Here is a 131,683-nt window from a genome sequence, read left to right as displayed (position 1 = left end):
GGCAAATTCTTCCCACCCTTCAAGGGAGCCGCCTCAAAGCAGAACACCCCAGACCTCCCCTTGCAGAGTCAGGGTGCCGGCTCTGAGGCTCTGTGCATTTGTGATGCTCAGAAATGCAGGGCCAACAGCAGCCACAATCCTCCCCCCCCCACCCCGCAACCCCCACCACAACCAAGCAGCAGGTGGGACAAGGTCAAAGGAAGCTCTTACCAGGGGTATATCTGGCCTCGGAAGTGCTCCAGCCGCCCCCCAACCGCAGGGAGTGGTCCCAGGTGGACAGCGGGAATTTCTGGCCAGTCAGCCCTGGAGGGGGCCGTGTGGGGCCAGGGACGCCGCCCTTGGCAGGCAGGGGGACCTTCCACAGCTCATGAGCCAGAGAGGTGTTGTTCATGGAAGCCGGAGACCAAGTGGATTTGGAGTCACTGTTTCTGGCTGAGGGTGGGGGACGGGGGGAGAAGGCGAGACACAGGCCGGACGGTGAGCACGGCTGGGAAAGCAGAAGCCGGCGGCAGCCAGGGCAGCTCGGGGGAAGGGCTGCCGCCCCCAGCCTGGGCCCCAGGCCCTCACCTGAAGTGCTTTGTGCTGTACTGCTGAGGGAAACATTGAAGTTGGAGGCACGAACGGAGGACCAGGCACTAGTCGAAGGCAGCGCGGTGTTCAGAGATGAGGATGACCCTGCTGGGGAAAGGACAGCCCCGATGAAGAAGGCAGGCTGCTCTCCCTCGGCTGTGGCCAGCAAGGGAGCCGAGGCTGGGCCTGCCAATGGCTCAGCTTCGGGCCGCCCCCCTTCGGCCAGAGCAAGCAAAGGCCCTTGTGGCAGGGATGTGCCCCTCGGCCCCCAGCCGCACCCTGCCCGGCCCCTCCCCTTGGCTGCCCCTCCAGACCGTACCGGTGCTCCTGTCCCTGAGGTGGTCAACCTCCCTCACAGTGTTAATCGACAGATTGTTTGTGACGCTGCCAGGTGTGACGAAGGGGTCGGTTTCAGGGTCGATGTTCGGGTAACCTTGCCAGGGCTCGCCAGGGCGGAACTCTAGAATGACCCACAGGGTCAGAACCAGAAGAACTGGGTCAGCGCCAGTCTGGTTTTGACCTGACTCGGACCTGATGGCATGACGGATAACCCTGCCCGGTTCCCTGGAGGGGGCGGGCACGTTCCTATAGTCGCATGAGCTGGATCGGGCTACGACACAGAAGGAAATCCTAAGCCTGCAGGGTCCGGTGGAGCAGTCATGGGATCCCAGCCCGTGACATCCCCCTAGACCGCCGTTCTGGGCTGGGCGTCAGGGGCAGTTTGAAGCTGCGCACGGGCCACCACTTCCAAGCAGCCTGACGTGGCCCACGGGGCTCTCCCTCTGGAGAAGGCCCTCCGCCAGGCAGTGCCAGCCACTGCTGAGCTGTGCTGCTAGCGGCCCCACCCCTGCCAGAAAACTGCCGCTCCCGCTCTGTCCCCCCACCCTCAGAGAAGCCCTAGCAGGAGCTCACCTGGGGGCCAGGTGACACTGCTAGAACTGTTGGGTGGCGATTTGGCACGTGGCCAGCCGTCCCCAATGGAGCCTGGAGGACTGGCTGGCGAATGACTGCTGCTCATGAAGTCGTAGGGGCCAAACAGCGCTTCCTCCAACCTGAAGCCGCCTGAAATAGCACCTGGGGAGGAGGGGGGGCAAGGAGGACAGCCGCTGGAACCCCTGAAGGCAGCTCTACCCAATCCCGTCCTCCCAGGACCCTCCCTGCTTCCGGGCAATGGGCCCTCTTCCCACGGGACTCCAGACTCCTGAAGAAACTCCAGCTGGGCCAGAATGTGGTCGCGTAGGTCCTTTTGGGGGGGGGGAAGGGGGCTCATGGTGGGCACACATTTGACCAGCTGACCAGGCAGAGGTCCAAATCAGGTTCCAAGTTTGCGTGTCAACCCTCACAGCCCTTAGAGTCCAGGCCCTTCATACCTGTGGGGCTGCCTCTCTCAATATACCACCCTCCCCATCATAGAGTGCTTCGTCCAACAGGGGTAACTTATTGGTGGTCCCTGGCCCTAAAGCTATCTGGCTGTCCTTGAGCAAAGGCTCTGGTCCCGGCCTAGTGGAACTCTCTTTCAAGGGAGACCTGAGGGAGTTCTGCAGGGGCTTCAAGACTCGGGTTGTTCCATCAGGTGGACGGTGAAGGGCAGCGAATGCTTCCATCTTGCCGGCCTTTCCGACTCCCCCTTTGTTCTTATTCGCTCTGTGATGCTCGTATTTTTTTACCCTTCCTTGTGACTGGGCCCCTTGGTGTTTCTAGCCAGTTGTGGCCCCCTGAATGCACCTGAGCAAGGTGATGTAGAAAAAGGTCCTACCATTTTTGCTGACATTTTGATCCAGCGAGGCGTTTGCAGCCACACTGTCCACCGTCGTCCACTTCCTCAGCCGAGACTGTGGCTCTTTAATACTGCCCAGGTCCACGTTTACATTCAAATTGGAGTTCAGCCCTGCAACAGAGGAGAGGGTGACGTCACCCGGGACCAGCTGGATCAGACACCCCTTCCAGGCTGCCCGGCAGGACAGAGCCGTTGTACCAGGTCTTCATTGGCAGCTGCTGAGTCCAGACCTACCGAGAGGGAAGTTGCCGAAGGGACTGCTCTGTGTTGGCCCTTTCTGCAGCTCGCTCTCCAGAAAGGCTTTCAAGGCGGGTGGTTGGAGCTGCTGCTGCTGCTGCTTCAGGAGGAGGCTGGGATCCAGCTGGCAAGGCTGCGGCAGACCCAGGGAGCGGCTCTGCAAGGCACGGGGACAGAGGCAGGAGTGATACGAGCAGCTCAGGCCTGGCCCAGCGCCTCAGGCCCACGGCCTCCATTCTGACAAAGCTGCCCCCGCAACCTCACCCCCACGCTGGGAGAACGTGGAAGCTGGCACACACGCATGCACGCACACGCGCCCTCCTCTCCCACTGAATCAGGTTTGGCTGCAAGCCAAATGACGGGGCATCGAGAGGAAATTCCCATTTCTCGCCACCATCCTCCAGCTCCCCCCCACCCCCGGGCACTTGTGTGGACGTGGCAGAGAGACAGAGAGAGTCAGGCCCACGCACGTCACGCATGCAGACACGCGCTCGCTTCCACGCCCACTTCTGTGACCCCGCCCTCCGCCACACCCCAAAGCCAGCCCTGTCCGGAGGGGTGGGAGAGCCTGCTCTCGCATTCAGCGGAGGCTGTGACAGCTGCCAGCCCTTTCCCGGGGCCGTTTCACGGAAGTCCGAACCACCAGATCCGAGGGAAAGAGACGCGTTTCGCACGCAGCACAAGGCGGGCTGGGCAGAAAAACCGCTACCTGCTGCTCCGGCTGACGGCTCCCAGCGGCTCCCGGGTTCCTCGGAGCCTGGGCCTTCCTCTGCTGGACAAGCAGCCGCTGAGAGAGAGAGAGAGAGACGGTTAGACCAAGAAGGACTGGAGAGCGGGGGCAGGAGGGGGCGTGACAACACAGTCCCTCCACTTACTTGTAACTGGGGGATCTGGGAAAGCTGGTTCAACTGGGAGAGCTGGTTCAACATGGCTACCTGCTGCGGGCCGAAGAGTGGGCTCAGCCCCCCATTATTTGGTGCGTATTTTAACAGAGAGACGGGGACCTACAGGGGGGAGACAGCAGGACAGGAGGGGCCCCCAGTCAGCTACTGCAATTGGCTCCAGGAAGCAAGCAGATCACAGGCCACCCCCCCACCCCCACCCCCGGGCTAGTATCCTGCTGCCACCCTCTGCCCAAGGAGTGGGACCAAGGCCCCTCCCTGGTATAGTCAGCCTCCCCGTTCTCAGCAGGGGCTGTTGGGGAGGGGGGGAGGCTGGAGCAGGGCAGGTGCCTCAGGAGAGCAAGAGGGGCCAGCCCAGCCCTCGGCAGCCTCTGTGACCTGGAAGAGGGGCGTGTCCCAAGAGAAAGAGCTCTCGCTCTCTCACCCACCTGAGGGGACGGCACCGGCGGGGCAGGCACTTGAGCTCGTGGGCTAGGTTGCGAGGAGTTCAGAGGCTGGGCGAGTGGAGGCGGCAGGCTCCGGGACTGTGCAGCCGGGGCCCCAAACGTGCTGGGGTTGCCGTTCTGCAGAGAGGGGGGGGGAGGCGGCTGAGCAGATCTCCACAAGCCCATCACGCAGTCAGCGTCCCCACAACTGCAGCTCAGCAGGGATGGGAACCCAAGTCTCTCTCGCATTTTGAATGCCCTCCTGGAGAGCATGTGCCGTTCTTAGGTCCCAGAGTTTCAGCCCAAGCCCGCCTCCCCGCACCACTTCACATTTCCCAGACAAGAAATTCTACCCTCCAGAATGTCCAGAAAAGCTACACCTGTAGGCAGGCCTTTAGCCGAGGGGTGGGTAAGTGGGGCTGGCGTTAGAGACGGAGGCACCAGAGGAATTGAGAAGTTAGCGAAGCAAACAAAAGGAGAGGAGCAGCTCAGAAGGACGAGGGGTTGAAACGAGCCCAATTCCAGTGGGGAAAGGTCTGGGCTGCTGGCTCCACGCAAACCACAAAGGCTGGGTGGGTCATGGAAGGGCCTCTTGCACTGCCTGCAGGGGGGGGGGGTGAACCTGCTTGGGGCCCCAGCCAGCCTCTAGTTCTGCATCAGGGCTCAGGAAAGCCACTGGGGCACATTGGAACGCCACCAGAGGGAAGGGGGGGGGGGGATTCCCGGCCTTACCTGTCTAACAGAATTCAAGTTTTGCATTCCTAGCCCGGCCAGGGAGCTAACGGCCTGGTTAGGTAGTGTGCTGCTGGAAAGGGAAGGCTTTGCACTCTGGCTGGACAGAAACTGCGCATTTGGGGGATCGTCTGCTACAAGAAGGCCATCCTGTCCGGAGAGACGAGGCAGAGGAGCCAGGGAGCCCAGGAGCGCGAGAAATAGCAGGAGGAGAGCAGCAGAGAACAGGAGAGGCGAAGAGTTAGTTGACCCTCAAGCCCAAAGGCGGATAAACTCTACACAAATCAGTTCTGTGGCCACAGGCAGGGCCCGGCCTGGCCCTACTGATTCAGCACCCTGCCAAGTACAATGGAGCTATCTGGAGAGGCGAGAGGCAGGGATTCCTGGTGGCAAGCCAATCAGGAACTTCTGGTGAAGTTTCTGAAGAAAACATTCCTGTTCACAAGCATCATCCCCCACCCCCACAGTTCAGTAAAATCAGTGGTTCTCAATCTTCCTAATGCTGCGACCCTTTAATACAGTTCCTCATGTTGTGGTGACCCCCAACCACAACATTATTTGTGTCTCGGTTCCTAAGACCATCGGAAATATGTGTTTTCCTATGGTCTGTAAGACCCCTGTTAGGGGTGGTCGTTTGACTCCTGTAAAGGGGCCACAATTCACAGGTTGAGAACCGCTGAGTAAAATCACCTCTCGCAAGATGCCCTCTTATCAGGCAACCCTTTGGCAGAACAAAATGGGTGAGTGGAAGGACAACAAATTTCCCCTTCCCAGCTACATTCCTGCCTGGCTCTGCCGGGATAAGCTACATGCAGCAGGCCCAGATCTAAAAATCCTTCTAGGCTAAGTTCCTAGGTAGCTTCCTACTTGACTTCAACCCCTCCTTTCCTCACCCTGTCAAAGCAAGGGATTCTCGGAATCCATGGAAGACTCTTTGGAAATCTGAGGGCGGGAGGCCGGGCCTTTCCCCACCACCCGGCTGTAATCGCCAGCAGTCAGGCTGTGCTTCTCCATCTCCATCCGCTTGTCCGGCAAGACCCCTGGGCAGGAAGAGAGAGCACCCTCAGCCCAGGTCCCACCTGGACCTTCCTGTCTGCAGAAGGGGCTGCCCCACCAGCTCCAGCTGTCCTCCTCCCAGAGGAGGGTTTGCACTGCAGCCCCCCCTCCCCCCCCCCCAAGTCCTCTGGCCTACAGCGCAGGCCACTGAAGCCTCTGCCACTCAGGTGGAGGAGTGGGGAACCCAAACCCCTAGTTCTGTGATTAGAATGTTTTAAACTCACTACTCCTTGCTGATGGACAGCATGTTTTAACCGTAAGTGGGTGGCTTCAGGCAAAAACCTGCTCAGTGGAGCTCAGCGTAGCTACCAGACAACAAGGCTCATCTTTAGCCACTTGGGCAAGTGGGATTTGGGATTTGAAAGGACCTGCAGGGGAACTCCGGGGCCTCTGCTGCCTTTCCTGCACCCACACTCACCTCCAGGCAGGTCCATCTTATTGCTGTGCGTGGTCTCCTCCTGCACCACCTCTCTGTAAGATGTGGGTAGCGACTTCTGTATAGAAGAAACCCAACACGAGCCAAGAGCAGACCCACAGACCCCGCCCCTATCGCTTTCTCTCTGCCTCCACCCTGGGTTGATGCCTGCAGGGTGGGGGACTTGTAAGTGCTGACTTCTGTAATGCTCATGGGTACTTTTGGAAATATGGGGAGAAACAAGAGGGGCAGGCAAGGGGTGGTCTCAAGCTACTCGGGGCTTGCAAGGACTGCTAGCCAGTTTTACTTTTGGAGTAGCTGAGATGGGCCAGCTTGCTTTACATGTGGGTTTATTTGGGATCCATGTTTCATCTTGCTTATTTCCATTTTTCACTGTTCCCTAAACCAAGAAAGCACTGTATTAAAGTTTCTGTGGAGCAATATGGAACGGCAAGGCCTGCTGAATGCATCAAGTGCATGTCGGATTTAATCGTGGCTCCTTTTAAAATGTACAGAATCAAAATTAAAATGCAGCTTGGATTCTTTGAAAAAAGCACTCCATTAGGCTGGCCTTGGCCCGCCCCCTCCCACGTGGCAGGATTATGTGGGTTGAAAAGCAGAGAGAAAATTGGCATGAACGAAAAAGAATCCCTGCCTTCCACTGTCAGGCCACGAAGCACAACTACGGACAGGAAGCAGGGCCCAGGGGACCCCCGAGCCCACCCACCCATCCACTCCTGCCTGCCTGCTTGGGAACACCCAGTACTATTAAAGGACATGGAAAGGGGCTTAGACAGACATTGGCTAGCCCCCCCCCCCCCCCTCCTGTTTGACTGAAGTTGGAACGCACCTTGGGGGGCAGCCTCTTTGCATAAGACGACCAATCCAGAGCGGGGCCGCCGTCTTGGGCTGAGCTGCTGTTCCACATTCCAATGTCCACATCCTCCGAGCCCTTCCCAGCCGCTTTCTTGGCAGGATACCCGCTGCCAAGGGCATGCTTGCTCCCCCCTACACCAGCCGGGCCAGCTCGGCCAGGCAGACTCTGGGGTCTTCCCAAGGTGGAACACACACAGCCACTCTTCAACGCAGAACTGTGCCCCTGGCTGCGGACGGTGCCCGGGTCACCTGCCAGGCGGGCTGCTTCTCAGCTGGCAAAACCGCCCAGCCCGGAGGGGAGAGCAGCCAGCTCCAGTCAAGCCCCAGAGCCCCTCCTCCTTCCCTCCCCCCAACACCTACCAGCTTTATTCGGAGCCGGCTGACTAGCGGGCAAGCTCCCCCAGTTCGCGGTGCCACCTGCATCGCCGATGGAGTCCCCCCAGCTGGCCCCCGTGTCGACAGGCTTGCCCCACGCCGATGTGCCATTGTCTACAGTGGTTGGTGGGGGAGGGGGCTCTCCCCAACCTTTCAAAAGAGACAGAGGTTAGCAGGAAGGCCCAAGACCGGAGCCCATTTTGCCGGCTCAATCGTAGCAAAAAAGGACTAGTGTGAAGGTCTAGTTTCCAGCCAGCCACCCAGCCAGCCAGGCACTCTTCCCCCGCCAGCCGTGGGAGCAGGCACCCGAGTCCCTTGGCAAAAAGGGCCCAGGAGGGGGTTGGTTTGTTCCATGACCACCAGTGTGGCACCTGCGCTGGGCACCGGACATGTCCAGTGTGAACGGCAGCCTCAATTCCCCTTCAGGCGATTTAAAATCAAGCACAGACCGGAAGTGCCCAAAAACAGCCGAGGTCTGCCCAGTGGGCCAACCTCGTTCCAGATTGGGGCTAGCTCTGGCCAGCCTCCCACTCTGGCAACTTCTTATGCATGAGGCTGCTGGGCTGCTGCAGTCACAGAGCTTGGGGCGACTGGGAAGGGTGTGAGAGGGGCCCCCAACTCCTACTCCCAGGATATTACAGGAGAGGCAGGCAGGCTATACCCCAAAGGAGAGCTTACTGGAGCTGCTGCTGCCACCACCATTTTCTGGGCCGGGTGCTGCATGGGCTGGCAGGTGCTGCGGAGGGCCGTGTGCTTGCTGGTCCGAAGGGTCGCCCACTCTTGGGGTGTTCTTGTCCCACAAATTCACGTTCTTGTAGTTGTACCCGCTCGGGTCCCCCCAAGCGGAGGTCCCGTCGTCGACCTCCATTTTACGGCGAATTGATTCGGGGGAAGGCTCCTCCCACCCGGTGGGTTCCTCTTCCTTGGCTGCGTCTGCATCGCCTCCACCTGGGAACTACCTCCTACTCTCGGCTCCCAGCTCCCCGGACATCTTGCTGCCTTGCCTCCTAGTCAAGTGAGGTTCCGAGGAGAAACTGGGTTCGGAGGCTCCCCCCAGCCCTGGCTTTGGCTCGGCTTGGGGGGCTCCTCCCACCTGATGAGGGGCCTGAGCTGGGTCTTCTGCCCTCCCCAGCGGCCAGCGCCAGCCTTTGCTTCGGTTCCTTCCAGCTGCCCCGACCCACGCTTGCCGCCAAGCTGCCGGAACTGGACTTCTTCGCCTCGCCCCAGTGGTTGCTACTTCTCCAGTTCTCCCCCCAGCCGTCGACAGCTGGGCCTGTCCACACGGGGCTCGCCTTCTGCCTGTCTCCCGGCCCCGGTTTTAACTTCTCCCCATCGTTCCACAGGGAAAGCGAGGACTTGTTGTCTTTGCCACCCGCCGCCCACGACTGATTGCCTTTGGCCTGTGCGGAAGGGGCGGGTTGCTCCCAGCCCCCCTGGCTGCTGGAGACCTTGGCGTCTCCCCACCTCAGAGCAGACTTTGGCTCGCTCCACCCTGACCCCGAAGAGCCATAGTTCCCGCCAGGCCTCTCCACACCTCCCCCTGAGCTGCGGCCTCCCCAAGCCTCGGTGCCGTTGTCTGCCTTCCTCTCTGCTCGGGGGGAAGCCGCCATGTCCCAGGAGGTGTTCTGCTTGATGGGCGTCTGGCCCCAGCCGGAGTTGGAAAGGACTCGCGGGTCCAAGCCTGTCCTGTTCAGGATGCTTTGGAGCAGCGCGTACGGGTCAGCTTTCCCTCTCTCGTGACCGGCCCCTTCGTCCACCGCTGCTCTTTCCTGGGGGCTGTCGGGGCCCATTTCGCTCCCCCCCGGGCTGGCCCATTTCGCTCCCCTGCCGTGCTGCTCTGGGAAGGGAGAGGGCGCGGAACTCTGCCCTTCCGTGCTCGCGCTCTCCTCCTCGGTGGATTGCCACATGCTCGTGAAACTGACGCTCCCGCTGCCGTTCTCGGAAGGGCACCGATTGCTCAGCATCTGGTTCCACTCTCCGTCTGCAAAGTTGTTGCTTTGGGGCAGCCTGCTCCAGCCTCCCCGGCTGCCCCCGGAGCCTGAGCTGCCCCCCCATGGCAAGTTTGGGGGGCAGGCTGTCCCGGCTCCCTCCCACTCCCCTGCTCCTTTATCCCCGTTGGTTTCAAAGTTTGTGCTGCTAGCCCTGCTGAGCCCCGGCTGCATTAGAGTTGCATTCACAGTGTTGCTGCTGGCTCCGCTGTTGGAGTCAGACCTTCGGTCTCCGGAGTAGGTGGGCTCGCAGGTGCCCGCCCAAGCCGTGCTGCTGATTTTCACTTCACCGTTGCTCACATGAGGAACGGACGGGCCGCTGAGTGCCGGTGAGGTCTGGAGCAGAGGGAGAGAGGTCCTGCCGCCCCGGCCCCAGGCCCCGGCCCCTGCGTCGCTGCCGGCTGGCTCGTTCGCCTGCACAGAGCCGGCGGAGTTTGGTAAACTAGAGGTCATCACGTTAGTAGTGTTACTATTTGGTCCATTTGTTTCAGGGTTAAGGTTCTGAGGTTGCCTGCTCTGCGAAACCTTCCTGGCACCATTGGCTTGGTCATCACGGCTGCTCTCCGAGAGGCTCCCCCAGGGGCCAGGGGTCCTGCTTGGATTGCTCCCTCCCTGACTTCCGCCACCGCCACCTCCACCAGGCCCTTTCAGGGGGTGCCAGTTGCTCTCCAACGTGGGCCAGGCACCGCAGCTGCTGCTGGCATTCAAAGTGCTGGGATTCAGCCCTCCGCTGGGCGATGGGTTGAGCATGCCCCAAGAGTTCCCCCTGCCACGGCCACCTTCAGATATGCCCTTGGAAGCATCTGCTGAGGCCTGACCTGTGCTCATCCCGGCGCTGAGACACATGCCCCACGGCCGGCTCAAGCCGCCTCCACTCCCGTTATTGCTGTGGCTACCGCCAACGAACGTGGCCGGAGAGCTGTGCCCAATGCCGTTCAGCACGCCGCCATCCGCGCCTGGGCCTCTGGAAGCCATGAGCGCCAGGCTCTTCTCTGACCCGGAGCTCGAGGAAGAGTCAGTGTCCATACATTCTGAAGCCAGCTCCGTGTCACTGCCGTTGGCGCTGAAGGGCCATGCCTCCTTGTCTGAGCCGTCTAGGAGGACTTTCTCCCAATTTGTGCTGGAGTCGCTACTGGAAGAGACAGCTCCCCAGTGAGCACTCTCATAGTGGGGTCCTCGTGTGCTGTGGTTCAGATCTAGGGGGGAAACAGGGAGACACGGCGTCACTCAAACAGGCACGCAAGGAGAACGGCAATGGACACAGGGTGGCAAGCAAACGCAAAGCAAGAGCCACAGACTGGAGGACGAGGGCCGCACTGTTTTGTGCATGCGCCCCCTGCACATTTCCTCGCATTCTCAACAAAGGTGCACCAAACAGGGGCCCACAGACTCTGTGTCAAGGTAGCCCTTAAGGGGAGGGTGCTCAGCAATTCCTGTGCCACACGTGGAAAACCAGGAACCTGCAAGAGATTCAGATGGAACAGGGGACACCCCAAAGCAGTTGCTTTTTCTCTTCAACAAACAAAACACCCAGCCAGGTCTGCAAAAGCCTGCTGCTTGCAGTAAGCGGCAAACGCGTGACTTGCACCCAGGCCTTGGGGCTATGCGGGCAGTGTCTCTGATCCTGGCAGGGAGGGGCCAGAAGCTTGCTCACGCTAAAAAGCAGTGGCTGAGACCCCCAGGCTGGTTCTGAGCCAGAGGAGGACTGACGCGGCAGCAGACACAGGCAGCAACCGTCAAGGCACCAAGCAAGAGGAGCCCGTGGACTTCCTCGTGGCATCCCACCCTGACAGCTACCCATACTCTGAAGCCAACTTGGGCCTCCATCCTTCAGGAGAAGAAGCAGCCCACGGTGTGGCATGTGCCTCTCCTCTTTGAAATGCCTCTAGTTTTGCCTCGCTTTTTTCTCTAGCTTGGTTCCTTGGGTTTATGTGGCACAAGGAAGCCATCTGAGCTGGCGGAGGGTACACCTCTGCTCAACTGCAGCCCCTTCCTCCCCTTGAGGACAGGGCCCAGGTTCAGAACCCCAGTGCGGAAGAAAGAAACTACCCATCGTCAGGTGCCCACTCCCAGGCGGCACTAAGCACAAGGAAAGCCCCTGAGGCCGGCAATCCACTAGATCGCCACCTTTCATGAACCAGCTGAGGTTTGCTCCTGACAGGCGAATGCAGCCATCCAGAAAGCCGCTTTCAAAATTCGGGGGGGGGGGGGGGGGTTCAAAAGCAGTTTTGTGCTGCAGGACAGAAGACAGTTTCCAGTTGGTTCAGCAGCAATTTGGATTCGAGCCAACGGTTAGTGATGGAAGCGATGCAGGAAAAGCCAAAACACAGCAGCAGTTGCCAAGGGCTGCCCCTTGACCCCTGGAGAAAGGCAAGCCGGGTGTGACGGCAGCAAATTCCCAACCTACAGACCAGGTGACCCAGAAAGAAGGTGAAAGGAGCAGACAGAACTGCCAAGCCATGGAGACACACATGAAAGGGAAATGCGTTTGCATCACCTGACTGGTTAGGGGAGTGGCTGACCAAGTCCCGAATGGGAGGCATGCCTACGGGAAAAGCAAGAGATCAGAGGAGGTTACTGGGGTCTCGCCACCTTCCCCGCACACCTCCCCAGCCGCCACGCCTGCCTTCAGACCCGAAGCAGACGCGGTCCAACCAAGACACAACCTGCGTTCCAATCTGTACGGAGCTGAAACACAAGGAACCGCTGGGAGCAGCCTTCCTTGCTGCATATCACGCCAGACTCTCCCCGAGCAGAACGGCCCCGCTGCCACTCACAGCGTGCACACATGGGCGACTCTGGAGGACCACCAGCCTCACCTGGCAGCATAGAGGCGGCCAGTCTAAGGAATGCTGGTGTCTGCAGCCCTGCTGTGCCTACGAGGAGGAGCGAACTAGCTGTGCTTTCGGCAGAACAGCCAAGTAACAAACGCAAGCGCCACTTGCATCCTGTTGGGCCAGAGACGTGATGCTCGACTAACTCTGCCCAACTGCTCCACAGCCACGGATCACCTGCAGGCGGGTCGCACGGTCTCCTGGAGCCTGAAGCCCGCTAACAGATCCCCACCCCTTCCCCGCCAGCCAGCAGGCGCATCTCTAGCCCACCCTTCCATGCTAGCCAGAAAGCCAGCCCAGGCTCTGTGGCGCCTCCCGTGAGGCTGGGTCCCCTGAGTTCTGATGGGCAGCCAGGAGGTCTGCGTCCGCTGGCCCAGGACCTGGAAACCCCAGTCTCAGACCCAGGCCCCGCTGGAGACACCTGAAACAGCCACCCCACCAGGAAGGGGCTGCCGGAAAAGCCTGGCCTGATCAGGCCTCCCCTGCTTTGTGTTTCAAAAAGTAAACCCCCTTAGCCTGGAAGCTGCCGTTTCACGCTGCTTTTATGATTTCAGGCCGCGCTTCTTTAATGCGGGATTTCAATTAACACCTTTTAACATTTTGTATTGTATTGTTTTCTATTGTCATAAGCTGCCTCAGGCAGGGTTCTGGGGAGGCGCGGCAGAAATACTGCAAACAAATAAAACGGGGCTCCTGCAGAACACGTCTCCAAGGTTCGCTGCCTTCAGCTTCTTGTAAAGACAGGTTATTGACCGGGTCTGCAACCTGCGACTCTCCAGATGTTCATGGACTACAATTCCCATCCAATTGGCCATGCTGGCAGGGGCTGATGGGAATTGTAGTCCATGAACATCTGGAGAGCCGCAGGTTGCAGACCCCTGGGTTATGGAAGCAGCAGCCCTCCTTACGTGAGAGTGGGAGTTTCCAAAAGTGGTGCCCGTGGGCTCCGTGGTACCACCCAACACTATTCCGGATGCCCACCAAATGTTTTAAGAAAGTGGGTCCACACCTGGTGGGGCTTTTGCCCAAGCACCCCCCCCCAGTGCCCCCAGTGGGCCTTCACAGGAGGAAAAGCTGCCCCCCCTCGCCCCTTTCTCTCTCACCTCCTTGTTTTTGGCTGCTGCTCTGCTCGTCTCCGCCAGCCACGGCCGGCTGCGTGCTTGTGGCCGGGCTGCCTCCTGACAGGCCGTCTGCCGGCTTCGGTGCGGCCCCCAGGTTCACTGCAAGCCCCGGCAGCTGCTGCCCACGCTTCAAAAGCTGCTTCTGCTCCTGGTGCCGAAATCGGGGCGGCACCTCACGGGGTGGGTAGCGAGGAGAAGGCTGCTGCGGGGCTGGCTGCGGGTGGCTGCCTGCAGGCCGTCTGGCATTATTGTTGGTGTTATTACTGCTGCCGCTGGCTGCCGTGGAAGTACCGGTAGGAATGGAGACAGCAGGCTGAGATGGGCTTGCACCTGGCTTTGGTGGTTCTGGCACTGGAGGGAGGAAAAGACAGAACTATTTATTTACTTACTCAAAACCTTTAAGAGCAGCCTTTCTTCCATACAGAGTTTAAGGTGGCTTACAAGCGTAGGTCAATACCCACAGAAACCTCCCTGCTGATAAAAGTGGGTGTTTCGGTTACAAAAATAAAATCCAAGCATCTTAAAAGATAAACCTGCGGGGTTAGAATTTTTGTGAACATTCCTCACTGCTCAGTTGCTCATGAACAGACCAGGTTGCTTTGGAGACAGAAGGGAGAACTATGGAGGGGTTACAGCCGGGGGGTGGGGGTGGGGAGTCTATTCACCGTAGCAGGATGGCTCACAAGACTGTCAAAACTGGGATGGGTCAAGCCACAAGAACTAAGCATAGACAGATGCAGAGAACTGCCAAGTGCTGACTGTCGGATGCTGGGGGCACAGAGGAGGAAGCTTTCTCCCTCTTCACGTCCCGTCCTGCTCTGCAGAGCACTCCGAGCCAATCCTGGCAGGTGGGGCGTGAGCCTGAGAGTTCCCCATCACCCCCCACCCCCAGTCCAAAGGCCATGATTATTTGGCCAGCTTCCAAACGATGGCTGCTCTCAAGTCACGGCTCCTCGACTGAGCGTGCAAAGGCCCTTGCCCTCGGAAACCAGCGCTGCTCCAGCTCACCCACCACAGCCCACAGGAGGGCTCCAGGGCCACGGCAGGCTTGGCAGAGGAGAGCCAGTACTGACTGAGATGCTGCCCACCTCTCAGTAAAGGACTTCCAGGCTCAAAGGCGCATCAATATTCAACTCTGTCTGAAGGCTCACGGGGCCAGGAGGAAAGAGAGACTTGGAGCTCAGAGTCACTCAGGAAAGGGACCACGAGCACAAGAGGGAGCAGGCAGGCCACGGGGGGAGGGGGAGGAGGTCTCTCTTCAGCACACTCCCTCTGTCAAGAATTGCAAGGCTTTTCATTCCTCAGGTCTGGCTTGCTCTACTTCTTAGCCACTCCCCTAACCAGTCAGGTGATGCAAACGTGTGTGTGTGCGTGTGTGTGTGTGTGTGTGTGTGTGTGTATGTGCATGCCACCTTCACCACCCCCTCTCTGCCTTTCTGCCACGGCCTTGGCTAAAGCCTGGAGAAAGGATTCAGCACTGAGAAGCGAGCTGGCACTTCTCCTCCACTTTCAGAGTCCTTCACCGCACCACAGCAAACTTACGTCAAGACCTCGGAGGTGGCCTACCTTTGTTTTTCTGTTCAGTGGCCTGAAACAAAAAGTCAATCAACCAATTAATGACTTCTGGGTACATTCTTGCCCTATAAACGGACAGAATTACGAACATAAACAAAAGTGCTGAACTTAAATATCATAACAAGATCATTCAAAGATGCATATTAAACGGCAAAAGATCCTCCTTCCCAAACAACAGTATGTCAGACTCAGCACAAATGTTTAAATGCAAGATTTTTCTGTTAGAAATGGTCAGCCAGGCAAAAGCAGAAACACAACCCCAGCAGCAACTGGACCAGATAACATGAGCCGTGTCTGTGTGGAGCATCAGAACAACAGGAAAGAGAACACAACGGAGGCTCAACAGCTTTGAGACTGCATCGGTTCTGATGACTGGGATTTGCTGCCAGCCGCCTGGGCTGCGTACCCCTCTCAGAGAAACAAAAGGCTCACCTTCTTCGGAGCAGCTTCTCTTTTCTTCTTCTCCTCTTTCCTCTTTTTCCTTTCTTCCATCAACCGTTTCTCCTCCTCTTGCACTAATTCCCTGAGACAAAAAGGGCCGCGGTTAGGTCCTGGGACGGCGCTCTGGACACATCTCAGAGTAGCCAACACCATTTATCATTTGATTCAGAGCCCCAAACCCCGCTGGTCTCAATGGATCCCCTTTGAACACTGCACAGTCATCAGGCCGACTCTGGGGAGTGGAGGCAAGAGGGATGGGTGGGAATTATTTTCCAGCAAGTGACAGCATCGTGCCCAATTTTTGCCACACAGTAGTAAGAAGAAGAAGAAGAGTTTGGATTTACACCCCATCTTTCTCTCCTGTAAGGAGACTCAAGGAGGCTTACAAGCTCCTTTCCCTTCCTCTCCCCACAACAGACACCCTGTGAGGCGGGTGGGGCTGAGAGAGGTCTGAACGATCTGTGACTAGCCCAAAGTCACCCAGAAGGAATGTAGGAGTGTGGAAACACATTTGGTTCTGCAAACAACGCAAATAATATACAAGCCACAACTAGAAATAGCAGACAGCAGCGAACCAATTGTTGTATATAAGGAGGCAAGGCATATATTGTAATGAAAAACTGTAAAAATCAACCTCACATATCCATTGATGAACTTGTTTCTTTAAATGTTGCAGCACTTTGATACCGGAATATTTTGAAATGTATAATCTTCTAACATTATGATGATATTGTTACTAATTTGATGGACATCTCTTTCTTTATATCACAGTTGTTATATCTTGTACATGAAAATCTGCAGTAATAACAACCCTGCAAGGTTGATTTTTACAGTTTTTCCTGAGATACTGTATATATTTGGATAAATTTTTGATAATTTCAACACATCTGGTTCACCAGACAAGCCTCTGCCACTCAGGTGGAGGAGTGGGGAATCAAACCCGGTTCTCCAGGTTAGAATCCACCTGAACCACTATGCCACACTGGCCTGCCTCTTCCTCCCCAAGACGACCTATCACTATTAAAAAGTTTTCTTCATGTTACATCCATGAGTTGACCTTTCCTGCCAGCACATTTTCCTCCAGCAAGGATCCCACCTCCCACCCCACACTGAGCAGGAATTCCTAGGCTGTGTGAGCTGTGGAGAAGGCGTTCTGACAAGCTACCACCTGTGTTCTGCTGAGCGTCAGGCGCAGGAGCGTGGGCATTTCCTGGGTGCACCTCTGAGGTAGTAAGAGGGCCTGTCTCGGAGGTCAAAAGAGCAGGACGGCTGCTGAATCTCACTCCCTGGCCTGAAACTATAGCTTGGATGCAAACCGACAGACACTGAAAGAAGCCAACTCATCAGGGCTTTCTGGGAAGGCTCCCAATACATGCCATGGCCAGTGCAGTAGGGAGAGGCCGGATCTGGGAGACTGAGGTTCAAACTCTGTCCGGACACCAGGGCCCTTTCTCAGCCTGACTCATCTCATGTAGTTGCTGTGAGGATAAAACTGAGGAAAGGAATGCTTTTGGGCCCTTGGTGGGAAGAAAGGCAGAGTATAAATGTATTTAAATCATTTGTACCCCACCCACCTCCTCACCAGGGACGCAAAGCTTTGCTTCTGAGATCTGACAAGATCGGCCTAGCCTGAGCCACCGAGGTCAATGACACCTTTGTGGGCTCCCGCGCACAGCCAGACCACCAGAAAGCAGGGACCTGCCAAATTACAAGACTCCAGAAGATTGTTTACACATTAACTTTGCACGCTCATGACAGAGTCGCCTCTCCCCAACTGTGCCTTACGGAGCGAGAGAGCCCGTCTTTTCTGCAAGGGAGTGTCTGTCTCCTCCGTGTCCTCATCCCACCACAAGTGATGCTGCCAACATGGTGGCTCCCCATGCCCTGTGGTCACATTCAGTTTCAGCGCTTGAACAGGATATCCTCCCAAGCAACTGTTTATGTGCCAGCCGATTTCGGTACTACCACTAGCACGATCACTCCCGTTGGCTCTTGGTAGGCTGATTATGTCAAGCAGCTCGTCTCTCCTGTCAGAAATTAGAGAACTGGCAATTAACATGATAAGAAGAGTCACACGCCCGTGCACGGAACAGCTCCGGTTATGAAACTGACCTCTGCCGCTAACTCTGTTCCAACCTCTTCTGCAGCAGTTGCTCACTCCAAGATCACATTAACAGAGGAAGAATGGGGCTCTCCAGGGAGGGGGCACAATCTGGTTTACCCCGCCCCCCCAACCTCTTTAAATGCTCAAAAGGTTCCTCACAAGAAGGGCCAGGACTGGTGAGGCCAGAGAGAACCGCCTCAAGGAAGGGCAGGGGCAGCCAGTCTTCAGGTGGAAAAGCAGTCGGATAAACTCAGAGGGAAAAGGCAAAGAGACATTCCTGCTCCCTTGCTCTCCCTCTCTCAAAATGGGCCTCTGTCTGGAAGCCCGGATGCCATCCCAGTTAGTTTTTAGGATACATTATTGACCCTATGTTTCCTATGACTTTATTGTTTTGATAATCTTCTAGGGGTTGTGTGTGTGTGTGTGTGTGAGAGAGAGAGAGAGAGAGAGAGAGACAGACAGACAGACAGACAGACAGACAGACAGGAAATTAACAGGACATTAAAATCAATGTGAAGGTATTTTAAGCAGCAGCTTAATCTGGGGCTTCTCTGAAGGCACTTGAAGCTGTTCAGCTCCCTCCGTGGCTCAACATATCTCCCCACCACTCCAACACACACTATAAAGCTAAGGTTGAAACTTGAAAAGCAGCCACAAACAGTAAGAACAAAACAACAATGCAGAACAGCGACACCGCCACAATTCGCTGTCGCTGCTTCACAGCAAGACCAATGTGAGCGTTTCTGAGTCTGGCTTCAGAAACTGGCTTCAGAAACTGTGGAGAAAGCAGATCTGCAAACTCACTCTAGAGATGAAGGAGGAATCAGAAACAGACACACTCCATCATCCCGCAACCCTGCCCGACGGCGTAGTCAGTTCTTGATGGCAAAGCTACCCTGAGGAACACTCTTAGACGAACAACTCCAAATTACAAACCAGCAGCCTCTGAGACACATCATCTGGGTTGTGAACAACAACCAGCCAGACGGACTGAGCCAATTTTGAAGCCTTGAGCAAATTCTGCTTTTTGTCCATTTTGCATGAATACAAAACAAAGATATCGAAAGAAGAAACAGAAAAAGGAAAGTGTGGACACTGGGTGGTACTACTCTGATCCGGGGAAGGGAGGGAGCTGGTTTCACATCATTGCTTAGCCATGACAATCTTAATTTCCACGTGCTAAAACGAAAACAGAGGTCTACCCTCCTGACAACATCTTTGTCAGAATGGGAAACGACTCTGACATCTACAGCTGAAAAACACCAGACTATTGATACCACTCAGAATCAATGTCACAGAAGGAGAATCTGACAGGCTTTTTCCTTCAAAGGTGACAGCAAACACTGCAGTTTTATCAGTCGTGCAATAATAAGAGGTTTCAAAAACTCCCCGGCTATTCAGAGGCGCTTGTGAATTTGCTCCGTAATTCAACCCACACAAGGGGGAAAAAATGCTTTTTTCACATAATGCGGCTTGTGTCGAGTTCAAGGCCAGCGATGATTCCCAGCCAATAAAACTCCACTTGGCTGGAGAAGGATGAAAAACAAACAAGCAAGGCATTCATCTTTTTCGCCCTCGCCTGCTGCAGCCACAGCCTGAATGTAGCCAAGGAAAGTATGTTTGGCAAGATATTTACAGGAGGGTCACAGAACTTCATAAAGAGCCTTTTTGCTCGGCTCCGCCTTATAATAAGATCAACAACAATGTTTACATACTCCCAACACATTTCTAGAGAATGAAATTATAGCTCCGTCGGGTTTTGCAAAATGCTTCTTCTCTCCGCTCCCCAGCTCAAGCTTGTTTGGAAGGGGGAAAGCAAGCAGGCGTTTCCAGTGCTGCGGCGCCTGCTGTCCCACCTTCATCGCTGCCAGCCCAGTCCCCCTGTTACCTGCTTGATGTGTTCTCTTGGCTTCTTTGGTAGCTTTAGCTTCCAACACTCTGAAACAGAAAAACGAGGCACGGGCCAGTCAGCGGAGCCAGGGCCAAAGCAGCCCCGTAGTACCGGGGCGGACAGTACAATCGGGGCCACGCACCCACCCTGTCAAAAGAAAGGGCTTTGCTAGGGGGTGGCCGGGAGCTGGAGGGGAAAGGGGCAACGCAGAAGCCCAGGGATGCATTTGGGCCACCACTGCAGGGAGGCCATCTGGAAACCCCTTCCAAGAGCGGCAAGGGCTCCGAATAAAAACGAAGCAGCCAGCACCCCCACCCGCTGTCCCGGGCAATGGCTCTGGCAGCAACACCCATGCAGGAGGCAGAAGCCTTGCCAGCGCAAGTGCCCACCCCATCAGAGGCGCAGGGTGGAGAGGGGTACGGGGTGCCCCAGGGCAGGGCAGGGCGAGGCTCAGCCTTTCCATGCCCGCCGCCTGCGCTTCCCCCAGCGGGCTCGAGGGGGGCCTCGGAGGGCAGCCTGAATGCCAACCAGGCCGGGCAACCAGCAGCCTCCAGCTGGCAGGAGACCCAGCCCAGGAGCGGCGGCGGAAGCGGAGGCTCCTCGCAGCCCCCCCAGGCGGCCTCTGGGGTGACCTTGCCCCGCTCTCTCTCCGCCTGGCCTCCCTCGCAGGGCTGGTGGGTGGGTGCGCGCGTACTCCGTCCGTCCGTCGGTGGCAGGGAGTTCCGCCGGCACCCTCCTCCCGCTCTCTCCCGCAGAGGCTGGGCCGGGGAGGGCTCCCAGCAGCAGCAGCAGCAGCAGCGCCGCCCCTCCCTTACCTGCCGGCCTCTCCCTCTCTTCCCCGCGGGCGGGCGGGCGGGCGGCCTTAGTGGCGGGTCGCGGGCCCCGGGGCGGCGGCGGGAGTGGGGGGCCCCGGCAGGGTGGTCTCGGGCGCCGCCGTCCTGCGCTGCCCCCTCCCGGCCGCCATTTCCAGCCTCCCGCACGGAGGAGACGCTCAGCCTGGCAGCCGCCCCGCCTTGACCGGAAGCGCTCCCCCCGCCCTGCAAGCGCTTCCGGGACGGCGCCATGGCAACCCCGGCCCGGGCGGTTTGCAGGGGGTGTGCTCAAAAATGAGTCGGCAGACGTGCACGTGAATGTCTAGATTCTAGCCTAGAACTTCTGCAACCTGTGGCGCTCCATGCTGGCAGGGGATGATGGGAATTGTAGTCCATGAACATCTGGAGAGCTACAGGGCGCAGACCCCTAGAGAGAGAGTTTTCCAAATATCTAAGCATGATATTGCACACCCGGGCTTGGAACATGCTTGGAGCTTTAAGGGCCTGGATCCATGGAGGGAGGGGGGCGGTGGTCTTTTCAGGGCTGTGCAGAAGGGAGGAGGTTTCACTGCAGCACCACATTGTCAAGACACTCGTCTTCCTGCCCTTATAGAATCATAGAGTTGGAAGAGACCCCGAGGGCCATCCAGTCCAACCCCCTGCCACGCACCCCCTGACATATGATCATCCAGCCTGTTTAAAAACTTCCAAAGGAGACTCCTTGCATTTGCACAGCCCATCAACAGGGACAGCAGTTCTCTGACTGGCCCGGGACCCAAACACTGGGCCACGAAGCCAGACAAAATCAGGGTTGGCAGCCATAAGAAACACAGCCTGAACCAAACTGCAATAGGGCCAAGAAAAGTGTTACTAGATATATGGGGGCCAAGAAAAGTGTTACTAGATATATGGGGGTAAGTGGATGCCCAGCACTATGGACGTGGCACCTTTGGCAAGTGTGGCCGGAAAAGATGGGAAAAAAGTGATAAAAATATTGAAAAGACAAGGAATTCAAACTGTTGCAAATTTGGTAAGAGATGGAAGAGAAATTATGAAATTACAATACTTTATAGAGTTAGGAGGTAATGAAAACTGGTTGGTTTTGAGGGGCATTTGGGAAAGGATAAAGGTTTCACGAATAAGAAGAGAATGTATTTGAACTATATGAATGTTTTGAACTATATGAAAAATGTAAAGGGAAAATTTGGGGGCATATATATAAACATATATATATATACACACATATATATAAAAATGATGATAAAGATATTATGATGAGAACATTGAATCAAAAATGGGAGAAGGAAGGTTTTCTAGACACACGAAAAACTGAAAATCTAATTGACAGTTGGAAAAATCTAAAGATTGAGAAATATATGGAATTGGAAAGAAAAGTGATATTGAAGTGGTATAGAACACCAAAACAATTAGCATAGTTGATTAAAAGCTGGCACTGTGGAGACCAGGAGGCATACTATAGTCATATTGTGGATGGAATGTACAGAAGTGAAAAAATTTTGGGCAACTGTAATGATATATATCGAAAAACTGGTGAAAATTAATATTGGTTTAAATAATGATTTAATGTTCATGGGTGTAATGGAGGATAGAAGGGTGGATAAAAATATAGCTATATGTATAAAATAATGATTAGAGCAGCGCATGCAATAATAGCTTTAGGCTGGAAAGAAAAGAAAAAATGGACAATCCAGAAATGGTTGGAATACATTTGGGATCAAGTGACACTGGACATTTTCGATATAATAACAAAAAATAAACTGTGGCAAGATAAACAGAGCGAAATCTTGAAGATAAGGACAATATATGTGGACTTGATGAAAGAAGCTGGAGTCAATGAGGCAATATAGAAGAGAATACAAAGAATGAACTTACTGCTGTTTGATAAAATCATGAAGAAAACACGGAGGGAGGAGGGAAAGGGGGAAAACATATTTGAAAATGAATGAAGAAGATTACTAATATAAACTGTAATGTTCAAATGATACAATAAAAAATTAAGAAAAAAAGAAACACAGCCTGTTGTATATTCAGAAATGTTGAGTGGAAAATAAAATGCAAACTTCTTCGAAGTTAATGGACGCTACTTGCGTGTTGTACCGGGGAGAGGGAAATTGATGTGAAATTCCTTGGAAGGAAGCTCCCCAAAAGTGCAGCGTTAAGAAATGGCTGAGCTGAGACAGGGAAAGGAGATGCTGCCATCTGACGGTCAAATTCTCTTCCTAGGGACCCTCACCATCCAGCCACTCCGAGCCTCATCACTGAAGTCCACAAGTGGTTTATCTGGGCCCAAAAAACTTCACTGAAAAACTATTCTGCATTTTATTTGCAACTCTGTTTATTCTGAAATGTGTTTCAATGGAGCCCATGCAAGTCAAGGGGCTTTCTCGGCTCCCATGATCTCCAATGGTCCTTCCAGGCTCCCACAGTGTTCCCGATTGGCAATCTTCTTCCTGTTGGTACAGGGTAGCCCCTTTCTGTGCCTCCTGACACCTGGACACACCACAGAAAAAGAAGTGCATCCTGGCCAGTACCAAGCAGGGGGCCACGGCAGAAGTGGGCACGAAGGAGCCTTGGGAGCAGATGGCTCAGGAATCCACAGACCCACACGCACAAATCCTGCAGAGATCAGGAGACCTCCCAGAATTCCAACCAATCTCCAGTGTGCAGGATCAATCCCCCTGGTGAAAACAGCTGCTTCAGCATCATTCCTCTCTGTCCCCTCCCTCCTCCAACTCTACTCCCAACCCTCCAACCCAAAGTTGTCAACCACAGTCTGTCACCAAATGGTGAAAAGCTCCCCACAGGAAAGGCAGGAGCCCCTTGACAGACAGGTCACACAGCATCCAAAGCCAGAGCCTTCCTGGGCCACAATGTGAGTGGCCATTCTGAGTTGCCTCCTCTGCCAAAAGGAGTCTTCCCCGCCTTTGGGCAGCCACACAAGCAGGTGGAGGAGGAGCATGTTATTCCCTGCCCCACAGGAGGAGGAAGCTGAGAATGAAAGGCAGGCACGCTTGGAACCACCAGAAGGGAGAAGGCCAGCCTGGGTTTAGATTTTATTCTGAAGGACAACATAGATATTTATACAGCTTTAAATACAACCACTGACGACTAGCCGTCGGAGAGCAGGTGGGGTTGGTGGGAGCCCTTTGCTCACCAGCGCCCCATTCCTGCAAGCAACCCCCACGTCTTCAGGAAGAAACAGATCTGCCGGCAGGAGAAAAGGAGACACAAGGTTTGTAGAAGTCAGAAACAATTTTAAAGCAAAAAACACACACACCACTAGTAGAGAGATGTTCCCTTTCCTGCCTAGCAAGGGTACAGGCTTTTCAAAGCTCGCTCCCCGCACAAGCACCAGACACAGGACTGAGGGGCTGAAAAGGTTCCTGGCAATGCTGCCATAACAGCTGGAGCAAGTAAGCCAACCTGCTTCCCAAAAGGGGTGGCCAGACCTCCAGGAGACACATTCCCACCACCCAGTTTCAACCGATACTCTTATTGCATCTCTGTATGATTGCCTATGAGAGGAAGACACACATAAGGAGACAGAGAAGCACCCTCCCCCTCTTGGTCTGGCAGCAACATATCCTCTATTAGGCGCCCACCCCCACCACTCCTTCCTACCTGCTCAGCTTGACAAGGGCTTATTCGTACACATCTTTCTTATCGGCTATGTAATCGACAATCTCTTGCGGACACATCAGCTTCTCCGCTTCCACATCGGGGATTTCAAAGCCTGGAAGATATTATGCCCCCTCAGCCAGCTGCAAGCGAAGCTGCCCCAAAACAGACAAGGCTAGCAGCTCTGACTTGGCCATTACCCAAAGTCAACACAACTTGTGGGCACGGGATCTCAAGCAGGGCACCTTATGCCTGCTTCCCGTGGAATTCAGGAGGTGCAGCTGGAGAACAGCCAAAGAAGGGGTGTTCACGAGCACGAACGCATGCATGTGGATCGGTGCTGTGGCCAGGTCCTTGGGCTGGGGAAGGGAGCTGAGCAGCAACTTTGCCCAGAAGCTGTGGCACCCCTGGCCAGCAAGCAGCAGCAGCAGCACATAATAGGTCAGAAACAAAAGGACAGAACAAAAAAAGGGCCTGCTTCCAAGTTGTCTTTCCCTCCCCCCTCCCCAGCACAATGCCGCACAAGGGCAGGCTGTACAGCTGGGGTGACCTGGCCTCTCTTCCTCAAGCTAAGGATCTCCTGGGGAGACTCATGAGCTTAAGAAGAGGGCAGCAGGAGACTGTGCAGGATCGACTAAGAAGCAAAGCTCCAAGTTGCGGGGGCTCTTCTTGGATGGTGTACACAGGCTGGGGGGGACGGGACAGTTCCTATGCCCTGCTGCTGAGGTTGGTCTTGGAGAGCAACAGCTGACACCCCCCTTGCAGACCCCCCTCACTCCAACAGCGTCCTTTGGGGCCTGAGTGGTCGAAACAAAGACGTGATGCTCCTTGGTCCCACCCCACCCCCCGAAAGAGGCACAACAGCCTTGCGGCCTTACCAAACTCGTCCTCCATAGCCATGATAATCTCCACTTGGTCGAGACTGTCCAAGCCCAGGTCCTTCATGAAGTGGGAATCAGCTGTCAGCTGGGGAGGGAGAAACGCTTTGCTGTGAGTCCTGTGCCACGAAAAACACGCTCACCACTGGACAGGAGCGAGGACGAGGCAGCACCTCAGCAGGGCTAGTGGGACTCCTGGAGGCTGCGTGGGCCTAGGGAGGTCACTCCCTCCGGTCACATCCTTGTGTGATCAGCAGAGCCCCTGGGGACCCTGCGACAGCCAGCCTTCTCCTTCCCTCCAAGACCACTCAGGAGTTAAAAGGTCTCTCCCCGCCCACACGCACACTGCCCGTGTTATTATTCTTTCACCCCTCTCTGACCGCCAGCCCAGCGGTGCGGCTTATGTTGCCGTTCATCCACAGCAACCATATGCTGCTGCTGCCGCCGCCCAGGTGGGTCCAGGGCAGACCTTGCTCGGGGTCTCACCTTCTCGGGGTCTATTTTGTCATACAGCTTCAGCACGTACAAGACACGGTCCTTGATACCCTCCAAAGTGAGTGGAGGCAGGTCGGAGAAATGGCGGCACAGCTGGGGGACCTGTGTGGGGAAGGAGAGGGAGGGTCTCACGGGGGTGGAGGCTCGGCGGTCTCCAGGCTCAGGGGGCACCAAGCGGCCCAAGGCTCCCCTGCAGAAGGCAGGGGCAGCAGGACCCCAAGGGCCCAGGGAGGACATTGAACTCGCTGCCACGGGGGTGGGGAGGCCATCGCCCTTGCCCTTTTGCAGAGGGGGCAGGCAACGATTTCTCCTCCCAACATTCATTATCCTCCTCCCTCCCCCTCGCTCAGGGCAGCCGGCGGGTTCCTTTGGCCCTCACAACAACCCTGCGAGATAGACAGGCGCACATGCCTGACCCAAGGTCACCCAGGGAGCAGAGTGGGGATCGGCCCTCCTGCAGGACAGTGGTCTCAGGGTGGTGGTGGTGGTTGGCGGGACCCTTTGCCTGCTGCCCCCCGAGTCCTTTCAGCCCACACAACAACGCTGCGAGGTAGGCGCATGCACCTGGCCCAAGGTCACCCAGGGAGCAGAGTGAAGATCGGCCCTCTGGCCAGAAAGGGGGGGCGGCGCTCGGGATGGAGGAAGGGGGTCGTGGCCGGACCCCCTGCCTGCGACTCCCTGCAGCCAGAAAGCGAGCAGTGCAGGGCTGCCCTGGTGCGGCGCCTGCCTGCCTGCCTGCCTGCCACTCACCCGCGCCGGGCCGGGCCTGGCTGAGGCCGGGGGAGGCGGCCGGAGGAGGAGGGCGGCGGCGGCGCCGAGGACGGGCCGGGCGGGAGCCGGGCGGACGAGGCAGCGGCGGACGCAGGCCGCGAGGACGACTCGGGCCGCCATGCTGAGCCCGCGCATGCGCCTCGGCCGGCTGCTACCCACAAGCCCCCGCAGAGGGGAGATTTGCATACGGTGCGCCGCCCCCAGCAAAGGTGGCTGCACTCTGCGCATGCTCAGGCGCCAGCCTGCCACTGAGCAGCCGCCTGACCCTGGCCGGACCTCGAAAGGCGGTTGCCAGCTCCATTCCGGGGGACTTGGGGTCTGAAGAGGAACTTTTGGCGTGGGGCCTGGAGGGTCTCCCCCTGGGAAGCGACCCCTTTTCTTCGCTGGGGAACCGACCTCTGCAGCCCCACCTGCGCTCTCCCTGGCTCCTTCCACACACGCAGAATAATGCACCTTCAGCGCACTTTGCAGCGGAATAGTAAAATCCACTTGCAAACAATAGTGAAAGTGGATCCAAAGTGTATTGTTTTGCATGTGCTGAAGGGCTCCCTGTTTGGGAAGGGGATGGCGCCCCTTTCTGCTTCTAACATACACTTTGGGGGCAGCAGGCACGACCCCTAGAAGCCCCCCCCCCCATAAAGATCAGAAGGAAAGATTAGAACAGTGGTTCTCAACCTTCATGTTGTGGTGACCCCCAGCCATAACATTATTTGTGTCTCGGTTCCTAAGACCATCGGAAATTTATGTTTTCCAATGATCTTAGACCAGTGGTGGCGAACCTATGGCATGTGCAAGCAGAGTGCCCCCACACACACACACATCTAGACTGGCCTGGGCGTCTGGGCTCGATTATTAGCATTAAACCTATGACCTGGGCCTTTCCCCACTTACCTTAAGCCCCGCGCTACTTGAGGAGAGTAGCGCGGGGTCCCCCGGCACTCCCCATGACAGGGGCGGCGACAGCGCAGCCGTCCCGACGCTGCCGCGCCCCCTCAGCGCGCAGCATCCCAGGCGCGCTTCTTAACGGCGCCTTTTGATGGGGACGCCCGGGTGCACGCCTGGGATGCCGCACGCTGAGAGCAGTGCGCGGCATAGGGGAGATCAAGGTGAGTGGGGAAACGCCCCTAGTTTTGGGGAAGCAGTGTAGGTAACCCTGTTAAGCGCTGTTAAACCCCACTGATTTTCATGCAAAGAACTAAAGCGCAATCCTTTACCTGGGAGTAAGCTCGTGGGGCTTGCTTCTGAGTAAACCCTCCTAGGGTCGTGGTTCACCCATTCTTAGAGTTGCACAGTTGCTTCAAAGCAAAGCCACCAACTGCCACCAAGCTTACTCTTGAGTAACGCACACCTCAGAGCCAACCGTTTTTTCTAAACTAAAACCTCAGTATTCAGGTTAAATTGCTGTGTTGGCACTTTGCGATAAATAAGTGGGTTTTGGGTTGCAATTTGCGCACTTGGTCTGGAAAAGGTTCGCCATTGCTGTCTTAGGCGACCCCTGGGAAAGGGTTGTTCGACCCCCAAAGGGGTCATGACCCACAGGTTGAGAACCGCTGGATTAGAAGAATTAACCAACATTCTTGGCAATTAGGTATTATTATTATTGATGCCTTCCCGTCAGCTAATATGATGGGACGATTCCAAAATATTCCAAGGCACAGGAGAACCTGTGTGTGCGGCTCAGGGGAAGTAGACTCAGTGTCACATATCTTACTGCATTGCAAGTTACATGAAGGTGAAAGGGAGCTGTTAATCCGACCATTGTTAACTCGTCATGTATATCCATTCATAGATAACTCAGATACGAATTCTGTAAGAATGTTATTAGAAGATCGTGTTTCCGCCATTTCACTGAAGGTAGCTAAATTTTGTATATTGGTACACAACAAGCGTAGTTCCTTATTAAGACAAAGAGCTGCACTGTGTGATGAGGACTGTAATAATGCCTGAAGCTAATGTTATTTATCAATAGACTTTATAATGGATTTTAATTTATATTATATTTTTGTATAAGTGGAGTGCTATGAATTCACATGTACTCTGATTTTAAACTACTGGCTGGCCAAAAGGCCGTAATAAATATCTATCTATCAGTATTATTATTATTATTTTATTAAACTTATAAACTGCCCTCCCCTAAAGGGCTCAGTATAAGGGAGGTTTGACCCCTCTGTGACCCCCTGCCTTTGCAAAATCATACACTATTTTTACCCCATCGTGGCTTGAACACTTCTTGTATTTCCATATAAACACCTATATGCTGTTTTTCTATTTACCAAGCTCACTAAACTTGGTTTGCCCTGAGAAGCTGCCCTTTTCTCGGCTGGAGTACTGAGCTGTTTAATTCCTGGGGAGCTCCAGGCCTCACCTGGAGTAGCAGGCCAAAGGGGGGCTTACAGGGTGTAGGAAGAAAGGAGGGATGACCGCATTTCCCACAAGGCAAGCAAAGGGTCAGCTGTCCTTTCATCCATGGTATAAAACTTGCTTCATCTCCAAACACAAAACAGGCCTTTTCCCTTTTAAAACAAAGTTTAATAGTATTTGAAAGTTAAGGCACTACAGAGAACACATTTGAACAGTGCTGAGGTCCCAAAGAGTAGCCAGATAGGCCTCGCCCATGACAGGCCCTTGGGGTCCTTTGCTCAGCCAGTTCTTGGTGAAAACAACAGGGAGCTGGAGAAGTCTCTGTGGGCCTGTTCCTGCTTATCGCCAAACCTTGGCAGTTTCTGGCAGGAAAAAGCCCCAGTGGGCAACCGGTCAGGCCAAGAACTCTGGCCATCCTGCTGGACCGCCTCAGGGATAGAGCATGGCCTGGCCACGTAGCTGTAGATGCAGACACGGCCATCCGCCCGGCTTGCCAGGAGACACTTGTCGGTGACAGACCACCTGACGAGAGACCACCTCCCCTCGGAACTGGGGGGCAACAGAGCCGTGCACTCTCCCCGTAGCAAATCCCACACAGCAACGGCTCCAGAGGTCAGCACGGCTGCTGCAGATGCGTCCCGTACGTCCCCTTCCAGGTTCCTAGCACCAAAAACACACACACACAGGGAGAGCTTACTGGGCAGGCTCCTCTCCACAGAGGGACACTGGAAGAGGGATTCAAGCCAGAATGGCGCCCCCAAAAAGCATGCCCAATGGCTGGCACAGTCCCCACATATTTTGCTGGGGCTTGTGCAGCAGAATATCTCTGCTGGTTTGGGATGAAGGTTGCCTTTTGGCACCCGCAGCAAAGAGACCAAATATTTCCGCCAATCTTCAAGCTGCGTTACCAGGCAGGCTTCTCCGATTCACACAAAGAAAGGAGAAGCTTTAACAAGCTATCCAAAATGTCCCATGCACTTATTGAGGTCCCAGATTCTGGGCCCAAGGGACTGACAACTCCTGCACGCTCTGGCCACCAACTGGTTCGGGGTCCATCTGTTCCAAAGGCTCTTTGCTGGGGATTCAACTTGCCTTCCTTGGAGATCCGGCGGGAGGGTGACGGTCATCACCTGGGCGCTCCTGGCCGTCTTGGGATTGAATGCGACCACTTGGAAAGCAGGGCTGCCAATCGACTCGTTTACCTTGCCATGCGGGTGACTTAAAACCACAAACAGGAGGCCCTGCATCACAAGAGAGGGAACAGAAATGGGACCACCTGCTGCTGGTGGGGGGCAGGGGGGGAGGTGCAGGAAGATGGTGGAAATGCAGTTCTAGTCCATCCCATCCCCACAACTAGAAGAAGAAGAGGAAGAGTTTGGATTTCTCTCCTGTAGGAGACTCAAAGGAGCTTACAATATCCTTGCCCTTCCCCCCTCACAACAAACACCCTGTGAGGTGGGTGGGGCTCTAGGTAGGCCTGAAACACAACATCATATCCTACTAAGTGGGACGGATGTTAACATCCGGGGTCTGTGTGACAGAGTAGTAGCTGATATAAATTTTCTGTTAGATTGTTTACATGCCATTGCCCATGTGACATTGTTGGGTAGACGGAGACAGCACTTCAAGGTGGCAGCTGGCAGACTTCATGCTGAAGAGACCTTGCTCTGAAAGCCCTTTAAATGCCAGGTGTCTCTTACAAAATAAAAATCAATGCTGTTCCTGCCTGGAGCACTTTCAGGGGACTGGAGCCTTGAGCCCTTTGCCTGCCAATCCAAAGCCGTCTTGCCAAATCCCCTGGGCAAGCCTGCTGGTGGGGCGGGGGGGTGCCAGAGCGTGGGTGAGCAGGCAGCCCCCAGGATACGCTGCCAGAGAGGACCTCTTGGGTCCAAATCTCAACAGGCATCAGATGGCAGGGAGCCAGGACATAGAACGGACAGGGTAGGGTGGAGAAAACGCCTCCCATCCCAGAAACCCTCCACTGGCTTTGTCTACTTTATGGAGGGAACTAACCGAGTCGGAGTAGGCCTGGTGGCAGACTGGCGCAGGGTAGGGGTAACCCAGTGGCATCTGGCACAGCAGCTGCCCAGTTCTCAGGTTCCTGCGGGAAGAAGGAAGGCAGCGTCCAGGGGCATTCTGGTCCTTGCTGGGCTGCAGAGCAGATGCCAGCTCTGCAAACTACATTTCACTCCCAGCCCCGGTCAGCAAGAGTGCTCAGAAAGGGGGAGGAGAGGGCACAGCTGCTTTTGAGCTTGAGGGAAGACCGCACCCTTCTAGCAAGAAGGGGTCTGGACCCCAAGGGCCCATCCATGCCCCTCCCCGCCAAGCACCGGCAGGTCCGAACCTCCGTTGCCTTTGCACGAGGGAAGCCCTTCTACCACAGTTCTGGTCATTAACTACCTCAGAGTCAGCGGAGCTCCAAGCAAGAAGCTTACCAGACCACCACACAGTTGGCGGCCGTCAGGCCGACCAAAGCCTCGGCCATCCCGTCCACTGCAGCAAAAGCCAAAGTGGTCTCCTCTGGAGGAAACAAGGTCTGCCTCACACAGCCCCTAAGATGGGAAGACACCAACGAGGTTATGGCGACTGGTGGTAGCCGCAGGCTGCTCCTCTGGTGGGGCGTGGAAGACGCCCCCACCCCACCGCACCCGTCTTTCTCACCCTCCTGCATCAGGGAAGGAAAGGACTTCCACAACTCCGTCGCAGCTGCTGACCAGCCTCCTGCCGCTCAAGCCAAGAACAGCTTTGATATTTCCCGCCTTGAGCAGTGGCTGCTGAAGAGATCGAAACAGCAGCCTGCAAAGAAAGTAAGAAAGAAAGAAAGAAAGAAAGAAAGAAAGAAAGAAAGAAAGAAAGAAAGAAAGAAAGAAAGAAAGAAAGACCCCCCCCCCCCACCCCCCCCCCCCCCCACCCCCCCCCCCCCCCCCCCCCCCCCCCCCCCACCCCCCCCCCCCCCCACCCCCCCCCCCCCCCACCCCCCCAAGGTCTGTGAGGCTTCAGCCAGCGCCCGGAGGGGAACACTGAACTGGCAGCTCAAAAGGGGCAACTACCTAAACCTTGGGCCATTATTGTGGGATTAGGGTAAGCCCCCTCCTCTCCTGGTGCTTCTGCCTGAACTGAATCGGGTCTGCGTGCACCTGGAAAGCGCAGGGCCTCAAACACACCCTCTCCACCTGGCCCAGGGAAAGCAGAGTCTGTCTGGCCCAGGGGTCTGCAACCTGCAACTCTTCCAGATGTTCATGGACTACAAATCCCATCAGCCCCTGCCAGCATGGTTCATGCAAACATCTGCAAAAGTGGGAAGCAAGTCACCCCCACCCCTACACACACAGCCACAACTGTGACTGTTTGGCACTGGACTTTGTGCCTGGGATTAGATTTGGAAGCCAGTGAAGAAAAACTAAGGGATCCACCCTGCCTGAAAAGTAGGAGGACCGCCAAGCCCCAAATATGGACGAGGGCTTAATTGAGCCCACCCCTCTCGCACGGATTGAGATGCCCCTCTTCATAATCCCCCACCCCTGCCCATCTCCTCCGGGGCAGGCCACGTGACCTCCATGCACAGCACAGACCCCTCCCAAGCATTCCAAAGGGCCCCTCCTGGAGCCCTGCAGTGGCCATGCCAAGAAACACACCGTGGCCTCCCTTGGCCACCAGCGGCCTCCAGTCACCCACCTGACCTCAGCTATCTCCAGGTCTCCCAAGGCCACGCACACAATGCTGGGGGCGCCAGGCAGGGGGACGATTTGGAAGACTGGCACCTGGGGGAGGAGAGCCACAGCGATCCAGTCGCCTTCAGCCCCACCCAGGCTGGGCCAAAGCTGCCCTCCCTCCCCCGCTCCTTGCAAACACCCCACACACAGGGGGAGGTCAGCAGCCCGTTCGACATGCCCCAAATTCACGGGGCTGAACTGTTCATTCAGCAGCTGCAAACCGGGCTGGCCTCGAGAAAGGGGGTTTGGAGCCAACGAGGAGGGCTCTCTGCCATTGGCCAGCCTGGAAAATGGGGGGTCAGAGGGGGAAATGGAGAGCAACAACCCAACTGTGCCGGCTCCTGGTGGGGAGGAAAGGATCTGGGTCCCAGTGTGGCTAGGAAGGTGCAAGCAGTGGCCGCTGCTTGATACAGCAGGGTCTGCACAGCCTCTCGGGACGGTCCTCAGAGCCCGTCTGCAAAGAAGGAGCCCAGGGAAGCCATAGCCAGCAACGGGCCCCAGCAAGGCACCCTCCTCTACCTCTGCAAAGCTCCAGGTGTGGACTGTTTCCCAGCAGCCGGAGTCCAGGTGCCTCCAGAGGGCAACGGAGGCCTCGCAAGCAGTCACAACGCACAATTCGGTGAAGTCCGCTATCTCCCACCACACAGCGCTCAAATCCACAGTGCAGGAACCTGCAGAATTCTGGACAAAGCAGGAGAAGGAAGGGAATTCTTCCAGCACAGGCATTTATGGGCTCCAAGCAGGGTCTGTCAATCTGAAGCGTTAGCAGCAAGGCACGGCTCTGGGTTTGGGCAGGGACGGGGGGGGTGGGGGTGCTGGGTGCTCCCACCGCCTGGCCATTATTTTTGGGGGGCGGGGGAGAAGCCCCAGAGCTCCAGTCTGCCTGGGAGCTGCAAGTGGCAATTTGCCTGCTGGATGTACCAAGGAAGCCTGGAGGTCTGTCCACAAGTGACACAGGCAAGCGAGCGTCTGCACAAGGCGTCCTCCGCACAGTCCAGAAGCTGGACAACAAACCCCCACTGCCTGCACTTCTCTCCTGCCCACCTTTAGCTTGGAGGTCATCTTCCAATTCCCTTCTCCACGGCGATGTGTCGGCCCCCCCGCTGCCAAGTCTTCTGCTTTTTCCTGCTGAGGGAACATATCAAGGGACAGTGAGGAGAAAAGCCCCCCCCCCCCCCGGCACTCTGGTCTCAAGGAAGGCAGCTGCAGCGCTCTCCATTCCCAGCTACCCTCAGCCCTGTGAGTGAGCTGAATAAACCTGCCCGCAGGGAAGAAAGGGTAGTCTGAACGTCAAAGACGTCCTAGCTACTCAGGAGAAAACGTCCAGCCACAGGATGCTGGTAAACAGCGCGGGATCCATGCGTGAAAGTGAAAGGTCAGATTAAAAAACCAGAACCTTTTGCAAGGTCTTAATGCCCCGAGGATGATCGCGGGCAGGAAAAAGTGGACCAGTCAGAGGCATGGAGAGGGCCCGGGACCAGCAGAACGAACACAAAGCAGGAGAGAGGCTGTGGGAAGAGGACCCAACAGAGAGCGAAAGGAAAGAGGCACCAAGGAAAAGAGGAAGGGGGACAGCAGCTCACGCAGACCCCTGGAGCAGGAGGGGCAGGAGGGGCTTTGGAGGCGGAGCAAAGAGACTGAGGGCGGAAAGGGGGGGTGAACGCTGATGTCAGTTCCCCAGGCAAGACAGATGTTGGTTGTGGGGTTCTCTAGCGATGTGCACCTTCTCCCAGGACAACTCGCGGGCCCTCCTAGGGAGGCTCTCCTCCTCTTACCTGGTTGACAGAGGCCTCGCACTGCTCTCCAGACTTAGCTGTCAGCTCCTGCCTTGCTTCCACTTGCACGCCTGGTTCGTCAGGCTTCCAGCTGGCTCCCTCTCCGTCCTTGGGGCACAACATTGCCACACGGGATCGCTCTTCCCCTGTGCCACGGATCTGCGTGCCCGCCGCTTTGGCACTTGGCTCCTGAGAGGGGTTGGCTTGCCCTTGCCCAGGTGAGCCACGAAAGTCCTGAGTGGCAGGGGTTGTCCCCACCAGAGGGAACAGAGGGGTGGGCAGGTGGCTTTCCAGCTGACTGATGCCCCCCTCCAGGACAACATCTGTTGGGGAGAGGAGCAGCTTGCTCGAGTGCAAGTCCTGCGGAGGGAGGCACAGCTCAGAGGACTCGTCCTCCGGAGGAAAGAGAACATCACCTGGACTCTCTTCCACTGCCTGCAGGTTGGCAGGATCGGCCCCCTGGAGACGCTCGAGCGGCTCGCCAGAACCCACGGCCTCTGGGGGCTTCCTGGCAGAAGCCCTGACCTTTTCTGACTGAAGGAGGCCAAACTCCTCTGCAGGCAAGTGAAATTCTTGGAGGGCCAAGTCTGAGGGCAGCCACTGGAGAGGGCAGCCAAGCAAAACTCCGACGCATGGCCTGCTCCTTCTTCGACCTGCAAACATAGAAGAGAAACTTGTCTCTGGCTGCCCAGTGGGTGGATGCATGCAACCTGGGCCCTTCCCGGTGCATTTGTGAATGCCACCCCAGGACTGCCGTACTCCAGTCTCAGTGACTTCAAGCATCACACACCGGGGGGGGGGGGGGCTCTTCACGCCTCACCTTTTACTTGAGGGCTCACCTGGAGGTGAAGACATCTTGCCCCTGGGTGCTGGCTCCATCCCAGAATGGTCCCAGTTCCCAGCCTGCTCTTGAGGCTCCGGCTGACACCTCTCACTCGAACCAAGACAGCCGTTTCCTTCGAGACCCCCCAATGCCAATGGTTCTCGAGCCCCATGGCTTGGAGTCCCGTGCCGGGGTCGCCCTCTCCCCTTCCGCCTCTGCCTCGTGACAGTCCCGCTCTGAGGCAGCCCTTCGCCAGCCCTGGGGCTCTCCAGTGCCAATGGAGACCCGCTCCTCCTTTCCCGGCCTGCTTGGGGAGGGGCAGAAAGGGCCCCACTTCCTGGCAGCTCTTGGGCGGAGGGAGTGGGACTTGGCACCGTGTCCTTCAGGGAGACCCTCCGGCCCCTCCTCCTCCTCTTGCCCAGCTGGCTCCGAATGACGGCTTCCAGGTTCAGCTCCCGCTGGCAACGGGACATTCGCCGGGTGGTCCTCACGTAATATTCCACTGGAAACAGGAGCCCCTCCACAACTGTGCAAGAGTCCAGAAGGCTGTGGGTGGGGGTGGAAGGAGAGACCGCCTGCAGGGGGGGAGACCCAGCCTCAGCCTCCCCTCTGGAACCCGCCTCTCCTGGCTTGGAGACGGGAGACTCAGTGGCAAGACAGCTGGAGCTCTGCGGCTCCCCAGGAAGGCTTCTTTCTTGGCACGGTTCTCTTGCACCCTCAGAGGAGGCGGATCTGCACCGGCCTTCTTCCTCCCCCTCCCTGCCTCTCTCTTTTTCCTTTGAGGCTTTCTGAACGTGGGCAAGAAATGGCATGTCCTTGACTGCTGAATCTTCAGGGGTGGCAGAGATGCCTTCGGTCCAGAGGGGCTCAGGGGAGAGACCCCGACTCTCTTCTAAGAGGATCCCAGGAAGTGGATGGAGGACTTTGGGCGTGATGTTTTCCCCATGTGGACTTTCTGGCTGTGGTGTCAGGGAGGGGGACGGGCTGCTTCCTTCTCTTGCTGCAGCTGCCAAAGGCATTGTCAGGATCCTGCGATCAATCTCGAAACTGCTGCTGAGCCTCGTGAAGACCGGTGACTGAGGACCCTCCAGGCTGGGCCCTTCCTTCCCTGCTTCAGGCGTATCTTCTCTTCTCTCCTCCAAAGGCCCCCTTGGCGGTCCCTTCCTTCTGCTTCTGGACAGGCGGCTTGGTTTTTTTTCCAGAGCAGGCAGCCCAAGGCCCCGGAGAATCCTTCCATGCGTCCTGTCAGGACACACTGAGCCCCAGTTCTCAGGCAAGGAGCCTCCCGGGCTGAACACCTCAGGCTCAAGATTGAAGGTCACCGATGGGGTTCTCAGAGCGTTCGTCTCAGAACAAGAACCAGGCAGGTGGCTGGCAGAGGCCTCGGGAGCCACCTGGCAGGAGGATGCTGTGAAATGAAAAGCAGGTGCTGAGTAGCTTCCTCCCTCCCTCCCCAACGAGGAAGGGAGGCACATTTTTACCAAGTGGGAAACTTTCTAGAAGAGCAACTGGAGCGAGTGAACAGAAATGGGACGGAAAAACTTGGTGTCTTGAAGGGCCCCCAGATACCCTTTTAACAAAAGGAGCGGGAAAAGCAGAACGGTTCCTTCCATCCATGTGGAGTCAGAAGGGCGCATCTCTGGTCTATATCATGTATTGCACAGAGACAGAACAGGCACAGAGCCACCCCTCTTCCCCAGAAGGGACTAAGTATCAGCCAAGTCCCCTGGCCCGTCCTCCCTTCCAGGTCTGAAGGCGTGCAGGGCTGGAAACTCACGGCCTCCTGACTGGCACGTCTTATTGGTTACCTGCAGGGTCCTCCTCAGCCGCCGCCTGCAGAAGCCAGCAATTTTGCCTCGCAATCGTTTCCTTGACATGACTCTTGACCTTCTCGGTCCTTGCAGCACGCTGCAGAGAACGAAGCAAAGGATTAGCCCTTCCCGCAGTTTTGAACATTTGTGGCACCGTTTTGTTTTGTGAAGCACAGAACTTCCCTCTCCTCCACCTGGAGAGGCTTGACAGATCGGCCTCTGCTGATTCACCTGCAGCCTGCCGAAAGTCTTCCTGTATTCTTTCTGCAGGGAGGCCAACTTCTCCTTCAGCTGCAAGACACAGACATTGCAAGGGTGCTGTTAGGGATCATGCCTGCAATTCACTGCAATGCTGCCATTTAAAACAGTGGCTTAGACAGGAAGTCTTCTCCCCAGATTACAAACCATCCAGCCCAGCGGTTCTCAACCTGTGGGTCGGGACCCCTTTGGGGGTCGAACGACCTTTCACAGGGGTCGCCTAAGACTCTCTGCATCAGTGTTCTCCATCTATAAAATGGATAAATGTTAGGTACAGTTCCACAACATGAGGAACTGTATTAAAGGGTCGCGGCGTTAGGAAGGTTGAGAACGACTGATCTAGCCTTACTAGAGGAATTGGGACCCCAGGCTAGGGTCGGAACTTCTGCTCTGAAGACTTCTGCAGCAGGCAAGCCATGCTCAGACATCAACTGAAATTCCTTTAGCTGGGACACCAACGAGCGAGAAGAGGCCAGCTGGGCTGCTCTGATGTTCACAAGAATCAAACAGTACAACACCCAGAATCCACCCACCTCTGCACTGCAGAAGTTATTAAAACTGTGGAAAGCCAGGAAACGCTGAGCCCAAGAGAGATCCCATCTCAGTGGCCTGCAGTGGCTCATATCTGCAAACATCCTGAGGTGGTAACCCGGAGGATATCATTTCAGACTGCAGGCGGTGGGTTTCACCTCTGCATGTTCCTTTGCATTTGAAAAGGAAAAAAAATACTCCCTGCACTACAAAAATCACAAGCCAGCAGAAAACAATCCTCCATGCTAAATTTCTGGGGAGTTTTTAATATAAAGTTTTTTTAATATAAAGGTGCACTGTAGAATTGGAGGCTCCTGTGGGGAAAGGGATCCCCTGTCTCCAAACACTTCCCAGCGTTGCTGCTCAGAGCCACGGAGGCCACCCCATCTCTTTGGGGAAAACGAGTGAGGTAAAAATAACTAGAGAGGCAGCGTGGTGTAGTGGTTAAAAGTGTTGGAGTAGGATCTGGGAAACCCCGGGTTGAATTCCCCACTTGTGCCATGGAAGCTTGCTGGATGACCTTGGGTCAGTCACACAGCCCCTGGCTAGGATTTGGGTGGGAACCTTTGGGGCATGACATGGAGGCGGGCAACAGCAAACACCACCTCTGAATGCCTCTTGCCTTGAAAACCCTACTACGGCATCACCAGAAATCAGCTGGGACTGGATGGCAAAGCACACAAATGGATAGATGGCTTTGTCCCGCCAAAGGAGCGGTTCACACGTGCGAGGGAACAAGGGCCAAGGTAGGGTGCAGGTGTAGGCTTCCACTGTGGTGGGGCGCAGTGCAACTAGACAGCCAGCGCCAAGAGCAACCTCCCTCCCTCCCTCCCATGCTGACTTTCTAGATGCAGGGAGGAGACTCAATAGCAATTCGTAAAGTCACAGCAGGGAGCCTCCCATTGGAAGAAGCACAGCCCTCGTGGTCTTTCTGTCACATTTGGAAGCCCAGGCCGGCCCATGCTACTCCGGCTTCCTCCCTTTGAGCCTCACAACAACCCCGCAAGGGAGGCTCATCCGAGAGAGGTGGAGAGCTTACGGCCCGCCGGCTCTGACTCGCACCCCGCCCCCCACTGCACGTGGGAACGGCCCACCTCCTCCTTGTCGCAAGAGCTCCGCGCCTCCACCGGGGCAGCCATCCCCGCTCCAACTCCCGCCAGGACTGGCCCCGCCCCCGCGCCCCGCGCCGAAGGGGAAGCGGCGCCCGTGCCTTCTGCGCACGCGTGGGAGAGCCGCGTCCAATCGCCGCGAAGAAAGAGGCCATAGAGTGCGGCGGCTAGAGCGGCCCCGGAGAGAGGCGCGATGGAGCTGAGCGAGATGCTGTACAACAAGTCCGAGTACATCGAGACGGTGCGCGGGGCGGGTGGGCGTGGCCGGGGGCCGGGGTGGGCGTGGCCCGGGAGGGGGCCACCGGGGGGCACGGCTCCCCCTCCCCACTGACCTTATCTGCGCCCCCCCCCCGCCCCGCAGGCCTCCGGGAACAAGGTCAGCCGGCAGTCGGTGCTCTGCGGCAGCCAGAACATCGTCCTCAACGGCAAGGTCGGGCCCCAACGGAGGGAGGGGGTGGCAATTGCCCCTTTGGCCCCTCCCCCAATGAGACTTGCCCCCCGTCCCTGACTCCGCTTCTCCCCCTCCCCCCGCAGACCATCGTCATGAACGACTGCATCATCCGGGGGGACCTGGCCAACGTGCGGGTGGGGCGCCACTGCGTGGTCAAGAGCCGCAGCGTCATCCGGCCCCCCTTCAAGAAGTTCAGCAAGGGGTAGGTGCGGGGAGACCCCCCCCCACTCCGTCAGCACCAGTCTGCGCCCCCCCCCCCCTTTCCAGGCTCTACGACCGATGGGGGTCTTCCACGTCGCCTCCGCCTATGGACCGGAGGAGCTGCTGGGGGTGGAACCGGGGACCGCCAAGTCCTTGCCGCCACGACCCTTCTCCCTGAAGGCATGGGCCCCAGATTGAGCTTCTAACGTGGATCTCAACAATTCAGGCGCACATTCACTAATCGGTTGTCAATTGGGAGCCAAAGGCAGCCCCTCTGGGCTTGCTGACAAAGGCCTCCCTCCCACCCCCAGAGGGACCTCCAGTTTATCTCGGAAGCTACATCTTGGTCCAGACAGTGGCTTGGTGGTCAAGTCTTAATTATTGTTACTAGTAAGTTTCACGCTGTTGCTGGGAAATCTTCAAGAGGGGCTGGATTTGAAAGCAGTCATGGACAAGGCTGAACAGGCTTCTGGTGCCCCCCTTGGTGAGCTGGGAGGGTGGGTGCGTAGCTGAGGGCCAATTCTACTCCCTTTCTCCGGCAGAGTCGCTTTCTTCCCGCTGCACATTGGGGACCACGTCTTCATTGAGGAGGACTGTGTTGTCAACGCAGCTCAGATTGGCTCCTATGTCCACATAGGCAAGAACTGTGTCATTGTAAGTGCCCGCAGGAGCGGCTGGGAGGGGCATGAGCCCCCTCTCTTGGGGCTGCTTTCAGGGATCCCAAGGGCTGGTGTGGGATGGGGGGGGAAGGCACCTGAGCTTCTCCAGGGTGACCCTTGTGAGTGAACCCTTGGTTCCAGAGATCAAGGCCCAGCACCCACTTTATTTGCACCCCACCCTTCTCCCCAGTGGGGATTCAACATGGCCTCCACCCTATCATCCATTTTTTATCCTCACAACAACTCTTGAAGGCAAGAGTTCTGCCGCTGCTAGACTCTGTTGGAAGCGTCCTTCAGTGGGCGGTGCAGTTTCAAGCAAGCTGACTTTGGTCTATCCTGCTAGGGTCGCCGGTGCGTCTTGAAAGATTGTTGCCGAATCCTGGACAACACGGTGTTGCCCCCAGAAACTGTAGTCCCACCTTTTACGGTCTTCTCCGGCTGCCCAGGTAAACAATCCAGGCAGGCAGAGAGTGAGGTGGTAGAGAGCCAGCGTGGTGTAGTGGTTAAGAGAACATAAGAACATAAGAATAAGCCAGCTGGATCAGACCAAAGTCCATCTAGTCCAGCTCTCTGCTACTCGCAGTGGCCCACCAGGTGCCTTTGGGAGCTCACATGTAGGATGTGAACGCAATGGCCTTCAAGTGCTGTTGCCCCCCGAATACCTGGTCTGTTAAGGCATTTTGCAATCTCAGATCAAGGAGGATCAAGATTGGTAGCCATAAATCGACTTCTCCTCCATAAATCTGTCCAAGCCCCTTTTAAAGCTATCCAGGTTAGTGGCCATCACCACCTCCTGTGGCAGCATATTCCAAACACCAATCACACGTTGCGTGAAGAAGTGTTTCCTTTTATTAGTTCTAATTCTTCCCCCCAGCATTTTCAATGTATGCCCCCTGGTTCTAGTATTGTGAGAAAGAGAGAAAAATTTCTTTCTGTCAACATTTTCTACCCCATGCATAATTTTGTAGACTTCAATCATATCCCCCTTCAGCCGCCTCTTCTCCAAACTAAAGAGTCCCAAATGCTGCAGCCTCTCCTCATAGGGAAGGTGCTCCAGTCCCTCAATCATCCTTGTTGCCCTTCTCTGCACTTTTTCTATCTCCTCAATATCCTTTTTGAGATGCTGCGACCAGAACTGGACACAGTACTCCAAGTACAGTCGCACCACTGCTTTATATAAGGGCATGACAATCTTTGCAGTTTTATTACCAATTCCTTTTCTAATGATCCCCAGCATAGAATTTGCCTTTTTTTACAGCTGCCATGCATTGAGTTGACATTCCCATGGAACTATCAACTAAGACCCCTAAATCCCTTTCCTGGTCTGTGACTGAAAGCACTGACCCCTGTAGCGTGTATGTAAAGTTTGGATTTTTTGCCCCATGTGCATCACTTTACATTTTGCTACATTGAACTGTATTTGCCATTTCTGAGCCCACTCACCTAATTTATCAAGGTCCGCTTGGAGCTCTTCGCAATCCTTTGTGGTTCTCACCACCCTACATAATTTGGTATCAGGTGCACTCTAATCTGGAGAACTGGGTTTGATTCCCTGCTCTGCCCCTTGAGCTGTGGAGGCTTATCTGGTGAACCACATTAGTTTGTGCACTCCTACACAGGCCAGCTGGGTGACCTTGGGCTAGTCACAGTTCTTTGGAGCTCTCTCAGCCCCACCCACCTCGCAGGGTGTTTGTTGTGGGGAGAGGAAGGGAAAGGCGATTGTAAGCCCCTTTGAGGAGAGGATATAAATTCAACTCTCCTTCTTGAGGGCCAGATCTGTCTTTCATGCTTTGTTTTGCCTGCAGGACTCTTCTCTGGAGAACTCCCCGAATGCACCCAGGAGCTGATGATGGATGTCACCAAGAGCTACTACCAGAAGTTCCTGCCCCTCACCCAGGTCTAGGCCTCTCCCTGGAGTCTGGCTCTGGCAGAAGGGTCTTGCAGGGGTCTTGAGGGGAATCACGGTCTCAAGTTTTGTTTTTCTTTTGCACCTCCCTCCCTCCCTCCCCCGTGGGCTGCACTTCGCAGTTGGGAGGGTTGAGATAATTCCTCACCTTGTCCTGCAACAAACGTCAGGAAGATCAGCTAAGCTCCGGCCCCACAGTTCCTTTGTGGGACAAGACGGAGGGTTGTTGAGCTGACAGAAATAAAGCCTCCCTGGACCCCAGCCAGGGAGGCACAGCTGCTGACATCCCCCAACATAGCCAGGTGCCTGGGGTGATTCCCAACCCTGTAGCCACTCACCCGCTGGCCCTGTTCTACTCCACAGGAGAACTTGCTATACCTTGCTGGGGGCTATGGGATATCCAGGTGGTGGTTGTGGGGCCAGGCTCCCTGGAGCTGTGCAGGCAACATAGGGAAGCTGTTGGGGGGGGGGGGGGGGGGCCCCAGGATGGCTGTCCCTCATAGCTGCTGCTCAGACTCCCAACAGGTGTCATCTTATGAGGAAACTGGAGGAGCTCTGGACGGAGTCACGGTCTTTTGGGGTTGGTTGTACCAGAGCTAGCGAGCAAGCCGAAGGACATGCAGGGCAGATGTGGAGTACTCCCCTCTCCACCCCTTCGCACATCTTCCCAGCTGCCCCTTGGCTTGGCTTCATGCTGTCCCTGTGCCCAGGGGCGTAGGCCTCTGCCAAACACTAAGCAGTCTGGAACTGTCCAAACGGTTGCTCCTGTTGTTAATTGCCTGGTTTGTTTCTGTTCCCTTGTACAGATTAAAACTGAAAAGTGGATCGTGTGCTGTGGTGTCTTTTTGCCAGAGATGCTGGGGATGGGGGTGTTGGCAGTGGCCCGTTCTTTTTGCCTTTTGTGTCATAAGGTGGCCTCCTTCAGTGGCTCACACCTCTCTAGTGGAGTGTGGCATCCCTTGGGGCAAGTTGTGGCCGGACTCTGTGGAGGGTGGGTTGGCAAATTCCTGGTAGAGAGTTGTGCATTTCCTTTGGCCTGGGGTTCTCTGAGGTGCTTCTGCAGGGCTCTCCTGGAGTTCTTAACCAGGACTACAAAGGCAATGGGGAGGGCTCTGCACCAGAGGAGCCCAGCCAAAGCCGCACCGCTGCCAATACGGCGGGCAGAGGGCAGTGCCAGCGCCCAGCATGTGGGGAAGGGCCTGTTGTATGAGCCCCCGTGCCATCATTCTAGCCTTTCAGTAGCTTTATAGAACAGATAACAAGGAACAGGAGAAAGAAAGTCCTCTTAGGTAATCAGGAGGGGGCGAATAATTCACAAAACCCCAGTAGATTCCTAAGATTACTGAATCTGCTTTCTTAAAATCTAGAATGTGTGTTTGGCTATACTCAGCATCCCTTTTGGTTAGGAATGGATCTAAAATAGCTGTTCCCCTTCTGGACCATGAAACTGTCTGCAAGGCAAGTTAGAAATTTGTTGGACTTGATTGCCATGGAAGAATTTGACTCCCAACAAAAATCAGGATAATTGAAATCTCCCATGACTACTATTTTTTTCCTGTCTGAAAATTTGGCCATTTGTTCCAAGAATGCATCTCTTGAGACTGGATTGTAGACCCCCACAATGAAATCAGTGTTGTTTCTTTCCCCCTTAATTTTTACCCAAATGCTCTCAACCTGGCTTGCAGGATTTAAGTCATGGACCTGTTCACAGCTGTTAATAATCTTTTACGTATACTCCTCCTCCTCCTCCTTTCCTCTGTTTCTCTGAAATAGATTATACCCTTCAATTCTTATGTTCCAATCACGAGACTCATCCCACCAGGTTTCAGTGATAAATAATATTATATCCTATTTGTTTTTCTGTGTTAAGGTATTTCCCATACTCTGTGCATTGGTGTAGAAACATCAAAGGCCATGGTGCATTTCCTCTGGCTGCTTCTTTAAGGATTTTTCCCTCCCTCTGTTGGCTTCTTGACCTATTTGCTCAGTTCTCTCTATCACCTTTGGATGATCATCACTATCACTTGCTGAAGTCCTGCCTGTTTGAATACTGTCTCCCTCCTTCACATAACTCAGTTTAAAGCCCTTCTGATCAGGTTTGTGCACCTCCTGGCAAAGATGTTTCTACCTCCAGGCGTGAGGTGCAAGCCATCCCTTGTCAGCAGAGGCTGAACCATGCTGAGCGTTAGCGCCAGCCACAGGCTGTGTCTGCTCTGAAAAGGATGGGACCAGAAATCCTCCCTTGGCTGTGGGGCTCTTGGCAGAAGATGCGCAGCTCCTCATTTTTTTGAATAGCCCACGGCGTCCTCGTGTGAGTCAAACGAAGCCACGGCCTCAGTTTCCAAGACCTGGCCAAGGCTGTCCACGAGAGGACTGTTTTGGAGGACATTCGGCCTTAGCATTGTGGTGACTTGACGGCACTTCACGCACGCACGCACAGCTCTCCTCTTCCTGCTGGATCGAGCAGTTGCAGCTGAAGCTCTGTTTTGTGGGTTTTATTAACAAAATAATGTTACAAAACTCCCCCACACAATCTGCAGCCACCAGTTCTACTCGACGGTTTTTCTGGGTCTTCTGTCTCCTGCCAGCAGTGAATGGATCTGAGGAACTCCGGGGACTTTGCTCCTCAAACAGGGGAACGGACCGGAAGCGCCACAGCAGCCTCTCCTGGTGAGGGAAGCGTGCCCTGCAAAGATCTGGAAACCCGGGCCCCTTCCTGTTCCTTCAGACTGGCCATGCTCGATTCAACTCTCAGGGTAGTAGTACGGCCGCAGTGGACTCTCGCTGGCACAGACCCGCATGGCCTGGTGGGTGTGCTGGAGGAGGCGGGGGAAGCGGGACGTAAAGTACTGCACAAACGCCTGTGGGACTGCGCCAAGGGTCTCCTGCACGTCTGCCGGCAGCTCTCGGTAATGATGTTTCTGCAGAGGGAAGGAGAGTTGCTCTTGATGCATCAGGCCCCCGCCCCACCCCAGCAAGGAAGAGGGAGGCCAGGCTGCAGGGGACATGGCCCTTGGGTGCCCAGAGGGGCTGAACTGCACCCATGACTTGTGTGGCATCTTTCCCGTTCTGCTTTGCCCTGGGAGAATCTTTTAGGCAGGCCTGCGCCCGCGGTGTGAAAGGAGGCCAGTGGGACAGGAGAGCCCAGAGCCCTGCACGATTCACCCGCTCTCAATACAGTCAGTTTTTAGAAAACCAATTCTATTTGATAGGCAAAGCAGAGGCTGGAGAACCAGGGCCAGCGAGACTGTCAGGGCAAGAACAGGGACACGAAGAAGATGAAGAGTTTGGATTTCTACCCCCCCCCCTTTCTCTCCTGTAAGGAGACTTAAAAGAGCTTACAAACTCCTTCCCCCCCCCCAACAAACACCCTGTGAGGTGGGTGGTGCTGGGAGAGCTCCAAAGAACTGTGACTAGCCCAAGGTCACCCAGCTGGCATTTGTTGGAGTGCACAAGTTAATCTAGTTCACCAGATAAGCCTCCACAGCTCAGGCGGCAGAGTGGGGAATCAAACCTGGTTCTCCAGATTAGAGTGCACCTGCTCTTAACCACTACGCCACGCTGGCAGAAGGAACGATGCCGCCTGCTGAAGCATCAGCCCAAGACCGCATGGGTCAATTACCTCCTCTCCCAATTTCGTGGCCTTCTCTAGCCCTTGAGGTTTGCTTCAACAAATGCGACAGGACCAGGGGGAGATTCTCACTCCGTGGCCTCCTGAGCCTCAGAGCAGAGCCTGTTTCTGGGGCTACCTTATTCCTCATGGCCCGCAAGAGGTCCCGCACCGAGTGGCCCTTGTACGCCCGGAACTTCCTGAGATCTGGGGAGAGAAGCCGCTGGTCAGAGGAGCAGCTTGTGTGGCTCGCGAGGAGGACAAATCTGCTTGGAACACGATTTGTCCACAAGGAACCACAAGACTCCTTGTCCTTTCCCCTCCGTCAGGCTCACGTGCCCAGCAGCCCACCAGCGCCCTGCTGTGGTGTTGTGTGAGCTGCTGCCAGTACAAGAGGCACGGGGTGAACGCTCTCTGCTGGCCCTTACCTGTCTGCAGAGGGATGGAGATGTGGGCCCGCCAGTTGCCCCTGACCACCACCTGCCCTCCGGCCTCCAGGGCACCGAGGATGGGCCCGTCCACCGGCTCCTTCTCCAGCCGGTCACTGACGTCCTGGGGGAAGAGGAGCAGGAGAGGGATCTGCACTCTCCACGCAGGCAGGGCTGCGTGCCGGGCTGCGTGCCGGCTTGGCTGGTGAGCGGGGGAAGAGCTCCTTTTCTCATGAGCTCACCTGGAAAAACTGCAGCTGCTTCTCTTGGCTCCAGAAGAAGGGGCTGGCCAGGACCCGCGGAGCAGAGGGCCGCCGGTGGGGGTCGCTGCTGATCATGGCTTCTATCAGCTCCTGGCTGACAACGTTGTCTGGGGTGGTGGGGAGAGTCAAATGCAAAGAGAAGGCTCAGGGCCACACCTACTTTCTCAGTCCCTGCAGCACTTTGGGAGGATGGCTGCCCTGCAGGCTACACGGGGGTCCTCACGCTGTAGCAGCAGCAGCAGCAGCAGCTGAGAGAACTGTGGTTGCCAGAGGCCACGTCCCACCGTCCTCTGCCTGGCTCACGGCTCAGCCACTCTCACACTCGCCAGCAGGGGCTTGGCTAGAAATTCACAGTTCTGCTCGGGCCCCTGTAGTTGGGGGGGGGGGGCAAGTTTTCCAGCTGAAAGGCAGCAGCACAAGGCCGAGGCACCTCCCCACCTCTGCTGGCCGCACCGTCCTTCCACCCACCCTTCCTCACCGTGTGTCTCTGGCTGGAGGTGCTCGAGCCGGTAGGCCCCGGCCAGGATGTTGGCCTGACGACGCAAGCGGTCTCCGAAGGGATGCCGCCCACCAGACACGACGTAGTAAAAGACGCAGCCGGCTGAAAAGATGTCCACGGCACACGTCTGCAAGAGACAAAGAGGGGGCCTCGAAGGAGTCGACATCCACAGGGTCCGAAGCTCCGGAAGGGTCCCTGCAGCCCACTCACCGGGTTCTCCTGCGGGGCCTCTCGGAGCACCTCGGGTGCAATCCAGCCCTCGGTGCCTGGGATGCCCGAACGCAGGCTGAAGCTGGAGCGGCCGGCTTGCAGCTTCTTGCACAGGCCGAAATCCGAGATGATGGCGCGGATCTGGCCGTGGATGTCGGGGGCTGAGATCAGGATGTTGCTGGGCTTCAAGTCCCGGTGAACTGCAAGATCCCCACCCCCACCCCGCCAACAGAGTTCACAGCGTTAATTTTGTGTGTGTGGTCAGGAGCGCCTGCCTTTGGCAGTGGGATTCCTGGACCCCCACCCCCCTGCAACATAGGGCTTGTCCTTACCTATGCCAAGAGAGTGCAGATGGGCCAAACCAGACATGGTTTGCTGTAGCAAGGAGGCAGAGTCCAGGGTTCGGCTGTCGAGGGTGGGGCTCTCCACATACTGGGGGGGGGGGGGGAGAGAGGAAGACAAGGGATCACCTGATGGGAACCAAAAGGGGACATTCATCCCTTCCTGCCAGTGCCCAGCTGATTCTGAGAAGTGAACAGCTACAGCTGCAATGTCAACATTAAAGAGATGCGTTTAAGTGGTTTATGATATTCCAGTAACCGAAGGTATCGTTTTTATACCTGGTGCAAAGGTAACCAACCACTTGTGAGGCTGATCTCCAAAACGCTCCAGAGAGATGTTGTCACCCCTTACTCCCTGGTCACTGGTGCCAGAGACGGGGGCGTTCTTACGTCCTGCTGCCCAGTCCAGATGTGAAAGAGGTTTGGCACAGTGGGGTTGACCTATCCCACGACCCTTTCCAGAGACGTGTGTGCTGGGCTTTGGGGGTGGGGGATGGGGGCTGTGCTGGGATTTCTGTTCCCTCACTTCTTGCAGCGTCAGAGCACACAGCTCCAGGGCGACGTAGTGGAACTGCCGGTCCTTCTCGGTGCAGAAGTAGCGCACGACATTGGGGTGCTCGTCTGACTCACGCAGGAGCTGGACCTCCCGTTCCACCAGGTGGGTGTTCTCTGGCAACAGACGCTTCACTGCCACCCTGCGCCCGTCAAAGTGGCCCCTGGCAAAGGAAAGGGCCCGTCCAAGTGTCTTAGTGGCTCAAGCAGCTGTCCCCACCCACCTCCACTCAGGGCTCACCAGCGAACACCTGTACAACACCCTTGTGTGCGTGGCTGGCCCAAGCAGGATCTACAACAGATCCCCAGATGGCCCGACCTCCACTCCCCTGCCCCTGCTCTCTGCCAGAAATGCTACTCCGTTCCTGACCTCCAATTCAAGACCCAGTGCTCTCCCCAAGAGGGGCTCCTCCGCAAATCCCTCTGGTCTGCCCCAACAGCAGGAGAATGGCCTAGACAGCCCCCCCAAACCCTTCGCCCAAGCCTCGGAACTGCACGTTTGGGACCCCAACCCACCTGAAGACACACGTCCCCCCTGCCCCACGGGCCACCACATCTTTGAGGTTGAAGGAGATCTTCCCCACAACCAGCGTTTCGGGGTCAGCCGCCGCCGCTGCTGCTGGAAGAGAGTGGAACCGCATCTTAGCTGGCCCCTCCTGGCCCCGGACTGTGCCCCTCCACCTCCCACACCCCTCTGCACCCACCTGGGGCAACGCTGTGGTCAAACTCCCCATGGGCAGAAGAGGGGCTGGTGTTCTGCTCTGGCTGCGGAGACCCTCTTGGGGATGTGTCTGGTGGAGAACTGGGGGCTGCCAGGAGCTGCTCCATGGGCGTGTGGCTGGGAGGCGGACCCCCCAGGGCCCCTGGGTGCAGCAAGAGCTCCTCTAGACGCCGCTCCAGGTGCTGCTGCTGGTCCCGGTTCTGCCGCTGCATTTGCTGGGGGAGAGGCACGCTCACATGGGGGGAGGGGGCACATCCCACACCCCTCAGCCTTTGCTCTTACACAAAGGCAAGTTGCTAGGCCTTAGGAAGGCGGAGCTGAGGTCACCCGAAGTCCCTCCCTGCCTGCCTGCCTGCCCCTGGAGAGCTGTGCTTTGGAGTAGCACAGCAGAGGCCGGAGGTCCGGGGGAGGCGGGGCAAAGTCCGCTCACCCAGAGCATGAGGAAGAGGATCCCCCCGCCAAAAAACACAGCCGCGACTCCAGGCCCCGCCAGCTCCCAGGGGCCAAACACCGGGTCAGCCTGTGTCCGCTCCAGGGGGTGCTTGGCTGGGTATCGGCCACCCTCGGCTCCATCGCCTGGGCCACCTTCTGTCAGAATCTGGAGCAGAAAAGCAGCATTTGGGAGGAGGAGGAAAGGCACCCCAAGCTGAGAGATACTCCGCCCATTATCTAGGCCTGTCCTGCCACGTACTTCGTCGAAGAGTGTCTTGGAGGGGGACGTGGGGGCCAGCAAGATCTCGGGGGTCCTCCTCAGGGTCTCAGGAAAGGCCTTCAGCATGGTTGTGTGGACCACCGGGGGCGGCTCGTGGTGTCCTGTGAGGAAAGACCAGCCTTCGTTGCATGGCCTGGACCCTGCTGCACTACTTCGCTCACTGGCTCCATAGTTGACCCCTAGGAAGTTTCTCCCAAAGTCCAGCCAGCATCTCCCCTCCGGAAACCTCAGTCTGTGAAGTCCTTTGACACAACACAGAAGAAGTTCCTGCCTTTGTTTCCAGAGGCGGATCTAGAAAAAATGCAGCCAGGAGACAAAATCTGAATTTTCCACACACCCCTCCACAGGCACCCAGGTCTACCGCCCAGAGCCCAGGTCTACTGCCTGGAGCCTGTGCTGGTGTCCAGGTCTACTGCCTGGAGCCTGCACCGATGGCCAGGTCTACTGCCTAGGCGTCCAGGTCTACCACCTGGAGCTGGTGCCTGCGCCCAGGTCTATATGTGCCCGGGGACATGAGTGACCCCCATGTCCCCCATAGGCAGTTCGGCCCTGCTCGTTTCCAAGGCAACTCCAAGAGGGCAACCGTTGCTCCCCTTGTGGAAGCACTCACTCACCAATGAGCAGCCACTGGCTGAGAGGAAGAGTGACACTGCCCTGGGGGTACCTGACGTCTGTGCTGGGCGTGATTTCACACTCGCCGGACTTCTGGAGCGTGACCTCCTCAGTAGTGGGGCCGTTGAGCCGGGCCAGAGTCACTCCCCGAGGCTGCAGGAGACAGAGACAGCTCAGTGGGCCTCCCCTGGCCCAGACCCATCCCCCCCCCCGGCCCCCCAAAGGCAGAAAGAGAGGCGGTTCTCACCACCAGCGCCATCCCTTCGTAGACCAGGGAGGTCAAGGCGTAAAGGCACGAGGCATCTTTGCCCACGTAGAGGGTTGGCCTGGGGAAGGGGAAAGGGGGAGGGGTCAGAGAGGGTAGCGGGGCCAACCAGCCACTTCTCAGCACAACCAGGGATCTTCTTCCAAAGGGCCTGCTGGGCTACTGCACCTGGCAATTGGGGACAGTGGCAGGAATGGACCACCACAAAGACTCCCAGAGCAGCTCTCCCTCCCCCAATCCAGCCGCTTCGGGGCCTGCCTTGAAGTGCTGAGTGGGCCCTGCTGAACACTCTCCCCTCCCGCAAGCCCCCAACTCGGCTCCCTAGCCCGCCCCACACAGATACCCACAGGAGTTGCATCCTGGCAGCGAATTCCTTGGGGGAGGGGTAGTTCCAGTTGAGGAGGTGGGGGTCCGGGGAGCGCAAGGCCAGGTAGCGCAGGCTCTCCGTGCCGACGTTGAGGTGGGGCAGGCGCCGCAGGCTGTCCTGGTGCCAGGCGTAGACCCCCACCACAGGAGACCCATAGTCCTGCATCCACAGCAGCTCCCCGCTGGCCTGGCCCAGGGTCACCAGCAGCCCCTCCCCGCTCGAAGCAAAGTGGGCCATTCCTGGGGAGACAGGCAGGATGGCGCTTGGCTGGGGGACGGGTCCAGTGGCCAAAAACACTGTCCGAAGGCGGAGCTGGCCCAGAGGCCCAGGCCTTCTCTCCGCTCGGGTCAGCTCAGAGCAGCTGGTGGACTTTCCTAGGTCATTAATGTGAGGAGTAGGACCCAGAGACCTGGGTGTTCGGCATTTTGCAAACACCCAGAGACCTCGTGTAGTTCTCTTGCCTTGTGGATTTTCAACAGGGGGAGTGGGTGGGTGGCTGGGTGGGTGAGTTAAACTCTCCTCAGGCAATGGATACACTCGGGCCCTTTGCTTGCAGCCGCTAAGGAAGGAGAAGAAGAGTTTGGATTTATATCCCCCCTTTCTCTCCTGTAAGGAGACTCAAAGGGACTTAAAAGCTCCTTTCCCTTCCCCTGCTCCACAACAAAGACCCTGTGAGGTAGGTGGGGCTGAGAGAGCTCCGAAGAACTGTGACTAGCCCAAGGCCACCCAACTGGAATGTGTTGGAGTGCACAAGCTAATGTGGTTCACCGGATAAGCCTCCACAGCTCAAGTGGCAGAGCGGGGAATCAAACCGGGTTCACCAGAGTAGAGTGCACCTGCTCTTAACAACCACACCGTGCTGGAGGGCGAAGGTGTCCCCCCTGTTTTGGCGGGGTGGCCTTTGCTGCCCGGGATCCCCAGCGACTCACTGTCGCCCTCACCGTCATCCTGACTTGGATCGTGAAGCGGAGCAGAGTAGTCCAGGTAAGTGCCGTTCCAGCGCAGCTCACGGGTCTTGGTGTCATACATGGTGATGATGTATTCTGCAGACAGGAAGGGCATGTGGGGGAGGCACTGCGGCCAAAGAAAGGGCATCGTCACAAAGAAAACCCACCCTGTCAGGTGGAAGAGTGGAAACCAGGAGGGCTCCTTGACACAAAGGCCAGCTGCAAAACCAGCATGCGCCAACGCTCCCCACGCAGCTATGGCCGCACACGCCTGAGTTTTCTATGGCATTCAGATCACTGAGACCAAAGCAGGCATCTCATCCACAAATCTCAGGGAGGGTGAGGAGGAGGCCCTTCTTATTTTGGGCTGGGCGAGACCCGGGGGAGGGGACGCAATGTCTTACGGGTGCGTCCGATGTACAGCAACGGGGTCAAGGCACACAGCCCGTCCCAGGCTTCTGTCGAGAGGGTGCTTTGCTTCTGGCCCGTCACGGGGTCCACCACGAACCACGTGTCCTCCTTCTTGCCTGGGAAAGCAGAGGGACCCCTCACAAGGTGGCTCTAGGGCAGAGCCACAAGAACTCGGCCTTGGCCTTGGGGCACAGCTGGGCACCTCCCCAGCTGCCTGCCTGCCTGCCCGCCCACCCGCTCAGGTCTTACCCGTGTAGAGGATTCCGTCGGAGCTCCGGCAGGGGGAAGACTGCACCAGCTGAGGGATGGTGAACGGCAGCTTCTGCAGCAGCGAGAGAAAGATCAAAGGATCCGTGAGGGCTGGCAAACCTGGGTAGTTTTTGGGGTGTGGTGGCACCCCAGGAGGGGAGGGCTCAAGAGGGGAGGTCTTTCCTGGGGCTGCAGACTGCTGACCTCCGACAGAGCTCCTCCTCCGGGCAACCCCTCCCCTCCAGCAGAATCCACTGCAAGACCCCTGCCCCAGCCGCCTTCCCTCGGGGCCCATGAAGAGGCTAATTCTTCCGTGGGGGGATTTGGAAATCTGCCTTCTCCCTGATGGAGAAAGCCAGCCAACAGAGAGAGGAATCCTGCCAGGGGGACTGAGGAAAGGAAGAAGAGTTTGGATTCATTCCCCACCTCCCTCTCCTGTAAGGAGACTCAAAGGGGCTCCTCTCCCCACAACAGGCATCTTGTAAAGTAGATGGGGCTGAGAGAGTGCTGAGAGAGTTCTGAGAGAACTGTGAGTAGCCCAAGGTCACCCAGCAGGAATGTAGGAGTGCGGAAACACATCTAGTTCACCAGATCAGCCTCCTCCACTCAGGTGGGGAATCAAACCTGCTCTTAACCACTACACCACGCTGGCTCTCAAGCAGTTCGGGGCTGCCCCCCCCCCCCCAGCCCACCACTCACCATAAGGCCCTCTTTGTGTTTGCCCCCCAGGACATACAGGCTGCCGTCGTTGGGGTCCGGAAGGAAGGCCGGCCTGGGCAGGGGGAATCAGGAGTCACACATGACAACCAGTAGGGAAAAGGAGAAGCCCCCCCCCCCCCGAGGTTCAGAGGTGCACAGCCCCTGCTCTAGCCGGGGGTCCTCCGGGCCATTCAGGTTCTTTGCCCCAGCCATTGAGGAAGCTCTAAAAGGGCTCGGAACACAGCCAGCAGTGGGGCTTTGGGAGTCTTGCCCCTTTAGAGCTCCAGCATCTCCCCCTTCTCCCCCCAACCCCCTTCTGTCCCTCTCCAAGGACTGGTCAGGTACTCTCTGGAAGAACCACAATGCCCTGCAAAGGATGTACATCTGGGAGGCCCATGGCTAGGACCACTCAAGGAATCCTGTGCCCCCTCCCCTGGCAAGGATCTGCCCCTGCCCCCCAATCCACTGGGCCAAACCCTATAGAAGAGACTCACTCGGCCATGTCCACGGGTACCTGCAGAGTCGGTGCTGAAGGGGGGGGGGGAAGATTCAGGTCAGAAAAGGACTTCACGAGGTCCACCTCCCCATGATGCCCCCCTCCCAGGGCAAAACTGAGAGAACTGTTGCCCAGGGCTGAATGGTACTCTTTGGAGGCAGGTGGGGGAGGAAGAGAAGCATCTGGAGGCTCTCAGAAGAGGGGGGGTCCTCCACCCCCACTCCCACCCCTGCCCAGGGGTGGGGGAACTCACCGTCTTCCAGAGTCCACTGGATGTCCCCCGTCTTCTTGCTCACAGCGTGGAAGCTGCCGTCCAGGGTGGAGATGAAGAGCAGCCCCTCGGGGCCAGCGCTGGTGCTGCCAGAGAGATGCTATGTGGGGAGGAGAGGGGGAGGAGAGGAAAGGCTGATGCCAGGGGGGGCAGGGGGCAGCCCCCCTCTCCCTGCCCCGTTCAGCCTTTTGCCGGAGGAGGGCAGATGCCCCTTCCCCAGGTCAGTCGGGGTCGGTGGAGGGACGGGGGGGGGGGGGGACTGTGTTCCCAGGTGCCCAGGGGTGGGCCGGCCATGGCAATAGGGCAAGGGATCCAGCCCTCCTCCTCCTCCCCAAACCCTGGCTTCGGAAATGGGGCGGGGGGCTCCGCAGCGGGGCACGCAGGAGCACAGGGCAGGGTGGAAAGGCGCGCAGGTGCCCTCTGCAGGGTGCGCCACCCGGATTGGGAGCCTCGTCCGGCTGCCAGCTCCCCTGCCCCGCCCTCCTGGGCAAACAGAGCAGGGCTGGGACGGGAGGGGGGCCTTCCTTGGCACGCGCGGGGCCAAATCAGGGGGCCCGGACGACTCCCCTGCTCCCTTCCTGCCCCAGGTAGAGTCTGCTGGGGGCACCCCGAGGGCAGTTGGCCAGAGCGCCTCCGCTGGCCCCCCCCCCGCCTGCCCCTCCTCCCCTCACCGGCGCCAGGAGCAGCAGCAGCAGTAGCCGCCCGAAGGGGTCCCGTCGGAGCCTGCCGGAGCCGTCCATGGGTAGCCTTGCTCGGCCCTGCTGCCCCCGCCGCCTTCCATGCCCAGCCGGGCCGCTAGCCCCCTCGGGAGCCCCGCATGGCCAACGCGACAGGTGCCGCCCGCAGGGAGCCGGATCTGTTCCCGGGCCGCCGCCCCGCCCCGCCCCGCCCCACACCGTCCCTCCCCCCCGCCCGCCCGCCCGCCCGCCCCAGGGCGTGCTGGCCAGTCGGGGACGGGGCCGAGCCTGGCAGTCGCCCTGGGGTGCCGCCCCATCGGCTCAGGCCGGCCCACTTCGCTCCCGCTCCCCCACCGGAACTTCACGGCAACCCCATCAGGTAGGCCAGGGCCAGCGGATGGCCCAAGCGGCGCCGTGCCCAGGCAGCCCCCCCCCCCACCCCGACCTTTCCCACTCACAACTCATTCCAAGCCGCTCGCCGGTCTCTGGAGCAAGGCCTGGTGACTGACCCTCCAGCCCCACATGCGGCCCACTGGAATTCTCTGGGGCAGACACAAAACCCCGTGGGGGCACTTGGGAGGCCAGGCTGAACCCCCACCCCCACCCCCCGGCCAGCTTGTTTGTGAGATCTGCCCCTTCCCGTGTCAGAGCAGAGAGAGGGCAGCCCCCATTCCCACCCCTCCCCAGCACTTCCCCAACTGGGCCAGCTGGTGTCCCTCCCCCCCACCCACCCCACCTGCTGCCCTCAGGAGGGGGCTGGGTGCCCCAAGGGAAGACCTCCTCTTCTGACCCTTTGGTAGGCAATGCTGCAGGAGGGAAGGGGGGGGATGTGCAGGCACACACAGGATTTAATGGCAGCAGGCGAAGGCAGGACCCTTGGAGTTCACCAGTGGCATTTTTCGCACAGCCCAGCTGGGGTGGGCATCCCTTTGAATGAGTTTTGGGCAGGGCAGGGAGTGGGGGGGGGGGGCACAGAGTGTGCCAGCAGAAGGGAGCAGGAAGCCCCTCAGCTATCCACTAACGGGCGCTGTCCAAGGTAGCTGCAGCAAATGCAAGTTGGCAACCTGGACAAATGGCAGGGAAAGCCCAAAGCATCTCCAAGCACCGTGGTTTTGATTCTAGGACCCAAGCACTAAGCTAAGGGGGGATATGTCAGCATCTGAGATGGGGGTGCCCCTCGTGTGACTCCCCCTTCCGTCCCCCCCAACTCTTGAATTCTCAAAACAAGCTGTGAAGTCCACCCACCACACCCACGAAGCAGAAAGAGACCAGCACTCCACAGATAAAGCACTTCATTATCAAACTTTAATCGACAAGACTGATTTATCTTACAGGACAGAACAAGGAGGATAATAACCGGACACGGTCACACTTAAAACCACCCTAGCGGTGCAGGCTCAAGATTAGATCATTCCCTCCCCTGTCTCCCACCCCCTACGCCAGGCCCCCACCGATAGAGCTTTCACCGTCTGTTAGCCTACAGAGGAAGTAGAATTAATACAGGACATATTGCAGAGACACCCCCCCCCGACGCCCCCCCCCCGCCACTCAAGATAGCCCGAGAGTGCTGGCATGTTGCCCAGCCCATCAGCAACAGGTACAGTTCCAACATGGCACCCTTGGGAAACAAACACTGGGGGGCTAGCTGGAAGGGAAAGGGTTTCCCAAAGCGGAATGCCAACATCCCAGCAACCTGAGTCTTACTGGGGGTCAGCCATCAGCCAGCCCCCGCCCCCCTCCAGTGGCTGCTTCCAGGAGCAGCCAGCACCCCCACCCCCACCGGGCAACAGGCTTCTGCGCCAGCTGGTGAGGAGAGGGTTCTCTCTTGAGAAACCAGACAGCCTGGCCCTCCCACAGGGAGAGGGGAATAAGCGGGGGGGGGGGGGGCAGCCCTTCCAGTTGATATTGCATCCCCCACCAGGTGTGCATAGAGGGGGGGAGGTGCTAGGGCTCTCCCCAGCTCCAAGCCTGAGAATCAGGAAACCACAAGTGAGAGATGACACCTTTGAGGAGGAGAGGTATTGCGAAATGAGCCCTAGACGAAAGGGCTGCTCACCAGCAGGAGCGTGATGTGAGCGGACCGTGTGGTCCCAGCTCCCGGGCGCTGCCCTTCATTCCAGCATTCTCTTTCTAGGCACTGAGATGCTTCCGCCCCCCTCCAAAGGTGTGTTTCCTGTTAGGGTAAAAAACTGTTCAACTCTGTTCTTGGCTGCCAAGAAGGAATCTTTTCTAATCCACCTCCCTTTCCAAGTTAGCCCAGAGACAAACTGTAAACGTTGCTTTTGGCCAGGCACGAAGACGCGTCCTTTCCGCACCTCGAGCCCTGAACACTACAAGCCTCCAGCTGTGTGAACGTTTTTGCTAGGCAAGAGAAAGCGCCCCCTGCGCAAGCTTGGAGGTCTATTTGGCAGCCTTGGAAAATCCCCGGCCTCTTGAGAAATTAGGGGCTGGAGCTGCACAATCGGCGAAATATTGCTGTGCCTGGGGAAAGACCGGGAACTCAACAAGTGCTGATGGCTCTAAAGTAGAAAATGAGGTATGGGCGCCTAGAAATCCCAGTCCCTGAGGGTCCCCAAGCACCAACACAGGCAGCCCTCTGCACCTCAGCCAAAAGGAAGCCCAGGTGAGTCCCATCACTACTGCACCTGCCTGCCAAAGAACCCCCAGACTGTGGCAGCTACAAGCACCTGTTTGGAACTGCCTGCATCCCTCTCCCTCTTAATCGAGGCGCTGCCTTCAGGACCTTGCTGCGCACGCTCGTCAGGAAGCACGAAGCGGCTGCGCTTCCTCAGCTGCACCCTGACAGGAGGGGAGGCAAAATGGCCTCTGTTGGCACTCACGCACTGCTCACGTGCATGGCCAACCCAGGCGCCTCAGCCCTGCTTCCCGGAGAGGAAACAACAGGCCTAGGGAAGTCCGCTCTGGTAGCAATGGAGGATTCAGACACTGGAGCACAGACCTCTGGGACTCCCTTCATCACTGGGAGGGGTCAGCAAAGTGCCCATTTCAGTTCAACAGGCCCTGCGTGCCTTTTGGCTTTCTGTTCTCACAGGGAGAGCAGATTCAGGGACACGTTGTTTTTAAAATCAGGCCTGCTCCCCCACTCTTCTCCAGAATATGACAGAGGGAGGTTCTTTCCTCTCCAGAAAGCAGAGCGGAGCTGCAGAGAGCCTCTGTAAATCAATCAAGAGAGGAAGATTTCCTTGTTCCTCAAAGCAGGCTTGTATCAACACCGAAATCAGTTCCAGAAGCTCCCCTGCACCCCCAGCGACCGCTGGAACGAGAACAGCCCTGATGGAAAGAGACCTCGCCTCAAGCAGCCCCTGAAATCCAGAGCTGCCCCGCCCTGAACTGACCGGGACAGGGGAGATACAGAGGCTGCGGCTGGTGGTCTGTTAACCAAGACGGCTGCTGGGGAATCAAGAAACCTGAGAGCAGCGGCACTTGAATAGAGTGCAGTGCCGAGAAGCCAACTGAGGCGGCTGAGGCAAGAAACACACAAAATTCTCCCTGAAATAGAGCCCGGGTGGAAGAACAGCCCGAGGAGAAAAATGGTCTCATTTGTGGCCACCGGGCATCCCATCCGTGTTATTGGCAATCTCTGGTTAAGAGGTTTATTTCTCCAATTCAAACACTCAAACCAAACTGGGCTGGGCAGAAAGTAAATGCTGCTGCAACGATTTGCTGCTCTTTAATGGGCACAGGTGACCGACACGGAAAGACAGTCAGGCTCAGCCCAGCAAGGAACAGGAAGTCCTTCCGCACTGTTCTTCTCCCAGGGCCTCTTCCCTGGATTAGCCAGCCCTGCCTGGCCTTCCCATCAGGAGTGCCAGCGTTTTCAGCCATTCCTTTGGGCTCAGTCAATGGGCTCAATGGGTCTCTGGGCATCCTTCCTATCCCAAGACACCTCTGTTGGACCTGTGGTCCACGCTGGACAACATTGCTTCGGCATGAACAGGCTGAGGACCAAGGGAATATCGGGAGTACTCATTTGCTCAGCTGAAGAGAGTGACCGCAGAGCTCCCCAGAGAAAAGTTCGCCTTCCTACCTCTGCTCAAAACAAAGCAAGGGCCACATCCTTTTGAAGGGATGAAGGCCTGACGCTGCTGCAGCTGCGGTCACGAGTTTTGTGACAAAAACAGCACCCAACATCCAGCCCCAATGCTAACTGTACTTTCACGTTCTCTGGAAGGCTGTTAAGTAATTGACCGTACCAGTGACCCCGCACGAAGTGGTATGAAGACTACGCCACTCAAAGCCAAGTTCTCCAACAGAAGCCAAGCTAGCACTGGCACGGATTTGCACCTCCCCCTCCCCCCTCCCAGATCAGAACAAGAAGGGAAGGGGAAAGGGAAGGGTGGGAGCCCGAGTGTGCCCGCTGCCAAAGCCCCTCAGGTGCCAGCTGAAGGCTGTATGCAGAGATCGCTGGGCACTGAAACCAGAGCTCCCAAAACCAACTATCGGCTCAACTGCAAACGGGGCGCAGACCACAACACAGATGGCAGAGAAGTTCTCCATAAGGCACAGCTTCCCCCCCACCCTTAAAGATGAACACTCGGAGCATTGTGGGAGGGGAGAGAGAAAAGAGATCACAGCAAGCAAGCAAGAGCCCCCTTGGCCGGAAGGCTACCACATCAGTATCCTCCTTGAAACTTGAGACGCTCAAAACTTCCCCGCGGAAGAGCTGTTGTGATGTCTCAGAAAGAAGGAGTTGAGCATCTTTGGGTTAACAGAGAAGGTTGCTACAGAAAAAGCCTCAAGGAAACTCAAGGGCCCGGAAGATATGGCTTATGAATGCCGATGTTTGCATACCACTTGAAAAGATCCCTTGTAATAGTGGGGTGGGGGGGGTGGGGGAGAAAAAGAAAACGGCGAGAGAGCCAAAAACCCGTTCCTCAAACTGCCAGTCACAAGCACGCGGCTGCAAGAAACCCCGGTGTTCGTAAATGGAAGAGTATGAAAGGTCGGCCTCTTCTCCAAGACGGGTAGAAAATCTTTAGTGGTGTCTCCACTTCCCCCTCGCAGGAACTACCCACCGGAAGGGGGCTGTGCTCAGCAAAGTGTATTACGCACACTGGTTTGTGAAGTAAGGTTTATTGATTTCCATCATATTTGCGTTTTCATTTTTTTAAGGAGCGTGGAAGCCGCCTGGAGAAAAAAGGGATGCCGCTGCCGCTGCGCTGTTTTAAGTTAAAAATAAACTAATGGCAAGAGATCCCCACCTCTGGCGTCTCTCCTGAGCCTCTTTGAGAGCGTGTTGATTTAAGAAGTCCCAGGACCGAGCAGGTCCAGTCCTTCCAGAGCAGTGTCCTTCGGTCCGTGTCAGTCTCCAGTGCCAGAGGTGAGCGTGCCTTCAAAAATACTGCCACTTCCCCAGCACCGTGTCCTTGATTGCATCAACATATTGAGTGGGGACCCAATAGACCCAGTAGTAAGAGGCTTCGGTAGGACCCAGCTGAAAGGCCTGGAGGAAGCAGGAAGAGAACGACAGCGTCAGACGGGAGAACAGACGTCCTTCAGAGAACAGACGGGAGACAATGACAACTCATCCCATGCAAGTGCGAACTGAGGTACACTGCGAACTGAGGTACACTGAGCAGCAGTGGGAGCAGCTGTTAAGAGCAGGTGCATTCTCATCTGGAGGAACCAGGTTTGATTCCCCGCTCTGCCACTTGAGTTTTGGAGGCTTATCTGGGGAATTCAGATTAGCCTGTGCACTCCCACACACGCCAGCTGAGGGGCTAAGGGAAAGGATGTTGTCAGCCCCTTTGAGTCTCCTTACAGGAGATAAAGGGGGGGGGGGATATAAATCCAAACTCTTCTTCTTCTACATCTGCAACAGCCCTCCCATCAAAGAATAAATCCTTACTACTTTCCTCATACAGTGGAATTACATAATGCATACTTTGGCAAAGTCTCCAAAGGGGGTTTGATCTCAAGGGGAAGCAGATGTGTGTGATAGAATGAATCCCCACTAAAATTGCTTTTAAAAGCATCTTGGGGGGAAATTATGGACACTCGCATCATTTCTACAGTGAAAGGAAGAGCACCTTGGGAGGTATGGGTGGGATGGCACGTTTGGGGAGCACAATGGAAAAGAGTGAAGCAGCTCCTCAGCCCTCAAGCTGGGCAGCCCCCCCCCACGGCCACATCTGGCACCCCTGGAGAAAAGAACTAAGTTGTGAGGAAGCGGGATGGCAACACAGTTCTGCCCTTGACTATGTGGATATTCCTCTCTGCACATTGTGGATAGGACCCAGGGATGGAGTTCCTGGCACAGGCAAGATCAGGACCAGGCATCTCCAGATGTTCATCACTGCTCCCTTCGTTAGCCGGGGGCTGAAATCTGTTCCTAGCCCCGGTGAAGATTAGACAGGGGTTAATTCTGCACAAAGCATAAGTGAACCAAACAGTTGAAAGCTCGGTCATCGTTTCCTGCCACGAGAGCAGGAGAGGCAGGAGAAGATGGAAGCTAGCTGCTCTTGGACTCGAGGTAAGTCCCAACAGGAGGAGGAAGATCAAGAGGAAAGGTGGGACTGGCCAGATTGGAAGAGGCTGGCACACGTTCCCTGGTTCTAGACAGCAACACAGCCCTGGCATCGCAAGTGCAAATACCGGCAGCTACTGCAGTTTTAAGCACACATTCCACCCTCTTTGCTAGTAGCAGCAAAATCAAGAAAGATTACAGAAGCGGGCTGTTAAAAAGGTGTAGAAGCCTCATCATCCAAATGGTGCCACAATACTTTATCGACTAAAAATATTTCTACCCTGTTTTTTCCAAATTAACTGTCGAATGTGATTTAGGACATGAGAGAAACAATAAAACTATTAACTAGATGAGGGTGAACTAGCCGAAGCTGAATCCTGACAGACAGAGGCTCCCTGGGTCAGTAGAAAGGCAGGCCAGGGACTCGAGATCTCTCCTGTCTTGATCATGCTTCCTCTAAAAAGACTGGCTCACAGCCTGGGACTGCTACTTAACACAGCAGTCACCTTGGGAAATCCAGTAGCTGTGGTGGCTCATGGTGATTTGCCCAGCTTTAACTGGTGCATTCATTCCAGGTTTATTTGGATCTAGCCGCAGTGATCATGCCTTAGTTACATCAAGACTGGGCTACTGCAATGCACTCTGCTTGAGGCTACCCTTGGAAAGTGCCTGGAAGCTGATTAAGGCCCCCCTCATTTTTGATCTTTAGGAGGCATTTGAAGACAGTGTTATTCAGGACTGTGTTTGGCTACATTTACCAGCAGTCCTGCGTGATTTAAATTCTGTTTTTAATGTATTTTATTTTATGTTTTATCTATGTTTGTAAGACTCCTTAAGCTTCATAAGGGAGGCAGCTAATAAATAAATGAATGAATAAATGAATGAATGAATGAATGAATGAATGAATGAAACTAATTCACACAGAAGGAGCAAACCAACCACTAGAGCAGTGGTGGTGAACCCATGGCACGGGTGCCAAAGGTGGCACTCAGAGCCCTCTCTGTGGGCACGTGCAAATATCATTCGTCATGTGGGAGGGAAAGTGGCCCTCCCCTCCTACACATCTTGGTTGGCCAGGGCCGCTGGGCTCGATTATTAGCATTAAACCTAAGACCTCGTTTTGGGGAAGCAGTGTAGGTAACTCTGTTAAGCGCTGTTAAACCCCGCTGATTTTCATGTGAAGAACTAAAGCGCGATCCTTTACCTGGGAGTAAGATTGGTTGCTCAGTATTGAGATTAAATTGCCGTGTTGGCACTTTGTGATAAATAAGTGGGTTTTGGGTTGCAGTCTGGGCACTCGGTCTCGAAAAGGTTCGCCATCACTGCACTAGAGCATCAGTCTGAACAGCTGCTCAGGCAAATCACCCTCCACAGAAGGGAACTCACTGAAGCAAAGTTAGGCTACAAAAAGCAAAAATGTCTTGGGGAGGAGAACCAAAAGGATCAAAAGGCTTGTGCTTGAGACCTGCGTTCTTGCTTGGGGAGCAGCGTTCCAGAGGTGCAATCCCACCACTGAAGAGGCCCTTCCCCTGACTACCTGCCTGCCCACTTCGCCTCTGTCGGCAGGGGACACCAGAAAATGACCTCCAAGGTTGGGCTGCTCTTCTCTCGGAAGCAGGACCAGAAAGAAGTGGACTTCAACGAACACAGGCTTGCTAGTGAGACACAACAAGTTGCCGGCACCACAAGATTTCCACACCCCTTGCACGTACCCCCCACCAGAGCAGAGCGATCATGTGATAGTCTTACCATCATGTGATAATCTTCGTGCCCTTCAATAGGTTCACTCACCACATTCTTGATGGACCCCATGGGCAATTTTTCAGTTCTCTCTAGATGGGAACAAGAAGGCCCGTCATTTATACTGCTTGCCACCCCAAGGGCCTCTGCCTCCACTTTTCCCCTTCCAGGACCAGGGAAAAGGTGCACTATAAACACCCCCAGCTCCAACTCATTTCCAGCACCTACAGAAGACTGCATGCTTTCACCACTGAGACACCGAACAAACAGTAAACTGGGCATGCAGCTAAATGTGCAACACTTCTTTGCTTTTCCGGTTTCTTAGAAGGCCTTTCCCTCTCACTTTGGGCTGTGTGAACTCAGAGCGTGGCCTAACAGGCCAGACAGCATTAGGTTGGGATTTTGCTTTTTGCAAGAAAGAATCAAACATACAAAATGAAAGAGATGCAGAGGTATAAAAACAACGAAGCTTTAGCATCATTGAAATATGTATATATTATGCTTGCTTCTTTCCGGCTAGTTGTGACTCACTGCCCTAAAAGATGACAAAAAAAGATGACACATCTGCTGAGGGCGAAGATGGCTCAGAGCAGTCAAATCAGCTGCCTGTCTGGGTGAATGCAACCTGACCAATCGAAGCACATCTCTGTGCAAAGCCTGTGGAGGCAGCAGGCCAAGCACTGCGAGATCTACAGGACAAAAGGAAGTCAAAGTTTCACTTGCTCACTGGGATCGGGGGTACTACAAGCAGCTGAATTCTGCCTAGACCAGTGGTTCTCAACCTGTGGGTCGCGACCCCTTTGGGGGTCGAACGACCCTTGCACAGGGGTCACCTAAGACACCCTGCATCAGTGTTCTCCATCTGTAAAATGGATAAATGTTAGGGTTGGGGGTCACCACAACACGAGGAACTGTATTAAAGGGTCGTGGCATTAGGACGGTTGAGAACCACTGGCCTAGACACTCCAAGTCTGTTACTTCTGGCCTTTGCATGAGGATTTATGAGCAGCTCTGAATTCTAAGGTAGGGGTCCTATTGCTCCCCCTCCCTCTGCACAAAAAAGCAGCACAGCATGCCATACTCTTGAGGAGACAGGCCTGCCTTCCCACTCCCCCCTCGAGGGCCAGAGGAGCCTCCAGGAACGTGCCTGCTCTCTATCCCTTCCTGGTGGTTTTCTGGCATGCACGCACAAACAGAAATCCAGGGTGGTTAAGAGAAGCTGCAACTCTGTGGTGAATGAGGTGGACAAAGAAAAGCTCCAGAGCCCCCCAGAGCTTTCAACTCTCTGGTTCTGCCCACCCTGCACCATCCAGGTTCTCCAGCAAGGAAGCAAAGCACCTGCCACTGGGAACGAACAGGTCAAGGCCACCTGCCACAGCTCTCCTGACTGCCGCGTTCCTTTCCAGAGCTAAACTACAGTGCGGCTGCATCTGACCACTCTCCCTGAGGCAAGGATCCACCCACTCCTCATTAGCCTATGGACAAGAATGGCCCTGACTCCGCCAAAGAAGCAACAGTTCCATACAAAAAGACAAAAGGAGAACGAAATTTTAATGTGGCAAAATATATCCACCACCTTTCTACAAACCACTTATCTACCCCTCACAAAGGCCACACACAGCGCTCAACCTTCATAATAAAATAACGTCTTAAAAACCATTACCTTTAGTGCCAATCCAGAGCTGATCTTGTTCAAGTTTAAAAGTGAGCCGCACTTTCCCGCCTGACTTGTTGTACATACCCGACAAAGGAACGGTTGGCAGGCGTTCCTGAAGAGGTAAAGCACAAAAGTTTGTTTCGGCAGAAGAGCACTCTGTGTGTATTCAGAAGGAAAACAAGTTTCAAGGAGAGCCTCAGGTGCTTAAATACCTTGAGAACAACCATGCCTACTTGCTCACCTGCACGCCTTTGACAGATGGCATCACGTCATCAGGTTTGCCTTTATCCAACACTTTCCTGTGTTGCTGTGACAAAGCAGAAATCAGAGGAGATTCAACAAGACAGAAGCCTAGAAGGAATTCGCTTCTGCCCAGTTGCCGGCACTTACACACACAACATAAAAGTAGCTTGTTATGAGTCACACGTCTGTAAAATAATCCAAGCCATTTGGATGCTGAACAGAAAAGACAGAAGCTGATATCACACACACACACCCCACACCCCCATTAGTGTCTTGGCAGGCAGAATTAACACATGTTTCAGGTAGTTTTGGCTAAACTTTCCCATATGTTAACAACATAGTTTTTAGAATTGTAACTGAAGATCTAATCTTGTAATCAGCAGCAGAAAAGAACCCAGGAGAGAAGAAAGTTCAATAATTGACAAAGCAGCTTAATTAATAATTGTGCACGTTTCAGAAACGTGAATATTTAACTGAAATCCAGCTACACATTTGGCCAGTTACTAGCAGAGCTATCTGACAGAAAGTGTCAAAATATTTAGTTCTCTTCACAGGCCTGCCCTGGAAGTCAACTCAGAAACTCCAGTTGGTACAGAATGCTGCAGCTCAGGTATGCCACTGGGAGGCACGGAGAATTTACCTGCTACTCCCATTTTGAAGTCACTCTATTGGCTGCCTCTCAGTTACTAAATCCCACTCAAGGTGGGATTTTTCTAACACCTGTGGACCCTGCCGTTCCCCCCTCCCTCTTCCTCCCCCCTCTCTTAGGGGACCATGAGTAGGACGCCATCGGTAATTCTGATATTAAGATGCTGCATTTTAATTGGGGGTTGATTTTAATATATAGAGCCATATTTAATGATTATCTATAACTTGTTTTTACTGTGCTCTATCTATTTGTTTGTTCACCGCCCTGAGCCCTCTGGTTGAGGGCGGTTTATAAATACAATTAATAATAATAATAATAATAATAATAATAATAATAATAATAATAATAATAATAATAATAATAATAATAATAAAAGGTAATCTGCCACGTACAAAGCACTTCATGGCCTTGGATCCTCATTTCTGAAAGCCACCCCTCCTCCTGTGCTGTTCTGCAGCAGATGTTTTTGTCTGAATGCAGCCACCTGACAAATGGGCAACAGTATACTTGTGGCCCTCCCCTCAAGAATGGACTGCCTGCCTGCGGAGGTCAGAAAAGTTTCCACAGTCCTACATTTTCACAGACTTTGTAAAAACCACTTGTTCAGGAAGCCTGTGGATTTCCTGGGCTGTGTGGCTGTGACATACAGCTGAAGATGCCAACCATAAGTGCAGGTGAAGCCTTAGGAACAAAAACTACCAGACCACGGCCACACCGCCCAGAAAACCCACAACAGTCAGTTGATTCCAGCCATGAAAACCTTGGACAATATATTGTTCAGGAAGGCATTTGTACAACTTAATGTACGCCCTATAATATAATAAAGCCTACAGCCACACTGCAACAGATGCATTATCAGGTTCTGGTGGGTTTTCGGGGCTGTGTGGCAGCTGAAGATGCCAATCATAAGTGCAGGTGAAACCTTAGGAGCAAAAACTACCAGACCACAGCCACACAGCCCAGAAAACCCACCAGAATCAGTTGAATCTGGCTGTGAAAGCCTTCAACAATATATTGATGCATTATCAGTTCACTTTATGTATTCTTCTGCCCCCACTGCATGCCTTCCTACTTAAGAAACACCTGTTTTGTACACCTGAAGTCTCACTAGCTCCAAGTTAAACAGCATTAGGCAGTAAGTGACATGAAAGATCTCTGTCCTAACGCCTGGAAACGAGACTGACCTTGAAAGACAGACAGCCTGGCTCAACACAAAGCAGTTCTAAAAGACAAGCAATCCAATGGCGCTGAAGTTCCATAGCTGACCTACTCCAGGGCAGATTACAGGATCGCTTATCCACCCAGTAGGCAACTTCAAGCTCCCTAACCTGTCAGTGCTGCACTCTTTGATCCCAATAACATCAACAAAGAGAGACAACTCACCTTTTGCCTGCAGAGGGGCTCCTTTTTGGCCTCTTCCAACTTCACCTCCTGTTGCGCCGCATCCTTCGGTATGCTGACCGCTAAGACGTCGTTGATGGTGGAGCCCACCACCATGATCTTTGCCCCGTTGATGACTTTGATTTCCCGCAAGGTTTTCTCCTCCGGCAGAAGACCCTTGAACATGACTTTCTGCATGGTGGGTGGGAGGCCTGCGCCAGAGACAGCCACATGGTCAGCAGGGGAAGAGGGAGGCTTTCTCGAGGGGGGGAGGAGGGGGGATGTCAGGTTGGAGTCTCGCAACCTGCAAAAGAGCCGGGGGGGGGGCGGGGGGGAGCTCCACAGAGTTAACTAAGTAACTTTCGTTTTCCCTGAGAAGAGACTTTCACATCTAATGCCTTGTCTCATTCTTCTGACCTTGGGTTCATCTTATATTCCTGCTCTTCATGTCTTCTGTTGCTTGGGATGGTATTATTGGCTGTAGGGGGGAGGAGTAACGGGGATTGATATACTGGGGTTGTGTGAAGGTTCTGGCAGAACCAGCTTTTCCCCTCTTCCCTATGCATCTACCAATAAAGACTACTTAACCCTCAAGTTACAGAGCCTGGTGCAAAATAATGCACTTTCAATACACTTCCACAATTAGATTGAAGTTAAACTGGTTCTGCCAGAACCTTCACATAGTCCCAGTATATCAGTCCCCCTCCCTCCCTATCACTTGCATGGCACCCCTCCCTCCCCTTGCATACTGCCCCTCCACCTCCCCTCCCCTCCGCTAGGGTGGGTGGGCCATGTCCAGATGCTGGCCCCCCTCACCCTCCCAATATACTGTGTAAAGAAGAAGAAGAGGAGGAGGAGGCGGCGGCGTTTGGATTCATATCCCCCCTTTCTCTCCTGTTGGAGATTCAAAGGGGCTGACAATCTCCTTGCCCTTCCCCCCTCACAACAAACACCCTGTGAGGTGTGTGGGGCTGAGAGAGCTCCGAAAAGCTGTGACTAGCCCAAGGTCACCCAGCTGGCATGTGTGGGAGTGCACAAGCTAATCTAGTTCACCAGATAAGCCTCCACAGCTCAGGCGGCAGAGCTGGGAATCAAACCCGGTTCCTCCAGATCAGAGTGCACCTGCTCTTGACCACTACGCCACTGCTGCTCCTAGAAGCAGGGGTCTGCAACCTGCGGCTCTCCAGATGCTCATGGACTACCATTGGCCATGCTGGCAGGGGCTGATGGGGTTTGTAGTCCATGAGCACCGGGAGAGCCGCAGGTTGCAGACCCCCAGCGGCAATGAGGCAGCGGCGGCCTCACCGGTCAGCGCGTGGATCTTCTGCTTGAGGTCGGCGCCGGTGCTGTCCAGCGGGAACTTGACGTCGTACTTGTTCTTGTTCCAGATGACCCGGAGCTCCACCAGCTCCTTCTCCAGCTCGGGGTCTCCGCCGTTGCTGACCGGGGCCCGCGAGGCGTCCGGCGGGGGGTCGTCGTCCTGGGGCGGGTCGTCCTCCTGAGGAGGGTCGTCATCTTCCCCGGCGCCCAGCGGCGGCTTCTGGGCCTCGGCGTCCATGCCGGCCTCCTCCGAGTCTGCGGGGCGGAGAGAGAAAGAGAGAGAAGGTGCCGTCAGTCAAGAACCAGACCCCGCCCCCTCCGGCGCTCGGATCCGGGCCGCTGTCCTCAGACCGCCCCGGCCCTTCCCGCCCCGACCGGCCTTCCTGCTGGCGCACCGGGAGATGCGGCGGCGGCGGCGGCCATGATGATTGTGTACAAGCCACCCGCGGGGGGTGCCGGGAAAAAAAAGCGCGTCGGGAGCCGCGGTTGGCCCTCGCCGGCCGCCGTCGTCCGATTCGCAACAGCGAGGGGCGGGGCGTCCGAGCCTGCCCCGCCCCTCGGCCCCCTCGCGACGCGGCTGGAGGGAGACTTATGAGAGGAGGAGGAAGAGGAGGGTAGATTGCGCCTGGCCAGGGAAGCTCCATCCGGCAGCAGCGCCCAAAATGGGTCCGGCGGCGGCCTCGGCCTCTCTGCCGCGGGTGAGGTTCGCGCCCAGCCCCACAGGTGAGCCGGCGGCACCTCCCGATCCCCACCGTTGTGCGTGGGTGGGTGTGTTGGTGTGCGCGCCAATGCATGCGAGTGCCCTGAAAGTGGTTCTGTCGCGGGGGGGGGGGGGTCACCTGTCAGAAGGGAGAAGCAGCAGCAGGTCGCATCCCGGGATGATGCCAGGGGGACCCCTTCCACACATGCAAAATAATGCACTTCCACAATTGGTTGCAAGTGGATTTTGCTATTCCGCACAGTAAAATCCGGCTGCAAAGTGCATTGATAGTGGATTGAAAGTGCATTGTTCTGCATGTGCGGAAGGGGCCGCAGTCAGCCCTGGGTTCACGGGTTCAGACCCCCTCCCATGACATGTCCAGCTTGCTTGAAACTTTGCATGGAAGGGAACAGCCGGAAGGCCCTCAGTCACCGAACCCACCCCATCAAAAATCTATGCCTATGGCTTGGGACCAGTAAGCCATTGTTGGGATCAGTCAGGGTGTATTGCGGGGTAGGCTGGTCAGGGGGGTGGGCAGCTCTCCCAGACTGGCTGAGGAGGCGCACTGGATGCAGTGGAGGTGACTCCCAAGCAGCGGGCTGGACTGTGCTGCTGGAACAGTCACCCCACAAGGTTCCCCTCAATAGACAGTGCAGGTCTGACATGCAACCCCCGTGTGTTATAGCGTTAACAGTTTGCTTACTGTACCTCTTGTGCATTGTTGCCTTTCAGAGGAAAGGCCAGATTTCATGCTTGAAGCAGTGGCGTAGGAGGTTAAGAGCTCGTGTATCTAATCTGGAGGAACCAGGTTTGATTCCCAGCTCTGCCACCTGAGCTGTGGAGGCTTATCTGGGGAATTCATATTAGCCTGTACACTCCCACACACGCCAGCTGGGTGACCTTGGGCTAGTCACAGCTTCTCGGAGCTCTCTCAGCCCCACCTGCCACCTCACAGGGTGTTTGTTGTGAGGGGGGAAGGGCAAGGAGATTGTCAGCCCCTTTGAGTCTCCTACAGGAGAGAAAGGGGAAATATAAATCCAAACTCTTCTTCTTCTTCTTCTTGACATGCGTGGTAGAAAATGCATGGGTTATTTTTTTGTACAATAGATTTATGGAAGGGGAATGTCTTGCCGAAGGCTTTCACGGCCGGACTAAACTGGTTGCTGTGGGCTTTCCAGGCTGTGTGGCTGCGGTCTGGTAGATCTTGTTCCTAACGCTTTGCCTGCATCTGTGGCTGGCATCTTCAGAGGTATATCACAGCTAGCACATTTCTCTCTGAGGCACCTCTGGAGATGCCCGCCAGAGATGCAGGCCAAACGTTAGGACCAAGAGCTACCACACAGCCCAGAAAGCCCACAACAACCAGTATGGAAGGGGAGTTTGATGCAGTTGTTACCTCTATTGCATCATGCTGGCAGGGGATGATGGGAACTGTAGTCCATAACATCTGGAGGGCCGTGAGTTTGACACCTGTGCTCTATTGTAACATCCTGTAACCTCTCCTTCCTGTTGCCTTGTGGCCACACCTTCTTGGGTTTTAGTTGCATTTCTAGTGGATAAAAACCACCACTTGCTCTTCCTCCAATGTATTCCTAAAAAAGTTTCTGATGCAGGCAGACTGCTCCTAAAGAGTGGGGTTCCACTCCCAAATGCCACAGCTGGCAGACAATCTGGCTGTCTGTCCCAGTTTTTGTCCAGCCCTTCATCCAAGGAGTGGTACATGTGGTTCTCTCCTCCATTTTAGGCTGCCAAACGCCTTATGGGGCAGGCTGTACTGAGAGAGAGTGTCAGATTCCTAGCACCCTCTTGTCACTTCCTCTCTGTCTCTTTGGGGCAGGTTTCCTGCACTTGGGGGGCCTGCGGACAGCTTTGTACAACTACATTTTTGCCCAAAAGCACGGAGGCCGCTTCGTCCTGCGACTGGAGGACACTGACCAGAGCCGGGTTGTCCCTGGAGCTGCTGCAGGGATCGAGGACATGCTGGAGTGGGCAGGTGATCCCTATAGGCTTCCATAGCATATCACAAAGTGCCACTAGCAGGGACGAAATGGTGCAGCTGGGGAGGGGGGAAGCCTCAAAGTATTTAGCCCCGGCTGCTTTCTTGCAGGCATCCCTCCTGACGAGAGCCCTCGCCGGGGCGGTCCTGCCGGACCCTACCAGCAATCTGAAAGGCTCGATCTGTACAGGGAAGCCACCAAGCGGCTTCTCGACAAGGGGGCCGCTTATCACTGCTTCTGTACTCCCCAGCGCCTGGAGCTGCTGAAGAAGGCAGCGCTGCAGAGCCAACAAACACCCCGGTAAGGGCCTGCGAGCTGACTTGTGGTGTGGCCTCTACTGTGGCTTGGCATGTCTCTCGTATGGTCCTAACACCCTTTCGCACAGGCAGAATAATGCACTGTCAATTCATTTTCAGTGCACTTTGCAGCTGGATTTTACTGTGCGGGATAGCAAAATCCACTTGCAAACTATTGTGAAAGTGGATTGAAAGTGCATTCTTCTGCCTGTGCGGAAAGGGCCTGAGTCTTGCCAAAGGCCTCAGATGAGCCAGCTGCAGGGGGCGTGTGCGTCGGGACCCTGCTTCAGGGCTAGCTGTGACCTCAAGCATCTTCTGCCCTTCCTTTCTCTCCCTACAGTTACGACAACAGGTGCCGTCACCTGAGTCCCAAGCAGGTGGCTGAGAAGGTGTCTCGAGGGGCCAACCATGTGGTGCGGTTTCGCTTGCAGGAGGGGGCGGAGCCTTTCTGCGACCTGGTTTACGGCTGGAGCAAGCACGAGGTGGCCAGTGTGGAAGGCGACCCGGTGATCCTCAAGAGCGACGGCTTCCCCACGTACCACCTGGCCAACGTGGTGGATGACCACCTCATGGGCATCAGCCACGTGCTCCGCGGAGCCGAATGGCTGGTCTCCACCTCCAAGCACCTCCTCCTCTACCGGGCCTTGGGCTGGGACCCTCCTCGCTTCGGCCACCTCCCCCTGCTCTTGAACGCAGACGGCAGCAAACTGTCCAAGCGGCAGGGCCATGTCTTCCTAGAACAGTTTGCTCAGGACGGCTACCTGCCAGCGGCTCTGCTGGACGCCATCACCAACTGTGGCTCTGGGTTTGCAGGTAATGTAGCATCTGCAGGGAACTGTTAGCTACCCTGACCCTCCTGCCGCCCTCAGAATGGGGGTGTAGGCCTGGATGCTTTGTGGGAGCACTCTGTAGGGGAGGCTGACCAGACCTCGGCCAGGAGCTGCTGGGAGGGCCCGTGCACCTTGCTGAGCTCTTCTGACTCAGCTGGCTGGCTCTGGGCTTTTCTCTCTGGACAACCTCTCTGGCTCCCAAGCACCAGGGACCGGTCCTTGGAGGCTCCGCTTCCAATAGAAGGTGCTGCAGCCATGAAAGGGGGGGGGGGCTGCCGAGGGATCTCGCTGGGCTCGCTTCTCTCTTTCTCAGAGAACCGGATGGGAAGGACCCTGGAGGAGCTGGTTGCCGAGTTTGATGTGGGCCGGATTGAGAAGCACTCTGCCCTGCTGGATCTAGAGAAACTGGGCGAGTTCAACAGGTAGAGACGGTTGGGGTCGGGCTGCCTGCCTCTCCTGGCACACCGTTGATTCTAAGCAGCCTGCATTCACTTCGCCTCACCTCCGGGGCTGCTTTCCTGTTTGCGTGACCTGGGGTCCCACTCTGCTGCCCCTTTTGCCCTGGCTTCTCTGCAGCCGTCTGCTTTCCTCGTGGAAGCCCCCACCTTCATCTTCCTCCCCAATTCTTCTGCCAGAGCAGCCGAGGCCCCAGCTGCGGTGGAGCTAAGGAAGGGTGGTCCGTGCAGGTCTGCTACTGGCCCTGCCAAAAGTCCCTTCATCCTCTCTGTGAGCTGCTGCTGCTGCTGCTGCATTTTTAAAGGTTGCTTGAATGTGCTCTGTGTTTACCCAGAATCCACCTGGCCCAGCAGATTGGGGACGAGAGGCGACGGCCCAGCCTAATTGCAGAGGTGCTGGCAGCTGCGGAGCAGGTCTATGGGGAGCAGTTGATGGACAGAGGGGTTCTCGAGCCCTCTTATGTGGAACAGGTGCTTTTGCTGAGAAGGGTAAGTCAGATTGGGGAGAGGGGGTGACCTCTGCCAAATGCTGTCCGGGTTTCCCTTTTAGATACCCCTACAGCCTGCGCATTGGCGCAGTTGCCACGCAGGGTCCCCTCTGCTTGGCCAGAAACAACCCTGCCTAGTCTATCTCCTGACTATCTATTGTGGGGGCCCCCAACGTGGCACCCAGGGGAGCCGTGGCACTGACCAGCACCTTTCATGGCGCCCACCAAGCGTTTTTAGAAAGTGGGCGGGTGCTTTTGGCCTGCACGGCTTCTCATTGGCTGTGCACGGGGGTTTTTTTAATTGCTTCAGGCAGCGGGTGCCGCCACAGCACAAGGATCTTCACTGCATGACTGATAATAATCTGTGTGTAAGCAAGAAAAGTAAACAATCTGGTAATTTAAAAAGGCATTCCTGTTAAGCAGAGCTCTTGTCTGAGATACTTTTAGAGTTATGGAGAACCTTTATTGCTGATTTTTTTTTACATTTTGCAGCTGACTCCACTTCTTGTGGCTGCCATTTTGCAGCTGACTCTACCCCTTGTGGCTGCCATTTTGCAGCTGACTCCACCTCTTGTGGCTGCCATTTTGTGGTTGTGTCCACAACCACAATAGTCAGGGTTCCAAAGTTGCCCACAGGCTGAAAAAGGCCGGGGACTCCCGGTCTACTGTCTCTCCTTCCTCTGCCAGGGTCACATCAGCCGTCTCCAGGATCTGGTGTCACCCAAGTATGCTTTCCTATGGATCCGCCCCACGGTGCCTTTCGAAGAGCTGCGAGCCATTTCTCCAGAGGCAGATGAGATAGGCCGGCTGGTCCTTGGGTAAGCGGGTGCATCCCCGGGTACTGCTCAGCCTCCTCTGTCTCAGAGGTTGGCTTTCTTTCAGTGCTCCTTGGCTTAGTATGACTCCCAGAGCAGAGTGAATTTTATCTGGCATTTATCCCACCTGTGCACACCTTTGCGAGGTGTAAGGATACCTTTTCGTGTTGGGCGGGATGCTGCCCTGTGGTGAGTGGTGTCTGGTTCTCCCTCCTTGCAAAGGTTGTTGGATTCTCTTGGGAGGCCCTACAAATGCTCACCGCTCCGGAGATTTACCATCGCTTAAAGTCTAGATTATTTGATCAAGAGTACCAATTTCTCCTGAGCAAAGCACAAAGCTCTTGCTCTCCAATAGTCTTTGGGATTATCCCTCAGAAAACTAGCCCTGCTATATATCTGCAACAACTTCTATTAATTCACAATAGCAGGACTGGGTCATGACCAAGAGCGTAAGGTGTAAACTCTTCCGTCAAAGCAGCATCTTCTGCAAGGTCTATTCTCTGGTATTCCACAAGGCATGAAACGCCGTGCTTCCATCAATTCTGTCCTGGATACAACTGTAACACTTTCTCATATTCCTGCTCCATTGTTCAAAAGTACAACAACATCAGGAACCAATTCTGAGAACTGTGTTATTTACAGGATTTATGCTCCTCTCTGATAAAACAAAAATGGCTAAGCTTCTAAATAGCTCTAGTGTGGAAATATCTGAAGCTGTTGGGCGGCGTATGTTTTGCTTCGGTGTATTATGCAGAGTTGAGTTAAATAATGATCTTTTTATTGTATTTGAAATTGCTTTTGCACCTCGGTTTTAAGCCCACAATAGCTAGGTTTTGGATTTGGATTTGGATTTAGGTTGTTGGATCGCCCGGCAGCTGCCCTGACTATGGAAGAGCTGAACAGAGACTTGCGCCAGCTGCCAGAGCAGGTCAAAGGCACCCAGTTCAGCATCATGATGAAGCTCCTCCGCATGGCCCTCAGTGGCCAGCAAGTGAGTCCCCGCTTCAAACCTTCCTCTTCCAAAATGATTTATCAGGTGGTTTATGGAACTGCACAGTCGTCCTGGCTCAGCTATGTTTGGTGTGATTGCCGTTTTTTTAAAAAAAGTCTTCCAGTATCTTTGGAAGAGGGTAACGATAAGCCTGCTTGGCGCACGTGCCAGTCGTGGTTCTGCCAAAATTTCAGCTACCTCTCCACTTCAGTCTTGTGAGGATGATAGCGAGGAGGAGGAGGAGGAGAAGAGTTGGATTTATATCCTCCCTTTCTCTCCTGTAGGAGACTCAAAGGGGCTTGCAAACTCCTTTCCCTTCCCCCCTCACAACAAGGTAGGTGAGGTAGGTGGGGCTGGGAGAGCTCTGTAGAGCTGCGACTAGCCCAAGGTCACCCAACTGGCATGTGTGGGAGTGCACAAGTTAATCTAGTTCACCAGATAAGCCTCCACAGCTCAAGCGGCAGAGCGGGGAATCAAACCTGGTTTCTCCAGATTAGAGTGCACCTGCTCTTAACCACTACGTCGTGAGCTGCCCCACATGGCATTGGAGCAAATGCCACTGCTGCTGCCAGGAGGTATTTTTCATTGCTGCTGGCCTTGACTTTTCTGCCCAGAAAGTTAGCAAACTCCCAAGTTCACCCACTTGGATCTTGAGAACCAGAAAAGGTTCCCGTGTCTCTGCACGTGTGGTGACTCTCTTCTGTGTTTTAGCAAGGGCCAGCCGTTGCCGAAATGATGGTCTCCTTGGGCCGTGGAGAAGTTCGGACGCGGATACGAAGGGCCTTGTGTGGCTGACCCATCCTCTGGGGGAAAGATGTGATGACCCCGCTGGCCGGGGGAGTGTTGTGATTGGCTGCCAGATTGTCCGAACCATCCAGACTTCCAGAAGACCTGTGAGCTGCTGTGGTAGGAGGACTCGATGCTGAAAAAAAATCCTAACAAATTTCCGAATACAATCTCATAGGTTGTTGATCCAAATATAGCCTGTGGCAATAATAAAAAGCAGACTCAGACTGAAGAGGCCCGGTGTGATATTGATGCTCACCATGTCGGAGGGAGGGAGGGCTGCTATGGGACCATTTCTGGCTGAGATAAAGTATCTCAGATTTTGAAAGGTTTCCTTCTATAGTATTTATGGTGAGAGTATCTAATTGTGGGTCACCAGTACATGTCACCGGGGCATCTTCAACCCTCACCAGTCCCAAAGGCAAGATTCTTCCCTAATTCTTCTCATCTTCTCACAGATCAGCTCATTGATAGATAACCTTCCGGGGGGGGGGGGGGGTATTCACTTGTCCCACCCTGTACCTGTCCAAAGTAAATTAATAACTGAACCAGCTCAAGGAACTAAGGGAACTTTCCTTCTATTTTTATATCAGATATTATCACAACCAGCAGCTTTTCAAATTCAACGGTAAAATATTAGTTTTATTGAAGTGGTCAAGGGAATAGGCCTGGAGAGAAAACAGGAGGCCAGGTCTACCCAATTGCGCTGCTAAAACTTTGACTGTAGTCTTCTGATGGGTCCGCCTTGAAGGAGGCACTACAAGGGGCGGAGAATTCAAACTGGCTGGGAGGACCAGCATCAATTGCCCCCTCCCCTTCATGCCAAGTACCCAATCACAGGATGCTATGCACTATGGTTTCTGACCAGTCGTGGACCACATTAGGCAGTGCTGAGCCAATCACAGGCGCAGAGGGGAGGGCTCTGGGAAGTCTGAAAGAAAGAACATGAAGCCAAGGTAGGTGGTCACAACCCACCTGTACTCCCAGATCTTGTTCACGCACACTGCTACTCAATAGTGTATTTCCCTCCCAGTATGTTTTTTTGTTACCCAGGTAGAGAACCCTGCATTTGTCAGTGTATTGTTGAAGGCCACATCTTTGCAAAACGCTTCCTGTCCATTTGTATGTTAAGTGCCACCAAGTCACCACTTACCGAGGGCAACGCTAGGTCTGAATGCCCTCCAGAGCAGTCCTCTCGTGAACAGTGTTGGCCGGGGTTTCCTTTGACTTACAAGAGGACCCCCTGGGGCATTCAGCATAGCCATAGCCAAGGAGGGCCTTCTGGCCCCATCCTTTTCGGAGCAGATACAGCCTGTAGCTGGCTCTAACCACTAATTCTTCTCACTGTTGAGCCGCCAGATTTTGTTTGGGGTAATGGGCAGCGTAAAAAAAAAAAATCCCAGTTGGATAATCCAATGTAAGGAGTGGCTTTCCTTGGGGTCCTCACATCTTTAGCCATTAACCTTGACACACACACACACCCCAGTAACGATGTCTTTGGTTTCAAGTCAAACAGTATGAAAATGACCTTTATTCAATATTACTTTAAAAAAGAAGTTACCAGAACGAACAACATAAAAAAGACAGACACCCCCCCAAGCAGGACAAAGAAGACACACACCCCCCCCTTCCACACTGCTTCAGTTCTGCGTAACCCAGAGGAGCAGACTGCCCAAGCTGCAAAGCGGCCTCGGGCTTAGGTAGTGGACCTGTCAACCCTCTGTGCAGGTGGGAGTCCGGCCTCAGTCCTGGCTGGCGTCTAGGAAGAAGCCGGGACGCTGAGCAAGGCCCCCTTGTTGGCTAGCAGTTTCTCCACCATGGTGCGAGCAAAGCGCAGCCGGCTGGCCAGCTCCTTGCTGCAGCCGAATTCCTCGATCAGGCTAAGCTTGTAGGTGCGGAACTCCCGCCTCTCGTTGATGTAGCTGACGGCCGCCATCAAGGGACACAAGATGACCTTGGTGTGGTCCTGCGGGCAGAAGAGGGTCAAAGGGTTTGACAACACGGCAAGAGGCGGAGAAGAGGCACTTACTCGCCAGTCCATTAAACCCAGCTTGTTTAGGGCCATGGAACGGGGTGGGGAATGTGCAAGAAGTCCAGGACTCTGACACACAATAGCTCCAGAACCCCGGCTGCTTTATCTCTTTCATTTGGGCCCTGCTTTTCTCTCCAATGGGACAGAGGGGGTTCTCTTGTCCTCACAACAGCCCTGTGAGGCAGGCGAGCTTCTGTGGCAGTGCAGGGACGTGACCGTAGGGAGCCCTAACCACACTACAATCGGGGTGTTGCCTGCTTACCTCGAAGAAGTTGATCTGCACGGTGCCGTTACTGAGGTGCAAGATGATGGCGCTGCGTGTGCGGAACCAGGTGCGCAGGTAAGGGAGGCGGGCCAGCTCGTCTCCCTCACGAGGGGTGATGTTCCCGCCAGCTTTCAGCAGGTGCTCGCTCATATAGTTACGAAAATATTTCAGCAGAGTGATCTGTGGAGGCAACCAGGCCCTGGGTGAGCTAGTGGCGCGGTCAGCAAGGGAGGATTTTGTGCTCAGGCCTGGGGAGACCAGGCTAGATTTCAGGGGGGGGGGGTGCGGGGCCGGGAGTGTTTCTGCCAAGAGCTGAAGCCAAGCCTGTTCCTGGGTGGATCCTGACCTCCCTGCTCCCGTGGGATCCCCGTCCACGCTGACCTTTTTGGTGAGGGAGTCCGGGCAGGACTGCAGGTTGTAGTATGACTCTGAGCTGTTCTGGTCGATATACTGTAGGCTGTCCCCGTCGTTGTACATGAGGAGGCGAGTTGAGTCATTAAAGAGGACCCCCACGCTGTTATCGCACAGCTGGTAGCCTGCAGGGGAAAGAGCACACCTGCTGCTGACCCCCAAGCTGAGACCGGAAGAAGAAGACAGCTGTACCTGGGGGCCGACCTATGGAGGAACCAGGGGAGGCCCCTCTGGATCACACCGAGGCAAGAGGAACCTGGGCTGGGGGGAACGGGCTTGTAGAAGAGCAACTGCTTAAAATGGGCCACTTCAAACACAGAGCTGCCCAAGTGAAAGCCGAGCAGCCGGCCAGCCAAGGAAACGGCCCACCTCCGCCCTCCTGGGCCCAGGTAGTCCGGCCAACCGAGGTGGTGGTGGACCCAGCCCATCAGACACCTACCGAGGCCATACTTATCCGAATAATCGACCCATTTGCTGACCCAGAAAATGGGGATACAGGCAGGGTCTTCGGCCTCCTCTGGAAGAGAGAAAGAACCAGCATTAAGCAGTAAAGACAATCCACTTCTCTCCCCCCCCCCCCCATCACCACCACCACGTACACACACACCCCTCACCTTGTTTGACGGGGACTCTCTCGGAGGGCCTGCAGGAGTTTAACACTCTTAGCTGTTGAAACAGCTCCATCAGGAGACTTTCGACAGAGTCATCGGGCTCCCGCTGGGCACCCTCGGCTTCCCTCTCAGGGGGCTTGTCTGTTGTAGGGCACTCTGGAGCTGAGACGGGGGAAAGCAGCCGAAATCAGAAGCGGCCAGGGCAGGGAAGACTGTTTCGCCCGTGGCTTTGGGGCAAGATGTTCTTCTGGGGGCCAAAAGGGGGCGGGAGAATGAAAACAGCATCCATCGCCTCTCCCTCCAGGGTGCTGGGCTGGCTCCAAACTTCCCAGAGGTTCCCTTCGTCCCAGTGACTTGCAGCTAGAAATCTAGTTGCTCAGTTCTTCAAGAGCCCATTTTACAAGTGGGAAAATTTGGGCAAAGGATTGCGGGAGAAGGGGAGCCAATAAGATCGCACCCTGCTTCTTAAGCACCCTTTTTCCTGTCAGACCCCACAAGCCCAGCCCTGAGGCCCAGGCCAATGACTGCTGTTGGCTTTCAAAGGAGGCGTATTCAACCTGCCCCCCCCACCCCCAACCCTACTCTCACCTTTGTTAACCACGGTCAATGGCTTCCTTCCGCTGGTGTCGGGCCCGTTGGGGGCCAGAGAGAACCTGGGCGCAACTGTGAGGCAACTGGGGGGCAGCCGGGAAGGGGTGTAACCCGTCGAGAAGAAGTCGTCGCTTAACAGCTCCTCAATGGTGGGGCGGGTGGCCGGATCTGGCCGCAGCATCCTCCGGATCAAGTTAGCAGCGACAGGGTTGATGTGCTGGGAAGGGGAGCGAGGATACACACGTCAGAAGAGGGCGCCCCTCCTCCAGCTGCCCTCTCCCCCGCCCCTGCCGTGCCTTACCAGTGGGATGGTGTAATTGTTCTTTTTGATCCTCATGTAGGTTTCCTTCAGACAGGACGTCTCAAACGGGGGCTTTCCAACCAGGAGAGTATACCTGCCCGGGAGAGACACTCAGAAGATTCCCCAGGAGGCCCTGCTGCTCACCAAAGGAGAGGAACTGCCCCCCCCCCCCAGTAACTCACCCCAACTAACAGACCCAGTCGCTTCTGTTCAAATCCCCCCCATACTTGAGAAGAAACGTAAAGAATTAAATAGAGTTGTGACTCCATTCGTGCCGTCACAATTCTACTTCTCCCTTTTAGTTGAGAAGTGAACAAGCAACTTGAGTGTCTTTCAGAATCAGAACCGGTCAATCCTGGGATAAATATATGGTGCAGGGGGGCGGGGGTGGGGGAATGGGGAGGACTCTTCAGCCAGCCCACAGCCCCTCCCACAACGTACATTATACACCCAATGGACCAAATGTCCACTTCGAAGCTGTGTCCCTTCTTGCTGAGCACCTCGGGGGCGATGTAATTGGGAGTCCCACAGAGCGTCTTCTTCCGTTCTCCTTCATATTCCACCTTCGTTGCCAAGCCAAAGTCACCTGGAAAGACACCAAGGCGACAGAAGAACCTCAAGTCAAAGCTTCAGTCAAAGCAACCCCAAACTTTGGGACAGGTGACACCCCCCACTCCCCCATGACATCTGGAGCAAATGAACACAGGGACCTGAGCAGGGGGATCTAGAATGCAGCTCTTCCCCTAGCTGGGTGCCTTAAAGGTGCCTCTGGGATGTTAAAGAGAAGGACCACAATATCTTCAGGGCTGCTTTCTGTCCAGTCATATGTTCTGTGGGCTCGGTCACTGTCCGCGTGCCAGACTGTTGAGCTAGAACCAGCCAGAGGTGACCCTCAAATGCCCCGCTATCCTCCAGAGCAACTGCCAGGAGTAACCCAGGACAGGGACTAGAAAACAACTCTGTCCCTTGTTGCGTCATGGAATCTGGAGAAGGCGTGCAACAGGCCACAGGGACATCTGCGCAATCGCCTTGCACAGAACTTCCACGTGGAGACAGGAGCCACGCTTGCAAAGAAGAAAGGAGTAGCCCAGCCGGCAAGGCCGCTTCACGTGTCGGGCTGCAAGAAAGGCAGGCTGAGCCCCCTCACCTATCTTCACCTCCATGTCATCGTTCAGGAAGATGTTTCCCAGTTTCAGGTCCCGGTGGATGACCTTGTTGGCGTGGAGATACTGGCAGCCCAAGACAATCTGCCGTAGGTAGTAGCGGACCTCTGGCTCCGTCAGCATTTTGCGGCGCTTGTGCAGCTCCAGAAGGGACTGCGGGCGAGGAAGAGGGACGGTCAAGAGAGCAGCCACGCCTCCATCTTGCTTTCCCAGCTCCCTGCTTTATATCCTGCCACTTCCGGGGCTGTCTGTGAAAGGATCCCTTCCTTTCACTCCACAGGTATCCCCAAGGAAGGCTCCAACTTTTTCTGGAATCGTGTGTGTGTGTGTGTGTGCAGGCTTTCAGCAGCATACAATCAAAACCTCCAATGAGGGGTCTCTGGGACACTTTTCCAGCGGGATGCTACTAATGGTTTGCTGCAGAGCAGGTGCACTCTCATCCGGAGAACTGGGTTTGATTCCCGGCTCTGCCACTTGTGATGTGAAGGTTTTTCTGGTGAACCAGATTAGATTGTGCACATATGCCAGCTGGGTGACCTTGGGCAACTCACAAATTCTTTGGAGCTCTCTCATCCCCACCTACCTGAGAAAGGTGTTTGTTGTGGGGTTGGGGGAAGGTAAAGGAGATTGTGAGCCCCTTATGGGAGAGAAAGTGGGGGTATAAATCCAAACTCTTCTTGGGGGGTCTAATGGTTTTCTCCCCCCCCCCCCCATGAAACCCATTGTTTCCAATTCTCGGAAATCCACAGAGATTCTCAGTGTCCTCTAGCTACAGGAAATGCCCGCACGCAGAGTGGTCGCCCTTCCTCCCCACCCCGTCCGTCTCCCTGGCCCCCACTCTCCTCGTCCGTCTTCCCCCACAAGGTGTCCCCCCCCAGCGTCCACTTGCCCCAGCAACAGGCCTGTTTCAAGGAACCTGGCTTTCTCTCCTCGCTATTCTTCCCTTCCTCCTCCTCCCCATCTCCTGCAACCACCAAGGCGTCCGCCCCGTCCACCCTGCTGTCCGCCTGCCTCTCCGCCCCCAACCCGGGCCGTATCCCTCCTCCCGGCCGGGCTCACCCTGCCTACCCCTCCCGTGTCAGCCCGGCGGGGAAGAACCACCATCCTAGGGGGCCTGCAGCTTCGCCCCTGCCTCTGCAGCCGAGTCTCCCGGCGAGCCGGCCCCGCCGTCGGTTAGGGAGGCTGGCGACGGCAAGCTGCTTTCGCCACCCGCCTGTCCCGGTGACCCCTCCCCCCCGCTGGACTCCCCCCAAGAGTGACTTTCTTCTCCTGTGCCCTTTGATCAATTGCCTGGGCTTTCAAGGACCCCCTCCTCCTCTTCCAGAGCCGGGCGGGGGGGGGGGGGTTGCTTAAGAACGTGGTTGAGGAAGTGGGGAGGGGGAGGACTTCTGCAGAGGAGCGGAATAATGGAACTGAGAGCACGGGAGGGAGTTGGGGGCACTCTGCACGGGCTCAGAGGGCAGCCTGGCTCACCCGGCGGCGGCAGAGCTCCAGGACCACGAAGACGAAGTTGGGGTCCTCGAAGAAGCCGTGGAAGGCCACCACGTGGCGGTGCTGGAGGGTGCGGTGGATGGCCACCTCCATGGCCATCTTCTGCCGCTGCGGCGCCGTCATGAGCAGGGCTTTGGGCACCACCTTGCCGGCCAGCACCGCCCCGCCCGCCGCCCCCGCCTCCGTCAGCTCGTAGCACTTGGCGAAGCCGCCCTTGCCCAGGAAGCGCCCCACCGAGTAGCGGCGCCCGCTGCGGGGGTCCAGCAGCTCCTCCGGCACCGGCACCGACGACGACGCCCCGTCCTTGGCCGCCGCGCCCTTCCCGGCCGCCACCGCCGCGCACATCCTCCGCCGCTGCTGCTGCTGCTGGGGAGACCAACCGGGGAGACCAACCGGTCGCTGCTTCTGCTGCGGTGCTCGGTGCGGTCCGTAAGCGGCGGCGGCGGCGGCTGTTGCTCCTGCTGCAGCGTCCCGGCAACTCTTTCAAACTTGAGTCCGGGGCGTTACGGGCGACGCTGCGCGCTCCGATTGGCCGACGGGATTTAAAATACGCCCCTCCTCTTCCGCCGCCCTTCACGAGCGCCAGCGGCGAGCATGCGCGCCGCTGTTCTCGGCAGGCACGCGCGGTCTGGGCCAGGGGTCTGCAACCTGCGGCTGTCCAGATGTTCATGGACTACAAATTGTAGTCCAAGAACATCTGGACAGCCGCAGGTTGCAGACCCCTGGAGGGAGGAAGGGGGGGGGAGGTCAAGAGCGTAGGAGTCGGGCTGTGAAGGGGCCTCACTCAGATCCCCCCACGGTGCACGACGACCCTGCAAGTTAGGCCGCTTGGTAGAGCTGCCTTTCCTTTCTATTTTTACTTCCTAGACCCATATTATAACCATTAGAGGCTGTTCAAGTTCAGCAGTAAAACATTAGAATTTTATTAAATTGCTCAAAGGAATAGGCCTGGAGGGGAAGAAGGAGGCCAGGTCTACCCAATGCGTTTCTACGGAGGAAAGACTTTGACTATATATTGTGGAAGGCTTTCACGGCCGGATTCAACTGGTTGTGGTGGGATTTCCAGGCTGTGTGGCCGTGGTCTGGTGGATCTTGTTCCTAACGTTTCGCCTGCATCTGTGGCTGGCATCTTCAGAGGTGTATCACAGAGAAAAGTCTGTTTCACACTGTCTAGTGCAGGGGTAGGGAACCTTTAACACTCAAAGAGCCATTTGGACCTGTTGTCCATGGGAAAAGAAAACACTTGGAGCTGCAAATAATTTTTGACATTTAAAATAAAGATTGTCCAGATGTTCTTGGACTACAAATCCCATCAGCCCCTGGTTTTCTATATAGCATGGGGCTGGCAGGGGCTGATGGGATTTGTAGTCCAAGAACATCTGGACAGCCGCAGGTTGCAGACCCCCTGCCTCAGACCGACCCTGCCTGCCGAGACCACTGGTGCGCAGGCTCGCCGGTGGCGCGCGTGACTATGTAGTTTTCTGCCAGGTCCGCCTCGGAGGAGGCGCTACAAGGGGCGGAGAATTCCGCCTGGCGGGGAGGATGAGCAGCAATTGCCCGCCCTCCCCTTCATGCCAAGTACCCAATCGCCGGATGCCGTGCGCCGTGGTTTCTGAACCAATCCTGGGCCCCGTTGGGCAGTATTGAGCCAATCACAGGCGCAGAGGAGAGGGCTCTGGGAAGTCTCTGAAAGAAGGGCATGAAGCCACGGTAGGCGGAGCTTCGGAGTGCGCAGCACCCCTCAGGCAAGATGGCGGCTTCTTGACTTAGACTGGGGAAGCCGCAGGTCGCGCTGCTTTGCACCTGTGCGCAGGTGAGCCCCCTTCCTCCCAGGACCGTGCCCAGGTGCTCGTGCATGCACGCGTGTGTGTGAATGTGTGCAGTAGATCCATAGCATTGGAAGGCATCCCTTCCCTCCTGTAAGTGACAGCTCATGTTTGGTCACGATCCACCTGAATTGCTTCTTGTGTACGCCCGCCTACTTATCCAGTGTGTTCAGATCTTGATTTTCTTGCACGTGTGAACCCGGCCACTTGGCCCTGCAGCATTGAGTTCTCCTGGGCGGGTTTTTCACACACACACACACACCCTGGAAGATCTAATGGGGATGGGGAGGGGTGCCCTTGGTTTGGGGATTTTTGCCTTCCAGGAGGTTCTGCAGAAGCCCTTGCCCGGTCTGGTTTGGGGTCAACATCCGAGCTGCTTGGGCTCCTGGTCACTTTAGACCTTCCTGCCTCTGGGACTAGGAGTGGTTGGGCTAGCTGCACTTGGCCTTGAGGGATGGGATGATGCTAATTCCTGGTTCCTAACTCTGTCCTTCCAGCTCCCCTGCTTTCATTCCTCTGCCCCAATCAAGGGCTGCTGCAGGCCAGCATGGACTTCTCCAAATTCCTGGCGGAGGACTTTGAGGTGAAGGCCTGGGTGAATGGGGCCTTCCGAGCAGTGCAGCAGGAGGCGCCTGGCAAGGTGGATGCCCACGCCGCCACCCTGGTGATGAAGCTGCAGCTTTTTATCCAAGAGGTCAACAAAGCAGTGGAAGGTGAGGAGCTGTAGAGTGTGCCCTCCCCTCCCCCACACACATACACACAGCGTGCCTCTGTGTCCTTGCAGGGCTGTCTTCCTGACAGTCTGGAGGCAGCCTGTTTCCAGTCCCAGCCTCTGTCGCTCCGGTGGTTCCTACAAAACGAGGCTTTGCAGTGCCTGACCACCTCTGCCACTTCTTTCCGCAGAGACGAGCCACCAAGCGCTGCAGAGCATGCCCCGAGTCCTGCGGGAGGTGGAGGCCCTGAAGCAAGAGGCAACCTTTCTGAAGGAACAGATGGTTTTGGTGAGGGAAGACATCCAAAGGCTGGAGCAGGACACAGCACAGTCCATGCAGGTACTGGAGGGGGAGGGCACCGAGGCACCTATCCTGGGGACTGGTGTCGCTGAGGATCTGTTTCATGTGTCACCACCACCAATTGTTCTCTCTGTCGCAGGAAAAAAAATGGTACTATCGGCCTTTCATTAGATTCATTGTATTCTCTCACTCCATCTGAGGCATATAGTTGTTTGAAAACTACGTTTCAAGAACAAGAGTATCATGATATGATAGTTGCCGCTAGGAAAACATGTTCCCCCTTAACTCTGCTCATTCCCCCTAGAGCAAGGGCACATAGCTAATCTTTTAAATTCGACACAAAGAAGAGCTATGCCTCTTGCCCGATTTAATATTATGCCCTCTGTGCTTCTGTATGGTAGATACCAACAAATAGGCCAACCAAGAAGACTATGCCCACGTAACTCAGGCCACACTGAGATGCTCGATCACATTTTCTTCCACTGTCCAAGATTTGCTAAAGTTAGGATGAACCAGTCTCTCCTTACTCCATTTTTATATAATCAATTAACTGATACTCTTGAGATCCCTTTAATCTTAGACAATCCTGATCCTACTGTTTGTGCGAATGTAGCTAATTTTTTAATTAAATATTATAGATTAGCTCATTAAATGGTTTGTAATATTACAATATTGTTTATTTGACTTTTATGTCTGTTGTTAGAGCTTTTAAAGCCGAAGCGATTTGTGTTTTTGGCTCTTTCTGTATCTTATGGTCTGTACTTTATTAATATGTTTATGCCAATAAAGACTTCCACTACTGCTACTATCCCAGGTGTTGGTGGAACTGGATCACGTGAAGTCCAAGATGCAGCTCGCAGCTGAGTCGCTCCAGGAAGCTGATAAGTGGAGCACGCTCAGCGCAGACATCGAAGAGACTTTTAAAACCCAGGTATTTCTTTTCCTTGCCTGCATGGCTGTGAATGGGAAGAGAGGGTGGTCCAGAGATACCCCCCCCCCCTCCTGTGGCTTCTGTCTGTCAGACTAATGGAGGCACTGTCAAAGCTGTAGTGGGTCATGGTAAAAGGTGGCCCCTGGCTTGCATACCTGTCCCTCCAGAGAGATCCACCTGGCATTCAGGTGCAGCTTCTGGAATGCTTGCTTTTCTTCCTTGGCGGTGCTGCTTTGGAGCAGACAAGTCAGGTTGAGGGATGTGAAGTGTGTCCTGGCTGTCTATACAATAAAGTGCAAGCCTGTGGTTCTTCAAGAGTGGCTTTGCAGAAGTAACCTTATCAGCTGCAGGCACTTTGGATTCCCACCTGTCTGTGTTGCGTCAATTTGCTTTATTGCCAGCCTGGAAATTGAAGTCTTTGGTCATTGTGTGTGTGTGTGTGTGTGGGCGGTGGGGTGGAGTGGAGTGGAGTGGGGTGGATAAAAAGATTCAGCAGCGTGGATGGCATTGACCCAGAGATTGAAATAAAGGGTTGGAGGGAAGGGGGCTGCCTTTGTGTTCTGAACTCCCCCTTGCTTGCAGCAGGAGAGGGGATGTCTGCTCTTGCCAGTGCTGGGTGGTGCTAATCGAACTGGGAAACTGATGATAACCGAAATGTGGGGTGGTTTCTTCTTGGGGACAGGATGTGCCTTTGATCTCAGCCAAGCTGACCAGCATGCAGAGCAGTCTGGCAGTGCTGGTGGACACCCCAGACTACTCAGAGAAGTGTGTGCACCTGGAGGCCCTGAAGAACCGGCTGGAGGCCTTGGCCAGCCCCCAGATTGTGGCAGCCTTCAACATGCAGTCTGTCGGTCAGTGGGGCTCAGTGGCTTTGATGTGGAAGAGGGGGTTGGTGGAGCCTGTTGAATGCAAGCATGGAAATGGCCCAGGAGTTGTAAACTGATATGTAATTGTGTGTGTGTGTGTGTGTGTGTGTGTACAGCTGGAAAAATAAAACCCTTCCATGGCTGTGGAGTCCAGGCACAGAGAAAGAGCCAGCCCAGAGCTGGGGGCTAGGTCCATGCAAGGCCCTTCTTGATGGCCAGTCCCCTTCCTGGGATCCAGAGCCCTTTTTTGGTAGCCTCCAAAAGGCAGCATTTGCAGGCTGGGTGGCTCTCTGTGGCTTGGATCTAGCGTCTGTGATCTAGCGTCTCTGGTTGGAATGGGATCATTTCTTAGCTGTGATCAGCTGCTAATTTATTGTCAAAGGCTTTCACGGCCAGAATCACTGGGATGTTGTGGGGTTTCTGGGCTGTATGGCTGTGTTCCAGTAGCATTTTCTCCTGACGTTTTGCCTGCCTCTGCAGCTGGCATCTTCAGAGGATCCTGTGGCTGGCATCTTCAGAAGATCCTCTGAAGATGCCAGCAACAGAAAGAAAATGCTGCTGACTATACAAACTGGAAACCCCACAACACTCCAGCTGCTAATCTGTTCTGTGAATTTGTTCTGTGAATTACGAAGCACAGGCAGACCGTACAATTATATGAATCCATCCTTGTCTGAGCTCCACTCTTTCTCTCCATGGCTGGGTCCCTTGGTGCACAACTAGGAATCCACAGGCAGGGGGCATCCTTGCTCCGCGCTTGGAGCTGCTGCTTCCTAAGAACATCGGAAGAGCCCTGTAATATCAGACTAGCAGGACCCAACTAATTCCCCCTCCCTGCCCCCCATTTGTCCTAGTGGCTCTCCAGATGCCCTTCAAGGCCCCAGGCCTCACCCCTCCCACCAGCAGAGATGCAACCCCTGACGGCAGAGGTTCCGTTTAGCCATTGGAACGCCCCTGTTCTGTAAACTGCTTAACTGACCACAGTCCCCTCACTTTGTGGCAGTGAGTTCTGCATTTTCATCGCCTTCTCACTAAAGAAGAGCTTCCTCCTTGCCTGGGCTGAATCTACTGCGTTGGGTGCACAAGCCCTGGCGTTTGGGGAAAGGGGGAAACAATCCTCTCTGCCTGGTTCCTCCGCTGTAATTTTGTCTGCAATATCCCCACCCCTTTTTTTCCAGGCTCCTTCTTCCCATGCAGAGGAGGTTCAAAACCCCCTCAACCTTTTGCTTTTCCTACCATATTTTTTTCTTTTAACAGTTCAGGGGATACCAATTGTTCCCGCTACTCCAGAAGTATTGTCAAAGGTTTTCACAGCCAGAATCACTGGGGTGTTGTGGGGTTTCCGTGCTGTATGGCCGTGTTCCAGTCGCATTTTCTCCTGACGTTTCACCTGCATCGGTGGCTGGCATCTTCAGAGGATCCTTTGAAGATGCCAGCTGCAGATGCAGGTGAAACATCAGGAGAGAATGCTACTGGAACACGGCCATACGGCCTGGAAAACCCACAATACTCCAGAAGGGCTGTCAAAAAGGGTCTGTGGTGGGCGTTGAACTCGAGGCCTGGCTGCCTGGGGCTCTTTGGCACTGTTGCTCCCATGACTGGATGCTGGGTGTCTTGGGGGGGTGGGGGGGCGGGGGGAGGTTTCTATTGTGACTGCTGCTGTAAGGATGGCGATTCTGCCTGGTTCTCTCCCAGCCAGCTGGCCTTGACGGAATGCCTCCAGCCGGGCGACGGGCCAGATTCGGCAGCAACAACCTTGGTGGACGGCTTATCTTGCTGTCCAGGATGAGCATTCCGTTCTCATGAGATGGGCCCGGATGGGCCAGGGAGGGGGGAGGATTCGGGTACGTTATAACCTGTAGTTTGGGCGGGAGGTCTCATTCCTGTCATGTCGTGTGTGTGTGTGCTTTCTAAGATGTCTGAATAAACGGACTTATATTCAAAAGCCTTTTATTTCTGCTCTTTGGAATTCCTTACATTTTCCAGATCAGGCCCAAGTGTTTGTGAAGGTCTTCACCGAGATCGACCGCCTGCCTCAGCTGCTGGCCTACTACTACAAATGCCACAAGGTACCCTGCCCTCTCTCCCCCAGGGGCAGAGCTGCCCAACCACTCCTGCCTCCCTGTTCTTGGGAAGGGAGGCGAAGCCCCTCTTATCATGTGCGGGTGGGGGGCTGCATGTGTCTTTACGGCAGAGGGGGGCCTGCAGCTGAAATTCCACGCTGGAAGTTTTCCCCGCTCCTGTTCAGGCCAGAGAAGCAGAAGGAGGCTCCGGGGCCGGCTCCACCTGAGAAGCCCCTGGCAGCGGAAGAGCCAAGTTTTGGGCAGCTGGCCAGGCCCCGGTCAGGCTCCAAGGGATGCCTCCCCGCTATGGGCCTCTGGGGCGGGTCCCTGCCAGGCCCTTCAGCTGGTGTGGGTTTCATGCTCTGTGGTGAGCAGCATACCACATTTAATTAAATGGCCAGCGCAGCCAGGTGGCCTCTCTGCTGGGACCCGGTTCATCTTCCACAGGTGCTTCCAGCTTGACCCCCCCCCCCCACTCCCCACCACACACACAGAGAAGAAGAAGAGTTTGGATTTATATCCCCCCTTTCTCTCCTGTGGGAGACTCAAAGGGGCTGACAATCTCCTTGCCCTTCCCCCCTCACAACAAACACCCTGTGAGGTAGGTGGGGCTGAGAGAGCTCCGATAAACTGTGACTAGCCCAAGGTCACCCAGCTGGCGTGTGTGGGAGTGCCCAGGCTAATCTGAATTCCCCAGATAAGCCTCCACAGCTCAGGTGGCAGAGCGGAGAATCAAACCCGGTTCCTCCAGATTAGAATGCACCTGCTCTCAACCACTATGCCACTGCTGCTCCTGAGGTGATTCTGTGAGCCCCCCTCAGCATCCATGTACAAAAGAGCGGGATGAGTTAGTTTCTCACGGCTGTTTCTCACGGCCCAATTTGGCTGGGTCCTGATCCCGCGGGTCAAGAGCCATGCTTTGCAGACTGGTTCTTGGGGGCTGCATCCCACATGGCTCCTTGTTGTTGTGGAGTGGGGGGGGGGAGTTCTGAGGAATGACAGCAAGTGCCCCCTTGCTTCCCTTTTGCCCAAGGGTGGCAACTCCTGGTGGGTAGCGATGCCAGCCTCGTTCCTTGCCCGCAGGTGCAGCTGGTGTCTGCGTGGCAGGACTTGTGCCAGTCCGACCTCCCCTTGGATCGTCAGCTGACGGAGCTCTACGACGTGCTGTTGGGCACCTGGCACTCACAGCTGCAGTGGGCCTCCCAGGTAGGCAAGGTCTGGGTGCCGCCGGGGCAGCCGCTGTCTGGCCCAGGAGGGCTGCTGGCGCCAGCTCAAAGGATGCGGCCAGCGGGAGGTCAGCGTTGGCCCGTCCCACTCTGAGATGTCTTTAAATAAATAAATGAAGCTGGCCCTGGGGGTTGTTGGGGGAGGGGGAGTCTGCTGTCCCGGCTCCGCTTTGTCTAATCCCAGGTGATTCTGACTTGGACTCTCCACAGGTCCAGCTGGCTCAGGTTTCCCACCTGGAATAGTAATCTTTGCCAATGAAATGGCAACCTGGGGAACCAGCTCTTTGCTTTTCTAGAGGAGGCCTGTTTGTCCAGTACTTAAGGGTATCAACGTGTATTCCGTTTCCCTGCATTTTAACCTTGCGTGCGTCCGAGAATGTGGCTCAGGCCACAACTGCTAGCCGGAAGCTCCTTCCTGGCTAGGAGAGTAGTGCCAGATCTAGCCGCTTGGGACATGTCCAGTCTGGGTTGGACTCTGGCTTTCCGGCCAGGTGGCCTCGCTAGGTGTGTGTTCCAGCTAGCATCCATCACAGTACCCGATTTGTGTATGTTGGCCTGGTGTCTGTTCATTCATTTGTTTGCTTTAATTTTGGTCTGCCTGTCTTGGAAAGATGGAAGGTGGACTGGACCTCGGTCAAAGCGAGAGAAGTTCAGGAACGCTTTGGCCTTGCCTGCCTCTGCCCAAAGACCCTGGCTTTCTTGGGTGGTTTCCCCATCCAAGTACTTGTGAGGGCCAAGCCTGCTGAGCTTCTGATATAGGATGGGGTGGGGCTAGCTTGCGCCATCCAGTATCAGGGCAAAGACAGAGTATTAAAATTATAGAACTTTCCAGATTGAAAGCTTAGGAAGTGGCAGAGCGTGGCTTTTTGAGGGAGCAGAATTCTCCCCTCTGCTGCAGTTGACTTTTGCCTCAGAGCAACAAGGGGGAGGAGTCAGTCTAACCTTCCTGGGACTGACCCACCGGCTGGACTCCTGGGCATCTCCTTTTACTGTCTGGAAAGGGTGCAGAGAGGCAGCCTCCATCCCGCAAGGACCCGTGGTCTGGACTGCTGGCTTTCAGTCCCGTAACAATCACGAGGAGATAGACAGGTGGTGGTGGTGGGGGGACCGGCATTGGAGTCTAGCCCTGCCTGTTACAGCCGAGCTTTCGTAGGCAATTGCCAACTTCATCAGATTAGGCCAATGGGTCCTTTCACCCGTGAAGAGTAAAACTGATGTTTATCTCCGATGTGATGGATGGGAGCTGTTTCTGGGAGGAGAACTGCAGGAATTTGCCCTGTTCGGACTAGGGATAACCTTTGCTGGGGAGCAGCCGGGCACCCTGGGTGGGTGCCTTTCCCCGGAGTCAGTGTGCGTGCAGGGCAGACTCCAAAGCGGTACCATTATGTAAAGTAGGCTTTTTCAGGCAGGGGGTGGGGAGACACAGGCAGCCAGGCAGGGGATTATTTACGAGACTGGAATATGGAGACGTTCTGAGCCCACCCCCTCCACCCCCAGCCAGTATGCCATTTTTACAGCAGATGAGCTTTTGAACCAGATATTCTGGATGCCTCAGAATCAAGCCACTGGGCCGTGCAGTGGGCAGAACGAAGGGGTCTCCATCTACCTCAGGGGTCTGCAACCTGTGGCTCTCCAGATGTTCATGGACTACAAATCCCACCAGCCCCTGCCAGCATGGCCAAAAGTTGCAGACCTCTAGTCTATCTAGTTTGTGAAGTCGCTCCTTGACTGCCCAGTGGAAGATTCACGGACTGCATCCAAAGCTGTTTCCTTTTTGCATCAGCCTCCCATCTTTGGGTTGCTTCTGTGACCAGATGTGCAGGAAGATGCGTTTCCCCGGCGCCCTTTCCTTGGAGCCACGGGCCCTGCCTGCGAGGCCTGGAACTGCCGTGTGCAGCTGACCCCCCTCCCCGTTCTCATTCCTGATTCCCGATCTCCTCTCTGTCTCCTGCAGGTGTTCCAGAACCCTCCCCAGGTGGTGACTGTCCTGCTGATCCAGGTGCTCAGGGCTTTGGTGCCCTCCATCCCCGCCTGCCTCAGCACCGCCATGGAGCAGGCTGGCCCCGAGAGCAAGCTGGGCCAACTCCTGGGCCTGTATGCAACCACGGCCTACTTCGCACGGGGGCTGGAGGTGGCCCTGCAGCCCAGTTTAAGTAAGTGCGCCCCCCCAGCTCCTCCCCCCCCCCAGGTTTGTGTGCGTGGGAGTTTTTACAGGAACACGGGGCCGTTTGTCAGGGCAGCTTTAATGGTATTTATAGGTTACATAACATTTGTACCAAACTTTGTTTAACTTACCGTGGTGGTATTGACACAGTCCTCAGTGTGTTTGCTGAAGTGGCACATTTCTGATACTACCTTGAGTAAATAGTGCTTAGCACTTCTGCTTCTCGCAAACCCCGGTGACCCGGCCTCTTGGAGTCAGGAGGCGGCACCATCTTGCGCTTGGCTGGGTGCGGGAAAGGGAGAGAGGCACCTGTTGGACCATCGCTGAGGTCACTTGGGGATAGGAAGTGGGGGGGTGTTCCCCTGCCCGTGTTTTCACAGGCAGCATCTGGGCCTTGTGTGCCTGAGGAACTCATGGACTGATGTCCGTGGGCCTCGGGTTGTGCCAGGATTTTTTCTCAACATGGGTGACCAGGAAGAAACCCCACTTTGGTTCTACGCTAAGAGATGCCTCATCTCTGAAGCTACTAGCAGGCTGTGCAGAGACACTTCCAAGTTACACAAGTCTCTCCCCCCCCTCCCCCCAGCGCCACAAGCAGCAGCCAGACTGTTAAAAGTCACTTTGGTATACTGTTGGCATGAGATGGCCCCAAATTATGTATTTCAAATGCTCTTCAACAAGTCTGAGGGGAATCCAAGGGATTCTTCGGCAGGAGACCAAGTCACTGCGGGGATCCCCTCATCCAGCAATTCCAGCCGCTGCCCATTCAACTTTTTCATGCTGGGGATTTCGAGGGGTGCCCCAATCTGGGGCTTGCCAGCAGCCTCCCTTCTGTTGATCCCTGAGTGTGCCTTACAGTCTGACCCTCCCCACCCCAAAGCTCTTTCCATATGGTGGGGTGAGGGAAGGCTGTGTAGGCCAGAGACTTAGTGGAGGGGGAGAGTGGGGGCTATCAGATGCTGACATCGCCCCAAATGCCAGCTTGGCTGGGGAGTTTCTTGAGTCTTTTTTGTGGGGGGTGGGGGGTGTATATTAAAACCACAGCTCAGGATCCATAATCTCAGTGTGGCATCAGCTGTTGTAGTTTTTACTGTTAAAGTTTGGGTTTTATACATTATTTGTGTGCTTTTATGTTGTGCCGTGACCCATCTTGGGCCCCAGGGAGAAAAGCAGCTATGTAAAGATCCTGAATAAATAAGTGCCATAGAAATGGCGAAGATCCTGAATAAATAAGTGCCATAGAAATGGCGAAGTCCCTGACGCTGATCTTCTCCTCTTGGCTCTCCAGAGGAATGCAACTTGGTGAAGGTGACGGAGCTGGTGGAGGCCATCTACGGACCCTACAAGCCCTTCCAGCTGCAGTACGGGGCCCTGGAGGAAGAGAATCTCCTCATCCAGATGAGCGAGGTCCCTCTGGTAAGCGAGGCCTAGTGCAGGCTCTGTGCAAGCGCTGAGCATTACCAAAATAAGCCACGAACACCGTAAGCCAGGAGGAGAGCAATCAAATTGGGCTGTACATGGCTGAACGTAGGCTGCAGCCAAGGGTCCCTCTCTGGCCTCTGTGCTGCTGCCTTGGAGCGTGAGGGGCCCCTGTTGTCTCAGAGCAGGGGAAGGGGAGAGGCCTCCAAGGTGGCTCCAGACCAGGAAGGAGTCAACAGCCCCCGGCCATGTTCTGTGCGCCCTGACCTTTGGCCCCGAGGGCCATTTTGCAAGTGATGGCCTCTCTTGCCTTCCCCGCGGCCAGGTCTTTCTGTCGCTTGCAGCAGTGCCTGAAGGGCCAGCAGACGTGGCCAGTCCCCAGCCAAGGGAGGCCGGCTGGAGTGGAGGCCTGGGAGAGGGCAAAGTGGCCTTTTCTGAGCCGGGGGGCAGAGGCTGACGTGTGCTGGGGGGCTTTGCAGGAACACGGGGAGCTGATGGACTGCGTCCAGGAGTTGTGCCAGTCTGTGGGCAAGCTCTTCGGCATGGCCCTCCAGGCGGTTGACAACTGCCTCAAGCTGACCGACGGGCTGGGGGTGGGCGGCCTTCTCAAGGCCCTGCGGGCCCTCTTTGGCAAGTAAGTCCCTGGGGGCGGGGGCAGTGGCCTTGGTGGTTGGCACAGGGCGGGGGGGCCAATTAGCTGAGCAGGTTGGGAGGGGTCATTTACTGCTTGAGAATGTTGGCTTTAGTATACGGCAGGCCTCCCTTTCTCTCCCCAATAAGGAGTGGGACTCTGCCGGGCTCCAAGGGCTCAAGAGCAGCCAAGTCACCCTGTCTCTTGGGAGGGGCTTGGAGCCTGGGCACTGGGGTGTGGCTGAGCCTGCCCCCCCCCCCCGTCCACCTGAGACCAGACTCTTCCTTTTGACCTTTTGGGCCAGAGGGACTGCTTCCTGGCTAGTTCCTGCCTCCTCTGCCCCTCCCGCAGGTATGCCTCGGACTTTGGCAGCGCCCTGCAGTCGATCCGGAAGAAGTGCAAGCTGGACGAGATCTCTCTCCATTCTCTCTTCCAGGAAGACTGGACTGCTTTCCAGAGCTCTATCCGGTAAAACCGGTGGATGTGAACTGGGCTGCGTGTCCTCCCAGGCTCTAGGGGCAGCAGAGGGCGAGGGAGCCCTCCTCCTCTTCTTCTGTGCCTGTTGCAATTGCGGGGCGGGGGGGATACTGTGAAGGAACCACAAGGGCTGGGGGCTTCTCTCCCCTCCCTTCCTGGGTTAGGTTCCACCCATGGCAGGTGCTGCAAGCAGAGAGCAAGGAAGTGAGCCAAGCTGCGTATTTCCGGGGCAGCAGGGGCTATTCAGACTCTCTAGTAGCCCTGACCCTGGCAGAGAGGCTGAGCCCGTCCCCCCAGCATCTCCCCCAAGGGAAATCCCAAAGCCCGGTCTTCCCTCATGCTGGCGATCCTGGGTGCCCCACAAGAAGCGAAGGACGTGTGGCTGCCTTTGTGGGGGGGGGGGAGCCTGGCGCACTTGCGGGGGGGGGGGCTGACAGCTCCCTTTCTCTCCCCCGCAGAATCATGGCTGCCTGTGGAGAACTCCTGCGCCAGTGTGGAGACTTGGAGCAGCAGCTGGCTAACAGGTGGGAAATGGTAGGCAAGAGGCAAGGGGTTTTTTTGGGGGGGGGGGTCTTGGAGGGTGGCTGTTGGGGCCTCTGTCAGTGCAGAGCAGATGTTTAGAGAGAGAGGGGCTTAGCAAGGCCTCTAGACGGAGAGGTGGAAGATGTGGGGGGGCTCTTTAAAAATTTGGGCCCCGTTTCATCTCCCTCTTCTGACAAAGGAAGGCGGTCCTTCGTTGCCTGGAGAAATGGTTGCCCCTTTTGTGTTTTCTTTCCCTGGTGTACTTTTTTTTAAAGCCTCAAATGGTTTGGCCCTTGGGCCCTGATCCAGAGCCATTTTGGAAGCCAGCCTTTCCCGGTCTCCCTTCGGCTACAGGATCCTCTCCACGGCCGGCAAGTACCTTTCGGACTCGTACAGCTCCTGCGGGCTCGGCAGCCTCCAGGAATCCAGCTCGGAGAGGCCAAGTGCCGTGAAGAACCCTTGGCAGGAATACAACTACCTCCAGCAAGAGAGTCCCGCGGAGTACGCCACCCTCCTGGAGACCCTCTATGCCCTGAAGGTGGGGAGGCAGCCGGAGGGGGGGGCGGGCTTGGCAGGTCTCTTGAGTGTGGACCGCGTTGGATTAGATGGCTCCCTCCTCCAGTCTCGAACCTGGGCTGGGGGTGATCTGGCCCCCGACTTAACAGGGCACACACACACACACACCCAGCAGTGGGCGCAGGAGTTGGGCAGAGCTGGCAGGCCATCCTTGGCTGGCTCTTGCTGCCCTGCAGGCCCCTTCGCAGCCAGATGTACAACAGGGGTGGCACAACATAATGACTGGCTGCGTTGCAAAACCCTTCAGACTCTCTAGTAGCCCTGACCCAGGGGCACAGACTCTCTAGTAGCCCTGACTCAGGGGCACAGCCTCTGTTTGGCACCCAAAAGGTCGCAGGTTCGATCCCCAGCAGCATGTCCCGTCGAAAGGGTCAGGTTGCAGGGGGCAGGGGAGATCTCTGCTCAAGAGCCAGCAGCAGGCAGATTTGTGTGCGTTCTCTGCTTGCCAGGTGCAGCTAGAATGGCTGCAGGTGGGCGCAGCAGCTGTAGCCTGGAGTCCGGCTGGGTCTGTTCTTGGTGGTCCATCTGGACAGGTTTCCCAGGCCCCCAAACTGAGGCCCCCAGCCTACCAAACGGGCATCCAGCCCCTGGGCTAAGGACCTGTAGTCTCCTGAAGCTAGTTACTCCGGAGAAGCACCCTCCCTCCCCCCCCCCCCGCCCGCCCCCCGAGCAACACTCTGTAGCTGAGACAGGCCATGCCTGGGCTGGTGAGGCAGGGCGTGCCAAGCAGCAACACCTGGTTCCTGATGCCAGGCGGCTGCAAAGGTCAGCAGGGGCCATCGCTCTGCCTGGCCTGACGGGCCCCTGTCGCTTCCCAGGAGAAGGGCACCAGCCACAACCTGCTGGCAGCTCCGCGCTCGGCCCTCACCCGCCTCAACCAAGCGGCCCACCAGCTGGCCTTCGACTCCGTCTTCCTCCGCATCAAGCAGCAGCTTCTGCAGGTGCCCCGGATGGAGGTGAGGGCCCAGGGGTGAGTGGGTGGGTGGGCTGGCTTTGTGCGGGGAGGGAGGGGATTGGGGAGAAGGTGCCCCCCCCATCGCCCCACCCTGACTGACTCTACTCTGCTTTGGTTGCTGCCCAGGGCTGGAGCACGGCCGGGCCAGGGGAAATGCTGGCCGAAGACCTGCCCTGCTTCAGTCTCACTCCCCTGGAGTACGTCAGCAACGTAAGAGACTCTGGGGAGAGGGTGGGTGGGTGTTGGGGGCAGAGATGCTGGCGGGGGGGGGGGGAAGCAGGGCTCCCCATGGAGGTGTCTGCCAGCATTCTGCTCCTCAGTCCGAAGGTGCCCTTTGGCTGTTTTGGCTCCAGGAGAGTCAAGAAGGGTACCTAGTCAGTGGGGGTCAGCTGTAGCTCTGTGGCTCCACCTGGAATTCCTCATGTGCTGGGTTCCAGCCCTGTCCCTGGGCCTCAGGCTCCCCTCCCCCACTGCTCTGCTTCCGCCTAGATCGGCCAGTACCTGATGTCCCTCCCCCTCCACCTGGAGCCCTTCGTGATGCAGGAGGATTCAGCCCTAGAGCTGGCGCTACATGCCGGGAAGCTCCCCTTTCCTCCAGAGCAAGGTAGAGAAGGGCTCATTAAGAGCAGGTGCGCTCTAATCTGGAGAACCGGGTTTGATTCTCTGCTCTGCCACTCGAGCTGTGGAGGCTTATCTGGTGAACCAGATCAGCTTGTGCTGTCCAACACCCGCCTGCTGGGTGATCTTGGGCTAGTCACCGTTCTTCAGAGCTCTCTCAGCCCCACCTACCTCACAGAGTGTTTGTTGTGGGGCGGGGGGGGCGGGAAGGGAAAGGAGACTGTCAGCCCCTTTGAGTCTCCTTACAGGAGAGAAAGGGGGTATAAATCCAAACTCTTCTTCTTCTTGGAGAGGGGGTGCATGCATGGCCCCCAGCCTCCCTGGGCCTCTCAGCCACCCCTCTGGCTCTTCAGCACTGGAGGCACTTGGAAGCGGCCCCTGGTCTTGCGGACAGGACGTCTTGTATTCCTGTTGGGGCCCTCCAAGACTGGGTGAGAAACAAGAAACGGTAACCCTGCGAGGAGGCGGGACAGTGCGCTGCCCCCCACAGAACGGTGGGTGCGGCTTCCCTCCCCGGGGGTGCCAGCGTGACCCTCAGAGCCGTGCCCTCTCTGCCTTCAGGGGACGAGGTTCCTGAGCTGGACAACATGGCCGACTACTGGCTGGGCTCCCTGGCCAGGGCCACCATGCAAACCTACTGCGAAGTCGTCCTGCAGATCCCGGAGCTGACCCCCCACTCTGTCAAGCAGCTGGCCACGGATATCGGTGAGCCGGGAGGAGGGGGGCGGGGTCCGTAGTGGGCCGTGTCCTTCTCGGGAGACGGCCTCTCTTCCGCTCCTCTGGAGCAGCTGCAGTCAGTCGGGATGCCACAACAGCTCCCCTGAGCCGCCCTCTTCCCTCCGCAGACTACCTGGTCAACGTGCTGGACGCCCTGGGCCTGCAGCCCTCCAAGGCCCTGCAGCACACCCTTCTCCTGCTGAAGGCTAAGCCCGAAGACTACCAGCAGGCAGCCAAGCCCGTGCCCCGGCGGCTGGCCAGCAGCATCGCGGCCATGCGGGGCCTGGAGCCCTGAGCCTGAGGGGCAGAACTCCGGGGGCCGAGATGGGGAGCCGCGGGGACCTCCCGGGAGAACGGGTGGCTGTAAAAAGGGGGAACAGAGAACTCAATAAAGGCTTGGAGCAGCCACCAGCCCTGTTTGTGAAGAGGGTGTGCCAGAGACGGCCAGCAGGAAAGCTCTGTGTGGGGGTGTGTGGCTGAAGCCGGAGGGGCCGGCGTGCAGCGTGGTCCCTGCAAAGGAGCTTGGGAGTAAAGCGGGAAAGGGGCAGGTCAGGCTTTCCCCCAGGAGCTCTTCTGCCACCTTGGCTGCGGAGCCCCGCTGCTGAGGCCCAGGGCAGCTGGGCGGGATCGGGGAAGGGATGCCCCCTGCCCCCACTGCCCTTTGAGCCAGGTTGCCTTTGGCCAGCAGCCCGGCAGGTGCAGGCCTTCCCTGGGCAGGGAAACCGGTCCTATCAGGTGCACCAGCTAACAAACGCTCCCTCCTGTGTCGATCCCGTGGAGTCGGGGCACGTCATCTGCAGGGCCTCTCCTGGCCGGCTCAGGGAAGTTGCGACAGATTCCTGGCAGGCAAGCTGCGCTTTGGCAGTTCTGCTTACCCGCATCTGGCTGCATGGGGTGGTTTGGCCCCCTGTGTGGGGTGGGGCTTATAGGTTTGGGCCGGACTGCCAGGGGTCAATCCCCCGTGTTGCAGAGCGTGGCCGCTGAGGCCTGCGTTCGTGGCCTCTGCGGCCACCCTGTGGCTCTTGTGTATGCGGACCTTTGCACAAGGGCCAGGCAGAAGAACAGGCTGCTCCAGGGGAGAAGGACCTGGGAGAACTGGATCCTGCTGCCTGCGTCTAGCCAGCCTGCCGCCTCCCCCCGACACACTGCCCCCTTCTCCATGGCCTTCTTGCTGCTGAACTGCTCAGTGGTCAGGGTGGGGCTCTGCTCTCTGCCGCAGGTGGGCAGCCAACGCGAAGGCTCCACACGGGGCTCAATCACAGGCCTAGAGGCTGGTCCCGAGAGCCCTACAGCCACTCTGGGAGCTGCCTGAGGGCTGCCTTGCCCCCCCCCCCCAACCCCCAGCCACGGCTTGGCAAGAGGAAGCGGGGTTGCTTGGCCTGCTGCCGTCAGGCGTCCTTGGTGCTTTGCTGGTAGGCTGGCCTGGCCACCGCTGTCTGGGCGCCCCTGGAGAAGCTGGTGTTCAAGGCGGCGAGAGCACCTTTGGCAGGTGGGCGCATTGGCCAGCGGTGGCCAGCCCACCAGGCCCCATGGGCTGTCCCTCGCCCCTTCCGCCAGGGCTTCCATCCCTTCCCCATCAGGCCTGAACTGATCCCCAGAAGACGTCGTGGTCAGAGCTCTTCCCAGAGAGCGCCCGTGGGTGAAGGAACCTGGGCTGGGCCAAACTCATTCTTCACGGAGCAGGCCCTCGCTTCTCCCGTGGGGCTGGGCCCAGAAAGAGGGGCTCTGATGCTTCTCGCCAAGCCGCCACCCCCCACCCTCCCTTGCCCATATTCAGAGTTTGCAGCATTATCCCCCCCCCACACCCACCCACACCCAACAGCAGCCCCATAATAAAGAGCACCACGTCTCCCAGGGGAGAAGCACTTCCAGCAGCCGGCATCTTTATTGGTCTGTAAAACGCTGCTTTCTTCCAGAGCAAACTAACAGGTGTGCTCTTTCCCCCAGATTGGGGTGGGTGGGTGGGTGGGGTCATCATCGATTTGGTCCTTCTGCTGCCAGCCCAGCAAAGTTGCCAGCTGATGCCAGCTCCCACCAGTGAAGGGACGAGGCGAGACGGGGGCGGGACGCTCCATTTGGGACCAAAACCCCAAAGCTGTGTCCCACATTCAGGCCCTACTAATTGCCACCCCCACCCCCCCTTGGCTTCCCAAAGCCCCCATCATCTACCCTTGAAGCTGTCTCTCCAATGGTCTGGTGGGAAAGCAGCCAAGGGTAACTCCCTCCCAAACTCCTGGACCCCACCTCACCCCAGTGCTGCAGGAGAGATCCCCATGGGGCTGGGGCAGCAACTGCCCCCCTGCAGAGAAGTGGAGAGGCGCCCCCCCCCCCGGCTCTTTGGCTCTCCTGCTTCATGGGGGGCAGAGGTCTTTAAACTGTGTTCTGGTCAGGTAAGGACCCCTCCCCGTCGCTGTCCAGGTCGCCCACGTCCACGGGGGACACGCGGAGGGAGTCGTAGTTGGGCGGGGGGGTGCCCGGTTCACACGCGGCTTCAGCCTCCGGACTCTCAGCGGCCTCTTCTTCTTGGAAGGCCAGGTTGGAGTGGCCCTCCACCCTTCGTGCTGCCGTGGGGGGCCTCTCCGTCTCCGGCGCCTTGGCTTTCCCCCTCTTCAGCCCTTTGCACCAGCCAATGAGCTTCAGGATGGTGATCCACAGGAAGTCAATGATGATCTCCCCGAACTCGATGAGGCACAGGACGGAGCCCCCCATCCAGAAGCCGAACTGGCCCCCCAGAGTCGAGAGGAGCCACACAATCTGCAAGGACAGGGGAGGTGAAGGGGCTGCCCCAAACGTGCCTGCTCCCCTTGTGCCAAAGTTTGGATTTGACTCTGCTGAAACAGCCCCAAGGAAGCAAGCTGCTGGACCCCAGAATGTGGGGACTGCGCCGGCAGGCAACAGTGCGGCAGGTGAAACTCTAGGCCGCTGAGAGTCAGGTGATGCCAACTGGAACTGGAAATCCTGACTTTACATATAAGCCAAATGAGAGGGCAAAGAGACCTTGGGGTTGTAGTGAACACCTCTAGGAAGACCCTGACACTTGTGCGGCCACAGTGAGGAAGGCAAACTTGCATGCCAGGAACGATTTGGAAAAGGACTAGAAATTAAAAACGGCCAGTACTGTGATGTCCCTTTCTAGAGTGATGGAGGAGCTTTTGCCCTGATCTCGCTCAATGCTGGAAACCCTCAAGCAACACACTGGGATGAGCCATGGGGGGGAGGAAGCAGCCCCCGAACGCTGCTTTCGGCCCAGAACAGGCACCAGAGCGCTAGCTGAGGCTGGGGTCTGGCTGTGCCCCTTACCGTCGTGGCGGCTGCCTCTGAGATGGTTCGGTAGTTGTACTCTTGGAAATAGATGTTCAGCTTGATGATGCCGCTTCTGCAAGGGGTAAAAGGAGGGATCGTAATTCCTCAGGCCGGGCTGCTCCTCTGCCCTCCTCCTGGCAGCTCCTGTGCCGTTTCCTGAGAACACGGGGCATTTGCATGAAGAGGGCAAGGAAACCTGTGCGGAGTCCTCAAGGCCAGTCCTTGGGGGGGGGGGGTGAAAGGGAGGCCCGCCAAGAGCCTCTCTTTCAGACCTGCCCTCCCTTGGGGGTGTCCCAGGGCCAGGCAGCCAAAGCACAGGCAGGGCGGGGGCTCCAGAGCCAAAAGCATATTGTTGCCCAGCGGCCTGCTGCAAACCAGTTTCCTGCCCCCGTGGCAGCAACCAAAGTGGAGCCGCTTGGCATCGGGCAGAGCCCTGCAGAGTTGCCTTGCCAGCCTGCGCAAGGCAGAGTCGTGTTGCCGGAGACTCAGCGCTGCCTGGAACAGCTGCTCGGCACGTATTCAGCAGAAGGCTGGTGGGGACCCATCACGAGTTCGAGGAGTCTCCCAAGCGACAGGAGCTGTCAGGGAGGCGTGCTAAAGTCTTAGAAGCCCACGTTGGCTTCAGGACTTCCTGCTGAACTGGACTATGAATTATGAGGGAAAGCAGCCTGACCGGCATTTGCTTGCTCCCAGCTGTCACTCAGCCCAGAGGTCTCTGTTCCTCACAAGTAATCGTGAATGTAACAGCAGTCTCCCTCCTGAAAAGCGTCCAATGTGCCCCTCTTGGGCCCTTGTCTAGACAGAGGCCTGCCCCCTGGCACCCTACAACATCCCAGCTATGGGTTATCTGCCCCACGGCTCTGAGAGGAAACGGCCGTGCCCACCTGTTCAGAGTGATGGTTTGCGACTTATCCCTTTCATAGGATAAAATGCGGAAAATCCAGTCCTAGGAAAAGAAAGCAGGAATGCTCCGGTCAACTGATTGGCGGACCGATGGCGATATTCTTCAGGTGGGCCCAATTTGTGTGTTCAAGCCCAGGAAGGTGACAAGATGGGGGGCAGACCTGATGAATCCCCCCCCCCCCCCCCGAGGCTGGCTGGGAACAGAAACCTGCCTGCTCCGGGGAGACTAGAAATTAAAAAAAGCCAGTGCTGCAATGTCCCTTTGAGGATGGATGGAGTGGCCTTTGCCCTAATCTTGCTCATGCTGGAAATCCTCAAGCAACACACTGGGATGGGCCATGGGGGGAAGAAGCAGCCCCCAAATGCTGCTAGAACCCGCTCCATCTTTTTACTTGGAGCAGAGTGAGACGTGGCCCCTGGATTTCCAACTCTGCATCTTTTGGACCACTCACAGACCTTATTAAGTGGCAGGGAGTCATTTGGGGTTTTTTTGCTTCCTGGTCTGATAGGAACCTCTTCAAGCTGGGCCTGAAGCACTCGGCAGTCAACCGCCAGAGCCATGAATGCAACATCCAATAGGGTTTTTCAGATGGCGTTTTCTGTCAGCTTGAGTCATGTTAATCCAGCTGGTCTTGAAATGTTATCCTCCCCACCCAGGGCCTATGGGATCCACTGGGTTACACGCAAAGAATCCACCCCAGGTTTGCTGCCATGGTGATGGTGGGGACACCCCCCCCCCGCCCCGGTAGACTTAAAGGAGGATCTCGTTCACCTCGGAAGCTTCTGATGGCCAGTCAGCCATGGAAATGGTCATCTTGTACTGGGTGTTGCTGCAGTGAAATAAGGTCAGAGGAGGGGAGAGAGTCAGATCGAAGGACTTCTTGCTTATTACAACCCCCCTCCCACATAATCTGTGCCTGTCGATCTGTGCAACCCCCCCTTACAGCTCCCACTGGACTTACTTGCAGGTTTCCTTGCAAGACTCGATGCAAAACTGCCGATGGCTCAGACTCCTTCGCAGGGAGGAATAGCAGTGGGCTGTGGGGTTACAGCAGAAGGGACAGTCAGAGGCCATTGCTCCCTGTGAGGGAGTCTGTGGCGGCTGCTCTGAGAACTGTGAAGCTCCCAGTTGGGTGACGAAGAGGAGGAGACTGGTTTTCAAGGAATGCCTTCCCCTTTCCCGCTGCCCCCCCGCACTCGATCCCAAGCAGAAGTGTTCCACCAGCCAGGTGCCCCGTTGCCACCAGTAAAACCCCAAGAGCTGTCGTGGTTAAGAGCAGGTGGATTCTAATCTGGAAAACCGGGCTTGATTCCCTGCTCCTCCACCTGAGTGGCTGAGGCTTATCTGGTGAACCAGATGTCTTTCCCCACTCCTACGCATGACCTTGGGCTAGTCACAGTTCTCTTAGAACTCTCTCAGCCCCACCTACCTCACAAGGGGCCTGTTGTGGGGAGAGGAAGGGAAAGGAGCTTGTTGGCCACCTTGAGTCTCCTCACAGGAGAGGAAGGTGGGGTATAAATCCAAACGCCTCCTCTTCATGCTGGCGGTTTCCACTGAGCCCAGGACCACCACTCCCCCAAACCACGCCCAACACCGCAGCGTGCTCATTTACTTCACAGCCTGGCCGAATGCTGGCACTGCCGGTTCTGTCCCACCCTTACCCCAATCCGGATAGTCGTTGTTGTTGCAATACTCAGCTCCTTCGGGCAGAGGGAACGCAGAGTGGCCGCACCGGCACGTGTCCACCGTCTGCTGCTGGAAGCAGGACCGAAGGCACGCCTGGAGGGGGAGAGGGTGCTGGGTACAGGATGCCTGGGGGCACGTCCCTCCCCCCCCCCCAAAGCAAGCCCCATCCCCAAAAGAGAGGACTTCTGGCAGCAGCCGCCAAGCAGAGACGAAGCCAGGGATGGCAAAGCCTTCGGCATGGGGCTATCAGTACACAAAGGGGCATTTTCTCTCTTAAGGTGCCAGCAGGCAACGATCCCCTGAGGGAAAGAAAGCAACCATGACTCTTGTCTTCCTGCCTCTGAGAGGGAAGAGCTAAGTTCCCTCCAACCCCCGCCCCAGGTGGTTACTGACCTCGCCAACTGGCCATTTTCCTGCCACCTTCAAGTGAGTTTGGGGGGGGGGGCAGCAGCAGCATCTCTGGGCTGCACCCCACCCCCACCTGCCCCGTGTCACTCACCTGGATGGAATACGTTGTTCTACGCTGGCTTGTTGCTGCAATCCTCTTAGTGGCTTCCTCCAACGTGCAGTTGCCGCAGGACTTCATTTCCACCTAGAAGAAGGAGAGTGCTTGCAGAAAAGGGGAACAGTAGCCCTTTCCTCCAGCTGTTTTTTTGCCCTGTTGGGGGGCAAAATCCAGGTACCCACAAGCGACCCTCAGTACCCACATATCCCCCCAGGGGAGGAAGGCACAGCTCTCTCTTCACACTCCACACAGTCTGTTGGCGCTTCCTGTTCTTGGACAGGCAATAGCAGCTCATGGGGAGTCCAGCAACCCCGGTCCTAGCAAGAGACCAGCCACGCTCAGTGGGAGGGGCTCCGTCACCTGCAGTGCCAGGTAGTTTTCGTAGAGGTTCTTCACGTGGATGTCGGACCCGTTGGCGGTGCAGTCGTTGTAGGGATTCCCCAGCCGCTGCAGTTCGTCCTGCGGGGGGGTGGGGGAGGGAGGGAGGGAAGAAGGAAGTCCTCAGAGCAGGGGACTGGGAAGGGAGGGGCCGACCCTCTGGAGGGAGATTGGGGGCTTTGGCTAAGGGAAGAAAAGGGCAGCCAACAGAGCTAGACACCTCCCTGCCGCCTGACCGAGGAAGCAGGCCGCTTTGGACACCCTGCCTGAGAAGAGCAGAAGGTTGCCGCTTGCCCTGTCCGAGCAGAGTGGCGCCTGAGCAGAGGACGGACGACGGGCACGGCCCCCTGCCCAAGCCGGAAGTGACAGGTGCCCCACTTACCACCATCACCCCAATGGAGGTCTCGGTCCCGGCCATGGCGAAGATGCCCTCGTCTTTGAGGAAGGGGAAGCTTTTCCTGTCGTGCAGCATGAGGCGGGCCCCAGCAGTGGTGGTGAGGAAGGGCAGGTAGTCCGTCTGGTTGATGTCCAGGATGAGCTTCAGTCCTGCAGGCAGAAGGGCTCAGGGTCAACCCCTCCCCCAAACCCACAGGGCCCTACAGGAAAGCGGACCCCGGTGAGGGCTACGTCACCCACTGGCGGCCAGCGGAGGGGGGAGATTCCCACCCGTCTGAGGGTCTTGCCAGAGTTGTGTCTGCAGAGAAGTTTGGCACAGAAAGGAAGGGCTGGCTGGGCCCTGTCTGCCCTGGGTGGGGGTGAGGGGGTGGCAGGAGCAGGGGAGGGGAGGGGCAGGGGAATGTGCCGGGAAAGGCTGCTCTGCTTGTAGCTGAGTGCCTCCTTGGTGCGCAGACGGTTCCCTGGGGCGACCAACCAACATCAGCCGGCCCAAACAGAGGGACAAACACAGTCCAAGCTGGTGACCTTGCCCACAGCTGCGGTCCTCTCCCCCCTCCCCCCAAGCCCTCCATCCTGCCAGGGTACCCACCAAACTCTGCCCCAGGATTGGAAGAGATGAGCTGCTTTTCCTCCATGCCCCAGTTGAAGATGTAACAGTTGCCGTGGTCCGGGTGGTAGAGGTGGGTGAAGTTTCTGCCAGGAGGGAAAAAGTGGTGAGGGGGGGGGCACTGTGAGTGAGGGGCTGCTGGGGAAAGCGTGCCATTTGGGTCTGGCTCCCTCACTGCCCCATCCTGGCCCGAACCAGCTGCAAATCCCTCAAATGCTATCCGCTCGGCTTCTGGAACCCAGAACTGGGCAGCTGGCAAGACGGTGAGGAAAAGGCTCTAGAAGTTCTGGGCCAGCAGACAAGGTCAAGAAGGAGGGTTGCTGGCAAAGGGGCCGCCTTCCCCTCTGGGTTTGAGGGCTGTTTCCCAGGGTGAAACGCAGATATCTTCCAAGAGTGGGGGGGGGACATGAACACGAGCTCCCCCCTCCACACACACACAGACACTCAGGGTCAGTCTTACAAGCAGAGATGTGGCTCTGAATGGGCTTCCTGCCGGGAAATCACCCGGAGCCACACCCCAGGGCAGCCGGGCACTTCAGAGCAAGTGTTTGGAGATCGGCCTGCTGTTGGGTGCCAGGAGTCTGCTCTGAGGATGGAGCACTGGACGGGTGGCTAGGCAGGGGCCGGGTGGGGTGGCCCAGTGCCTACTGAGGGTGCCCAGAGGCCCTGTTCTCCAGAGCCCAGGCCTGCTGTTGGGAAAAGTGAGTGGTGGCTCGAACGGGCCCTAACTGCTTCCACCCAAATCACTCGTCTGATGAGAGGTTTGTTGAGGGCCAGGTTGGCAAGCAGACGGCAAGAGAGAATGAAAGAGACCCAAGTAGAACAGGGCTGGTTGGCAGATGGCAGCGAGAGCCCCCGCCCCCCCCGACCTCCCCACACACACTCACTCACTCTCTCTTCTAGTGTCTCTCTTGGAACCTCCCCCCTCCCCCTCTGGCTTCTTCAGCCTCCCCTCAGAGTTCACACTCCAGCTGTTCAGGGGGCCGATCCAGCGCACACACCTGACATTGCAGGGCCGGGCCCCGTACAGACAGGCCAGGATCATGTCCTTTGACTGGTATCCCGCCCTGATCTTTTCTTTCATGGACATCCGGGAGAGGAGGCTGGTGGACTGCAAGACGTACCACTCAGTCACGGCCTGGGCGGCGCTGCTGAAGTTCCGGTACTCGCACTCGGTGCCGTTCCGACGACACTGGCAACCGGAGAGGGAGAATGAGATGAGCCGGTTGGCCAGGAACCGGAACCTCCATGATCAGGGGCAGCATCCTTGATTTTGTAGAGGGGGACTTTCGGCACAGAGCCAGGAGGGCTTTTCGTTTGCCAAGGCATCTCCTCCGCTGTCACCTGGAGGCCACCCACCCACCACTGTGTGTCCCCCCCCAAACTCACTCACCAGTTTCACAGCCAGCTTGTAATGGGGTCCTTCCACCGAGGAGGAGGAGGCAGGCCGCCATCCCGAGCCAGCAGAGCCATTCCCCAGGATGTCGGTGACGACCGGCTCGGCCCCTGGGCTCTCGGCGATGACCACCAGCGGGATTTGGCCCCAGAGCTCCAAGTTCAGCCTCCGCGTGGTGTTGGCCGGGGGGGCCGAGGTCTCGTTCTGCGGCCCGGATGGCAGCAGCCGCTCCAGGGCCACTTCCACGAGGGCGTCCAAGTCCTTCAGCCGGTTCTTCACCTTGGAATACCTGAAATGCCACCAAGAAGCCACAGATTTGGGAGGGGAGGGAGAGGCCGGGCACAGCCTGAGGCGGGGGGCCCAAACAGCTCCCCTTTTCCAATCCCCGCCCCAGCCAGAAGGACTCTGCCCAGACCAGGCGAAAATCAAGGCACGGGAGCCCTCCTGCATGACCGCCATTCATTCCCAGCCCCCTGAAGCAGCTGCCCCAGAGCCCCCTACCATTGCCCTGGCTCAGCCTTTGGAGGGGTGGGGCACATCTCCCCCTTCACAACACATGGGTGGATCCACACGGAGCTGACCCTGGGGTCTGAACTGGATACTGGGGCAGCTGGGCCTTCACAGGCAGCTACATATCTCCGAGACTGCATCTCCCCATACTGCCCTCAAAGGCCCCTCCATTCGTCGGAGGAGAATCTTTTGATGACCCCTGGCCTGAGAGACATCCGGCTGGCTTCCACAGGAGCCAGGGCTGGTGGGACAAGGGACCAAGTGAGGTCAAGGCCCTGCGGGAGCCATCCCAATTCCACAGGGCCTGCAAGATGCGGCTGCTCCACTCGGCTTTCCCATCTAGCCAGCCGGATTGAAGGATGGCAGATCATCTCCTCTTGGCCTCTTGGCGGGGAGAGGGGGTGGCGGAAGTGATGACGGGGATCTGTATTGTTTATAACCATCTGTTGTTATTTATCAGGCATTGGAATTTTACTTTTTAAAAAATATTCGTAGTGCTATTTTGACGCTTCTGAGGATTGTATATTTTTATGCTGCGACTGCCGCCCTGAGCCACGCGGGGATAGGCCGGGATACACATTTGATAAATAAGTAAATTGCTCAAAGCACAACACTAGATCTGGAAAGAACTAACAACGTCCAAGATGCTGAAGCCGCCTCTCTCGCCCGACTACCCGGATTTGGATCATTGCTTTCTCAGATACTGGTCAACTTCTGCAGTAGCTCTGTGGTGCGTCTTCTGGCCTAAAACCCACCCTCCTTCTCCAGCCAATTGAAGGTGGTCTGGAACCAAAACACCCTAGACGGTGGGTGTGCAACCCCACCAGATACCCCCAGGCACTCACTTGAAAGGGCTGGCGCTGCAAATGGTGACGGCCGGGAAGGTCATGCTCTTGAAGCCGATGGCCAAGGAGGCGGTGACGTTGTAGGAGAGGTAAGAGTTGACGAGGATGCCCCACTGCCAGACCACCAGCGAGGCAAAGAGCAGCGTCAGGATGAACCAGACAAACTTCTTCTTGGGGCCTTCGCGGATGATGCGCTTCGGGCCGTGGGTGTTGGTGTTGTTGCAGTACCAGACAAGGAGCTCCCGGTAGGTGTAGCCGGGGCCCTTCTGGAGTCGATGCAGGGCCTTCACCAGGTACTTCTTCAGGGTCATTTTGGAACCTGCCCTCAAGAGATAAGGAAGAGTCTCACCCCAAAGGACTCTGCCCCATTCCCTCGCTGCAAAAAGGCATTGTCGGGGGCTACTGGTGAGGCCGTGTGCTTTGAAGCCAGGGCCAAAGGAGGCAGTCACTTCCGGCAATGGCTCTGTGGGGCTCAGAAGGGCAGCTGTGGTGGATGGCACGGCTGCCCTCAGACTTGGGGGCTCCACCAAAAGATAACTTTGACGTGAAATGATTTAGCTGGGATCAGCACAGAACTGGATGGCTCCCTCTTCTCTCCAACTGCCCCCTCCCCTCATTTTTCAACTGGCCCAGCAGGGACCACCGTCTGAGGAATCTGGTAGTCGCCTGCCCCTGCTATATCTGCCTTTCCTCTGGAGACAGCTGGTAACTGGAAGTGGCAGATTGGTCCCAAGACTGGTTTGGGCCACCTCGAGCAAGGCATGCTGGCCAGACAGCCCTACAGCAACATGCAAGGGCTTGCTTCAGCCCCGGCCAGTGGTCGCGTGAGGGAGTGCCAGTCACCTGCTGATAGTTGGCAGCTAGCAGGACCCCCGTGAGGGTGGCTACTTCCCGGACCATACTTGTGTGGAGAAGGTGCCCACGGCCCAAGCCCTTTCCCCACTTAGCAATGAGGAGTCACGGGAGGAGGGGGGCGCTGAGCCCGCCCGTCTCCCCCTCCAGCCTCCTCTTTGCTGGAAAGGGGAGATTCCTCAGAGGCGCAACGTAGCTGCCAGGGAGAGGACAAGAGGTTCTGTTTTCTGCATTCCTTTTGTTGTCGAGATACCATCAGTACATTTTGTTCTGCCGATGGAGGGATGTGGCATAGTTCGCACGGGCCTTGCGATCCCTAAAGAATACTTCTGCCTGCATATTTCGGAATCTTTATTTCCCCAGGCGGGTGCATGTGTGAGTGTGTGTGTGTGAGAAAGGCCACGGACGTCACTGCTGTTGAGGCGACGGTTCAGAAGGTTGGGGCTGGCCGAAGGGAAGCTCAGAGACACCCAAGGGGCAGGGAGAGAAGCCATTGTGGGGAGGGGGCTTTTGGTAGCAGGAGCCGGGGGAGGGGAGAGTGTCCTACTGGCCCACCAAACCGACTTCCTTCATACCTGCAACCTGCAGGTCGATCCCACCCAGTAAGGTAGAGGGGTGAACGAAGCCCTGCACGTCGGCTCCCCATTCTGACCCAACCTTTGAAGAAGGTCTGCCTCCAACTTTGTGGCTTCCCTCACATTCTTGCTATGCTGGAAAAACACCCGTCGCCGGAAGGGAACGGGCTGCACGCATCCCAATTAGCTGTGGCTCGTTGCCCAATATGGAGGCTGCTGGTCCAGCCCGGCCAGTTGACAGCGCAGCGGCAGAGTCAACTGGGAATTCCCGAGAGCGGCTTCTCTCCCTGTCAGCCGGGCACGGCAGGAGCATTCCGGGCAAAGGAAGTGCCGCCTCCCTTCTCAAGGACCACCCTTCAGAAGTTGACACAGCTGGCTGAGTGGGAGCAGCCATTCAGTGGGACGCTGATGCTTTTCTGGGGGGGGGGAACTGCTCCAGAAGGGGGGCCAGCACCCAGGAATCGATGCCCTCTTCCCAAATGGGGAGGTCTGGGCAGAGGCGGCAGGGGCAGTTATGCCCAGTTGTGCCCATAAGGATGTTGTGTCTGGCGCATACCAGCAGTAGCCAAGCCCAGGGACCAAATGGGTCAGCTGTCCAGCTCTCTGCCCTGCTGCTTCTGAATGAAGATTGGCCGGCTGTTGTGGGCTTTCTGGGCTGTGTGGTCGTGGTCTGGTAGTTTTTACTCCTAATGTATCATTGCCCTGTTTGAGCGGCACAGATAAATGGGCTGACCAACAAAAGACTGCTTATTTATTAAATAACAACCCTGGAGCCATCCTAGAACAGACTGCAAGGTTTCTTAAATTGGTTGTTAATAAGCAAACTTAATCTAATTATGTCGTATATAGTTCTTATTTTTTAACCTTTTTAATATATTTATATGATTTTCTCTTGTGTACTGGTAACATGCCATTCAAGGTTTATTGTACTGTATTGTATGTTTGCTCCTAACACTGTGCCACAGAGAGAAAGACCTCTCACCGTGACGTGCCTCTGGAGACGCCAGCCACAGATGCGGGCAAAACATTAGGAGCAAAAACTACCAGACCACGTCGGCCACACAGCCTGGAAAACCCACACCAGCCAGTTGATTCTGACCGCGAAAGCCTTCAACACAGGTTAGCAGCCTTCTTCGAGGTGCCACCGGACTGCAGTTTTGTTTTGACCCAGCTAGCTGACTCGGCTGCCCCTCAAGCATCAAAACATGCTCGAAGCCAAAGCCGGAGAGGAATGCAGGTTTGGGGATCAACAGCAAACAGAAGCAGATAGACCCGTCCAGCCTCCTCCAAAAGGCAGAGCAGGTGGGTGGCGGGGAGGAGAGGAGAGGGCCGGCAGCCCAACAGAGAGGTGTGGGGCACGTTTACGTTCCGGTTGAAGAGCCTGGGCTTCCCACATGGGTTATGAAAGAGGTCAGCCCCCTTCCCCTGGAGAGGTGTTGGAAGCTCAGTCCCTCTGGGCCAGACCTCTGCCTGGGAGCAGGTGGGAGCAGGGCTCGGGGCTGTGGGCTGTGGGGCACTGGGAGCTGGAGGGACGTCCCCCGGGCCCTCTCCACATTCCCTTTATGCAACCCCTTCCTTGCTTCACTTGTGCGACGGCTGCCTAGCAGCATTCACAGGAGCGGAGCAGGCAGAACTCACCCTCCGCCTCAGCTGCAGAAGAGGGAGCCGGCTGCACCCCTGGACGTTTGTGGTGCCCATCTCACAAGCCATCTCATCAGGCTGAAATGAGGGCTCTGCTCCACGTATGGGAACGGGAACCTCCTTGGTGGCCTGGGGCAGGATTTGTCCTCCCCTCTGTAGGTGGCTCCGTGGCCAATGAAGAACACCTGTGGGTGCCTGCTCCTCCCCCCTCCCCGCTCTGGAAGAAGCCATGCAGAGGGTGTCATTTTGAAGAGCCACCCTGGAGCTCAAGTTCGGCTGGGCCACCACCAGAAGAGGATGGGCGGCAGAAGGGAGGAGAGGCTCCCCCGCTGGACCCCTGGCTCTTGTGGAAAATGCCCACCCCTGTGAGTCCCCAGGAGGCAGTGGCCCCGATTCCCTCCACCCAGGAACAGCCAGGAGCCGCAAAAGGACAGGGCAGTGTTGCCTCCAGACTCTTTGAGCGGGTCTCGTTCACTTGGGGGGCCACCAAGCCTGGCTAGAAAATGGCAGGGCCCCCTTCCCCTTCTCGCTCCCAGCGGCAGCCGCAGAAGCAGACAGAGACACGTTCTCTGCCCTCACCTGGTCCACTCCCATCTTCGGACGGAAGTGGCGGCGGCAGATCCATCGTCAACTAAGCCAGTTCGGAGAGCAGCTTAACTCTGTGCTGGGAACGAGGCTGCAGGGAATGCGAGGCCGTTCCTGAGGCTCCAGCGCTGGGCAGGGCCAGGAGCACCTCCGTCAACAGCCTCCTTATTGGGATTAATCACTCTGACCTTCGTGGATCAAGTGTCCGGTCCCTGGCCTGGCAAGAGCATCCGGATCCGGGCACCTGGCAGGCAGGTCTGATGTCTCCTGCAAGGCAGAACAAGGAGGGCGGCGTTGGCATCTTCCACGCACTGTGCCACATTTTTGCAGGCTGCCCCTTAAGAACAGAGGATGCCCCTCAAAACCAGGCAGAGGATGATTTCCCTGATCGGGCCGGCTGGCTGACTGCTGGGTTTACGTACACATGGGAAATTTTTAACTGCTACGGATCTCTGTTTGCTTCCCCTGAAAACCAGCCCCGTCGTGACCTTTCCGAGGAGGAAGGGCAGAAAGCAATACCCAAAAACAAACAAACATTCAGTCCTTCCAGCCCGTCAAGCTGGAAAATGGCTGGGTGGTTTCCTGCTCCCCCAACCCCCTGGCCTCACCTCAAGGGTCAGGAGAGCAGGTTCATTGATCCGCAAGGCCTACAGCTTCCCAAATTCCCAGTTCCAGGGAGAAGCGCTGGGTCGGGTGAGCTCGGGTGGGACCATCAGGCCAGGGGGGGAAAGACGCATTTGACGGGGGGGGGGAGCTCAGAAAGGGGGGGGGAGTGGGAATGGGGTTCAGAGACTGGAGGACAGAAGCCAGAAAGGCCTGGCAGCTTCCCACTCTCTGCAGCAATCTATTCTAAGGGCACCCCTGGTGCAGAGGCAAGGCACAGCCACTCTCCTGTGGCTGACCCCCCCCCCTCCCCGCGCTGCTGGGGCTACCCGGGAGTGACCCTCTGCCACCCAGGCTTCAGGCAGGACCCCCCCCCCCCCGGACCCACCTTCCGCCTGCTGGCAAACCCGGCAGGAACCCTTTCAGCTCCACGCCCCTCCCCCCCGGGTGTGTTTGGCCAGCCTGTGGCCCTCGGGGGTCCCAGCGATGCCCCAGCCAGGCTTGGGAGTGGGCTTTGGGCAGGTTCCCTCTCGGAGAGCCACATGGACGGGCCAAGAGCCAGAGGGACGGTGGCGCTGGACCCGGCCTCCCCTCCCCCCGGGCCCGGCCAGCCTTACCTGCGGGCTCCTCCTGGGCGGCGGGCCCTGCACAGCGCGGCTCCTGCCCACGACAGGGAGGGCAGCGCAAGGCGGCCGGGGCCGGTGGGGGACTCTGCGGCGATCGGGGCTGCAGCTCCAGCGATCGACGGGGCGGCTACGGTCGCTCCAGCGGGGCAGACGGCGAGGCAGACCCCGGCGGTGGCCAGGAGTTCCGCAGGCGGCCAAGCAGTGGCCTGGTGCGCCTCTCCTCCTTCCCGCCGCCTGCTCGGGCACCTGGGCCCCCGCCTCCTCCGCCCCGCCCTGCCCCGCCTTGCCTTGCCCTGCCTGGGGGCCTCGGGCAGAACCAGGGAAGGCGGCACTCCTCCTCGCCCCCCTCCCCCGCCCCGCAGCCCCCTTCTTGACGCTCAGCGGGTGCATTGCCTGGGCCCGGCTCCGGAGTCCGGCGGTGGGCGGCCCGATCCCCTCTCCCTCCCCCAGCGTGGGAGGGAAGGGGCCCCCGCCGGCTGCGGACTGCGGCAACCAGGTAGACTCGACGGCAGGCGGAGCGAGCAGGCACCTCAGAGCAGAGTCGCGTGGGGTTGCCAGCTCGGGGCCGGGGCCCTCCGGGAGATTTGGGGGGCGGGGGCGGGTCTGCCTTCCGTCCAGGCCACCCGTCGAAGCCGCCCCCTTGGCCAGGAGAGGAGGCGATCTCTGCAGCCCCGCCGGGATTGCCGGCCATCGCCAGCCACCGCCTGGAAGTTGGCACAGCCTGCGGGCGTTGCTTACTGGCCGCTTGTCGGCGTCTTCAGGGGGTGGGGGGACCTTCGCTGTTATGGCCGGCGGGGGCAAATTCTCTGGGCCCTCTTGGACCCCGACGGACCCACCCCCAACAGTACAGGCACCCCCTCACCACAGCTCCATGTGAGGACAATACAATATTGGCTGAGTCGATATTTTCACAGACCTGTCCAGGAGAACCCCAAAGTCTCTCTCAGTCTCAGCCAGTTCAGACCTCATCAGCATATAAAGCGAGAAAGCCGGGACGTTCCCATAATAAGCTGCACCTTGCATTAAACCTACAGGGGATTTCACTTGCAGGCCTCAGAGAGCGGCTCTTGTGGGGCCAGGGGGATCTCCCCTATCAGGCAACCAAGGAGTCTAGATCCCATCTGTGCCAGTTTCTCACCAGTGATCCCAGACTGGAGGAAAGGTGACGGCCGCTCCAAAAACACGGGAGGGTGTGACTCTCCTTCCACGCCCACACCTTGGCCTGCTTCAGCTTCTGCCGTTCTGGGCTGTGATGTCACCGTGTGTCATCCCACGCAGCAGCGCCTCGGCCTTCATTCCCTTCTCCAGAAAGGCCTCCCCTCCCTTCCAGCGAGGCTCATGTTTTGCAGGAGCACAAAAAGGTGCGGCCCGTGGAAGGAGCTGCCACCTGTTTCCCACAGAAACCCCGGAGGAGCCCTGTTGGGTCAGACCAGTGAGCGGCCATCTGGACCCGCATCCCGTCTCACACAGCAAGACCTGCCCCTGATGTCCCCTCCCACCACTGAGATTAGAGGTTGACTGCTTCTGGACAGGGAGGCTCTCTTTCGTCCCTTTAGCTACTGCTGGACAGGACTCCTCTAATTAAAGCATTCACTTCTGGTAGGAAGCCTCCGCTGAGTCCCTTTCCCCGGGCCTTTTCAGAATGGGGGTTTCTGTCTTACCTTCAAGAATAGCAGAGGATGTCGCCCCAAGAAACCTCAACAGTGCTGTGATTCTTCCACACGAGGTATCCTGGAGCCAAGAGTTGTTTATGTTTTGTTTGTGTTTTGCAACAGCCATTAAACAAGTTTGGAAAAGCCAGGATGATGACAGGGCAAACACTGGAACGCAGCAGGCTGCGGCTGACGTAATCTGGACGCTCCACGGTGGCTGCTTGTGGGATGGCGGCAATTCTGGCCGGGCCTCCGTAGAGTAGGCCTGCAGGCCCCGTTCAGTGAGGACCTGCTGTCTGGCAGAAGACTGGCAGTCACTTTGGGTTTAAAATCATGGCCTCTGGGATTTCCTCAGGACTGGGCAGCCGGGCCTTCTCTTGCAAACACAGCCCGGGCAAGAATTTCCTTAGAAGTGTTGCTGCTCTGATTAACTGTCACAAGAAGAGCTGCTGAGTCACTTATGGTTTTCTGAATTTTCAAGTAAAACATGTGGTAAGGATGAGGTGATCTCTTGCGTGCAACCTGAACTTTGGTGATCCTTTGAACCCAAACAGAGCCCTCAGCCCAGCCGAGCATCCTTTCTGACAGGGCCGGCGGGTTCCTCTTCTCTCAGGAGGGTGAGGCCCAGGTGAAGAAACCCCTTCTCGGGAAGCCAGGGTCCGGCCAGGAGACCTGCCAAACGAACAGCTTTGCACAATCGAAGAGCAATAACTCAGCCTTGTTTTGACAACACAACCGTAACACTTTGCGGTGAACACAATTGTTTGGGGACAAACAGGCAGCCCACAGCTGTGTTTGTAGCCGAAGCACTGGGCCGCTTCAGGAATGGGGTGTTCAGCAGGTTTTCCCGTGTGGGGCTTCGTCTTGGGATTTTGAGCAAGGGGGCTGTTTCTTTCACCTTGGAAAGGAACCACCCCCTTCCCCCCCAACCTTCCAGTCTTTAGACTGGACTGATCATCTTTAGATCAGGTTAGAGACAGAAAATTACACCGAAAGGCAAACATTGCTCTTTACTCTGCAAAGGAGTAGGATTCTTCCAAGAATCAACTCCTCCCTTGGGCATCAAGCTCTGCAGCTGGCTTGGTTTGTCCTACCTTGCAAGGTGAGAAGGATAGAGCTGGAGGGGACCCCAAAGGTCATCCTGTCCCTCCCTTGTACAATGCAGGAAATTCCCCACTTCCTCCCATGCCCCATTCCTCCAGTGACCCAGAGGTTGTTGCAAGGGTGAAAAGGGACCACCATGTCTGTAGCATAAGGGCCAACAGAATGCAAGCAAGTTTAGGACTATTGAGAGCCAGAGTGATGTAGTGTGGTTAAGTCAGACCGGTGGAGTCTAACCTGGAGAACCAGGTTTGATTCCCCACTCCTCCACATGAACAGCGGACTCTTATCTGGTGAACTCAATTTGTAAGCCCCTTTGAGTCTCCTGCAGGAGAAAAAGGGGGGATATAAATCCAAACTCCTCCTCCTCCTCCTCCTCCTCCTCCTCCTCCTCCGCCTCCTCCTCCTCCTCCTCCTCCTCCTCCTCCTCCTCCTCCTCCTCCTCCTCCTCCTCTTCTTCTTCTTCTTCTTCTTCTTCTTCTTCTTCTTCTTCTTCTTCTTCTTCTTCTTCTTCTTCTTCTTCTTCTTCTTCTTCTTCTTCTTCTTCTTCTTCTTCTTCTTCTTCTTCTTCTTCTTCTTCTTCTTCTTCTTCTTCTTCTTCTTCTTCTTCTTCTTCTTCTTCTTCTTCTTCTTCTTCTTCTTCTTCTTCTTCTTCTTCTTCTTCTTCTTCTTTAAACTCCTCTCCTCCTCCTCCTCCTCCTCCTCCTCCTCCTCCCTCCTCCTCCTCCTCCTCCTCCTCCTCCTCCTCCTCTTCTTCTTCTTCTTCTTCTTCTTCTTCTTCTTCTTCTTCTTCTTCTTCCCGCACTCCTCCACATGAAGCCTGCTGGGTGATCTTGGGCCGGTCACAGTTCTCTCCGAACCCTCTGAGCCCCACCTGCCTCACAAGGTGTCTGTTGTGGGGAGAGGAAGGAATTTGTAAGCCCCTGTGAGTCTCCTTAAAGCAGAGAAAGGGGGGTATAAGTCCAAACTCCTCATCTTCATCAACATCCTGGCAGCTGCAGGGTTGGGAAACAGGGCAGGGAGGTGGAGTGGACCCGACTCTTGTTGGCCATCAGACTGATCCCCTCCCCCCCCCCCACTGGCTCTTCTCCTCCAGGGGCTTTCAAGGATGTCCTAAATGGAAAGAGGATTTCTCATACTGGGATCTGGTACTGCAGAGTGAATCGGTCCCTTCTTGGAACCACGGCATCAGCATTATTAATATTCAGCTATTCAATGTCAAGTCAGAGAAAGGGTGAACCAGCCCTTTCCCAAGAAGGGCAAGGCATCAGTCAACATCAAACCCACAAAGGCGTATGGCACAACATCGGCTGCACTCATTTGGGATGCCCTTTGGGGTGGGAAGATGTCTCTCTGGCACATGAACCCGGAGCTCACATGCTGCTGCAAACTCACAGCCTTATGCGCTCCAGGTTGCCCGGAGCCTCCCGAACTACAGGGCACTCTGGGCTCCTTTTTGTGGAAAAGGAGCCAACTTCTACCTAAAGGCACGGGTGTCACTGTGGTTGTATGGGGGGGGGGGGGTCTGCTGTTCAAAGTTCTTAAAAGGTCCCCCCAAGGCACACCCTGAACAACTCTTTTGACCTTGGTTGTCTTTTTAAGGAGAGTCCTAAGCAGAAGCCTCTTTAAAGATGCGTCCACATTCGCTGTGTGGTTTCAGTGGCTGGCCAATGGGTGCTGCATTCGTTTTTTAAAAAGAGGGGCTTGTTTATATCCTGGCCTGCTGGGCAAATGAGCGACTCTTTGGATTTGGGGGGAGGGGAGTTTTCTTGACATGGAGGAGCCACTCTCAGAAGACACCCCCCCCCCCATGCGGATGGCCTTTTTCTACCGAGAGGAGCAACAGAGGGCATATTTTCTGGGCACTCCCAGATTTTTATGTTCTACAGCTCCTCTACCCAGAGTGTCTTGCCAACCCGTCAGAAGGGCACTCCACATGGGGACGGCTGTGCCCACTTTCCTGGGTGCCTGGAGGGGGCTCAGAAGAAACCCCAAAGACTGTCTGGCTTAACTCTTTGACCAGGTTGAGACCTTTGGGACAAAAGTCTCCTGCCTGAACCTGCTTGGGAAGGCGGCCCAAGGGCTTGCCAAACCTGCTCCCTTCGTCTATTCTGCCATTTTCCCCTCCTGTTCTGGTCAAACTGGCCTTTCTTGCTTGGCTCTCCCTGGCCAGCTGTGCCAGCAGGAGCCAGGAGCAGAAGGCGGGGGTGGGGGTTTGCTTCTCATCTCCCCCCGCCCCATGAACGATGCAAATCAGAAGCCCTGAGGGCCGGGAAACCTGCACGCAGGCAGGAAGCCTCCTAAGATGGCCAAGAAATGAGTGCCAGGCAAGCTGGACAAACACACCCCAGTCTGTTTTCTGAACTGAAAGCCCCGGACCATTTTGTGCGAGCCGGCAGGCGGGTAGGCAGACTCTGGCCAGTTGCTCCAGCAGTCTCCCTCCACCTGCGCGAGGGTGACCAGTGAGGGGTGGGGATCACAGCCGCTCCTGGAGGCAGGGGCCGCCCTGTGGACTGTGGACCTGTGTCAGGCATCCCTCCTACAAGGAGCAGGTCAGTGAGAAGCAAGCAGTTTTCTGCCCGAGGGGCCAAGACCGGACAGGGGTGGGGGCTGCAGGACGGAGGCCTCTCTGCTGGCTGCTCCGGACTGGTTCCAGCACACCCTGTCTTTCTGATCTCCCTGCCGGGAACATAAATTCCTCAGGCCGAAGCTCGGAGGCAGATCAATCTCAGGTATTTCAAACAATTCCACCCTCTGCAATTATTGCAGGAACAGAACACCGACACGTGGCGGCCAGGGGACGTGTCCCCCCACCCTCCAGGCAATGTTCCAGCTGCACGGCTGGCCTCCACCCACCCACTGCTGCACGGCTGGCCTCCACCCACCCACCCACCCACATCACTGGCAGGGGGTGAGGGCCTCCCCCCGGGAGCAGAATGCAGACCACACGGATCTGCCTGCCAGTCTTGCAATTGGGGGCTCGTTCTTAGGGCACCCCACACTCAACTGTTGGCCGTGGCAGCAGGGGCCACGATCCGGCATGAGCATCTCCGCTGCCTTCTGTGGCAGGAGCAGTGACGGTCTCTGGGAGAGGAGCTCCCCATATGTGCGCTTGTGGCGGGCAGCCCATCTCTTCCAAGCCAAGCTCCTGACTGGCAAACCACAAGCGGCTCCAAATTACACCAGGGGTGTGTGTGTGGAAGCCCCCCTGCCCCCACATGAGTGTTGTGGTTCAGCATGATCCCCCCAGGCCCTCCTGCTTGCTCTGGAACACCCCCCCCCCCGCTGAGTTGCTTCTGGCCTCCTGCTGAATCCTGCAGGGTCTCTCTGCTCTTTCCTGGTCCCCCCCACCCACATCCAGGCTACTTCCTGTCCAGATTTCTCTGGCCTGATGCCCGAGACCTGATGGGAGCTCAGCTCCTCACCAAAGGCCGCCACCTCTTCCCAGATTCCCAGGAGGCCTCTGCTGTCAGTCATCGCTGACGGTCCTTGTTGATTTCCTGGGAAGGCCAAGCGGGGCTGGAGTACCAGCCCTTGGCGGCGTCAGGATGAGTAAGAGGAGGAAGATGCTGTGGGAAGAAAGGCGGCCTGTCCTCTCTTGCAAATGGCGGGGTGGGGACGGAAGCACACGCCAGGCTGGGGGAGGAATATCCTTCAAGGTCAGCGCCATCTCAGCAGCAGCTGGCAGAACCCGTCGCCCTGCCTCTCTCCCTGCGAAACACCTTTCCTCCTGGCCCAGAAGGCAATTTCCAAGAACCTCTCCCCCCTCCCTCCCCACCACCATGTGATCTGTGATGAAACGCACGTTGACATTGGGTTCCTTCCCTCCATAGACTTGGGGAAGATAATGCCCCTTAAAAGAACTACCCAATAAAACCAAGCTAAAGCAGCAATTAAAATGCAAAGTATTGTTTACTAAAATGGGTCCCGACCCCACCTGCACCTGCTTAAACTCCATAGTTAGAAGCCGGCTCAGACCAGAAAGGCTCCCAGAGCCTCCGGGAAAGGCTCCTGTTTGGCTCTAGGGCTGGAGGGCGGGAGATATGGGGCTGCCCTGGTGGAGGACCCTCCCTGTTTGGGCCTAGCGGGTCGACGGGCTGGAAATGGAGGGGCCAGTGGGGGACTGGGCATTCCCAGAGGCAAGAGGTTCTGGATGGAAACCACGCCAGCATCCACTGGGGCACTGGGAAGGCAAATGCCCCCTTCCTCTTGCTCTGCAGCTGGCAGAAAAGTTGGCAGGGGGGTGCGTGTGTGTGGACTTTTGCCACCTTAGCGGGAGGAGACCTCCAGGGGCATCGCCGTCCATTCGCTAAGTCAGGGAATGCTGCAGAAGCCCCCAGGCATGACACGAGGGCGGCTGCTGCCCCACAACATGCAGAAGTTTGCCCAGGAATTGGCCATGAGTTATCTGATCACTGGGAAAAAGAAACCCCCCTCCCCCAAACAAACACACACCGGGATGGAGCCAATGGGGAAAGCTTGCTCCTGACACCCCCACTCTCCTTGAAGGCCATTTATCAATATTGCCGAGAAACACACCTGGGCAAAGCAGCCAGAACAATGCCTGGCACAGAACCTCCTGCAATCGGAACCTGGGTGCTGCCCTCCGAGCGGGCTCTGGCTTTCCGGCAGTCACCCGGCCACCCTCGAAAGGAACCCATCAGATGTTGGGTTCCAATTGGCCATGCTGGCAGGGGCTGGTGGGAATTGTAGTCCATGAACATCTGGAGGGCCATAGTTGCCCACCCCTGCATCAGATGGAGGATTTGGAGCTTCAGGCATTTTTCATCCTGTCTTTCTCCTCCCTGGGAACCCCAAACAGCTCATGAAGCCACCGCATCCGCTGCAACATACCTGCGGCCAGACCAAAAGTCTGGCAAAGAAAGAGCCGTGGGGAGCCCTTTCTGGAGTGAGGGGCAGGGAGAGGGTATATAACGGAGGGAGGGGTGGGTTTCGCTGCCGGCAGCTGCGAGGGGGACCCACTTGGTGGTCCTGGGAGCCCCCCTTCTCTCCCTCTAATTCTTGGGGGACCACAGTAGAACTGAAAGGGGAACGGTCTCTCAGAGGTTTTTCCCTGCTTCCTACCCTTATTTTTTTTTAAAAAAGGACCAAACCTTTAATTTTTTTAACAAAAACTAAATGTTTATTCAAATCTCTCCTTCCTTATACTCTTTCCCAGCTTCTGTCCTCAGTGAATGTTAAATAATTTCACCACCCCCCCCCCCCCCACAAAACAACGCCCCTGACAGCCGGTGTGGAACAGCTGCGAAGCCCTTTCCGGTGTTCTCTGCAACTTAGCAACCCCCCCCCCCCATCACCCCTCCAAAAAACTCCTGTGCAGCTCTTTTGTGGATTGGACTTCCCATAGGACAGTGGTGGCAAACCTTTGGCACTCCAGATGTTATGGACTACAACTCCCATCAGCCCTTGCCAGCATGGCCAATTGGCCATACTGGCAGGGGCTGACGGGAGTTGTAGTCCATAACATCTGGAGTGCCAAAGGTTCGCCACCATGGCCATAGGGAAAGCTACTCCTCTGGCACACCTGGGGGGGCAGCCAGTCCTGCTGAATCTTTGCCAGGAGCAGGAAGAGACTGTATTGGTGGTCTCAAGGAGGGTGTCCCTATTGCTCAGCCTGGTTGCAGGATCAAGAGGCAGTCGCTGCTTCCTTCCTGTGCCCTCCCCCCCCCGCCCCCCAAGCTAGCTCTGTGCAGGAATCCTGTCCACCTGGGGAAATCAGCCCCTCAGGTCTTTTGGAGCAGAGCGCAGCCCTTGCTTCAGCTGGTTCTGGCCACAGGGGCACAGCCTGGCCTGGCTCCTTCCGACACAAGCAGCACCAGGGCTGACTCCCCTCAGCTCCGTCCCTTGTGCCAGCCCCTCCCTCCCTCTCTCCTGCTGACCCCTCCCCCCAAAAGCCCTGCTGTGCCCAGCGTGGTCCTTAGGGCGCCTGACCCCCCTCGCAGGTGTCCGGCATCTGCTTCTCAAAGGCGCTGTCCAGGTGCAAGGTGCTGTAGTTGGGCGGAGGAGTCCGGGGGGCCAAGCCGGCCGGGGACAAGGGCAGCTGCAGAGCCGTGTTGAAGGTGGGCAGGTCGTCGTCTCCGCTGCAGGCGGGGTTGTCGTGACCCTGGGGACCATCCTCGGGGCCCGCCCCGGGCTCCTGGCCCGCCCCGCCTCTCCAGTCTCGCCACCACTTCTTGGCCTTCTGCCAGCGGCGGCGCAAGATGATGGAGGAGGTGTCGATGAAGAAGACCTCGATTATCTCGATGACGCAGACCATTGAACAACTCATCCACAGGCCCAGCTGGCCCCCAAAGTTGGCGAGGAGGAGCACGATCTGCGGAGGGAGAGTCGCTCAGCTAGGCAGGCCCCAGGAGCTGAGCCGAGCACACTCTTTTCCAGCAGTGGTAGGCAGCGCTGCCGAGTCACAGCCAGTTTACAGCAACCCCACAGGGTTTTCGAGGCAAGAGACTTCCTGAGGCATTTTGCCGCTGCCCGCCTCGGCTGCGCAACCCCAGACTTCCCCGGCAGCCCCTCCCCCATCCAAGAGCTAACCAGGCCTAACCGGGCTTCACTTCCGAGGTCTGAGGACATCAGCCCAGCCTGAGCTATGCAGGTCAGGACTCATCCCGAAAACAAAACTCACATTATTTGCTGGGTTCTCCGAGATGAGCCTCTCGTTCAGATCTTTGTAGAACACCATGAGGTTTGCCAGGTCTGTCCTGAAGAAAGGAAAAGGGAGTAGCTGGACCAGGACCCAGTGAGATGGGAGTGGCCCTCTGGGGGTCAGCCCCATTTCCTCACCAGCAGAGAGACGGAAAGAGGACCTACTTGTTCAAGACGGTGCCGCTGTCCGTTCCTCTGTTCCAAGAGAGCGCCTTCAGCATCCATTCCTGGAAAGCGGGAGCAGACGGGCAAATAGTCAGGCTCTTCCTCGGGGGCAGGCTTCTGTCGCCTGCCTCTCCCAGCTGCTCGCAAAGCCCACCCCCCTGCTCCTCTCCTGCACCCCTTCCCAAGCCCCACATCTTGGGCCAATCCCTTGTTATGGGCTGCTTCCCCACCCAAGTCCCCTGAACAACTAATGAGGAGGGTGCCGATCCCTCCCCCGGGGCCATGCTGCCCCTAGCCTTTGGCAAGCCCCCGTGGGCCCCCGCAGCCCAGCCCAGGAATTTCCTTTGCTTGGAGGGCAGACAGAGCCCCTTCCGCTTCAGTCCTGGCTTTCCCCTCTCCCCTTGGCAACAGCTCCCGAGGCAAACTGGCTGCCGCCCCCCCCCCCCCTGCCTGCTCTGTGCACTTGAGAGGCAAATTGGCTGCCTTCTGGACAGCAGCCGCTGCGTGGAGTGCCCTGCTTCAGCCTCGGGGTGCTGAGACCGGACAGAGACTCACCTCGGACACGGTCGACGGCCACTGTGCCAGGCTGGTCGTGAGGGTCCATTCCTTCAAGCTGTGGAGAGAGGCAAGGAGTGGGTGGCCCAGCAGTGGTGGCAGGCCAGGCCAACTTCCCCCCACACCCCCAAGTTCCATTTAGACACCCACCACCTTCTTCCTCCATGTTTGCGCTCTGCCCACTCCCTGCCAGCCGGGCACAAGGGCTTCTCAGCCAGCCCTGCTCCTCTGGCAGGGTTTTGCAGAGGAGGCTGCAGGGCGGGTGAGTGGGATGGCAGCAGACAGCCCCTCAGGAGATGGCCCCGATCCGGCGGAGACCTACCTGCAGGCCTCCTTGCAGATCTGCTGGCAATTCAGCTTCTCTTTCACATATTCCTTGTGGAGTTTGTAGTAGCAGAACACTGCAAGACAGAGCCCCCGGGGAGGGGTTAAGAGCCAGAAAGGCCCCTCCCCCCGCCAGCCATATCACCCGCGTAGCTCCCACGTGGCACAGAAGGAAGGATGCCCTTTGGCAGACGAGACATTGAGGCGCTCCAGGGCTCTGGGGAGAGGGACCGGTTTCTCGTGGCAGGAGCATTCCCGGAATCGAGTGTGTCTTGCACAGGTACATTCACACAGATGCAAGTGGGGAGGAGAGCCAGGAAGGCGCACAAGACAGCAGACCGCTGCTGGGAAAGGGAGCCCAGCAATCGCTCAGCAGGGCTGCGTGGGTGTGTGGCAACACCGTCTCCCTCCGGACGAAGCGGGCACCCAGCACTAGACAGACAGCTCAGTCTTTCTGGGCCCCCAAGCCACGGGCTGGGCTGGCTACTTCTCTGGAATATGCCTTTTGCTGAACGGGGGGGGGGGGGCACTCCCTTCTGCCCCACCCAGGAATAAAACATGTGGTCTTTTTTGAACTACTTAATAGCCACAGTGGCACGGGGGGGGGGCTGCTTTCTAGAGGGGTCTGGGGGCCCAGAAGGGCTCCTGGCAGAGCTGCCGTAGCCACAAAGAGCTCAGCTGGCCATGCTGACGGACCAGGACTCTCCCTCTGCCTGGCATCTTGCTCAGCTCCGAGGGCTTGGAGGGAGGAGAGGAAAGCTACTCCAGGGCACTTACTCCAGTTTGGGTACTTCTTTCTTCTGTAGCTCGCGAGAACTCCTCGGCGCTAGCAGGGGCTGCAGACTGCAATTTGGCAAGGCAGCCGCATCCTGCTCCACCATCAGCTTCTGGAAACAGGAGTGGAGGCAGATCTGCAAGGCAGGGAAACGCACGGATAACTGCTCAGCCTTACCTGGTTTCTTGGTGGCGAGGGGAAGGCATTCTGCCCATGCCCAGAGACCTGACTCCACAGCCAAAGGCTGGGACGACCATCAGGACTGACCTGGGGACTGCGTGCTTGGAGGAATCCCTGGCAACTTCCAAAAGCCACCCGCTGGCAGACGCTTACTTGGTTGGCCCGGACTCAGCTGCTAGCGGGGGCCAGACCTCTGAGGTGAGCCGTGTTCCCCCCTCCACCTGAGCCCCCACCCCACCCTGCGCAGAATGGCCGGCATCCCCCAGAGCTGTTGGAAGGCCCAGTGCTGGGCTTGAGGCATCCCCGTGGCCGCCAGGGAAGACCCACCTGCAAAGAGTAGTTTTTGTTGTACAGGTTTTCCACGGGGATGTCTTTCCCATCCTCGGTGCAGTTACTGTAGGGCTTGCTGAGCCGGGTGGACTTTGTCTGCAAGAAGGAGGCAGTTTGTGCGACCGCAAGGGAGCAGCCCCCTTTGGTGGGGGAGGGGTCAAGGGACAGACGGCAGGCGGGTCTCTGTGCTCCCCCTCCCCCCAAGGCTCCACACGGGCCAGGAGCCAGATCTTTCATTCACTCCCAATTTTCAGGCACACGAGACTGAACGAGGGGAGAGGGGGATGCATCTTTCCACCCTGGTGCCTGCAGGAGAATTCCTGCCCCCAGCAGCACAAGCAGCCCCAGCCAGCCTCCTCTGGGGCTGAGTGGAAACAGCAGCAAGCCCAGAAGGCAGCCAGGGGTAGAGAGAGGCACCTCTCCACTGGAGGACAGAGGGACAGGCCCTCCTGAAAGACCCTCTCAAGCCAAAGGCTGGGAAAATGAGGGGCTCCCTCCATGCAACATGCGGCAGGGGCAGCCACCCCATCCAGGTACCTCTGAAAGCAATGCAAAAAACAGGTCAGCAAGGGGGCTGATGCCCCCCCCCCAGAAGAATCCCTGCAGGCAGGAAGATTCCCAGTCCACTGTGCTCAATGTGAAACTGAGGCCAGACTCCAAATGGTAGTTCCTGCCTGCTAGTATTTTTAAGGTGGCCGTCAACTTTGAAAGGGTTTGGGTAATATCAAAGTGTCCTCTATGGAAGCGACTGGAAAAATCAAGGCTCCCAGGTCACCGTCAACAATGACAAGTTCTCCCGTTCCGACAGGTGTTGAGAGGAAATTCCGGTTCATAGAGGATGTTCTCGAAGGAAGAAACGCATCACTTGGAACAGGCGAGGAGCCCTCTAGCCCAGTGGGGCCAAACCTGGGCAGGCCCTTTCTTACTGGGCATCAAGCCTGTCTTTCAAATGCAGGTCAGCTTTGGGGGTGGGGGGGTGGAATTCACGGGCAGGGCAGGCTGCAAGCCTCTTTTGTTTGTGGCAGCCTTTTCTGTGAATTCACCCAGCCTCTTCACCCCTGGCTCTGAAACTATTTGTGCGCCCAGGCACTTCTTTGTTGAAAACAAATGTAAGCGTTATCAACATTTTGTCCTGCAGAACAATGTAAACAAAGGGAAAAGAATCTTTCCCTCTCCGCCTTCCTCCCCGCCCCTGCTGAGCCCCAGGGGGCTTCACTCACAGGTAATCACAGGTGGGAAACGAAAGCACAATGTCTGGAATGGGGGTGGGGGTGGGGGTGGGGAGCAGAACCAAACCCTTTCCACCGCCCTCCACACCCAGTTACAATAAAGAACATCCCCCGGCATTTCAGCAGCATTTTTGGCTAAATGATAACTGGGACTTTTGGGGGGGATGATAACAAGCTCAGCTTTTACCTCCACTCTGAGCATCACTTGTGGGACTGGGCGGGGGGGGGGGGGGCGGGAGGAGGCAAGGAATCACACCCAAGGTAGCAAGGAATCCTCTCCCTGGGCCTTTGCAGCGAGCCAGTGCTCTGATCCAGCCAGGCTTTCCTTAGAAGCCCCAGACATCTGCATGGCGATGGTGTGGCTTTATGGACTCAAAGAGCTGGGCTGGGCATTGGGAGAGCCCCCGCTCCACTTCCCGCTGTGGGACTCCACCCTGCCCCCTTTCCTCTTTTGGCCCAGCTGCACAGAAGTTGTCCAGAGGTGTTTGAAGAGGCTTTCCTGGCCTCCATGGGGCAAGACTCACAATTCCTACACCGGAAGGGGGTGTGTGTTACGCCCGCTTCAGCCCCCCTACTCACAAAGTGCATCCCGATGGAGGTGGCCGTGGCCGTCTCGATCTCGGTGCCGATGTCCTCGATGAAGGGGTATTCGTCTTGGCCGTGGATCACAATTTTGGCCCCCGTGGAGGTCACCAGGAAGGGGTTGTAGTCCGCTTCCTCAATGTACAGGATCACCTGCAGGCCTGGGCACAGGAAGAGGTGGGAGGCTGGGCTGCCCTCCTGGGCAACACGGCAGCCGTGGGCACAGGAGGAGCTGATGCCTCTTGCAACAGAAGGCACAGGCTTGTCTGCAAACTAATGGCCTAGAGTGGCCCAGCTTCGCTTCCTTGTGGAAATCCACAGAGTATGCATGACGACGTTGCAGCCCATCCTGTGAACCGGGTGTGAGTGGCTGCGAGACCTCAGCCTCCTCCTCACATTAACCATGTCAAGAAATTGCGGGGTTGGGGGAGGCACCCTGGAGTGTGGCCCAGTGCTCAGTTTGATCCCTTCCTGAGCCAGCTCTGGGGGCCTTGGCTGGCTGGCTCTTGGGAAGAACCACAGCCCAGGTAGCAGGAGCCAAGGAGCCTTGAAGGCAAAATTCACAAAGGGGGGGGGGGGAAGTGGAGGGTAAACTCATTAAATTAGGGGCCTGGACAACTCCAGAAATTACAGCTGGAGTACAGATTGGTTCCCCTTGGACTTTTTGGCATTGTACCCTGCTGAGGTTCCCCCCTTCCCAAAATCTACACACACCCCTAATTCTCCCTTACCATACTCGCTGCCTCCAGTGGACGTGTTGAGGACTGGACTGTCCTTCCCACTGTTGAAGGTGTAGCAGTTCCCATGGAGCGGGTGGTGGAAGGAGGTGAAGTTCCTAAGGGGGTCCCAAGCAGGCTTCTGTTACTGGTTAGTTCCTACTACCCGCTGCCTGTGCTCTTTACTCAGAAGTAAGTCCCACTCAGTTGAATGGAGCTTGGTCCGAAGGAAGCACGCCTCCGAGGGCAGCTTGGGGTGAAATCTGAATGCTGGGATCAGCGGCAACGCCCAGCGCCAGTTGGCAAAGAAGGAACTCACGTTGGATTCAGCAGGGCTGGTCCGAAATACACTGTCTGGCCCAACGGGCACTGATTCAAGTAGCTGAATTGGAGGACATGACCTGAGCCTCAACTTCCATTCCTTTAAAAACCAACGGAGCCATTCCAGACTGGGAATGGCTCAAGGTGTGAACCTGACGCTTTTTGGATGTAGAACTCGCCATGCCCGAGGGCAGGCGCCAGCTCTGCCTCCTGCACCTGCCGCAAAGCTTACAGCCCTAGAGATCCAGCGTGGCAAAGTGGTGAAGAGCAGGTGGATTCTGATTTGGAGAACCGGGTTTGATTCCCCCACCTCTCCACCTGAGTGGCAGAGGCTTATCTGGTGAAGCTGATGTGTTTCCGCACTCCTACATTCCTGCTGGTGACCTTGGGCTAGTCACAGAACTCTCTCAGCCCCACCTGCCTCACAAGGTGTCTGTTGTGGGGAGTGGAAGGGAAAGGAGCTTGTAGGCCACCTTGAGTCTCCTTACAGGAGAGAAAGGTGGGGTATAAATCCAAACTCTTCTTCTCTTCCTCTTCTTTGTGAACGTTTCGCTCAACCCCCATCAACCTATCTCCCAGGTGAGGGGCTGATTCGCCTCCCAGCCCCCGCTCAGCCCCCGTGGCCCTTCCTTGCGCCCGCTCTCCTCTCCGTGGGACTGACCTGGCATCGCAGGACATGCCGTCGAAGGAGCAGCTCAGCAGGAGCTCTTGCGCCGAGTAGCTCATCTGCTCTTTCTCCTTGTTGTCGATTTGGGCCATGATGTTCATGTAGTGCAGCTTGTACCATTCCTGGATGGCGTTGACCCCAGAGCTGAACATGTAAAGGATGCAGCTGCTGCTGTTGTTGGCGTCACACTGCGAGGGGCAGAAGGAGAGGCCAGGCTCAGTCGTGGGGAGGGGAGGGGAGGGGGGGTCCTTCCCACAGAGAAACAGCCCGGTGTGCTGAAGGCAAGGAAGAAGAGTCCCCCCTTGCATCTCCCACCAGGGGCATCCACGGCTTAACGCAGCAGAGGGCAACTTTCAGCGAGAAACAGCAAAAGGGTCACGCCCTTCCCCCAACGCTGCACCCACAGTCTATATCAGCTACATTTGTTAAGGAATGAAGGGAGCCTCCACGTTCATAGGCAGTCAACCTGTGGCTCTACACCCTGCAAAGGAACTGGTTTGCCCCTGAGAGGCAGGATGCTGGACTAGACCAGGGGTCTGTAACCTGCGGCTCTCCAGATGTTCATGGGCTACAAATCCCATCAGCCCCTGTCAGCATGGCCAATTGGCCATCCTGGCAGGGGCTGATGGGAATTGTAGTCCTTGAACATCTGGAGAGCCGCAGGTGGCAGAGCCCTGGACTAGACGGACCCTCCCTGGTTTGATCCAGCAGGGATCTTCTAAGGTTCTCTGGGATCCATCTCCAGGAGCCACCTGACCCACAGATCTCTCCTTTCTGCTCCCCCCAAGCAGGGGGACTCACCAGTTGAAAGCCCACAATATCTTTGGGATTCTTCACCATGGTGGAGCCTTCTGGGACGACCACCGTGCCAGCCATCCGCCGCCGGTGCCCCGTGGCAAGGTCCATGCACTCCTGTCTCTTGGCGCCTGGAGGCTCCTCGGAAGCTCACCCAGGGGATGTGGCTGAGGTATTTGTTCCTTTCCCTTGGGGGCTGGGGGTCTGTCTCACGCCGTGGGCCCGGGAGGGGTGGCTGCCTGAGAAGTTTCCAGACACAGGGACTCCAGGGCTTTCATGGTCAGCTTGTCCAGCTCTTCCAGGTGACTCTTGATGGCGCTGTACCTGCAACAGGAAGGGAGGATGAGGTTGGGGGGGAGGGAGGGAGTGGGGAGCAGGCCAGGGCAGCGGTGCCTTGGCTGTTCTCACTCTCTGGTGCATGGATGTGGGCAAGACTTGGCACAAGAGTTCACAGGTATTCGGGGTGGGGATTTGTAAAAGTTTGGAAATTCAAACTGGAAGATTCCAACTTTAAACCAAAATCCTGGGTAGAGTCGTGTTTTGAGGGCTGTAAATGCCCAAAGGAGCCGGAGGAATGGGGTGCGGCAGTGGAGTTGTAGCCTCTTGGTAAAAGGGGGAAGTTGGGGGGGGGAGAGGGGAGCTTTTCTTAGGGAGGGAGGGGGCAGCTGGACCTCTCCAGTCAAGCGAGACATCTGGGAAGTTGCCGTTCTTTCTCCAAAGGACTCCTAAGCGTTCCCGTCACCCCAAGTGTTTGTCTTCTGACTTCCCTTTTTGGCCCCCTCCCCATGCTGGAAAACCAGTGTATCCCCAGAGAGACCAAGGTGCGAATCTTGCCTTAACCACAAATTCCTGGAGAAGCTATTTTTTGGATTTATGTTAAGGCCTGTATCTTGCCAAATGTGATTCACGGAGGGACTAAATCTAAACGCGTCACGTAACCCCCAACAAGAAAATATGAATGTTCTCTTTAGATGTCCGTCCTGGGCTCTCCTCCCCAAGCGAGACTAAAAGAGGCTTCTCCCCTCTTCTGCCCTCTCCTTCCAACAATGGCCCTACGAGGTAGGCTAGTTTTGCTGGCTGGCAAAGGTAGACCAGTTTTGCTGGCTCTCGATGCTGGTGCCCACAAAACCCCTTGGCCCCTGAATGTCAAGAACACCTGGTCCACTTCCCAGGCCAGTCAGTAATAACCCTGGGTACCCTCACAGGGTAGTTGTCACTTATCCTGATCATTGCTGCTATATGGCTGTGGATGCCCAGCAATGCTCCCAAAGCGACTTGGGACCGACAATCCCATCACGGCCACCCTACAAGACCCTGCCCCGAGGCCAGACCAAAGGCCACAGAGGGTCCAGCTGCCGGCCGGCCGGCCGGGGCAGAGGTGGTGCCGCCCGGCCCCTCAGTCTGGAGGGTCCCTGCGGGCGGGCGGGGGCGGGGGGTGAGCACTTACTTGTAGGGGTTCATGTTGCAGATGGTGACGGCGGGGAAGGGCAGCCTGTGGAACTGGACGGTGACGGAGACGGAGACCGTGTAGTAGTTGAGGACCAGCTGGGCGCAGTACCACAGGATGAGGCCCACGGCCGTCAGGGTGAGCGCGATCCAGAGCAGGCGGCGCAGGCGGCCGCGGGAGACCACGATGCGGCGGCACCCGTGGGTGTTGGTGTTCAGGCAGTACCAGCGCATCAGCTCGCGCAGGGTGGGCGCCTGCGGGCCCCGCACGGGCAGCGTCTTCTTCAGGCGGGCCTTCAGCTTCTCCGCCGCCGGGGCCAGGCCCGCGGCGGTTGCCATCTCTGCCGGGAGGGAAGGAGGGAGCCGGGGGTCAGACTCCGGACATCTCCCCGCCGGGACAGGCAGGCAGGCAGGCAGGAGAGCGCGCCGGACAGCAGCTCAGGCCGCCTCTGGCTGGCCTGGCTTCCCACCCGTCGGAGGAGTTGCCCAGCCCAGCCCAGCCCAGCCGGTGGCCAGTCCGCCAGCTCTGCCCCGCCGCCTGCAGCCCCGCCGCTCGGTCGGAGGAGCCGCGGAATCGCTCACCTGGCGGGTCGGCGCGGGCGCGAGGAGCCGGCTGGAGCTGCATGCTGGGCTGCGGCCCGACGGACGGGCGGGCGGGCGGACTGGGAGCTGCGGGCGGCCACTGGGCTCCGGTGTTGGCTGGCTGGCTCCCCCGCCGGGCCGCCCCGCCCCGCCCCGCCCCGCCCCCGCCCCCGCCCCCGCCCCCGCCGGGCTCGCCTCGCCAGCCGCCGCCGCCTGCCCTGCACCGTCCCCTGCCGGCCCGAGAAGGCACCTGCCGCCCGCCCGCACCTCCGGGCCGTCCCACTTGGCTCGGGCTGCCGGAGGCTGCAGCGGGCGCCACGTCGGGGAAAAGCCCGGGAGGAGGAGGAGAGCGGGGGAGGGCTGGGCAGAGTGGGGGGGGGGGCACCAGGATGGACACCGGCCAGGAGGATCCTCGGCCCCAGGTCGCCTGGCGGTTGCTTGGCAGCGCGACGGGGAAAGGGCTGCCCAATGCACCGAGCGGGAGGGGTCAAGGGATCGCTGGACATAACGCAGCGGAGTGTGTGTGTGTGTATGGGGGGGGGGGAGCCAGCTGAAATGCCCCTGGCACCAGTGCAAGGGGCAGAGACGCCCCTGGGCAGGCAAATCCGATCGCATCTGCAGTGCTGGGGGGGGGGGGCAGCAG

The 131,683-nt window shown here is 56.8% G+C and overlaps 11 protein-coding genes across 23 annotated transcripts in view; 3 read left to right on the top strand and 8 right to left on the bottom strand.

Moving 5' to 3' along the window:
• Positions 1-15,575, bottom strand: part of TNRC6A (trinucleotide repeat containing adaptor 6A) — an 18,465-nt gene extending 2,890 nt beyond the window's left edge. The window contains 23 exon segments of the mRNA XM_048494167.1: positions 211-432; positions 568-675; positions 890-1,030; positions 1,483-1,644; positions 2,327-2,458; positions 2,582-2,741; positions 3,294-3,371; positions 3,460-3,588; positions 3,915-4,049; positions 4,644-4,793; positions 5,537-5,560; positions 5,562-5,683; positions 6,118-6,133; positions 6,136-6,168; positions 6,425-6,514; positions 6,965-7,239; positions 7,351-7,515; positions 8,044-8,320; positions 8,379-10,549; positions 11,851-11,898; positions 13,291-13,659; positions 14,875-14,896; positions 15,316-15,575. Coding sequence (XP_048350124.1) covers positions 211-432; positions 568-675; positions 890-1,030; positions 1,483-1,644; positions 2,327-2,458; positions 2,582-2,741; positions 3,294-3,371; positions 3,460-3,588; positions 3,915-4,049; positions 4,644-4,793; positions 5,537-5,560; positions 5,562-5,683; positions 6,118-6,133; positions 6,136-6,168; positions 6,425-6,514; positions 6,965-7,239; positions 7,351-7,515; positions 8,044-8,320; positions 8,379-10,549; positions 11,851-11,898; positions 13,291-13,659; positions 14,875-14,896; positions 15,316-15,477 — 5,191 coding nt within the window. The 5' untranslated portion in view covers positions 15,478-15,575.
• Positions 15,576-23,192: 7,617 nt separating this feature from the next.
• On the bottom strand, positions 23,193-26,074 carry NDUFAB1 (NADH:ubiquinone oxidoreductase subunit AB1). The gene is made up of 5 exons (XM_048492480.1): positions 25,894-26,074; positions 25,135-25,245; positions 24,649-24,736; positions 23,774-23,885; positions 23,193-23,356 (listed from the first exon to the last, which is right to left on the bottom strand). The coding sequence occupies exons 1-4, from the start codon at positions 26,047-26,049 to the stop codon at positions 23,794-23,796; spliced, it is 447 nt and encodes a 148-aa protein (XP_048348437.1). The 5' UTR covers positions 26,050-26,074; the 3' UTR covers positions 23,193-23,356; positions 23,774-23,793.
• A 2,347-nt stretch (positions 26,075-28,421) lies between these two features.
• On the bottom strand, positions 28,422-38,547 carry PALB2 (partner and localizer of BRCA2). Of its 6 annotated transcripts, XM_048493906.1 has the most exons (13): positions 38,281-38,545; positions 36,629-36,688; positions 36,395-36,494; positions 34,603-35,994; positions 33,764-34,416; positions 33,033-33,116; positions 32,508-32,669; positions 31,951-32,036; positions 30,937-31,071; positions 30,711-30,827; positions 30,289-30,376; positions 29,368-29,516; positions 28,422-28,935 (listed from the first exon to the last, which is right to left on the bottom strand). In XM_048493906.1, the coding sequence occupies exons 1-13, from the start codon at positions 38,527-38,529 to the stop codon at positions 28,554-28,556; spliced, it is 3,657 nt and encodes a 1,218-aa protein (XP_048349863.1). In that variant the 5' UTR covers positions 38,530-38,545; the 3' UTR covers positions 28,422-28,553. The 6 variants fall into 6 exon arrangements, with proteins under 6 accessions (XP_048349863.1, XP_048349868.1, XP_048349864.1 ...); XM_048493911.1 differs by lacking the exons at positions 36,629-36,688; positions 38,281-38,545 and adding an exon at positions 36,592-36,623; XM_048493908.1 differs by lacking the exons at positions 30,937-31,071; positions 31,951-32,036 and having other exon boundaries at positions 28,573-28,935.
• Positions 38,413-42,337, top strand: DCTN5 (dynactin subunit 5). 2 transcript variants are annotated; one of them, XM_048493912.1, is made up of 6 exons: positions 38,420-38,536; positions 38,657-38,725; positions 38,830-38,948; positions 39,490-39,601; positions 39,950-40,052; positions 41,412-42,337. In XM_048493912.1, exons 1-6 carry the CDS (start codon positions 38,489-38,491, stop codon positions 41,507-41,509), a joined length of 549 nt encoding a protein of 182 aa, XP_048349869.1. In that variant the 5' UTR covers positions 38,420-38,488; the 3' UTR covers positions 41,510-42,337. The 2 variants fall into 2 exon arrangements, with proteins under 2 accessions (XP_048349871.1, XP_048349869.1); XM_048493914.1 differs by lacking the exon at positions 38,657-38,725 and having other exon boundaries at positions 38,413-38,536.
• Positions 42,338-43,992: 1,655 nt separating this feature from the next.
• On the bottom strand, positions 43,993-53,968 carry ERN2 (endoplasmic reticulum to nucleus signaling 2). Of its 2 annotated transcripts, none has more exons than XM_048492626.1 (22): positions 53,837-53,968; positions 53,148-53,265; positions 52,893-52,926; positions 52,399-52,471; positions 51,700-51,772; positions 51,444-51,566; positions 51,022-51,135; positions 50,073-50,331; positions 49,708-49,786; positions 49,463-49,613; positions 48,828-48,949; positions 48,567-48,734; positions 48,120-48,351; positions 47,932-48,034; positions 47,390-47,579; positions 46,855-46,954; positions 46,523-46,722; positions 46,292-46,439; positions 45,793-45,920; positions 45,551-45,674; positions 45,262-45,329; positions 43,993-44,433 (listed from the first exon to the last, which is right to left on the bottom strand). In XM_048492626.1, exons 1-22 carry the CDS (start codon positions 53,903-53,905, stop codon positions 44,257-44,259), a joined length of 2,853 nt encoding a protein of 950 aa, XP_048348583.1. In that variant the 5' UTR covers positions 53,906-53,968; the 3' UTR covers positions 43,993-44,256. The 2 variants fall into 2 exon arrangements, with proteins under 2 accessions (XP_048348583.1, XP_048348584.1); XM_048492627.1 differs by having other exon boundaries at positions 47,932-48,031.
• Positions 53,969-55,125: 1,157 nt separating this feature from the next.
• Positions 55,126-81,985, bottom strand: UBFD1 (ubiquitin family domain containing 1). 2 transcript variants are annotated; one of them, XM_048492632.1, is made up of 8 exons: positions 81,974-81,985; positions 67,714-67,729; positions 67,304-67,573; positions 66,002-66,210; positions 63,968-64,033; positions 63,733-63,838; positions 62,079-62,161; positions 55,126-59,306 (listed from the first exon to the last, which is right to left on the bottom strand). In XM_048492632.1, exons 3-8 carry the CDS (start codon positions 67,554-67,556, stop codon positions 59,196-59,198), a joined length of 828 nt encoding a protein of 275 aa, XP_048348589.1. In that variant the 5' UTR covers positions 67,557-67,573; positions 67,714-67,729; positions 81,974-81,985; the 3' UTR covers positions 55,126-59,195. The 2 variants fall into 2 exon arrangements, with proteins under 2 accessions (XP_048348589.1, XP_048348588.1); XM_048492631.1 differs by lacking the exon at positions 81,974-81,985 and having other exon boundaries at positions 67,714-67,803.
• EARS2 (glutamyl-tRNA synthetase 2, mitochondrial) lies at positions 67,849-74,908 on the top strand. 2 transcript variants are annotated; one of them, XM_048492629.1, is made up of 9 exons: positions 67,849-68,041; positions 69,856-70,011; positions 70,126-70,315; positions 70,652-71,124; positions 71,455-71,563; positions 71,932-72,085; positions 72,772-72,902; positions 73,755-73,890; positions 74,602-74,908. In XM_048492629.1, the coding sequence occupies exons 1-9, from the start codon at positions 67,981-67,983 to the stop codon at positions 74,683-74,685; spliced, it is 1,494 nt and encodes a 497-aa protein (XP_048348586.1). In that variant the 5' UTR covers positions 67,849-67,980; the 3' UTR covers positions 74,686-74,908. The 2 variants fall into 2 exon arrangements, with proteins under 2 accessions (XP_048348586.1, XP_048348587.1); XM_048492630.1 differs by having other exon boundaries at positions 67,861-68,041; positions 69,915-70,011.
• Positions 76,178-82,111, bottom strand: PLK1 (polo like kinase 1). Its single transcript, XM_048492628.1, has 10 exons — positions 81,524-82,111; positions 80,035-80,203; positions 79,329-79,473; positions 78,888-78,981; positions 78,584-78,803; positions 77,999-78,157; positions 77,824-77,901; positions 77,355-77,509; positions 76,971-77,153; positions 76,178-76,642 (listed from the first exon to the last, which is right to left on the bottom strand). The coding sequence occupies exons 1-10, from the start codon at positions 81,884-81,886 to the stop codon at positions 76,436-76,438; spliced, it is 1,773 nt and encodes a 590-aa protein (XP_048348585.1). The 5' UTR covers positions 81,887-82,111; the 3' UTR covers positions 76,178-76,435.
• Positions 82,112-83,101: 990 nt separating this feature from the next.
• Positions 83,102-97,953, top strand: COG7 (component of oligomeric golgi complex 7). Of its 4 annotated transcripts, none has more exons than XM_048495490.1 (18): positions 83,102-83,354; positions 83,898-84,080; positions 84,271-84,419; positions 85,195-85,311; positions 85,994-86,162; positions 88,164-88,246; positions 89,324-89,446; positions 91,421-91,619; positions 92,919-93,046; positions 93,529-93,683; positions 94,032-94,148; positions 94,616-94,681; positions 95,034-95,217; positions 96,074-96,211; positions 96,337-96,420; positions 96,700-96,814; positions 97,390-97,533; positions 97,674-97,953. In XM_048495490.1, the coding sequence occupies exons 2-18, from the start codon at positions 83,915-83,917 to the stop codon at positions 97,838-97,840; spliced, it is 2,304 nt and encodes a 767-aa protein (XP_048351447.1). In that variant the 5' UTR covers positions 83,102-83,354; positions 83,898-83,914; the 3' UTR covers positions 97,841-97,953. The 4 variants fall into 4 exon arrangements, with proteins under 4 accessions (XP_048351447.1, XP_048351446.1, XP_048351444.1 ...); XM_048495489.1 differs by having other exon boundaries at positions 83,103-83,316; positions 83,865-84,080; XM_048495487.1 differs by having other exon boundaries at positions 83,104-83,354; positions 83,865-84,080.
• Positions 97,954-99,411: 1,458 nt separating this feature from the next.
• On the bottom strand, positions 99,412-113,324 carry SCNN1B (sodium channel epithelial 1 subunit beta). Its single transcript, XM_048494311.1, has 15 exons — positions 112,949-113,324; positions 111,723-111,995; positions 108,076-108,394; positions 106,718-107,009; positions 106,326-106,516; positions 105,307-105,410; positions 104,704-104,867; positions 104,304-104,402; positions 103,938-104,030; positions 103,414-103,531; positions 102,714-102,789; positions 102,524-102,581; positions 101,733-101,794; positions 100,846-100,921; positions 99,412-100,299 (listed from the first exon to the last, which is right to left on the bottom strand). The coding sequence occupies exons 2-15, from the start codon at positions 111,766-111,768 to the stop codon at positions 99,916-99,918; spliced, it is 2,082 nt and encodes a 693-aa protein (XP_048350268.1). The 5' UTR covers positions 111,769-111,995; positions 112,949-113,324; the 3' UTR covers positions 99,412-99,915.
• An 8,307-nt stretch (positions 113,325-121,631) lies between these two features.
• Positions 121,632-131,147, bottom strand: SCNN1G (sodium channel epithelial 1 subunit gamma). Its single transcript, XM_048494165.1, has 15 exons — positions 131,041-131,147; positions 130,460-130,799; positions 129,228-129,336; positions 129,019-129,153; positions 128,212-128,405; positions 127,245-127,348; positions 126,511-126,674; positions 124,700-124,798; positions 124,245-124,328; positions 124,195-124,207; positions 123,416-123,494; positions 123,094-123,151; positions 122,539-122,600; positions 122,354-122,429; positions 121,632-122,044 (listed from the first exon to the last, which is right to left on the bottom strand). The coding sequence occupies exons 1-15, from the start codon at positions 131,081-131,083 to the stop codon at positions 121,649-121,651; spliced, it is 1,956 nt and encodes a 651-aa protein (XP_048350122.1). The 5' UTR covers positions 131,084-131,147; the 3' UTR covers positions 121,632-121,648.
• Positions 131,148-131,683: the final 536 nt, after the last annotated feature.

This window comes from Sphaerodactylus townsendi, linkage group LG04 (genome assembly GCF_021028975.2).
Source record: "Sphaerodactylus townsendi isolate TG3544 linkage group LG04, MPM_Stown_v2.3, whole genome shotgun sequence".
NCBI classification, from domain to species: domain Eukaryota; kingdom Metazoa; phylum Chordata; class Lepidosauria; order Squamata; family Sphaerodactylidae; genus Sphaerodactylus; species Sphaerodactylus townsendi.
Note: the sequence above shows the minus strand (reverse complement) of the source record. Positions and strands in the feature narration are given on the sequence as shown.

Excerpts from the sequence above, each read along its gene's own strand:
- NDUFAB1 (XM_048492480.1), bottom strand. The coding sequence starts at position 26,049 with ATGCGCGGGCTCAGCATGGCGGCCCGAGTCGTCCTCGCGGCCTGCGTC. Across the intron at positions 25,246-25,893 it reads CCAGGCCCGGCCCGGCGCGG|GTCCCCCAGCTGTGCCGCCA; the intron begins GTGAGTGGCAGG and ends TTCCCCACACAG. Across the intron at positions 24,737-25,134 it reads ACAAAATAGACCCCGAGAAG|CTGACAGCTGATTCCCACTT; the intron begins GTGAGACCCCGA and ends CTCCCTCCCCAG.
- DCTN5 (XM_048493912.1), top strand. The coding sequence starts at position 38,489 with ATGGAGCTGAGCGAGATGCTGTACAACAAGTCCGAGTACATCGAGACG. Across the intron at positions 39,602-39,949 it reads TAGGCAAGAACTGTGTCATT|GGTCGCCGGTGCGTCTTGAA; the intron begins GTAAGTGCCCGC and ends CTATCCTGCTAG. Across the intron at positions 40,053-41,411 it reads GGTCTTCTCCGGCTGCCCAG|GACTCTTCTCTGGAGAACTC; the intron begins GTAAACAATCCA and ends TTTTGCCTGCAG.
- PALB2 (XM_048493906.1), bottom strand. The coding sequence starts at position 38,529 with ATGTACTCGGACTTGTTGTACAGCATCTCGCTCAGCTCCATCGCGCCT. Across the intron at positions 34,417-34,602 it reads CAAGATGTCTTCACCTCCAG|GTCGAAGAAGGAGCAGGCCA; the intron begins GTGAGCCCTCAA and ends CTATGTTTGCAG. Across the intron at positions 32,670-33,032 it reads AGATGACCTCCAAGCTAAAG|AATTCTGCAGGTTCCTGCAC; the intron begins GTGGGCAGGAGA and ends TGCTTTGTCCAG.
- ERN2 (XM_048492626.1), bottom strand. The coding sequence starts at position 53,905 with ATGGACGGCTCCGGCAGGCTCCGACGGGACCCCTTCGGGCGGCTACTG. Across the intron at positions 48,035-48,119 it reads TGACCACAGCGTTGCCCCAG|CAGCAGCGGCGGCGGCTGAC; the intron begins GTGGGTGCAGAG and ends ACTCTCTTCCAG. Across the intron at positions 45,330-45,550 it reads CTCCATCCCTCTGCAGACAG|ATCTCAGGAAGTTCCGGGCG; the intron begins GTAAGGGCCAGC and ends TTCTCTCCCCAG.
- UBFD1 (XM_048492631.1), bottom strand. The coding sequence starts at position 67,741 with ATGGCCGCCGCCGCCGCCGCATCTCCCG. Across the intron at positions 67,574-67,713 it reads CGCCGCCGCCGCATCTCCCG|ACTCGGAGGAGGCCGGCATG; the intron begins GTGCGCCAGCAG and ends TCCGCCCCGCAG. Across the intron at positions 63,839-63,967 it reads CATCTGTCAAAGGCGTGCAG|GAACGCCTGCCAACCGTTCC; the intron begins GTGAGCAAGTAG and ends TTACCTCTTCAG.
- EARS2 (XM_048492629.1), top strand. The coding sequence starts at position 67,981 with ATGGGTCCGGCGGCGGCCTCGGCCTCTCTGCCGCGGGTGAGGTTCGCG. Across the intron at positions 70,012-70,125 it reads GGACATGCTGGAGTGGGCAG|GCATCCCTCCTGACGAGAGC; the intron begins GTGATCCCTATA and ends GCTTTCTTGCAG. Across the intron at positions 73,891-74,601 it reads TGGCCCTCAGTGGCCAGCAA|CAAGGGCCAGCCGTTGCCGA; the intron begins GTGAGTCCCCGC and ends TCTGTGTTTTAG.
- PLK1 (XM_048492628.1), bottom strand. The coding sequence starts at position 81,886 with ATGTGCGCGGCGGTGGCGGCCGGGAAGGGCGCGGCGGCCAAGGACGGG. Across the intron at positions 79,474-80,034 it reads TGACATGGAGGTGAAGATAG|GTGACTTTGGCTTGGCAACG; the intron begins GTGAGGGGGCTC and ends GTGTCTTTCCAG. Across the intron at positions 78,804-78,887 it reads ACAATTACACCATCCCACTG|CACATCAACCCTGTCGCTGC; the intron begins GTAAGGCACGGC and ends TCCCCTTCCCAG.
- COG7 (XM_048495490.1), top strand. The coding sequence starts at position 83,915 with ATGGACTTCTCCAAATTCCTGGCGGAGGACTTTGAGGTGAAGGCCTGG. Across the intron at positions 89,447-91,420 it reads AGCTGCAGTGGGCCTCCCAG|GTGTTCCAGAACCCTCCCCA; the intron begins GTAGGCAAGGTC and ends TGTCTCCTGCAG. Across the intron at positions 94,149-94,615 it reads GCTTTCCAGAGCTCTATCCG|AATCATGGCTGCCTGTGGAG; the intron begins GTAAAACCGGTG and ends TCTCCCCCGCAG.
- SCNN1B (XM_048494311.1), bottom strand. The coding sequence starts at position 111,768 with ATGGATCTGCCGCCGCCACTTCCGTCCGAAGATGGGAGTGGACCAG. Across the intron at positions 104,868-105,306 it reads CAATCCTGGGGCAGAGTTTG|GACTGAAGCTCATCCTGGAC; the intron begins GTGGGTACCCTG and ends TTCTGCCTGCAG. Across the intron at positions 104,403-104,703 it reads CCTCCATTGGGGTGATGGTG|GACGAACTGCAGCGGCTGGG; the intron begins GTAAGTGGGGCA and ends ACCCCCCCGCAG.
- SCNN1G (XM_048494165.1), bottom strand. The coding sequence starts at position 131,083 with ATGCAGCTCCAGCCGGCTCCTCGCGCCCGCGCCGACCCGCCAG. Across the intron at positions 129,337-130,459 it reads TGCAACATGAACCCCTACAA|GTACAGCGCCATCAAGAGTC; the intron begins GTAAGTGCTCAC and ends TTCCTGTTGCAG. Across the intron at positions 126,675-127,244 it reads CACTGGAGGCAGCGAGTATG|GCCTGCAGGTGATCCTGTAC; the intron begins GTAAGGGAGAAT and ends TCCTGTGCCCAG.